Genomic DNA, 144,179 nt, shown 5'->3' on the forward strand with positions numbered 1-144,179 from the left:
TACCTGACGTGATTTTTGAGGCGTAAGCAGGTATCAGGAAACCTGTTGTACTGCTATTACCCAGCACAAACTGTGCGCTTGGTCTATGACCAGATGTGAATGAGTCTGTGGGACTATGCAAAGGACATTAAAAGAGGCACTATCAGCAGCCCAGATCTTAAAACGTCATGACTCAGCTTTCATTATCATGAAATTTGCTTAAAAATCTCTACATTTCCTATAGGTAGCAATTGTGGAGTGGGGTTCCCCTTCATTCTGTCTTCTGAGCCCTGAATTCATAAGTCCTTTCTTTGCAAACCTGAACACTAGAAGCCTTCCAAAGAAACAAAAGCTGAATTTCTCGTGTAACCACTCAATTCCAGCGGCTGGGCTTTAATGTAAAATGCAAAGAATTATAAATGTCAACAGCAGAGCTAACAGCTTGGTGAAGTATCCTCTGTTCTTGGCAAAGGCTTCCTACAGGTGGCAAGTTTGGGTTCTGGTCTGTCTGCTTCTTGTAAGGCACAGAAAGGGGCAGGCTGAGGGAAGGACGCTTGTCACGACATGATCCCTCACCTGTGAAATCACCTCTGTGCAGCGAGGACTATTGCTAAGGTATAAAGGCTGCATAGATCTGTACTGATTTGCTGAGCAAGTGACTTCAGAAATAGGTACGGCTTCTATCTGTCCTCACATTTTTGAGTCATTAGCCAGCAAGGCTGTGGCTCAGTTGCTTTCCTGCTACATGAACAGCAATATTTACAGCACCCAGAAATAGACTGAGGAGGCGAGACGTCCAATCAGTCTGAAAGCCAAAGAGCTTAGCCAGTTCCATAATTATGTTTTAAAATACCTGCAGTCACATCTGGAGAGCAAAGCAGGATACGTATTCTCCTTCCCCTTCCTCCTCCTTTTCATGTGAAGGGTATGATGCGCTGTCCGAGGGCTAAGGTCATGTTTGCTTTGATCTGATAACAAATTGTATAATAATAGCTCGTTGGCATTCAAGAAAAAACCTGCTTGTGTTAACTTGTGGTTTATCATCAGAAGTGGAAACAAGGCTTACTTCTTTTCAGGGACATGCCAAATGAAGGACAATTTGCAGGAGCCAAATTGCAGACAACGGGTGCACTCTGCAGCAGCAACGCAATAAACCCCAGTTTCTAATAAAACTTCCAGCTACCTCTTGTCCAGGAAATTTTGGTGGTTGTGAGGCGGCGTGGGCTTGAAACCCAGCAAGTCCCAGGATCTATTCTTACTTCTGCTACAGCTACAGGCTTGCTTTGCAACTGCTTATTAGTTTCTAGAGAGGAACTGAAGAGTTCAGTCTTACTTAAAATAAATTCCAGGGCATATCACCTTTGGCAAGGTTCTGCATGGAGATAATAGTGTTTACTCCTTAGCTTTACAAGGGTATTGGGGCTGTTATTACAACTGTAGTACTTTGACCATGTAAATGCTACGTTGTCATAATTTTCTCTCCTTCGCTCTGTTATGTCTAAAACAGGAGTTGGAGATTTATAGACCTTTTGGTCATCCTTCTTTCCTGGGTGCCAAAGACATCAGGAAATCATGCTCGCCTGTGACAAAAGCTTGTGAGTCAATATTAAATACAGCTGAGGCTTTGACTCCCTTTTGGAGCTTGTTGTTAAATCACTAGAAGAAAAGGTAATGCGGCTAGAAGCCATAGATCAAGGATGCATAATTTATCACCTGCTCTGTGGGTACCGATGGCACTCACAGAATTGTCTTGGAAAAGCTGGCCCTCTGACATGGCTGAGTTTCTTTACTTCAGGATCAATATTATCAACAAACGATTATTTCCTCCTTCAGGGAAAGATTTTTACTGCAAATAAATATGCTTCAAATTCTGTGATCTTCAGAACTGTAGCTCACATTTTATTGTTTGGGATAAAAATGCTTTTTTTAACATTAATATCTTAACTAAGTCAAAGCGTACATTTACCTTGTGACTACAAACTCTCTCTGATGCCAGCACAGAACTCCTGTACAGCCCCTTGGATACAGGCAGAAATTCTGATATATAAAACACTCCTTCAATTAAAGGGTCGCTTAAGAATTCTGGTTTTTAAATGCTTCAACTTTTTCTCGCTATTTGAAAACCTCTAAAGCCTCAAATGAAGATCTCTGTCTTTCTTCCTGGGCAGAAGTCCTGTTGCCTTGCTTAGTCATTTTGAAAGGCTGAATTCTCACCATTTTTTTAAGAAGGGGGAGAAAAGCAGTGGACTATTCAGTTTCGCATTTGTTAAATACATAAATGAGATGATCAGCTGCAGGGGACTGGGAAGGGAGGAGGGCTGGAAGATAAATCACAGTGGAAATTCAGTACCTGTATTTCTGTTTTAAAATAGCCTCACAATAGTTTCAAAAGACATTATTTATAGAGCACCACATGCAATAAGAGTTTAACAGGCAAGGAAGACAGAAGGTTTCAGTCCCCAAGCATGGTTCAATATTCACTGACCTGACTGCCGAAGACCACTTGCACAATTTTCGTATCCCCGAACTCCCACTCTTGCCTGCACGTTCCCACCTCTCATCACCTTTGCTCTGTGCTGACACGCTTTGGAGCCACATCACAACTTGGATCAGGGAACTCTGATCCAACTGAAAAAGTAACCCTGCAAAAAAGGCCAGTGTTATTTTTTGGTCAGATTAAATTCCCTGGTCAGATTCAGCACAAATGCTGCATGCACAAGGGCAGCGCACGAGCAAGGGGTGGCCGTAGTGGGAGGAGGAGAGGAGCGTCCCAGTGTCTGCCTAAGCCACCAGCAATGCCAGCAGGCTGACTGTGGAACTAATCCTCTGGTGCCTTCACCCCGATGGTCTGAGGGCAGGCTTCACTTTGGACATGGTGAGTCATTCCCTTCACTAAATGCCACTATTCACAGCAAAGAAAGCCTAAGGTTGTCCCCAGTTCTTGTGATTCTTGTGGGAGCCTGGAGTCATGTTACCCACGTGAGAATCTCCGCATCCCTTTGGAAAGGTCAGTTTAGCTTGAATCCCTCCTGGCTGTAGAGGAAAAAAGCATGAAAGTCATATCCTAACAGCTCAAAGAACTGAAAGCAAAGAGAAAAATCTCACACCCATAACAGCAAAAAAGTAAGGACTCCATAGCCCACGCTGCGCCAAATGTATGGCTTTTATTGAATTCTTTTTTATTAGCTATTTTGTTTGCTGTTCATTAAGGGAAAAGCAGCTTTCAATGCATCCTACTTAAGGTAGTGTGTCCCAAGAGGAGAGGAGCAGTGTAGATCAGGATTAGGGGCACACGAAGACCAAGGAGCAAACAGTTTTGGGAGGAAGGTAAGGGGGGAGAGGGAAAGAGGAGAAGGGCATAGGAAGGAAGGACAAGAAATGTCAGGAAGGAGACAGAGAAGACCTAAGGGTACATTTACTCCATACAATGAGTCAACTAGCTGGGTTGCAGTACACACTGTAGGTATGCTAGCTCAGCAATCCATCTCATTACTACACCTACCTCTCAGTAGGCTGCTATAGTGTGCTCTGTAGGTGTAGCCTGAATTGCATTGGCCTTGGAAGGAAAAAGAAAGACCTCTGGGAAGAAGCAGGAGGTGAGGGGAGACCAAAGGCAGGCATTTAAACCTGGAGAGAAGATAATAACTGGCTGAGCAGATGAGATACGTGGATTTTATGGCTGGTTTCAGCTAGATTATGGGGAACAGGAGAGAGTTTGGGAGGCTCATTAGAAATATTTTTTCCTGTATTTTGTCATGCATGGGCCACCCAGCTGTCATAGCTAGATATTCGCATGTTCTGACCAATGGAACTTTTTAATTAAACAGAGGCTTGCTTCAGCACGATGCTGTGCAAGCTTCAGTTTCAATCATCAAAGCTTCTTCTGTTCCTGTGCTCCAGCAAATGCCTTTGCAGCTTCTTAGGGCTCGGAGAAGCGTCAGCACAGTTCTGAGGCAGAGCATGTGACTCCTGAGACTTGTGTCTCACAGGGGATCAGAGTTGTGTCAAAAGCCCTGTACTCATGGGAAATCCTCTTCATAATTAACATTTATATAATGAATATCCTTTGCTGGCCAAACACATGTTTACATTCCTCCAGTCTGTTTTTTTAAGAGACAGTGCTGGCCAGAAGTTTTTGCAAGAGTACTGGAATTAGGTCTTTGTTTTCAGCTATGCTCCTTTTACCCATGAGACGTTTAGCGAGTCTCTAAGGGGACAAATGCTCCACACATCCCTTTGTTTACCAAAGAACCTGGATGCATTCTGCTTTTGTCGAGCGTAGGTATCAGGGAGAAGTGACAGAGAGCCTGTGGAGTGCCGGAACCATCCTACCTCCCCCCACCAGTGGGATATGGGGTTGGGGTAGAAAAGAGATCTGAGGATCTTCGAGGAAGGACGCCCCACAAATGTCTCTCACCTAAAGAGGTCACAGCTCTGTGGAGTGTGCTGCAAAGTGAATCAGTGGCGCTGACTTCAGGAAAGGCAAGATTTTTGCCTCACCCTCAAGTCTTTGGGGCATTTCTTGTCTTTGTGCCTCCCGTCTTGGTGTTTATTGTCCGTAAAATGGATGGGCTATAACAACCTTCACCCACTGTGGCTATCAGATACATCTTATAGACAGTCTGCTGTGTTAATCATCGAAGTCTCAAAAGATGGAAGCTGGTACCAGAGTAAGATGTGGTCCAGTTGGCTTTTAAGTAACTGCTCTTCTGATTGCAAGTTCCCCTTCAATCTGGCTCACAGCCCCAGAACTATCTAAATGATTTCATTTTGGCTATAATCACAACCTCACCCAGGACTGCTACAACCTCATGGAGGGTCAGAAACCCAAAGTTGGGAGCTATTGCCTAAGAGTGCTCATGTTCTACTGCGGTTTCTGAAGGATAGTTTTTTAGCAGGCAAACCATCTGTGCAGGGAAAGGTCAGTCCTGTGAAACAATGAGTTGTCTTTCTAGGAAACAAAATTATCTGGATTAGAGAAGCACCAAGAGATGTTCTGCGATGCAATTTTGAAAAATTCTTCAGGTAACTCTTTCTTCTAAAGCTGTGAAATGTCACATCTGCGAATGAGGCAATCTTCATAATTAATTTCTTGAAAAAACAAAATAGTAAGCATTTCTAAAGACAGAAAAGGCCAGTAAATGTAAATTTGATAGCTGTCTGCACATAGCCCTCTACTATAGGGGACAGTGTTGATCCCAAACTGAGCTGGGCTGTCTATGGAGAAGTGAATGGTGACAGCAGCTGCCACATGCACTAATTTATTGAATATCCTTCACAACCTTACTGGCAGGACTTCAAATTGCAATTTAAAGCAGTAGAACATTGTAGGGAGGGTAGCAATGCCCCTCCTCAAGGAATTTCTCTGGGTTCAGTCCTCACTGCTTCAGGGAGAATCAGTTCTACCCTTTCATAACAGGAGCAGTTTGAAGCCCGCATCTGATTTCATCAGAGGCTTTCTTCTTGGACTTTTCATAAGTTTTTCATGACTCTTGAGAGTATCTTTGCTTTAGGATGTGCATTTGAGAATGACAGAATTCTGCCCTGAAATTTGCACAAGAAAGTATCTGCTTAGTAAGACACTGCAGTTCCACCATGCACAGGCAGGGACTACATCTAGGCTAGATGTTGTAAGCACTAATAAGATGTTTACTCAGTTGACATTTGTTCTGGTTTAATAAACAATTTATCACATGTTAATATCATATCTCTGACCTCATCGAAACCCATCTTATGCAACTGGGCACATAGAAATTAAAAAGTGGTGGCTTTTAACATCTTACCATTTGAAAACGTTCACTCAATTTGAAACACCTTGCAATTTCATTTGTGATAAAAGACTGGATTCCCAAATCAACAAAACTTTGTAGGGGATGATGTTACTCTGTGTCAGTAAGAATGCCAGCGTTTGGCAAAAGGAGCTTACTGATTTCAATATGTAAGTAGTTTTCCTCAAAATATTCATGTCACTGATAATCACTTTCTCCAGATTTTATTTCTTTCAGTAGGCCACAACTTTAAAACTGTGCTTTTCTGTTCTGTTAAAATATGTGGACTAATCTCTGGTAAACCACCACATTTGATTTAGTTGAATATGTTTTAATAACATTTTCGGTTAGCATAGTTAGTTCATGTGCCAAGTATTACATTTTTTCATTCCCCACAAAATCAGGACAAACTGTACGTCTCCTGCTGTGTCCAAAGCCGATTTGGCTAACTTTCAGCTATGCTAATTAAAGAATACAGCAATCCTATTTTTATCTGATTTTAAAATACTACAGATACACTGCTGGCAACTTTACTTGTTTTGATGCAAAATTAGTTAATTGCACAAAAAGTTCAGTAGTTTGTTTTCTGCTATTCATTTTCACATCCATGCACAGACCCAGGCTCAGATACATGCCATAGTGCTAAGAGCTGCCAAACAATTACAAAGATTTATCAAATTCACTTTCAGGATAAGGCTTAAGAATATAGATTTGGATAAACTTCAGTAAACAATATCATGGAACAGAAAAGAAAGTAAGAGCGAATAGAAATACCAGGGTTTAAAGACCTTTACTGAACAAAAGTTGCTATGATATCAAAAAGTTCTGTTTTGAAAAGAATGATTCCAATGTTTCTGAACACTTTGTTTAACCATTTTAAAAATATTTACTAAATAATGTTTATTAGCATTAAGCACTCCAGCCAACAGACTTTAAAATATTGTTGACCTAAAAAAAAAAAGATTGATATAATGTCCCAAGAGTAAAAGGGTTTTGTAATTTGAAAATAAAAGCGTTAAGATCAGGCAGGCACTAAATTTGCAGTACCAACTCCCTCCTCCTCACCTACACAATTTATTTCTATACTGCATTGGTATTGCTGGCCATACTCTTAGCTTACAGGGACAAAACCTATTCTGTTTGAAGTCGGTGGGCATTTTGCCATAGATTCCATAGGGACGGAATTTGGCATCTGAAAGCATACTGCGTGTGATGAAACGTGGACCCGCGAAGTATTTGATCTGTGGTTTTACCTGCCTACACTCCTGTTTTCTTTACAGCTGTTCTTAGTTAAATGTTCTTTTAGGCATCTGATCTTTCAGGTCAACAAGGTGTTACACAAACTACTTATCTTCTCCTGTGTCCTCCAACTGGGTTATGCAATCTGAATCAGTTCAATGCATCTGATATTCTTTTTTCCTCTATATTTTGCTGGTTTTTGTGTTGTGAGGGCTAAAAACCACAGGTGCACAGAATGTTCATCAGCATCTGGCTTCTGTAGCTCTTCCTAGGTTTCAGCTGCTGTTGCAATGCACAAAGTCTTTGGCAATGAACAGGCTCTTGGAGAATGTTAAAAGTGAATACCAACACATGCAGGGTTGGTGTTTGACTTGAGAATATCCCAGTGCAATTTGAGAGACTATAATCCTTTCTTTTGGATCATTATTCCTTCTTTATTCCTCCGGTAGCAAGCACTGCCAACATGTCTGGCTTTCCAATGAAAAGGGACACTGTATGAAAAGGCAAGGGAGGGCTTAATTGATTAGTGAAAGCACACAGAAGAAGCATTGGATAGGTGGACGCATTAGAAATGAGATACAGATCCTCTACCACTCTTCGCTTCTGCATTCAGATAAAAATGCCCAGTAAAAATACTGGTGATTTTGTGATCCATGGAAAGTGAACTTGTTGGCCTGCAGACAGTTCCCAGTGGAAAGGTTCACATCACACAACTTTCAACACAGTAGGCGTCTTCTGATCCGAAGTCACAGAAGTTTGTTGCCAGATTCACTTGTAGCTTTAAACTGATATGGATTTACCAGGAGGCTACCAAGGGAATTTTAGCCTTGTGGTAGCCCCTCTCCCACTCCCCGGCTGTAGTGCTGGCAATTCACTTGTTCCCAGCCTATCACCTCATCCTCCCTCTGGCACCTCAACCCCATCTGCGAGCGGGGGGGAGCCAGAGAGAAGGCACAACCTGAGGCAGAACTGTGAGTACGTGTTCTCCCGCATTTGGCCCTCCACCGCGGGATCTCCCCAAGGCCGATGAGCTGGCAGAAAGGTGGGTGCCTGACATGTGGTTGTGAAGGGAGCGCTGTGTCCCTGCCGTTCACAGCTGGCCTGCATCCTGGAGGAAACAAGCAGAACATATAATCTGATCACTTCTAGACAGGGGTCGTGGCTGAAGCACATTATCAAGACAAGCCTGCACCACTGCTACTCAGAAAGTATTACTTTTTGAGCTCTAAGAAGTAAAACTGGGAAACGCGGGATGACAGAGAAGGTGAGAACAGTCACTGTGACATTACTTGTAATTCTTTGCTTCTCAGATCGTGAAAAACAAGGCAATTTTAAATATCCAATTAATTTCTTTTTTTATGCATTTCCTCCACTTCACTGAATGGAAAGCACTTTCACCTATGTACTTGTGTGTACTGGAATGAATTAGGACAAACCCTCAATTGATTTTAAGGTTCAGGACAGCCTATACACCATCAGAACGTTGGGAGGCATTTACGTAATGTCCTTTTCCGTGCAGCAGTTTGATTTAACCACCGTGAAGTCTGCCCACGTGTACATGCAGTCACTGACCCCCGAAGCCCAGAGCCAAACGCTGATAGCCTGGCTCACTCCAGCGGGCAAGATTCAGATCTCACATAGAGACCAGGGACGGGGACCTACCTATACAAGGCTTGAAACCAACTCATTGGCATAAACGGATTTATTCACTTGGGGAAGGGAACCCGGATTTACTTTTGCTGCACAGGCCTGGTCGTGAGAATACTTTTCACACATAGGTTTTCTTCTGGGTGAGAAGCCCCATTCAAGTCAGCATTGGCAGGACTGGACCCAGCTATTTACTCTCTATAGTTGGCATTGCCAGCATCAACATTTTTGTTTCAGCTCCACATCAAAATTCATGTGGGTGTAAAGCTTTCCCAGACATAGAGCATGAGCACATGCGCCTCAACATTAATGAGGGAATCTATTCAGCTCTGCTGCACGTATGTGTGTGCAAGAGTGTGAGCATAAGTACCAATTATAGCTTGGCAGCAGGCTGAAGTGCCTGTTCCATTCATACCCTGCATTTTCATTTGCTTATAACTTTGCTTAAAAATATTCCTTTGGGGCTGAAGTGTGTTATGCTTGCTTTTGGCTCAAAGGTGACTGAAGAAAATGATAGGAGCTGCTTCTGAGTTACAGGAGCCCGAGAGGAATGCAGTTCCTCCTGCACTCGCCCTGCTGGCTTGGTGCTCGTGAGCTGGCAGGGGGGTGACATGAAATGAATGACAGTGCCCTCTCACAAGTGCCCAGAGTAGGATTCTTATCAAATGCTATCTCCTGCCGAGTCTCACGAACCCTGCCAGCCTGGAAGGATGGGGAGAAGTATTTGGCAGCAAGGCCCTAGGTTTTGGAGATGAAACTAGGGGGAAGGGATGGAGACAGTGTCACTAGCTGGGACCGGGCCGCTTGTTTTTCCTGTGTGAAAGATGGTCTCCAGAAATTTAGGGGAACAGCACTCACCGTGCTGGTAAGGCTGTGTTGCAAGGTTTGTTTTTCCCCTTGCAGCTTCTGAGCGAGTTACTGTGAGAGTGCCCGCTGCCAAGAAAGGATGTGTAAAAAAAAGTCCTTAGGAAAGAGCAGCGGGAGTGCATCAGGAATGCTTGCTGACGGGCAATGCAGGGCAGGCACAGGGGACAGCGTACCTCTCGCTCTTCAGAGGTGTCAGTTTTTGACACATCCACTGGAAAGTGTGAACAAAATGTAGGGGAGCTTGTTTCCTTCTATCTCACACTCGAAAAAGCATTTGTTACATGCATTTGTCGGTCAGGTAGCAATCCTGGTTTTGAAGGCATTTGCTTATAGCATGAATGACACGATCAATTTTGCAATGTGCAATTTTCATGTCAGGGCAAGGAGAGAAAGGTGTTATAACACACAGCAGAATTCAGAAGCATCGTGTTTGTTTTCCGCCTCTACTTAGATCTTCTCGAATGGCACGGGAGCTCCTACCCAGATATCCTACTCCTAAGTGAACACAGTAGAATTAGTTCCGATTAGTTAAGGGAGCTATATGAGAAGGTGACACAGGCTGCAGAGCTCAGAATACTACCTATGAGGAAGGATGGTGGATATCAGTCTTTATAGAGAGGCACAAAAGAGGAAAGGCGAGCGGAACAAAAGAAACATCAAAGCTGGCACCATTTCCAGAAAGAGGGAAGAGAATTAAAAAAAGAGATGTCTGATTCAACATGGACTTGAGGAAGCTGGCTTTGTCTGGAAGGACAAGAGGTGGGGACTGGGTGTGAGGACGGTGAGGGGCCAGAAGAAAAGCAGGTGCTGTAAGAGGACTGCAGAGCCATAGGTGGTTTCAGCAGGAACGTTCGGGATAGGCTCAAGGTGGGTACTTAGATAGAAGAGGATAATGTATTTGAAGCAGGAATGAACTGAGCACGGAATAATGATCATTAGGAAAGGAGGGGATGGAGTACTTAAAGTTTGAAGGATGAAAAACACAATTTCATACAAATTGGATACAAGAGAAGCAAAAGTAAAATCCGGTGGGTCATCACATTACGTGTGGGCAAGAGGAATGTAGGAGGGGTAAAGAAGCACATCAGGAGTAGTGGAAAGGGGTATCCATTAAAAAAGTAGCACAACTCTGTTGTGCCTTGTGGCTATTTTGCAGTATTGCCGCAGTCCTCAATGGTCGCGCCTCCTCCTCAGATGTAATCCGGCCACCTTGCGTACCTCTGCCTGGCTGTGTCGGCAGCGTGAGTGAGTAACGAGAACCCCACGCCTGGGCCACTTCATTTCCCTGTGCCACTAACAAGTGTCACTTTGACCGTAACTTTTCTATGTCCCAGTTTCTTTATGTTTATCTTCTTAGAGGTGCTACAAGAACAAATTAATTATTGCCCATAAAATTATTTGATGAAGTTGCTATGGTGACGCAAATTAGATTGAATTCTTATTATAGTCAAGCTGGAGTATGACTCTAAATGTCTTTCACAGAAAAAAAGCATTGGGTAAATCTTTGCCAAACTCTTTGAAAATGGTTTTGAAATTATTATACTGCAGTTAAACGGGCAGAGTTCTACTAGGCTGGGCAAAATTAGGCTACTCAATAGCATCAATAACTTTAGATTGCTGTGTACAGTCAGTGAGTGGCCTGGTTCCAGCTGTGCAGCTGCTCGGGAGCTCTGCGTTGCCAGAGGTGCATGAGAAATGAACCATATAGTCCTAAGAGGCCACGGCCACGGGCATGTGCCATAGCATATGCCACAGCTTCTACATATGCCATAGCTTCCTACATGGGAAGTCAAAGAGCTGGTGTTTTCTGATTCCTGCAGTCTATTCTTTTCTATATCTTATGTCTCTAACTCAAACAGATGCTAAATTCCTGGGGCTGACAGCAAATTCACCTTTCCTTAAAAGTTGGGGAAAATACTATAACTCTTAACAGCAAAGGAAACTATGGTGATCCTTGAATGGGTCACGGGAAACATCTGGATTGTAGCATGTTTCTAAATCCTTTATACAACACCGAAAAAGTGTTTCCCAGCCTTATTCAGGCGGCTTCACTGCCTCTGGTTTTCCTCCCCATTGCCTCCTTGCCCCATCGCTGTCCCTCTTACCATCCCCTTCAGCAGTCCCATCTCTGTTCCATCAGCCCAGCCATATTTCAAGTTTTTTGCCTCTCTGCAGCTTTTTTTTATCAGCCCCCTTCACTTCCCAGATGACGGTTGCTGGGGTTTTGTGGCTGTTTCCAGAGATGCCCTCAAATCCTTGGGAATGAGCCTGCTACAGTTTATTAGCCTGTGCTCAGCTTTGTGCCTCACCGGTTTTGTGCCCCAGAAGGGCTGATTTCTAGCAGACCCAAAATTCAGCCAAAACACCTGTTTTAAATCTGAAGCTATAACCGATTAATAGTGCCCCCCAACCCACAGCTTTCCAAATCGTCTGCAATCGTCTGAAATGTGGAGGAAGGGCACGGCTGGCAGCAGCACTGTGAGCACCAAAGCACCCAGTCGGATTGCAGGCATTACAGCGTGGCAGGCCCCACACAGAGTAGAAATGACACTGTTGCAAGAAAGTGATATACATAATAAATTACAGAGGTCACGCTGAGGCAAAGTTTTCAGCACTATACAATACACATGGGGAGAAAAAGCCCTGTCAGCTTGTCTGTCCTTCCAGGAGAGCTGGATGCCAGTGAAACACTGACACTTTGGGGAGCTTGTGAATGCAAGATACAGCGTTTTCGCAGGAGCTGGATCCAGCCTCTGGAAGAACTTTTCACTAGAGAAAAGAATGTTGTTTAGGTTTGGCACTTCGCTAAATATAGGACTCCTATCTTTGCATTAGTTTCTCTTCAGATATGTACTCCTTCCTCCTTTCGTTCTCAAGCACACCCAGGCACACAAACAAAACCAAAGGAGTTATAAACTAATCAAACTTGTTTTCTTCAGGTTGGAAAAGAAAAGAGATAACATTTTGATTTCAATTTCCAAATCTTTGGGAGGTGCTCAGATATTATCTGTCACAGTGCTTCAAGCTCCTCACTGTAATGGTATCAAGGGCTTCCCAAGCAATTAAAAAGCAACAAACAATTACAAAAATATGTTTTCCCATCACTTCTCTCTCCCATTTCTGCTTATGAACAAAAATAATGAGCAGAATTTTTAACTGAGTGAGGTAAAACTGTGAGGTTTCTGTGCATATGAAGAGCTGTAAAAAGGCCAAATTTTTTTTTTTGGACCTCTAAGACTGAGGTCACTTTTTGTCCCCTTAGGAATAAGATATTTTGTCCAAATCTGTAACTCCTAGGGTCGCAAGCTTCCTCTATTTGGGTAGTTTCACTGTTCCTGGAGAAAGCGACGGGCATAATCAGAGAAGAACTGACGGAGCCTAAATTACTTAGGCCAATTGCATGGAACTTCTCCAAACAGCAAGCAAGAATTCTTGAAGTGGGGTGTTGAAATCCTGGTCCTAGCTGAAGTTAGCATAAAAATACCAGCAGTGTCAAAATTATTTATACCTCTGATTAACAGTATAATTTGGAAACAATACAAAAAGATGATATATTCACAGCGTTATGCATTGCTCTATCAATAGCCTATAGCAGCCTCAGTGTTTTCATGGTGCGAAGCTTTATGCTAAAGCTGTCTTATCTCAGAGTCCGCTGCTGTATACGTCAGTGATTTATTTCTCCAGCATGGATATTTGGGACTCCAGAAGCAGTTCAGGAGGAGCCAAGAAATACAAACACAACAGCATCTTCAAAAAGCCTGGCATTATGAAGGAAGCAAGTTCTACATGTGCAAGCGCTCCTTGCACACACACAGCAATGGTATTATTTGGGTTCATCTTTCGCCAGATGTCCTTCCTCTGACACCGATTTTCCTTAGGCATTATAAACAGATAATCCTACTTATATATCCTGTCAGGCAGACAGAGCCGAGTATCATTTGTATACTGCTTCTGTTTAAGTTGCCTAATAAATATTTCAGTGGCTTCATGGATGAGAGAGAGTTCCAAGACGACGCATCAGGAGGCACTTCTGGGAGAGGAAGAACATTTGTCTGCTGGAATCCTGTGGTTTCGCTGTATTATTTGCTGCTGTGCGTTCGGGAAGGAGGAGAAGAGCCCTGTTGTAACAAGTAATGAAAGTTGCAGAGAGCTGGGAGGCTGTGACTGCACTTTGGCAATGCACAGTAGGAGGTAACGACTCCAGTAGCTGTTCCTCATTGTCCGCCACTGCGTCTGGGTCATATAGGTACCAGGCTTACACAAGGCACGCTAGGGAACGGTTAGCTAACTTTTATGAGCAGAAACATTAAGTAACTTCGTACAAAATCCCAACAAGCCAAGGACAGAGCCACTAAGTCCAACAGCCCTGGGAAGCATTAGCTGAGTAGCAAAACAGTGGGAGGCTGATCATGAAAGACCTGGAAACCACCGATTTTTTATGCTTGCCGTGATGTACATTCGAGAAATTTTTGGCAAACTTTCAAAGAAAAATAACTCTGAGGAGAAGCATGATTGCAGCAACCACACTCCAAACTCCTCATTGCCTGTGAACAGATTTTCCCTTTGCACGTTCATTGTCTAAGGTGACACTGAAGAAGCTTCCACAAAACTTTCCAAGCTGAGAAATACAAAAACTTCCTTCAGGGCGGAGACACCCCGCTTGCTCCACGAGAGTTTACACAGCCCTTCAAGCCGCCCTGCTGAACCCAAACGGGGGCCTACCCACGCTCCCAACCCACCCACCGCTGCCTGCCCGAGGGGAAGGGGTTCCAGCTTTGGGGGGCTGTGCCTGCCCTCCCCGCTTCGCCCCCTCCCGAGGCCCTGGGCGCTGAGGGGCGGCCGCTGCCGCCAGCCCCAACGGTCACCACGCAACGGCCGCCGCCCGCCACGCCCTCGCCACGTGACACCCCCCCCGCCTCGTCGCACCGAGGAGGGGCGGTGCGTGTCACGTGGGCGGGGCGCCGGAGGTGGGGTCACGTGATGCGGGCGGCCCCGGAAAGATCCGAGGAGGAGCTCCGCCGCCGCCATTTTCCTGCGGCGCCCAGTGTGTGTCCCCTGTCCCCGGCCGAGCGGAAGGCGCGCAGGGGGAGGGGACGGCGGCTGGGGGAGGGGGGTGGGAGGAGGAGGGGTCCCTGCTCGGGTGACAGGTCCGTCCCTGAGGGCGGAGCGGGGGCCGCCTGCGGCACGGCGGGGTGAGGAGTCCGTGCAGCTCCATCCCCCGGCTAGTCCTCCCGTCCCGGCCCCTGAGGAGGGAACGGAGCCGCTCTCGGTTCCAGCGCCGCCAGCAACCCGCCATGTCCGGCCAAAGCCTCACCGACCGCATCACGGCGGCGCAGCACAGCGTGACCGGCTCGGCGGTCTCGAAAACCGTCTGCAAGGCCACGACCCACGAGGTCATGGGGCCCAAGAAGAAGCACCTGGACTGTGAGTACTGGGGAGGGATGGCGGCCGAAGGGCTTTCCCCGCGCGTCCCGCCGGGCTTCCCCCTCTGTCGGGGTCCTGGGGAGCGGAGTACCCGCCGTGGGGCTGCCTCCCGTCCCACCGGCCTGGCGGGGACGTGAAGCCTCGTCAGGCGGAGGAGCTCAGTGTGTTTCAGCATAGGACGTTCTCATGGCCGTGGCGGGTAGGATCGGGGACGTGGCGATGGAGAGCTTGGGAGAGGCTGTTCAGTGTATCTGCTCTCCAGAAGGGGCCTTAGCTCTTCCCTGCGCACGGGGCCCTGGACAATGTGAGCCTCTGAAGGGCAAGACTTGCCCCATACCCCTGCCTTGAAGCGAGAGAACCACAGAGGCCAAGCAGAGGAATGGGCTGTAATTTCTGTACTAATTGATCTCATTTGTGTTTTGCTAGGGCAGCACTCCCCCATTCTGTAGAGGATGTGCAGGAGTTTCAATAAGGAATAGCTGATCAGTTATCTTAATTCTTTCCCAGACAGTCTACTAGAAAACAAAAAATGCTTCTCTGTCATTCTTGTAACTCTTCCACATAGAAGAATGTGAAATGAGTGCTTGAGGGGCTAATCTCTCTCAGTAAGGGTGGTGTTCTTAGTCTTATCCTTTCTAGTCTGTCTCCTTCACTTGAGAAGATGGGCCTAATAGGACTTCTTTAGACCTTCAGTACCTGAGCTTAACATCCCATATGGGGACTGGCCATTTTTCAGCTTCTATTAAAAATAGATCCAAGGTGGGAAGGCTTAAAAACTCATATTAGTGTGTGTCCCACTGCTGTAAAGTCACAGGGATGAGGATGTTCTTGGCTTGAATACCTGATTATCTTGCATTTATTCCAGGCCTTTTAAGGACCCTTCTCTCCCCCCTCCCCCCTCCTTCACTTCCCCCAATATGTAATGAAAGACACTGGAGAGAGATGTGTGGCTATGCCTTCTGTATGCGTGCTTTCTCCTTTCCTCCCACCCACGTCTGTGAGGAGAAGGTTGGGTCTTCATGTCTCTTGAATTTGTGCCTTCTGAGTTGCTCTATATCCAAATGAGAAGACCAGATGATAGTACTAGCATTAATTGTACTATAGTTATTTCTTTTTTCCACCAAAACATGTCTGTCTTAAAGGTTTAAGAAATTCTTGTTCTGTGAGTACCTGAGAGGGATGTGATCAATTTTTTAGGGTAGTCCCAGAACAGCTGACTCAGTTTCTTTGTGGTATTCCCTCTTCCATTTAACCTCTTGCCTGAAGACTGCATAGTAACTGAGTGGCTTTGTTATTTTTGGTCAGCCCAGGCTGTCAGAAGGCTGAGGAAATCTCTGGGCTTTAAGTAACTCAGTCTCAGGTAGAGCAAACACCTTGTCATATGGCTTATGTATGAAGTTGTGGCGTTACTGGATTTCACACAACAGAAGGAAGGCTTTCTGGAAAAAAACTTTGTCAGGTTTAGCCTGGAATAGTGCTAAAAGTACAGTTCAATAATAGGGCATTTAGCAGCTGAATTATTTTACAGTATAAGCTTTATAAAAAAGATCATCAAACTGACCAGACAACTGCTCTTCAGACTGGTGTGTCTATACAAGGGTGATGTTCTGAACACGGTTGCTAGGGGACATCCTAGTTGAGATCTATAGGATGCTGCTGTAGAAGGGTGCTTGAACTTCTGTGCAAAGCTGGTAGTTGCTGGATGAGAAGCCCATTTCTGTATTTCCCTTGTCTACTCTAGACTGTTAAAGGTCTCAGTTCCTGCCTCTTTATCAGAGAATTCTTCTGTCACAGCAAAGCAAACTTGTTCGTTTTTATTAGTTTTACTACTAGTCGCTTTTTTTTGGTGCTTAAAATAGATCATGCGTAGATAAGCTTTGTATGCTGCCCCTAATAAGTTTGTTGGGAGTCTCTGTTCCTGGCATCAGGAAATGACACATGGTTTTGTATTTTGAAAGTTTTCTTTCTTCATACCGTTTATGGTTGTATGTTTAAAAATGAATGCTTTTTGCACAAGCTGTGACTCAAGCCCCACCTCTAAATTATTTGCACGTATCTTTCTTTTACAACAAACAGTTTAACTACTAGATAAGTCCTATGAACTGGCATCTCACTGTGAGTGACAGTTAATATACCAGTCTTCATAGGTGGCATGCTTCTTAAATAGTTTTCTAATTAGTGTTTATTGTGATAATGACAGTTAAAACCTGCTTTGTTAAAGGTTGTGTCCTGGATGAGTTGATAAGGTGAGTTTTCTACTACTGTCTTGGAATGAAGCGTTAGTTTTGTAGCATTTTCTGTGACCATGACATACGTTCTTGTTAATGTGTTATTTGTGTCGCTTGTACAGATCTCCAAATCTCTGACTGAAATCTTTCTTTCTTTATTAAGATTGAGCCATCATGAACACATTTAAGTAGCTCAGCCTCACATTAACTCATGCAAATGGGGGGAAATTCAACATAGGTACCTGTGCGCATGATTATTCCCATCCTTATTTATATTGCTCTTGACTGTATGGAGTTCAAAAACTGAAGTGCTCCCTATCCTAGGTTTGTATATTCCCTCTCTGTTTCCCTCAGTGACTGTTACCTTAATAATCAAAGAATGTAAAAAGGCATTGTTAGCCCATAATGATAAAAATGTAATCTACTGCAAAGAACATTCCTTCTCTCCTGTTACAAAGCTTAGTTGCTTGTTTGGTTTGAGAGAGAAAGAATTACAATTCTAATTTACAAGTGGACACGGCTTATGATAGGTAGCAACAATCATCTTATGGTCATATACTTGCACTCAGGATATGCTTTTTCTCCTGTTTTGGAGGCCCAGTGTTAGAGCTGGAATAAGGATTCTCTGTTTTGTAATCTAGGTGCTGCTTTTGTAATGATGGATTACTTGTTTTACAGTAATCAGACAGGTTTAATAGTCTTGAAACCCTCAAAGCGTAGTTCATGAAATTTCTTGTGCAGAAAACCTAGTTTCGCTAGGACTTTGTCCTAGTTTTCACACCTCTCTGAGCAGTGATAGCTCAAAACTGGTTTGTGGGTTTAACTTGTATGCTGTGATTTATGCAGCCCTTTCTTTTGCTTTTAGCTTCTGGTTGCTGTGTTTGGTGCTGTATAGTGATGCTAAAAACAAGTGCTTTAGGTTGTTTGAATGTAAATGGCGCTGGAAAACCTGTTGCCAGATTTCACTTTTTTTCACATGATCCTACTGGGGGGGGATGGTGCTTCCATAGGTATATGTGGCGCATAATTCATATTAGGAAGACCAGAAGACACATAGTTAATGCCAAGTAGGAGGTTTCACTAGGTCAGTTCAGTGAAACTGCTGTAGCAGCGATATCTCAGTAGCATAAAAATGTTTGTGTATGTGTGCATGTTGTGGAGTGTAGTTAAAACAGCTTTGATGTAAAACACATTTAGGGTTGGATTCTTGAAGGAGTATGGCACAGTAACCCTACCTGCTTGTAGCTAATGGAGTAGCGCTCTTTAAAGGAGAATGTGGATGGATGGCTTGGAAGGAAGTTGCAATGCTGTAATTATCCATTCTCAACAGGAAATCGCTCTATAGTTATGCCAGAGTGTAACTTCCTTGACTTCTTATTGTGAAGAAAAATCTGTACTTTTAAGGAAGATGGCAAACCAGCACCCTGCCCTGTGTTGTGTAGGTGTTTGTGAGAAGCTATGTAAGTGAAAGTAAACTTAATTGAGCTTGTTGGGAACTTATTTCCCAAGTCCGTAGTGTCAGCTGTTTTGGTTTTGTCTAGTGGCTACTACTAGTACAAATAAAAGTCCAGCTAAAGACTTGCTTTATGTCTGTGCTGGGGACAGCTTCTGTTTTCAAATGAGATGGTACGCAGGGGGTATCTTGTGGCACTGAGGGACAAGGATCATTTCTTTCTTCTGTATCTCAAGAGATTTATAGTAAAGCTGGGGAAAAACAGCATTTTAAGTGCTTACCTGCCTTTACATCGTGAAGCGTAATTGGGTTATTTCAGTGATGTGGTGAGTTAACTCCTGGTGTCTGTGGATACTGCTTTGTTCTCCAGCAGAAATAGATTGTCCACATTCCTTTTATGGTATTGTAGTACTTCACCAAATTCATATTTTCTTTCTGGTTTTGGCAGGATTACCTGAAGTTTCTCATGGCTTTGCTTCCCACTTTATAGTTGACTTAAATTTCTGGAGGCAGTCTGTTGTTATTTTTGCTTAGAACTGTTCTGTGTAACTGTAATTATTTCAAATACAGATAATTGCATTATTACAACTTTCTTTTGAAGTGTTCGTTTTTCTCTCTCAGTTCTTCCATGATTCCTTTATCATTTCTTCCTTAGCCAACTTTTCCTAACTTTTTACTAGAATTCCTTTGGAATATTTGTTTCTGCCTTTTAGTAGAGTATGAGAACTATCATACTCCTCTAGACTGCCAGAGGGCCAATTTTCTACTACAGCTGCTCATTTGCAGAAAGAATAGCCATTTAGTTCTGCAGCTGTTGTTTTATTTTACTTAGCCTGAAGCAGTATTCTACTTCGGATGAAGTAAGAGGCAGGAACTAAGGAGGAGAAGCTGTAGGACACCTGTAATCAGCTTACTGTGAATCTTTGTACTGCCATTGTTTCCCGTCAGCTGCGGTTATTCAGGTGTCATGTAACTTTGGGCTGGAGCTCTAGTTTTTAAAAATTTTTAATTTTTTTTTTAATGGTGCAGTCATCTCTTATCTTCTGAAAGTGATGCTTGGAAGAGGCATTCTTCTGCAGTTCAGCCTGTGACCTAATAATCTATTTCAGTCTTTAGTTCCTAATCTTAAAATCAGTTTTTGATCCGTCGATGTGAAAGTTTTAAGTTGTTCCTAGTGACTTGGTTCACAAAGTAGCACTAGTTTGCATAATAATGCAAAAGAGGTGACTTATCCAACACAGAATTTAAAGCTTCTCTTTTTTACATTGTGTATGTTGCCTTATGCAAAGTACATGATCAGTACACTACGGTAGCAAGTGGTGCTGGTAGAATGCTGGGAAAGTTCACTTGTAAAATGTTACGGTCTTCTTGCTCTCCCTGGAAAATGTAACACATTTTCTGAAGTGGAGACACTTTCATATTTGAAAGCTTAATTATTTTAACAGCCTTCTTAAATTTAAGTTTCTCAGTATCTTAAATCCTTTTACTCATTAATTCTCAAACATCAATTACTTCTTTAAAAATAGCCCGGTTACTACTGGTCAGATATGCACAATCTTATTTTCTGTAAACCATGCAGAAGCTGTTCCTCAGCATGTTAGAAGAATCGGGTAACTATTGTAAATAACTTGTTTATAAAATCTTGAAGTCCTGTAGTGGGACAGTTATTAAACATTTCCAAATAGTTTGTAATGCAAGTTTAAAGCAATAGTCTGAAGTATGTGTTCTTACTTCTGAGTATCTTAGTAAACTTTTCTGCTGCAGCAATGAAAACTTTGCTTTGTGTCAGAGAACCGGGTTTTGTGTCCATCAGTATGTGAGTTTAACCATTTAGATTTCCTGCTGATTGAAGTCTTAACGCTAGAAGTAGTTGTAATTTGGAGCTGAATGTTATCTTGCAAAGGCTTAGGTAGGAGAGAGATTTTATTACTGATTACGTCTGCACTGGATTAGAAGTAAACAAGAAATAACTGGCCAAAAACTGCAGCCAAGTGGAAAGGAAAGAAACTGATGTTGATATAAAATTGTTGGGTTTGATGGTTTTCTTGCTCTTCTAGCAGTTTTCTTCATTGTGAAATGTGACTGAGAGCAGGCAGGGTATGAACTTGTATTAACTCTGTATCCTTGTAGACTCAAAGGAAGTAGAAATACTGTTGCGCTTCGAATTTCACCCCAGCTTTACATTAGAGCTTTATCAATTAGCTGGTAGTTTCTAAACCTCAAAATATTGTTAGTAAATTCAGTGCTAACTTGTGGTACTTTCAAATCTACTGATGGCAAATCCAAGTTATGAGTAATATGTGACGAATTGGGTATGGAGACTTGAGAAATTAGGGAACTAAGCTGTATTAACTGTGTGAAAATAACTTAATGAAGTTAAGCGTTTCATAAAGACTTAACAAATACACTGGATTTTCTGATTGTGGTTAAACATCTCCTGTGCTATTTTGCTAAAGGAGCTTTATTAAAGTAATGTTTATCCGGTTCATTTGCAATATTAACCATGAGTAAATTAGGCTTTTATAAGTTTTATCTCAAAACAGAGGGTGTAAAATAACACCAAAAGGCTAGTATGAAGCATAAGAAAATTTACTGGAGTGAACACTGGTGGCATAAAGGGAAGTCCTGTGGGTTTATTTTAATTCATGTCATCATATATGCATGGTCTATAAAATTAAAAATGCAAATGGTGGGTTTTATACTCATCCTGAGCTCTCCTATATAATTTCCTTCAGACCTATGTCAACTTACTGAGGAAGAGCTCTCCACATCAACCCCTTCTTTTTCCCTTTCTTCTGAAAAGACACTTTTGAAATCTTCACTTAATGTTCTTTATTGCTTCCTCCCAAGCCAGCAGTCCTTCAGTCACAACATCCGTACGACCTAGCAGCAGTGCCGTTCTAGCAGCAGTGATTCTTTTGCTTATATAGGAAGTGATAAGTTTGCACGGGTTGAAACTGCACTCTGGTATTTCACATATTTACTCTAAATATGGTACTTGCAGTAGCATGTAGCTCAGCTATTCCAGTTGCCAACCGCATGCTATGACATCAACAAAGTATCTCTATTGTTTGTAACCTTTGCCAATATTTAATAGTTCATTTAATACAATTTAAAGCACAAATTATGAATCCTTAATAACACTGTTTTCTAGTCAAATATTTAGTGTATAAAAAAAAAAAAAAGGTTTTCCACATTAATAACTTGTAAAAACTTTTTAATCCTGTTGAAAAAGGTGGTAGTGAAATTCATATCATTCCTCAGTTAGTTTTTGTTGAGGAAATTTCCTCAATTTGTGGGGTTTTTTTGGTTTGGTTTTGTTTTGTTTTTTTTAAAAAAAACAAAACACTCCTCTCCCCCCCACCCCCTAACAAAACCAACCCACTGGTATTCTACTGCACAGCATAAGTTCCTAAAGTTACAACAGTAAACTGGATTTCAAAACCCAGAATGGATAATATATCAAATTTTAAACTAAACTCAGGTTGCAAACAGAAGTAAACTTTTTGTTTGTTTGTTTGTTTATTTGTTTTGGGTTTTGTTTGTTTGTTTTTGTTTTGGTTTTGTTTGGTTTTTTTTTTTTTTTTTTTTTTAGATTTTTTCAATGCCTTTAATCTGTCAGTAAATCCACTCAGAGCAGCTCTGGTTGTCTGTGATTTGTTGCTCTATCTGCCAAATCAGAAGGTTGAGTGTCTTGGCTATCAAAGAGTAGAAGTGGGTGTCTTCATGTTCTCTGCCATTCTTAAAGGCTGCTTGTAACTTGCTTTGCTGTTGGCAATGGTTGGATTCTTCTGGGGTGGATAATGAGCTGTAATGTGATATGGCAACACTTCTGTACCTGTCTCTTGCTTTTCAGGTGTGTGCTTTTTGTTTTGCGTTTAGTTTTGTCAAGTAGTGTTGTGTCCCTCTTTTCCCCTCTTCTCGCCATATGTTCAGAAATCACATCAGCATTTTACCTACATTTGTTTGCAGTTGCACTTGGCTTATTTGGCTGGTATCTCTGCTCTGGCTGACAGATGGGTCGATACTTAATTGGAAATTGGGTCACACTTGAATTTGAATCTGATTTATCCCTTCCCCTCCCTCTCCCCACCCAGTATTGCCATAAGAGTTGCAGCCATCATTGCAACCTCTTTCAAACTTTATGAACAAGGGCAAGTGCCGGATTTTGCACCTGGGACATGGCAGCCCTGGATGTACCTACAGACTGGGGAACGAAAGGCTGGAGAGCAGTCCTGCAGAGAGGGATCTGGGGGTTCTGGTCAATGGCAGGTTGAACGTGAGCCAACAGCGTGCCCTGGCAGCCAGGAGGGCCGACCGTGTCCTGGGGTGCATCAAGCACTGTCCTGCCAGCCAGGCGAGGGAGGTGGTTGTCCCGCTCTGCTCCGCACTGGTGCGGCCTCATCTTGAGTCCTGTGTGCAGTTCTGGGTGCCACAGTACAAAAAGGATACAAAGCTACTAGAGAGTGTCCAGAGGAGAGCCACAAGGATGGGGAAGGGTTTAGAGGGGAAGCTGTACGAGGAGTGGCTGAAGTCACTTTGTCTATTCAGCGTGGAGGAGACTGAGGGAGACCTCATCGTGGTCTACAGCTTCCTCACAAGGGAAGGAGGAGGGGCAGGCGCTGATCTCTTCTCCCTGGTGACCAATGCTAGGACGTGAGGGAACGGCAGGAAGATCTGCTGGGGAGGTTTAGGTTGGACATTAGGAAAAGGTTCTTCACCTAAAGGGTGGTGGACCACTGGAACAGGCTCCCCTGGGAGGTAGTCATGGCACCGAGCCTGACAACATTCAAGAAGCAATAAGACAGCGCCCTCAGACACATGGTGTGATTTTTGGGGTTGTCCTATGCAGGGACAGGAGTTGGACTTGATGATGCTTGTGGGTCCCTGCCAACTCAGGACATTCTATGATTCCAATTTTTCTGATCCACAACTCTGTGTATTCTTGACTCGACCTTATTTTTTATGTGAAGTGTTAAAAGTTGTTTAAACTATTGTGATGGTTAAGCTACCATACTGAGAATGGTGGTGTAATTTGATTGGATTTAGTTGTCTGTCCCTTTTTCTATTTGCCAGCAACCATTGGTGTTTGTAATTCAGAGAATATACTGTTACGAAGAGATTAAAAATAACTTTCATTTAAAAATCAGTCTGTTAGGAATATTTACTTGATTATGTATAGCAGCCACATACAGCTGTAGTTCACAGCAATTCTTCATTTCTGTATTGATGTAAAGCTAGCTTCATTGAGTCTAGCTTACTCACAAAATACCTTCATTCTTCTGTCTTTACGATTATGTCCGATTATGTCAGTTTGTAAGTTTTAGGGGTGAAATTGAGATGTTTTACTTGCAATTACATTTTATCCAACATGAGCTACAACTAGTACTGCTCAAATCATAGTCGCAGTTAAACAGGAAAAAATGCCTTTCTGAACAATATCCATATGTTCTTTTTTCCTTTTGACAAGCCAAGTTTGTTTACTATTTAGACATATACTGGAATCCTTGGGTAGTTTTTAATTCTTAATTAATTCTTAGGGTGACAGTCAATATCACTTTGACATGCTCTAATTAGCTGTTTTTTATTTAAATTACTGAATTTGGATTTATTATCCTTTTAATAAAATTTTCTGTAATATATTAATAACCTGTCTTAAATTCAGTAGGAATTCTTTCTCCCTGGCGTGCTTGCATTTCAGTCCTGAGTGTCACAGTACAACATTGCGGAATAAAATTTAGCATATCAAAAATATACGTGAAGTGGATTTTAATCATAGAAATGAAAGAAAAGTCAATGGAAACCAAATATGAGCACTTTTGCATTCCTGGGCTGTAGTTATTTATAATAAGGATACGAAATGCATAGGAAGTTGCTCCATTTGACTAGCTGTCTGATGGAAAAGCTTGGGATGCACAACTCCTAACTGTAAACCGTTTGAAACGCAGGGACTAGCACACCATGTTGTGTTTTGGGGGAAAACGATGGTCTGAATATAGACTTTTATTTTTAAGTTCTTGATAGTCGATAGGGAGCTGGCTCAAACTTCCTTCCAGATCTGTTCAGTTGGAATGCTTTGCCACAACAGTAGCATCATTAAGCCTATCAAATGTAATTAAAGCTACAACATCAGTAAAGTTCCTAGCAGATTACTTTGCATTAAAAATATAGAATATATGAAATTTGTTTCAGTGCTGAATTTGGTGTGTAAGTGGATGGAAATCCAGAAGAGGTTTTGTGTTAGTTCTCAAATACCAGGGAACAGCACGGTTGATTCAACCTCTGATGTTTGGAATTACATTGTATTTGGAATTACATTGAATTTGAAGCTCTTACATTTTCAGGGGCTGATTTTTCTGTTTTGTTTATAAGGAGACTTTCTTCAGATTTAATTATCTGCAAGTAAAATAGAATGCATTGGAGGAGATGCTTTTGTCCTTATTTTAAACTATTAATGAGGAGCCTTTGTAGACAAGAATGTGGTCAGCCTCTTGGTATGTACTAGGGCTGACACGAGATGTTCTAACACCTAGTTTTACTATAGCTCCATATTCTTTTTAGCTCTCTGAGGTTTTAACCAGTGAACAAATCTTACTTTGAAGCAAATGGAATAACTATTTTTTTACATTGTTAGAACTTTTATGAAACTATTTCACTTTAAAGATAGAATCTCGCTGAAGTCATCTTTCTGTTACTGAGGACCAAAAGGCAGATGATATTTACTTCTGCTCTTGGCTTTAGTTTATCTTGGAGGCTGTTTGTGATAGGGCCCTGTCTTTGTGCATGGTAAATAGAGAAATTCCTGTCTGAAAGCTGTGGCATACAGAGGAATTCTTTCTGTGTACAACTTCCCTTACTGGTCCAGTTTCAAACTTAAGGGTTTGAAGCTCCGTGTTTGCTCTAAAACTTTGTGAAACTTGATAACCACATGGTCACTAATAAAGTGCTCACGAATTATCTGTAAAACTGGGGGATAAGGGCAAGAGCTGATCTGGATTTATGAAACTCGGACATAATAGCATTGTAAGAGCGTGGGTTCCCTTTTGGAAGGTCATTTGCTTTATCTACTAAAAATCATAAAGCCTAATGTATTGTGCTGGAAATATACAACTTCATTTTCACTCTCCGTCTTCAATGAAGACCATTCCTGCTCCACCCTAACCTCTATCACAGTATATTTTAAAACTTTTACTCTAAGCAGCTTTGACATGGGCTGTAAAGGATGGTTTTGATCCTTTAGCTCTTGTGCCCTTGTAAAAGGGTGCTATTCAAATGTGCATTGCAGTTGTACTTGGGATGAGCCAGGATGAGTTTTGTTTGCTCAGGGAGTTCCAAATATCTCATGGGAGATGTTAGTCCATATTGAAGAAGGAAGTAAAAGCTAAATTAGGCAGGCATTTCCAACATTTCTATTAATAGCATGGAGGATTTTAGCTGTTCCTTTACTTGACTGCCTCCCTTCATGGGAGAGCTGCACACTTACAGTACCTGAGTGTCAGCTGAAGCAGTTTTGTGAAGATACCTGTGTTTTGATGGGGGGGGAGAGGTGATTTTTTAATTTTTTTTTTCTTTGAGCTCTGGTGTTCTGTTTTATCCAGTTTGCTAACAGTTCATGTCAAAATCTGATCCCGTATTGGCCAAAAGAAAAGGTATGAAAGTGGCTGTCAGTGACAAAACTCCTTTAATGAGTTCACCTACTTTAAGTTCAAAACATGAAATAAATGGTATGGAATTGATGGAGCCATTAACATGGCTGCAAGAAGTACTCTAGATCCAGGTATCTTGAATTTTAGCTGCTTAAAAAAAAAATTGGTAATTTAGAAAGTAGTGACACTTTTTTAACGAAAATTACCAGAATTTTGCATGTCACCAAATATGTTAGCATGGAAGGAGCAGCTTCATGGTTTTTGTTATGCTTCTTTCTCCTATTCCTGCTGGGAAAAATGATGATTATTTCCACTTAGTAGACAGTAGTCACATAGAGATGGCTGGTATGTAGATGGCCTTTCACATGAAGAAATCACTTGTGAGATTTAGGGGAAAGAGCAAGGAATAGAAGGAAGGCAACACAATTTCATGTCTACAATTCATTTCAGACTTTTTAGTATAAAGTCCCTATGCTTTGTTATGAAGCCAACTATTTTTCTTTCAGTTTTTCAGCATAGAGAAAGAAAAATCTGACACATTCTGCAAAACTGTGTGTTCAGACTGTTTTGTATAACATCAGGGAGTACAAAACTTAGCCTATTTGATGAGATGCTAACCCAAGTACTCACCTGTGTAAACCTGTGCTGGCTTGTGTGATTTTCTGCCAGTCAGTTTGTAGGAGAAGGTTGGTGTTTGATTTTCATTGAGTGATAAATATTGGAAGTTTGAGGATTTGCTGCTTTGCACATTGAAATAATTTGTCAGGACTTTTTTTTTTCTTTAAGAAAACACATTGTGTGATATAATAAGCAAATAATTTAAATTGCTTTCCTCCTTGGTCTGTTAACTGAGATTTGGTAAGGGAAGCTGTGCAGCAGCCTTTGAGCAAGTATTTTTATTGCACCTGCATTGTCAGTGGAGAGAGAACTCCTGTGGTAAAATCTTGAGGGTTACTAGTTTGGGGTTGACCAGCTTCTTTTACAGAAACTACAGAAAAAAAAAAAATTGATTCCTCAGCAAAACTCCCTCATGAAATGTGTGTTTTGTTTTGTGTTGTTGCTTATTAGCAGTGTGATTTTCTTGATTTTGCCTTATTTTCCCCACTTTTTCCCTTTTTCCTTTTTTGTTAGGCTACTTCTTATGGTTTATAAGCTTTTAAATCGGAGCTAGTTTTCATAAAGACCTGTTAAGCTCTGTTTAGTCAGCTAAACCAGCAAGCCATCATCTGACAGGGCACTGCGGAGGCGTGCTGTAGGTATTTCCTGAGAGATCAACAGAAAGTTAAGATATACAGATTTTCCACACAAGATAGGAAACATTGCATGTCTGGATTGTAGTATGATGTGTATAAAGTTTCTTCATAGCGAGAATCTGGGATGAAGCCTACTGAGGAGTTTTGCTCCAACAGGTGGGCATTGCGCTATTTATAAGGAAAAGCATGTAGCACTGTTGTGTAATAAATAGTATTAATTTAAAAAAAATCTACATAGTTTGGACTTGCTTCCGTTTCTTATATGCCAGAAAATGTACCACTTGGAGTAAGTTTATGTACTGGGCTTTTTGTACTTCCTATGTTAAAATGAACCCAAATTACTTAAAGGCATTTTTGCATCTTTATGGTGTTGGAAGAGCATGATTTAATAATCATACCATTTTAGGATATGGCTGAAACTTCTTTGGTGTTAGGTGCAAAAGTTTCCCAGATTTTTCCCTTTATCAGGCTAAACTCCCAATTTTGCTACTGTCTAAGTATATGAAAAGCAGTTAAATGTGGAGTGTTGGTTTTTAGCCAATATACTGCAGGGGCAAAAGGACCTCTAATAGATGCTGTTGCACTGTTAGAATCTCTTGACAGTGCAGCTTATTTTGTACAACAAACTAGCATGAACTCTTGACAAAAGAAGGCATATTTCCACAAAATTACATGTCTGGGTTTTTTTTTTTTTTGCCAGTAATTAACTGGGCAGCCCTTTACTGTAGGTGAAGCTGTAGAGGATGGTATCTGCCAAGAAATATGTCCTACCATGCATTTAAATATTTTTACAGTTACATTGCATTTATCGTCCTGTATAATTTCCGGTTTGCTGAGGACACCAGTACACTTAGTGTGCTGCGGGCCTTACACAGTCTGGGAGGCTGCGTAGTAGATGATGTGTTTTGGCATGAGTGCTTTCCAGAAACTCGAAAGAGAAGGTCATAGTCTAACCAAAAAACTTCGCTGTACAGAGGTGGATATACACATCTTCATCTGCAGTTTCAGCACTGATGGAGGTAGGCAAATACAGAGGCATAACTCCTTTAACTCAAATACATGTTTCCTGACAGCTCCCAAAGGCATTCAGGAAAAATGGGCTATTCTTGCTCCGAACTAGATTCTGTTTAGAAGGAAATCTAACTTACAAAGTCTTATTTTAAAATGGGAGAGAATAACAGATGTTCCAAACAACTTTGCTAAAGTAAGACTTTTGAGCTAGTGAAACAGGGCAAGTATTGAAGTAGGAAAACCTCAGATCAGATGGCTTTGGTTATTTCTTATCTTTGGTTTTGTCCATTAAACTGTCTAATTAAAGATGCAGCACTGCTGTTCGAAGGGAAAAAAATGTGAATAAGTTCTAAAATCAGGAGAATTTTTTTTTTGCTCGAAAATCTGTTCAGTGAGATGTGGCAGGAGGACAGGCTGGCATTAACGCTCGGTGGTGGTTTCCGTTTCACTATGCTGTAGAGTGATGGTACACCGCTACTACAAAATTACTTTCTGATGCATCTTTTAGAATAAAGTGATGTGGAAATTAAACATCCAAGAAACACCTAAATTACACTTGTGTGAATACTTTGTATATTTAGAAGATACATGTATTTAGATTTAGAAACTGTGCAAGAGGTGTTTAATGACAAAATGTGCTGTGCATGAAGCTAGGCATGTTTTCTCTGTTTTTCTGTAATGCAGGATTGAGGAAGTCACAGGTGTTGGAAGGTGGCGTAGGTACTTTGGCTGCCTTTGGGTATACTTTCTGACAGGTTTGATCTGAATCCCATATGGACCAGGTGAGATCTGGGACTGGTAGCTTTGAAGAGAGCCCATTTAGCTTAATCACAAATGGTGGCATCAACAGCTATGGGACTTACTCCCACAAGTTGAGATCAGGATTTCTTTGCAGGATTGAGGAGGGTTAGGTACTGAAGTGAACCCTAGTTATGTTAAAAGCCCACCTTCTTGAAAAAATAAGTCGCCTCTCTGCAAAACAACTATAGAGTTGTGCTTATTGAGGATTTTTTTTGTTCTGCAGTGTCTGCTGTTGACAAAATGGTTTCTCTGTTCCAGTAGGCTGGGCTACAGTAATGTTACTGTACCACTAGCAAGCTGCCAGGTAAGGGCATATTGTTAGTACTTTGTGTGAGTCTAGGAGGTATTTGAGAGCAGTCTACAAGTACTGGTTGCTTACTATTGGCAGTACAACAGAGGCTTGTCCCTGTATTTTACAAGTCTTGTTTTTAACACACATCCATTAACACAACTTTTTTATTGTATGGAGGTGTAATAGCTATGGAGTATTTACAGAATAAGTTCCTTTAGAGCAGAAGGAAAGGGCTATAAGTGCATACTATATCCAAAAATTTACAGTATGCGAAGGCAGATGGCTTGGGCACTATTCTTGTCAGAGAGAAAGATAGAGAACAGCATGATAACATATTCAATGTGTACGTGGTGATGAAGAGACCTGAGGGTTAATAGCTTTGGCATCCCATACTGGTCGCTCTCAGCTCTCTGTAAACCATGTTATGTGCCTTCTCTATGCACCTTAAGGTAAAATCATAGGGTAAACTTGCATGTACACAGACTGTTTGCTTGAAATAGCTTCATGTTTGCGGTAGTGTTATAAAGTGTAGATAAAAGTAGTGTTAAAGCTGTACAGTTTTCAAAGTAATTAGTCTTCATCAAAGTAGAAATGTTCCACCTAATGCAATTCATTGTGCTTCCATCCATCCACTGTGTATGATTGTCCACACTATAAATACTATATTGGGTACTTAAATATTTATTATAATATTTAATATAATAACTTAATATTATACTCTAATATATTAAACTTAAATATTTATTTCAATATTGAATCAGATGGCTGTCATTCAAAATCAAAGCCTGCCCCCCCCGTCCTAATGTATTCTCAAACAGCGCTGCTCATACAGGACACTTAAGGTATGTACCCGCTTTCTAGCTTGTCAGAACCTAAAGTGGATGCATCCTCAAGCGTTTGCAGTTATGTGCTCTGAAAATACTGACTTAATGTTGAACAAACAACTACTCATAATTTAATTCATGAATGCATTGAAACTAGCAGTTTCAAATGATCAGTGAAAAAGAATATTTGTTTCTCCCTGGTTTAAATAGGGCAATGAGTTAAATACTCAAATTGAATGTACTGCTTATGCAAGAATTGTCATGTTAGTTGGCCATACGGGCATTTTTCATCCAGTAATCAAGAATCACCTTTAGAATATGATTCATAGGCTCACTATTAAGCATGTTTGTAAAGATAGGATCAAGGCTCTAAGTTTACAGATACTTTTCAGTGGGAATAATGCGCTGGTGTGTGTGTGGGAGCTAATACTTATTTTGGATGAGATTTCATGATTGAATGGTTTTAAATGGTAGCATAGGAATTAAATGTGGAGTAAAAGTGTTCAGTAGTTTTAGCATGTCTTGCATATTTCTCGGCCTTAGGGTGCTGAAGCAGTAGATGATTTGTTGTCTTGTTTAGAGGAAGAACTTAAGGTCTTTTCTTAAGAGTAACGTAATGTTGATAATACTTGGAACTTTGCAGGGATAATGCTTTAGCAGAAGAAAAATACTTGGATATCGGAAAAGCTGTCTTACTTAAATTAGAGGGGGAGAAAAATCTTACCTGTAGAAGTAATCTTATGCGCCCATCTCTTCTTTATATGAAATAGAGGCAATTAGGAGTTCACAAACTTTGAAAATTACAAACAATATATACATGCTGTGCAGGAAGAAAAGTTTGACAACAGTGTTTGGCAGAAAATTTTTTATCTTTGTGACCTGGATCATTCATGCTCATAGATCCCCCCCTAGTTTAAATTTGTTAAACCTTGTGTACATGTTTCAGTTAAATAATAGTGTTGCACTTGGGAGATAGTAATTTTTGAGAGGTCTTTCAAACTGCTCCCGTGTATGTAGGTATGTTGTCACTTTGAAGTATGAAAGGATTCAAAGTCAGGCTTTCAAATCCTCAGCCAAGACAGTTGTAGTGAGCCATGGATTATCGGGTGTAGGCTGAGCTGACAGAAACGTCCACTGGTATGAACGTTAGTTGGGAGTTGCTGTTCACATTTTGTGCCCAGTATAGCTGTGGACTGCTTTTCTTTGGACTTCTAGCTTGTATTCGTTGATCATGACTTTACTGTATATCAACAACTTCACTATATATGTATGCTTAAAAACTTTCTCTGCATGTTGGATTTGTAATAAAAATGTGTATTTTTGTACTGAAAAGAGCTTATAACTCACTCTTTAAAATGGCATACTAAGAAAGCTGTGATGAAAAAACAATACTGGCAAAAATCTCTTGTGGAGATGTAGCTTATTGTGCCAAAACGGTTCTTTTGCAGAAAGATGTGGAATCACTGATGGTTATTCATCTAAAGAAATTTTTGCCAGTAAGCCACATCTACTTCAGAGTTCCATAACCTTTAATTTCATTACTGCATCCAAAAATAATTAACTTAAAAACATGCCTGTGTAAAAGGGGAGAAAATGGTACTGAGATGGCTCAAACATTAACAGGCCTTTTTTCTTTAAGCGTCACAAGAGAGATAATTGTGACCAGGTATTTAATACAGTTATTCTTTAGAAGAGGAAAGGAATGCTTTTTTTGTCCTCTTTCCTCTCTCCAGAAGACTGTTAAGGAATATTTACTTATGTTAGTTGAATTCAAATTGGCAGGACCTGGTAAACATCATCTGAAATGAAATTTCTGATTCTAGCTTAAATAATCTCTTAAATTTTTGGCGACTGTCTCTCAAGAAGATGCGAATACTGAAGAACAGCAGAGGAAAAGGAATTGTAGGGAGAGGAGAGGACCTGGAAAATTAACCTTTAGAACGATAACTAGTATCTTTTAGATAGCTTTGTATTGATTAATATTTTAAGATTTTAACAAAGAGAGTTCTCTCCTGTTAGAACAAATGATCTTGATGGGTGCAGGTAACAAGCATGTTTTTGGCGTATTTTCTCTGCATGACTCTCAATCTAAGTAGTGCATGGGAGAACTGCTTCAATACAGGCTGCTTACATCGCTTTGCCATCAAATTGGAGGATATTTCAAGTGGAGAATATGTCTGTATCTGGTTCTAATGATGCTTTTATTAATAACCGGTATGTTGGAATACACCACGTGTTAACAGAGAATAGCATTGTGCTGGGAATGTTTGCAGCTGCTCTTCAGACCAAGATTAGAAGACAAAGTTACGCTGATAAATTGGAGTAGTGCTCCATGAATGCTTGCAAGTGCAAAGTTCTAAATGGGTAAGGAGGCTGTCAAAGTTGAGTATAAAAGGACTATCTCGAAGTGCGGGAGCACTACAAGAGGCTTTGGCTCATTTCATTTTCATTATAAACCACCAATGTGAGGCTGCAGGAAAGATGGGTGTCCTTCTGTATGTCTATAGAAGACTGTATTATGGGATGGAAAGTTATTTCCATTATATTTGGCGCTGGGGAGCTTCAGTATCCAGCTTGGGGCACTACATTAAAAAAATCAAAAAAACAAAAACAATTTTGTATCAGGAATAGTGTGGCCAGCAGGACCAGGGAGGTGATCGTGCCCCTGTACTGGGCACTGGTGAGGCTGCACCTCAAGTACTGTGCTCAGTGTTGGGCCTCTCACTCAAAGAAGGACATTGAGGTGCTGGAGCGTGTCCAAAGAAGGGCAACGAAGCTGGTGAAGGGTCTGGAGCACAAGTCTTATAGAAAATTAGTGAAACTGTAGAGAATCCAGAGGAGATCAGCTGAATTAAGATGGGAAAGTTAGGAAACATTGAAAGAAAAATATTTATTTTATTAAGAAAGTAGATAACAGAGAACAGTGTTTTTTCCATTGTGTTGATGGCTTCTATGCAGAGGGTGGATGTTCTCTCTCCACTGAGAAGGACAAGAGGAAGTTCCTTTTATAATCTGTGCCAGAACAGTGGGCTCTTGGGATATAAGATAGGTGTAAGGAAACTTGGAATTATGGAGATGTGGAGTAACCACTGACGGCCAAGGCAGACATCTTTGGAGAACAGTGGATGACTGTAGTTGGATGGTCGAGTAATATAATACCTTATTGTTGCTGAAAGTGGGAGGACTTGTCCACTTCCCTTTTTCCTCTTTTTCTTCTTACTTTTGCATGTCATCATCTCTTCCGTAGTGGCTTTTGCCAGTTTTGGTCCTCTGTGAGCCATTTTTTATCTTGTAGGACAATGGAAAAACTATACAGGGTTGTGTCCCGCTGTGGGTTGTCCCGTCATCCCACCCACCACCACTTAAGATAGGCTTTTTTTCTTTTCTGAGCAATTAATATGGTTTGATGAGAAGCACGCCAGTGCTGGCATAACATAAGCAATGGAAGTGCATGGCTGTTAGCAGGTGGAGACAGGAATGGGACCACCCTGTTTTATGTCAGTGAGCTGTCATGAAAGCATATCCTATGGGTAATTATGTCTAAGGTGAAGCAGGGGAATTACATGTTAACTGAGGTCTTTTCCAAACTTGATTGATTTCTGTGATTTGATAGCAACTGAGATGTGATAGGCTGAACCTAAGTTATGAGGGGCTTTGAAAATAAAGTAGCTGGTGTTCAAAGTAACATAAAGGGTAGTTAGTTGAGGGAGTTGGAATGAAAGTATAATTTAAGCCTTGCTCTGAAACCAGGACACTCTTGCTTCCCCGTTGATGGTTCTCCTAGGCTAACTGTTCATGTAACCATCCTGACCTGTTCTTACAAATTTGTGTTGGTCTAAACTAACTTTCATGATGTGTTAAACTTACATAAAGACCCAGGGGAATTAAGCTATGGTTTGTATTCAACTTGAAGACTAGAAATGTTGGGGGAATGAAGGAATGAGTTAGCGTGTAGCAGTAGCCACATAAGCCAGATCCATTAGTTCCAAGTTGGTTCAGTTGTGAGCTTGATAGCCTTTCCCTTATATAAAAAGGGAGAGGAATAGTCATAAAACTGAACAAAACTAGTTGTGACTGATACTAGTTCCACAACTGGATGTCTTTGAGAACTCTTTCCTCAGAGGGATCCAGGTTCTAACAGCCTGTAAGTTTAGTCAAGACTCTGCAGTAGCTGAGTGGAGCTTAGTAAACCTAGTTGGTCTAAGTGGACCCGTTTCAGATGTGGGATTAGAGCAGATGACCTCCAGAGGTTCTGCTCAACATGAATTATTTTATAATTCTGTGATCCTAAGTGTGTATAACTTATTTGTTCTGCTATGATGATCTGTCAGTTCAGGTTATTTTCCTGAAATTGAGCTTCACAGAATACCAGCAACTTCTCTTGCCTGAAAGTGTGAAGTGATGATGCTTGCAGGATGAATGGAACAGCTTAAAATTGTCATTTTTTCCAAGGAGAAATATATCAGATTAGATGAGCGTATAAGAGGAAGGATTGTGGTGTTGGTATATTCAGTTTCTAAACCGCTGTAACTTGTTTATGTGCTGTCACGGTACACTTATGCTTGTGTAATTGTGCCTGTAACTGTTTCTGGATTAATGAGACAAATGTAGTTGAAATTAGAGTATTGTATTTACAATATGTGGCTGGAGATGTTGAGACAAAATTTAGCAGTATTTTAATGTTAGCCTTTAAAGTGTGATGGGGGTACTTGGCAAATTTAAAGGTAAGAAATGATTTGGGAACCAATGTTCTGCTATGTCTTGAGAAATTGACTCTGTAAGGGTAGCTTAGCCAGACTTGTCATTTCTGCAGTATTTGTAACTGTGGAGACTTCTGAATAATCATTATGAATGGTGGATCAAAATGGTAATTTGGCACCTATCTGTATGTGGGAATTAAGATGAAAAATTTAAAAAAAAAAAAAAAAAAGTTTGTCGGTGTGACTTACCTATAGGTTTTTCAGTTGCACTTCCCTTATTTTTAACTTCTTTCACTGTTTCATTTATCGATGCTTTGTTTGCTGATGAGTTTTGGTAGACAATCCTAATGTTACTTGGAGAAGTCTTCATTGAAGCAGTTGTCCAGCTGAACCCGTTTTTACTCTGTTTTTCACAGCAAGTATCTTAATCATTTTTTACAGTTCTCAAACATAAGAAGTAAAGGTTAGTCAAAGAGTTGCCAGAAGAGTAAATCTAGACAGTTAGAGATACCCGAGGCAATAATGCTGAGTTCACAGGGTTACTGATAGAGAGAAGTAGCTTCTAAGAATTGCAATTAGAAATTGCAATTTTAGGTAGGAGAGAGAACATGATAGTCTTATTTGAATTGGAAGAAAAAGACAAGATGCAACTTGATGAAATGAAAATATAAATTGTTGGCTGTAGAACAAGTTATTCTATATTATATTAAAACTGCCTTCTGCCTTTTTTATCCTGCTTATCTAATATAAATAAGATTAAATCGCATTCCTTTTTAAACATGGAAAGCCCTGAACAGAGTGGGTCTTCTCAGATTTCTTTAACTCTTCCATAAATTATTTCCTGAGTCAGTGAATCTAGCTCTTAGACTAACGTTATATGCAGAGGAAGAATTTTCAACTGGGAATTTTATTGTTAATTATAAGAAATATGTGGTCCAGACTTCCTTGTCCTCCTCTCAAGATGACTTCGGCGAAGCCACCAGGAAGTTTGCTGTAGAAAACTTTTATTTTAGAAAAGCAGTTTTGTACAAATGGGTTTATTCAGAAGAGAAAACTCAATTTAGAATAAATATTGTTTATGTCATATTTTGTTTTAAACTGCAAATGTAGGTATTTTCTCTTAATTTAAGTACCCCTCAGTTTTCAAATACATGCTGGTTATATAATATTCTTCTGTCAGATTAAATGTCATTTACTGGCTCAGACTGAAATTTAACATCACTCTGTTTTTCTAGCTTGATCACTTAAGTATGCCATTTGTGGTTTCTTTGTTTTGGCACAGGCTTCATTTGCAGTTACCAAATGTATCTCTGACAAGGAAATCAATTTTAAAAAATTGTCAATTTTGAGTGCTTGAATTCATGTTCAAAACCACTTTGATTACTGTTTTTAGACAGATTGTTTGGTTCTCTAATGAAAATTAATTACTTATTTACATCCAGGAACTTTCTAATCCTATTTTCTGTATTTAAATAAGAATATCACCTATGGAAGAGGTGGGAAATTAGAAATTTACACAAAGCATCCATTAAGTTATCTGGGTTTAAAATGTCTGTTGGAATGTGTAGAGTCAGATTTGAATGTGTTAGGGTTCACAGTCATCAGAACTGTTCATTTGTAGAAGTGGATTTTAATAACAGAGTTTACAACCAACCTCTGTATTTTGCTCTTATTTTAGTATTTCTGATTTCTTGTGTTTTTTATTAGTGTCCAAAATCCTTTTACGGCACAGCTAAATCCTCTAGTCTTTAAATATTGAAGAAGAGAACATGTTAAGTGTTCTATAAATGTTTTCAAGGGCTTTTGCTAGAGTTCATAAACTTTTCAAATAAAACTGGTATGTATTTGTGAAGTAATTTCAAGTTTGGGGTTTTTTTAAATATTTTTTTGAAACTGGATGCAAGTAGAATAAGCAATATCTTAAGTGCTTGTTACCTTCATAGTCGGCTTGTTGAGGTGAGTGGAAAAAATATCCACAGTAATCCAAAATACTTATCATCAGCAGCCAGTTGAAACTCTTCTCCTTGGTACTTTATATTGGGCATTTGAAAACAAGGGGCTATCTTGACTTGCCTCCTATTCAAGGTAGGAAGATGATCTGTTATGGAAATTCAAAAAAACCAGAGAGATGAGGTACTTCTAATCTTTCATGTTAACATTCACACAAACCACCCAGGCTAAAAAGAAATTCTTAGTTCAGCAAATGACAATAAAAACTGACCATGGGAAACTTTGCAGCTGCTGCAACGTGTGTCTAAATTCAGTTTCTGCTTCATTTGAGATTTGCTGTCAAATGTTCCATTAACTTTACTGTTAACTGGAGTGTCTGTTTGTTTGTTTGTTTTTTCCTCAATAACACCTATTTTTCCTATTGTATAACATTTTTCCATGTCCTCCTGGAAAGGAAAGGTGTGGCAGGCACGTGTGCCTTGGCAGAGCCTGTGATGAGACTATTTAAAGTCAACATGGGTACATAGATCATGTTAGCTGTTTTGGGGGGTGGGGGGAAGTTAATCCCGCATCTGTAAAATTTCTTTAGAAATAGTAAATTAAACTTTACACCACCACTAGTGCTTGCTGTAACTGTATTCCTAACACAAAATCAAAGGAGGGAATTTTTTTGTCTAGTGGCAAACTTCCTATCGGCATAAACCCCATTGCTTCAGATCATTAACCAGTTTGATGCAAATTTGCTGACTTCTGATATTTGGAATTGTTCACCAAATTCTTAAAGACGGTTGACAGCATAAGCTGCTGCTACGCTGTCTGTCATTATGTGGGAAACAGTCGTGTCTCTGCTGACATTCTCGTCCAGCCCTTGGCAGTGCCATACCTGTGGAACTGTGTAACGGGTGTTTATATTCAGCATTTGCATTTCAGTTAAGATTGCTTACCAAATGAGGGAACACTTCACATTTGTTACTCTCTTCCAGTGATGAAATATTTGGCTAGAGCGACAAGTATTAACGTAAGAAAATGAGACCCTAAAGTAGTGGAAAGTGGTATAACGTGGGAGTTATAAGATGCGAATTGAAATGTAGACAGCCACAGAAGGGAATTGAACTTGAGTCTTAGCAGAGCAGACACCTGTGTGGTGTTTTTTTTTTTTGTTTGTTTCAGCTGTTGGGTTAAGTGGAGACACCAAAAATTTCCCTCCTGTACATGATTTTCAAAAGTGTAATAAAATGAAAGCGTTTCAGCTATGAATGTTCTGTCTTGTGGAGAAATTGCTCCCCTAGAGGAAAAAAAATAATCCTGTATCTATAGCTTTTTAAATCTCAAGCACTTCAGTAAAATCCTTTGGTATGTCCATAGCTGAAAGGGGAAAAGATTGATCATATGCAAATGCACACTCTTGAGTAGAATTACTTTAAGTATAGACACTGTCCCATATTCCACCATTAATGATTAGCCACAAGTGTTCCCTCGTGCAAGTGGAATGTCAGTCACTAGCATGTTATCTCTGCAGTTTGAAAGCTAATCCATGTGCTTGATGGCTTGTGTTCTATTGAACTCCTCTATGTGGACATAATTTCATAAGAATAATTTCTCAACTCATTCAAGAAATGTTTTATATTTCCTTTTATATTTAAAAAAGAAGCGGCTTGGCTGTGTGTTTTGGCTTCAGTTATAAATTTACCAATTAGGTAAACTTGATCGGATGCATACTTGGCTTATACTTTGGATCCATCAATATGTATTTAAATTCTAATAATAATTTTTGGCTTTCATCCTGTTAAGAAAAGATGAAGCGTTAAGGCAAATGAGAGCTTCCTGACAACTTCATAGAGTTTGTTGGGTAAATTCGCTTCTCCTGGCATGCTGAACTGCTGGTATTTTGTATTTTAGAGTATTGAGAGTCTGACTATTCTGGAAGAGTAGGGTTTTAAAAATTTTTTGTGAAAGGTTTAATTTGTGTATGATTATATATGTATCCTTTTTATCATAGTATTTTTCTTGTCTGGGCATTGTGTTTATCTGAAATAAAGCAGCATATGCTATCTGAAAAGTGCGTAGTCTATTCAAAATGACCTTTAAGCTTTGACAGTACCTTGTGGCAGGGCAGAGATATGTAATGTACACATCTGCCCAAAGGTAATGATACAAAGACATTAGCTATTTGCTTAATTTAATAGGTTGGTACTTCAATAATCTTAAAAAAACCAACGAAACAAACAAAAACCAACAAAAACCCAAACGAAACCCAAACCTATTCAGATAGAACTGATCATACATGTAGCTGTCATCTTTTATTTTTTTCTTGTGAGGTGGTTTCTTAGTTTCCACATTGCTTTTTATATAGCTGGTTCTAATTTTTGCCACAGGTGTACTAAAACAGGCACCCAGAGTGGTGCTGTTAGCTCAGGCTATTAGGATGTGGTTTACTTGATTAACCATCTGTAGTGTCTTTTGTATGTTGGTTTGGGAGAAATCAAATATTTAATATGATGATGCTATACATGCCGGTCTTTAATCATGCCTTGTATTTCTAGTGTTTGTTAGTTTCTGAAGTTAAAATATACATTAAGGCAAATTTTGCCCCTTTTGTTGTTCAGATGGCCATTTCCATATTGGGTCTTGCACTGTTGCAATGCTGCATTTGTGACACCAATTTCTGTGACCGTGGGTGGATGTCAAGCACAGGCGACTCCTGTAAGAAGCTGGTTGGGGGGACACTGAGTTCTTATAACAGTAGTACCTCTAACAGGGATAAAAAGAAAACATGCCATCCAAGCAAAGCAGCTCACACATCGGATAGCCTCAGTGTGAAAATTGGATGCTTTAAACAGGAGCAGTAGTGAACTGATCTGCTTGTCTTTTGGAGCTCTTCTTTTTGAGCTCTGGTTTTTAATATCTTTTTAAAAATAAATGCATTGGGCTAATTCTTACAATGCAAATGTCTTGAGTTTCTGGCAGGACCTGTGACTTATTTTATTTTCTAGTTGTAGCTAGTCTCAGTATTGTATGTGAGCTGCTTCCCAGGATTGCAGTGATTTCCTAATCATTTTCCAGTCAACTTCATAAAACTGCAATATTGGCAAATGTGTGAATGAAGAGCAAAGTGCTCTTATTCTGAAGATTTTTTTGGTTCTGTTTTAGACTAAATTTAGCCAATCTGGAAGAACTATATATTATCGTATTTTCCTTTTCATTTTTTTATCAACACTGGGGCAATGAGCTTCTTCATTGCAAGTGCTACTTGGAGATGCTGTTCCATAGATCACTCGTTCTGCCATAGCTTCCCAACTTACGAAGATAGTATGTAGTCCAGAATATTTTCTATAGCCACATAATTTCCACATAAGTTTTTTGCAGCAGTTTGTCCTGGGCAAGTTCAGCTGCTGAATCTTGCACCGGAATTGTCTTATATTTTTAGTTGTTTTAGCAAACATGATTTCAGATTCAATGAGATGTAGAAAATGGGCAGGTGACTTAGTGGGCAGAGCAGTTCGGCATTTTCAAGCTTTTTGGTGTTTGGCCAAAACTTATTATATGAGGAGTTGATTTCATCTGAATTTCATCTGTATCTGAAGCATTATGTAAATAAAGAATTAAGTAACTGAGATTACCTTTACCTTACTCTCCCTTTGTTTTTGGTGGTTGTTTTTTTTTTTTTTGTACTGAAGAATGTCATGTGTTTAACTCCTGGCACTGTGTGTGCCTACTAATGTTGAATGATCAATATTTTAATTGCCTGCTTACTGGATGGTTACGGTCTCTCTCACTAAAAAAAAACCCTGTCAGCATGTTGGAGAATATAACCAATTATGTGTTCACTCTACATAGCATCTTTGGTGTAGTAGATGAAAAAGCAATAGTTAGCAAGATGGGAATCTGTCACAGTTGCTTGGCCTATTTTGGAGTAACTAGAGGTCTGGGGCACACTTTCTGGCCTGGAAGATGTGGTGGTTCTAAATATTTTCAGGTTGATAGTTATAAATAGAAATGTTGCTCAAAATGAGAGATATAGCTAAACCGTTGGAAATAATCCGTACATGAAGTACGTAGTTCTGGCTTATGTTCAGTTTACTATTCAAGTTACTGCAAATGATACAGTCTGAGTTAGCAAAGCCTATTTTCAAGCCACATTTTTATAATCTTACTGCAAATTAATACGGGTAAGATTCTGGAAAGAAGTTAATGAAAACATGTTCAGCTTACCTGATGGTTCTTATTGTGGGGAAGTAAACCAGTTTTTCGTAGCTTTGTCTTAGGAGGCTGCTTAGTGCAGAATGAGGTTCTGCACAAGGAGTTAGGCCGTAGGCACACGTTAAAAGCGCACGTGTTCTCTAGGATGATTTGTGGCAGATGCCTTTGATGTGTTACTATCTGACCTGACTGCCTCGTGTTTGCCATAGGTCAAGAATCGTATGATCGCTTACCACGGGTTGGCTAATCCACATCTGCATGCCTAGTGTGGAGTAGATGCTGTACTTCAAATCAACGCCTTAGCCTTTAGTAGCTGCTTTGTGTAGAGGATCGCTTCTTGTTTCTTGGGTATGAATCCTCAGTCTTGCTGTACTTTTGCTGTACTTTTCACCTTTACACTTCTCTCACCTAGTAACTATCAATTGTGTAAAGCAATGAATCATTTGGTTCTTTCCTGCAATGAAGGCTGAACAGTTGTAAAGACTGTAGATACCTTGGTTGGGAGTGCAAATATATTCTTTTTCTTACCCAGAGTATTACACGGTATTTTACTGCACGTTTTGTACAAGTTAACTTCAGCAGGGTTAGGCAACACAGTGCCTTTGATACAGGTGCAATTGCAAAGCTTCAGTGTTACTGAAACGTCTGTAGGCCAGACCTTTGTTATGATTCCTTGCAAAATCTTTGCTTTGTTGGAAAAAAAGCCGTAAACCCAAACAGAAGTGAACTATGTGAAAGCCATTTAGGGATAAAAAATTTAACTGTTATAACAAAAAATATGGTTTAGCTTCTTCTATTTAAAAACAAAATAGAACTGTTTTCTAAGAAAATTGAGTTTTGATATCTCTGAAATTTGGTGTATGATTTAGTGTAGGTAGGTAAATGGAGTTCTTCAAAACATAAGTCTTATCAATCACTTAAATAGGTCTAAGGTTTTGAAGTCTTTACAAGTGTACTCTTGTTGGACTACTCTTTTGGACTTCAGCTTACTTTGGAAGTCACTTCTCTGTTTTTGCCTGTCTCCATTTTCTCATTCTCTTTCCATAGACAGTACATAAAATTGTAGATGACTTCAGGTTGCAAGGGACCTCAGAAGGTCCTGTAATCAACCCCCTGCTTAAACCATGTCAAACTTTAAAAGACTTGGTTGCTTACGGGCTCTAATGCCTGATCACTTTCATTGTGAAGATTTTTTAATTCCTTCATCTGATAAGGATTTCCCTTGTTGCAGCATGTCTGCTGCCTCTCGTCCTTTTGCTGTGAACTTCTGAGAAACATCTGACTGCGAAGATAGCGTTTATATTCCCCCTCCCTGCCTTCAGCCTTCTGTTCTGCAGATGGAATAAACCCTCGTGCTTCAACCGCTTCTTGTGCATCATGTGCTCTAAGCCCTGGCCATCCTGCTGGCCTTTCTCTGGGCTGTCTCCAGCTACGTCTGTGGATATGACTGTGCATTCATCGCTGTCTAAGCTTCCCTCATGCAACTCTCCCAGCCAGCTGCAAGCTTAACTTAAAATTCCTGTTGCTAACTGCTGCTTTCTTTGAAACAATGATCAATGTTTATTATTTAATACCTGTATGCTGTATCTTATGCTATGGAAGTTGTAGCAGCTTTTAGAGTTGGGAAGATGGTTTGTACTTCCCAGGAGAGTTTCTTTTTCAGCTGTGAGGTGTTGTGGGCATTAATGCAGAAGGTCAATAGAGAGCGACTTTCCTTTCTGTAGTATTGATGGGGGTAAGTATTCAATCCTCCTCCTTTCCCATGACAAGAAGTTCAAAGATGAAACAGCCATCACACTTTCACCAAGGGTTATCCTTTTTTGTTTGCTTGATTGTTTCTTTCTTTCTTTCTTTGTTCTTTTGTAAGGTTAAAGCTATTCCCCTTAGTGCCTTGCCCTTTGGTTATATACCTGCCTGTCATATTGCTCATACCATACCCAGTAACTAGCAGTCTTGAGATGTGTTGCTTTGGGCACTTAGGTTTCAAAATACGTAGCTAGTATTTTCATAGGTGGGTGTGAGACGAGTTGTGTAAAGTGTAGGATGTGAAAATAATTATGTATTTGTTCCTCTCCCTTAATGAAGGGTGTCTGTGGGACTAGGATAAATAAGCAAGAATACTGTATGTGACAGCCTCCTGAACAGGCAGTGCAGCAGCGTGGGATGCAGGGTACTGTCTTCTCTTCTGCTGTGTCTGTACTATGCTGCTTATGCTATGGTTAGCACAAAAATTGCTGATCTAATTTGGATTTAACTGTACAAATATTTCTTCACCTAATTAGCATTGCTCATGCGACTACTTTCAAAGAAGCTTTTAGATAGATGTAACTTTTCTGAAATGTATATAATGTAGGCACTTTGGGGTGTCAGGACATACCAGATTATTAAGCATCTGTGTTGTTCAACCTGCATTTTGTAGGGAAAGAAACTTCATGTTTTGCTAAACTTCATTTGTAGTAACTGGTATCAACAGTGTCTCTTTCCCTTGTTTGCATTTGCAAATTTACTTCCTTCCATTCAAGGCTAGACTTGCTTGTGTACTTCTGTTCTTGCCTGTGTTTTCTCCCAGTTGGCTACTAGTTCTCCTTCCTAATGTGCTTGCCCTCTCTTCTGCCGCCCACCAAGTTCATTCATATGCTTTTCACATAAACACTCATCAGTTCTGTGAGGGATGATTTTCTGCTGGCTTACAGAGCCCGTTTTCTTTTACACACTGCAGCAGATACCAAAACATGATTTGAAAGTCCAGTGGCATTTTAGAAAACATTTCTTCTGGCACAAAGTATCATCTAGAATGGATATAATTTTTTTTAGTAATTTTAGATAGTGGATTTTCAAGTGGCACCTCTTTCTTTGTTACTGTTGACTAGTTGGCAAATGTTGTATTTAAGAATAGAAGTTCTCACTTTCGAATATGCATTTGCACCTCTTATGTCAAAACGTACGACTTGACATCCTGTGATGCATATACCTGTGTATTTAATGTGCGTTCCTGCCAGATAGCCTTACACAAAACGGCACGTGTTAGTACTTAGGTGGGAAGACCTGAAGATCAAGAAGCTGCAGGGCTTGGTTTTAATGATCCAGTTAAGAACATGTCTTTTGCTGAGTAATATCCTAGCATTGTCTTAACAGCCCCAAATCATCATCCAATAATAGATAACCATGACTTAAAAATGAGGTCATGAATGCCTGAAGTCATCACAGTTTTACTTGTAGATAAAGGGATGGCTAATCTCTCCATCTCATTACATTTTGAATGTGGAAATCATTTCCTGCTTGCTTCCTTTACTACTTAAACTTGTAAATAGCAGCTTTTTCAGTTCTGACCGTACGAGTTCGGAGTTTGTGGTAGCCATGCTTACCTGCTTCTGTGGGTGAAGGGGGGTCCTGTCTTTTAGGAGTCCTTCTTGACAAATGATTGTTCATAGCAGGATATAAAACTGTCTTCAAAGGCTAAACGTTTCCCTTCAGATTAAATGGATGTTTCCAGTTAGTCTTAGTAGCCCGTAGACAGGCAGGCGTAGGGCTTACTCAAGTCTTGATCCTTATTGAGCTATGGCCTTTGGCAGGGCTCGCAGTTTGAGTGAAAATTACTGTTTTATTTTTCGGGTGTTAATAGTATTAAAGTGTCATCAGTACTATGTTACATTAAGTTTTAAGCTTCGTATTAAATGCTAGCAAGCTGTGTTATATCACGTTGGGATGTTAATATAGTTGCTTCTGTTGTATTTGTCACTGTAGCATCATGATCTTAAGTCATTGCTTTCCTTCATCGGCATTTGGAACTAAGTTACTGGATTATTACATATTATATTGGTTGTATTATAAGTATGGCTCCTTGTGGTTATAGAGTTGTGACAGTAGCACATCTAAAAGAAAGATAGGGTAACTTTTTTTTAACAACTATTTGAAGAGACACTAGATCTTGTCTACTGGAAGTCCAGGTTGAACAAAAATTGGATAGCTTTGTTTTAGCTAGCCAACCTCAGGTTTTGCTGTGCTCCTAATCATCTTTTGAGTTAACGACCCATTTTGTTGTAACGAAATTCATTTGTCTGGTATTGTAGCTAGAGGCTCATTTTTTCACTTAACATTCCCTCTGCCCTTTTGAAGGTGTTGATTGCATTGTATCAAGACTAAGAAGTATTTGAATATTGTATTACTTACATTGAACCAAAGTCTAGAAGGGTTTACTGGTCCATTAAGAGGCTAGAAACCTGAGGTTTGCAATTAATTCTAGTGATAATCTTCCAGTAAACTTGATTAAATGGTAGCATGTAAGAATTATTTTGCAATTAATGCTTTAGATGTTTGAAAGCTGGAAGTTGTTAGTCAGAGATAGTGTAAGTCATTATAGTATTTCTCTTCCAGGACCTTCTAAGGCAATTGCAAAAGCCATTGAGGACTAGGAATCTTGGCAGTGAGCAGAATGGAGTTTGTATTACAAGGTTCTGGTAAACCAGCGCTATGGTGCTTTTCAAGAAACTATTTATTTTACTGGAAAGCCCCTCAGTTTTCATAGAAAATATTACTATATAAAACGAGTGTACTGATTTTCTTATGTTATTGATCTTCCTTCACAAAACTCATAATAATAAAAAATTCTGTATTGCAGACTTAATCCAGTGCACAAATGAGATGAATGTGAACATCCCACAACTGGCAGACAGTTTGTTTGAAAGAACTACCAACAGTAGCTGGGTAGTGGTCTTCAAGTCTCTCATCACAACCCATCATCTAATGGTGTACGGAAATGAGGTAATACAAAAAATGATCTATCTGAAAACAGTTACAGCACCTCATTCCTGTAAATGTCAGCTAAATGCTTCCACTAGTAATCTTTGTAAGAAAATATTTAGTTTTACCTTTTTGTGTCTTAACTCTGCATGAGCACAGGTCTTATTATATGTTTGTCTGCTTTGTTTCTACCTTAAAGTTTGTAGTTCTAGAATCAAAAGTAAGTGTCCTGAATGCTGGTGGTACTTTTTTTTTCCTAAGGTGTTATTCTAATAATAAAAACCCACCCAAACAAAATGAACAGAATTTATCTTGAATGGGATTCTGAACGCTGAAAATGGAAGCATTTTTGGGTTCATGCTCTAGCTAATCCGGATAGTCTTTTCTCCCAGATAACTCCATTCTGAAGGAATTTCCACCGTTACCCCCTAATCTTTTGCAGTGAAGGCAAATGTGTGCTTACGAGCTGGCTTTGAGTATGAGCATCTAAATAACACCAAATACTGTAGAACAATTAAACAAACCCCCAATTTAAACAAAAAGGAATAAAATTGTTTTGTTCCACAACTTGATTTCCTATGGGGCCTTATTTTTTGAGATATCAAGCCAAGCATAGCAGCATCTTGAATTTTCTGCATTTAAAAAACAAAAAGAACCCAAAAAAACCCCAAACAAACAAACAGAAAGACCCAAAAAAACCACACACAGCAAAAACAAACTATACTTTGAAGGCTTTCTTAGAAAGTGTTTGTAAACATTAACACTCCTTTTTACTGCAAAGGGTCAGTATAATGAAAGCTATATGAATTTTGGTATTAAGCTTTAGCAAATCACAAGTAGGATTTTGTAGAGAGGACTAAAACTTTGAAATTCAGGTTGCATTCAGAGTTCTTATAGGTCATGGAACTGCTTTCTCTGGCTGACTGGCTGTGTTGTGAAGGGTTTTAAGTTTTTTAAAAAAATATATACTGGTTTCTCTTGCAGGACAGCTGCAGAGTATTTCTGGTCTTGGTGAAAATCTATACTTTGAAGCTAAGTAAGCCACAAGAGGGCAAACTTCTCATGTTGACTTTAAGCATGATCACTGGGATAACTGACACTTTCCAAAGTAGAGTCTATACACTCTTGCTGTGCCTGCATTTTGAGTCATATAAATTTTAAACTGATACCAATACACTTCATAGTAATTAAAAAAAAATTTCATGGGACCACTGTCTGAAATATTTTCCATTTTAAGAAGAAAACTGCCACACAAATTTTGCTTGCCAAATGTGTTATAGAAGTAATGAGGGCAAGATTTCTGCTCAAGATGAAACTTTTCACAGCTAGAAATAGTACTTGAACAATGAACATGGCAATTGAGTGCTTATGAAAATGTCTAGAAGTTTATAGAGAATCTGTAAATCCTTTTGTAAAAAAACTGAAAAGCGTTTGGTCCCCCAGCTTTTGCTGAATTCATTTATAGCTAAGTACTGAGTGCTTTTATCCTTCTCCAGTCTTTTTTCTGTGTAAGCTATGTATTTATGCTAATGAAAATAATTCAGTAGTACCTGTTACACTAATCAGAACTATTCTTTCCTCTGTCAAAATGTTATTACAAGTGAATGACTGGTTTATTTTTGTAGCAGCTCTCTACACAGTGGTTCATAAGACAAAATTATTTTTCCTACTAAATAAGATGTGGTGCTAGTGATCTGAAATGTGTCTTTACAAGATGAAAATACCATCATTCATTTTTGTGAAATGCAATTCAGAATTACATGTAACTAATGAGATGTACTAAGTGTCATACTATGTTAATGTTTTATATGGATTCTTACGTTTATTTAACGTTTGATGTATAAGCAAACTAATCTTTATATCACCTTATTTTCATATTCATGCTAAGTACTGTTAAAATTGTATGCTGAGCAAAGATGTCTTGGTTAATTGGTAAAATGAAATTAACTCTTATAAAACTGAAGTTAGTGAAACAATTGTGAGCATGTAAAATGCGAAGGTATTTGGGGGGATTTTTTCTGAAGTTTCCAGTTCCATATTCTGGCTTAAAATAAAGTCTTTCAGTTGGAGGCCTTCATGCAATATCTATGTGACTTTGATTTGTTTACAGTTTTTTAGATAAAAAATAACAACTAGCTTCATTTGAAAATTTATTGAAATGAAGCTAGTTGTTATTTTTTTATGTAAAAATCTGAGTTCCTGTAATAGTTTCCAGATTTGAAATCAGTCTTAAAGCATAAAAGTTGAATTTCATAAGCTGGATAAAGAGTTTCTAGTACTGTTACCTCTGTTCCAGCTCATTGGTAATATAGTAAAAGCATTCAAATTTTTCCTTTCATCTAGCGTTTTATCCAGTATCTGGCGTCCAGAAACACATTGTTTAATTTGAGCAATTTCCTAGACAAAAGTGGATTGCAAGGTAAGGTGTCTTTTTCATTAAAAGTTAGTAGTGTGCTGGGGGACAGTAAATACAACTTGATAACTCTGAGGGACCATGTCAGTTAAGAAATATTTTTTGTCTGTTTTACCCCAGACTGCATTTCTTAATTTAAAACGCTATTGTGGCATGGCAGAAGCTGTCTGCTGGAGGAATTCTTTGCGTCTTTTAGGACAGGCTCACTTATCAATGCTTCTAACTTTCTTAGCTTAACAGATCTGACTTAGTATTCCTCCAGTTTCTGAAGAGAATTCTCCATTTAGAGAGGTATATTTTGATGAGTAAGTTTTCAAAAAATGTATCGTATGTGCATCATGTCAGTGAGACAAGAACTGTGCCTTAAAAAAAAAAAAAAAAAAGAAATTAACTTTTTGGGAGATTGTTTGAAGACCATTCCATCCATCGTTGAGACTAATTCTATGGGCAAATAAGTTCCTCTCTGGTTCAGATTTTTTAACTGAAATACCCTTCCTAACTGTTAGGCTGCAGTTCAGTGCAGTTCTGATCATACATGTAGCTGTCATGTTTGTTTTTTTTTTTTTTCTCCTGAGGTGGTGTCTTACTTTCCGCCTTGCTTTTTATATAGCTGGTTCTAATTTTTGCCACAGGTGTACTAAAACAGGCACACAGAGTGGTTACCTGGGGTTGGAAACCTGCTCAGTGATAACCAAGGGTCTACCAAATTGCCTCATTTTATTGAGTCTTAACTTCCATGGTCTCAGTACAGATTATGAACAGATCTTTTTCTTGGTCTGTATCCTTAGACTGACAGTTATTGAAATGTTTCCTATTGCCACTGTCTTAACATAGAAAAATTTCTATTGTCTCTTAATGTTTCCTTCAATGCCTTTTTTTTTTTTTTCTTTTCCCTATTCAGTTGTAAATGAGAGAATGTGTTGTGGAGTTGATGCAAACATCTTCATGAATGCATTGTGCCATTTTTTTGGTAGTAATTTCTATCATAGTATGAGAGAACTTGCATAAAAATACTTTGTTTTGCTTTTGGAATTGATTTCCTTAGGAAGTGAAGTGTGAACTTCTACATAGTTCAGATCTTCTAGATATTTGCAGTGTTGTCTGATTTACATGGTGACTATGATGACATACATAGTTCTTCGTAACACAGATTGACTATACAAAATCAGGCAAAAATATAATGAAGCTGTCTTGCATTAATATCTGGCACTTTATTTAGAGTAAAGTTCTTGATCTTTAATTGACTAGGTAAGTAATAAGCTTCTGAAACTTGTTTTTTAGGTTATGACATGTCAACGTTTATCAGACGGTATAGTAGGTATCTGAATGAAAAGGCAGTTTCCTATAGACAAGTGGCTTTTGACTTCACAAAAGTAAAAAGAGGGTAAGGACTGTATATTGTTTTGCTTATCTTGAGGTTTTGTCTTATATCCTGTAATTCAAGTGGAGAAAACCAATGTTGGCTCCAACTTAGTACAGATGGTAATGTCTGCTTTCCTCCCATGACACACAAAGGCTCAACTGCCCAGTTATGTATATTGTACAGATATTTTACTTCAAGTATTATAATTTTACTTCTTTAAACATTAACAGTTTAATGTGAAGAAATGAAAAATGGTGTGCATCAAAGTCTATATCAAAAAAGTAGAAGTTTGGACAAATCTTCCACGATAGATCACAAAGTTACTTTGTCTTGCATGAAGAATGGGGGACTATGCATTTACTTGTGTTTCTAGCTCTGGAATGTTTAAATGACAGATGTTTCATAAAACACCTTGCAGTCCTTCCTGGTGTTTCTCTGGTTTTATACCAAAATGTCTGTCTGGAGTTTACTTCCTTTGCAAAGGCAGTGCAATTCATGCTTTTAACAGAGTATTGTAGTAGATGCTACTCAGAAGGGTTTGTCTACAGGAATTAAAATTTTCCCTGGAAAGCGAGCTCTTTCCCTGGAAAGAGAAATCAGTTGTTTGAGACTAGGTACCTGCTTACATGTGAAATAACACAGTGCAGAGCACCAGTGGTTGGGTAAATTGCATGTTATAGTGAACGATGGAATTAATCTGGAGATCTCCTTTGTTGGGAAGGCTGGAGAGGATGTACTGGTCACGACTGCAAGTCTTTCCATCTTTGTCCATTATCTGTGTATGCAGTGCTTTTTAAAATTTAAAAACATAATTTCAGTTTTAGATTTGGGCATCCTTTACCATCCATACACAGGATAATTTATCTTGATGCTTATGATATCCTGCATTAGTGTTACAAAGCTATTTGAAATTTGCCTGAGACGACTGTCCAAATCCCTTATACCTCCTCACTAATACTATACTGTCCATTTTGTTTTGAAATGTGATGGTAAAGTAAAAGGGGAATGCTTGGGCTCCTTTCACTGTTTTCTGCCTTTAGAGATGGTTGGAGTCCCAGCAATGTAAAACACTTAGCCTTTTCCGCATATACAGATACACTAGAGAGTTACACACCTGATTTATTATCAGGTGTTTTAGGCCTAACGAGATGAATTATTTAGCCTGCAGCATGTGCCTGGAGGTCCTTCTGTGAGCCAGCAGGAATACCTGTTCCGGTGGCAGCAATCTACCTTTTCCACAGCTCGTTTTTTCTCAGGGGCTCTGCTCCCATGCCCTGCCACGTTAGGTTTATTGCGGTTGCTCTTTGCGGTTAGGAGGGAGTACATGGCACAAGTAGAGAGCTGGAAGCAGCGTGCTCCCCGTGGCTTTCCTGCCTGGAGAACGGCCACGGCCTTTTCTATGCAGATGCACTGTGAGACTTGCACTCGCAGGAAACATTTGGTTTGCTGGGCGCATGCTGATGCAACTGCAAGGCTGTCTGATTTGTCTTACAGAAAGCAGTTCTTTCTTGTCACTGAGGTGATTTAAACTCTTCCTCGGTTGTTGCTTTTCTTGGATATTTTTGGTCTTAGTCTGTTTAATCTGGACAACTAAGAAACAACCAAGTACTGGTAGTCAGCCTTTGAAAGGAAGCATCATGTAGCCTCTAGAATCTTTCTGAAGAAGCTTGAAAAACATATTGTCCCATTTGTTTATTCTTTCTTACAAATCATCCAAACTGACACAAAATAATAATCAGGTGATTGGAAAAAGCGTAGGTAAAAATTTTGCTTCAGAAGTAACCTTCAGAGCATTTTTTTGGTTACCTGATGCATCATAGCTCTGCTATTTCTGACTGCTATCAGTTTCATTTCCTCTGAATAAAAATTCATCTTGCATTCATAGTTTGGCCAAATAAAAGTTGTTGCTTTTGTACACTGCAGTTATTACAGTTGTATTGGCTAGACAGCATTCCTAAACATCAGAATGCCTGCTTTGAATGGCAATGATTTAAATGTTTTCTCTGATGACCTATTTGATTTTTCCGTGTTACGTTTCTCACTAACAATTGCCTTCAAAATTCAGGTGAAGAATTTTCTTTTGTTTTGCACAACAGGGCTGATGGAGTGATGAGAACAATGAGCACAGAAAAACTCCTAAAAACTGTACCAATTATACAAAATCAAATGGATGCACTTCTTGACTTCAATGTAAGTTTAGTAACATGTACATGTCTAACATACTATTGACTGTTGTACAAACCTGCACGAGCTTGTAAAGTAGGTTAAGATGAAAAGTCTTGAACTTGGTTCCATGTTATCTGCACAGCTTAAAGAGCATAAATCATTTTGTTCATTGATATACCCCCAAGAAACCAGAAAAAAAGAAGTATGATGCTCACTGGAGAGAATGCTTTGTGCTAAATTAGTGTTGTTTATTGTGTACATTGTGTAAGAATTGTTTGTTCATTGAGAAGTTGATTACTTCTGTCCCCTGTTGTTTAGTTGTGTTAGTTAACATTAACGTTAATTAACAGAAATGTCTGCCAAAATTATTTGATTTGATTCTGTGCTGAGTGATCCTGTATTGATTTGCTCTGCTGCTACTTTCCATTAATAGCCAGTGAGATGATTGGAAAGCCCACCTTGGGATAGAGTACTGGAGTTCAACTAGGAGTTTTCCAATAAGGGATCAATTCAGTTAAATTAACTTTTTTCTGATCTTCCTAGGTCAATAGCAATGAACTTACAAATGGTGTAATTAATGCTGCCTTCATGCTCCTCTTCAAAGATGCCATTAGACTGTTCGCGGCATATAACGAAGGGATTATTAACCTCTTGGGTAAATATAACTGCTTTCTGCAATGGTAAACTTTGGGGAGGGAGCTCAGTAAACAATTGCAAAGAGCTGCTCTTTTTTGAGAAGTTGAAAATCTTACTGTAAAACATCAAAATATTACTGTTATTTCCAAGCCAGATTTATTTCCAAGGTTTTTCTGTTCAATTGCATTTTCCATTGCATTGTATACAGGGATGGGTGAGTTTCTGAAAGCAAAGCCAATTCAAGATTTTCTTCCCTTAATTTTTTTTTTTCTTGCACTGCTTTGTTTTTTGGGTGGGTTTTTTTGTCTCATTGAATGGCGTTGCAAACCCAAATCATGATGTTTTTTTCTTTAAGAAGCAAGATCAGGTTTTGTTTCTTTAAGTGGAGTAAGTTGTAGTCAGTTACAAATTTGCAGTCACAGCATCTGTGATTGCTTGGCTATCAAGACTTTAGTGTTGGTTGGTTTTAATGATGGGTTGGCTTATGTTTCTAGAGCATATCTTATATTTTAAGGGGAATTACAAATTCAGGCTTCAGGGCCTTTCACTTGCACACACTGGAGATGCAGGGGAGCCTAAATTTGGAAAATAATTAAGTTGGAAGTGATCTGTTCATTTGCTTGGTTTGGTTGTATGCTGTGATTGGATCAAGCTGCCTTATTGCTGTTATTACCCGATACTTGTAAAATGGAAAGCAAAATCCAGAACTAGTCAGTAAAGGACAGTCATGCTTCCAGTCTGAAGCCCCTGTCTACTTCTTTTCCCTCAGTAAGAACAAGGAGCATGCAGTTGCTTACACTCATGTTTTGTGAAGCTTAATATAGAAACAGGCCTTGAAAGTGTTATTTCAAGAAGGAAGGTGGGACCCTCTTGCTTTCAGCACTGGTGTGTTGTAATCAGTTGCACCTCCTTGCAGACCACACCATAACAAGAGGCATCACCCTGATGGAGAATAGCAAAATCTTGCCTGATATGTGGTCACTGGAATAGAGTAGATGTTTGACTGCCAGATTGTAAAATTGCCTTTTTTTTTTCCCCTAAGAGGATGAATTTATATTTCTTTGGGTGTCCTATTCTTAAACTTGGTTGTCCTCTTCAGGGTGGTTATGCTTTTGTGAGATCTAGTACCTGCAAGGTAAGGTGTAATTGCATGCAGGTGATCGTTAGCTCATATTCAATGGAGCTTTTGTCATTTGGTGCGAGTTAGGCATAGTGACTTCTGCAGTTAACATCATAAAACAGATCTGCAGGCATTTTCTGTTTGTCTTTTTATATGCTTTTACTTTGCCTATCCTTTTTAGAATGTTTGATTTCTTATTTAATGAAAGTATTCTTACTGTTTATAGAAAAGTACTTTGATATGAAAAAGAACCAGTGCAAAGAAGGCCTTGATATATATAAGAAGTTCCTCACTAGAATGACACGGATCTCAGAGTTCCTTAAAGTTGCAGAGGTAAACTTTAGTCAGCCAAACTTTGCCCTTTATTTGAAACAGCTTATAAAGTGCTTATTTTCTCATAAAGCAGGTACTTCTTCCTTCCAGCCTACTTGCAGTTCCATCAAGGGTCATCTTGTCAGTCTCTGCCCTGGTGATTAGTTCATTTGAAGACTGTATTGAAAAATCTGACTACAAAATACTTACAGGTTTATCTTTTCCTTAAGGAGAGTGTATAAATATGCATTTTAAAATTTCCTCATTTATATAATAATTGTGAGCTTTCTTTGAAGAAGAGCCTTGCTTTAGACAAAGTAACTTCATGATGATCTGCTGCTTGCTATGATTCTAGCTGTATTCTAGTTTGAAACCCATATTCTGCCATAAATTTTAGATAAAATAACAGCTTCACAAATAAGAAATTAAGACAAGTAGATGAACATATTTTTTAAGGATGTCTTGGCTGTAGATGTGTTTATTGATGAAAAAGCAGTTACCTTGCAAAATGTTTTGTTTGTGTTTTTTTTTTAAAATGTATTTAGTCTGTTGCATTCTTGTTTCTGAAGCATTGCTGAATTGATGTCCCAGTATTAAGGGATCCCTCAGCTGAGATGTGCTCCTGTTCTTGTTTTGCTTTCCTTCATTATTCATATCTCTCCTAACAAAAAATGAAGCTGTAAAGCTTGGCTCGCTGTCTGTCCTGACAGAATACCTCTATCAGAGATACTACCTTCAGCTGTCTTCAGTTGATAACAGTTATCAAGTGAAGCTGAGAGTATTAATCTTTCTATTGTAACAATATATATCCTGCTGCAGAACATCTTAAGTTTGATCTGCATTTTGGAAAACAGCTTCTTTATAAAACTTTGAAGGTGCTTTGTTGTAGCAAATATATGCTCTTTATTCAGTAGGTCTGAGAACTTACCACATAAATTGGGGGATAGGTGAACTTCTCTAGCCTTAAGATGCTGAAACAGTTGATTCTTACTTTGTTTTATTTCTAAGGTTGTATCTGTTTAAAATATCTCTGTAACACACCTACTTCAAATGTGTATACATTTAACAGAAGAATTTATTATAACCAACCGTTATAGAGTTCAGACTGTGGAGATTTAAAATGTGTATGGACAGGTTTGTGCTCTTTACATGACTTCATCTTAATGTTGTTTGCTTTTTGAGCATCTCTGCCTTTAACAAAAGCAATCATTTGTTTTATTACAGCAAGTTGGAATTGACAGAGGAGACATACCAGATCTCTCACAGGTAGATAAACCTATTATGTGTTTGCCGATACATGTCTGTTTTGGGGTTGCATAATCAGGAAAACTGAACATTATGGCATTCACTTATGCTTTCTTGCATACCTTGTCACCACGTTATTTCCAAGTTTGATTAAATTCAACCTCTGCTGGAGCCTGGCTTTTATATGGAGTGATCCTATTGTAAAATATTACAGATAATTTCTGTCATACTCTAATTAAAGTTTTAAGACAGCCTTATTTCTATCATGCTTGAAGGTGCAATTTATATCTGTGAGTTCACGTAGTGAAACTTTTACATGAAGTTATGAAGCTGTGGTTTTTAGCAAGCTTGCTTTTGGCTGTATGTGCCCATTTAAATCATTGTGAAGACTTGCAGAGCGTGCACATAGAAATGACTCTAGGTACAATTTCCTTCTTAGTCTCTCTTGAAATACTGACTGCTTCCGATTGTCTGCTTGCTGTTTCCTAGCTGTTAATTTTAATATCTCTTGAAATATTTCAATACTTACTGGTGAGTCATTATGACAGAGTAATGTAGTGAGGAGAGTACATCACCTGATATTTTAAGTAATTAAATATGTACAGGATGCCAAGATGCGGTATAAGTATTCTGAACTGTCATACCAGTTGCCCTACAGTTGCGTTCTCTGAAAGTCTTCTAACTACTCATTTGCTTCGCCTTAGATTCTTCAAATCTGTTCCCGAATGTCTCTTTTTGCAGGCACCGAGTAGCCTTCTTGATGCTTTGGAACAACATTTAGCTTCTCTAGAAGGGAAGAAAATCAAAGATTCCACAGCTGCAAGCAGGTGCTTATGCCCTTGTCCTTTTAAACAGTTGCTGAATCGAATGTTAAATCCATTATTTTTGATTTCATTATAGACTAAGGTTTGTGTAGGCTATGTTGAAGACATTGTATTAGCAATGATAGAATAGCAAGTTATCCGATCTTTTGGCGAGTACTTAAGACAGCTTCTTCCAGGTCAGCAGAGCTAGAATCTAAGGAGCTGCAATCTTGCTGTAGAATCCCTTGTGTAGTAGTTATACTTTTAACATCTAATCTTGAACTTCTGAAGAGGTACTAAGGTTATTTCATTTACTGCCTGCAAATGTTCATTTTATGTTAATAATTAGACTCCTGTAAGGCATGCAACATTTATTTATTAATGTCCTTAGACTCTTATATCTCAACTTTAATCCTTTTTTTGTCAAAAGCAAGGAAACGTTTCCAGAAGTCCTTACATTAAGAATGGATTTTAATTGGGGATTAAAGCCATAGTGTATATGCTAAAAGGCATTCACTGATCTTGAGTGCTTGCTACAACATAAAGTGCAATCTAGAGAAGTCCTCTAGGCAACTAACTTCATTGTTGAAATTTAAAGCTTAGTAGTGGGGGAAGACTTGCAAAATTAGATAGCGTTTCTTTACTGCGTGTTCAAAAAATAAGGCAGTAATATTTTATATGTTCTTTTTTTATGGTAGTGACAATATTAGGGCTTAGCACCATTTTGTTAGCTACTTTTCAGAATATTTGCTTTATTTTGTAAGATTACTTTAGTTTGTTTTAAAAGTTAAGTGTTTGTTTTAGATCTCTTTGCCTGTTAAATTAGCAAGAGCATGAATTGGAGCCCAGATTATTGGAGATTTCCATGTATCTACAAATAATGCCATCTTAGGCAAATGGGAAAAGAGCAAAGGCTTCAAACCTGAATTCTGTGATGCAGTTTGGAGGGGAAAACGCAAAATCCAATGTATAAGAGCAGATAGCACGATTTCTAGGCGTTTTCATTTCGCAGTTTGTATGGGGTATCTTACTTAGACTTATCACTTTGTATTGTACAGCATAAGATAAAACCAATGTTATAAAGGGTTCAGAAGGAGACTGGGTGGATACAAGCAAAGTGTTCTTTAGATGTTCCTATCACGTGTCACCTGTTAACAGCCGGCTTTTCTCCTGTCCAATTACTTTAGGGCTACCACCCTTTCCAATGCAGTCTCTTCCCTTGCAAGCACTGGCCTGTCCCTCACGAAAGTTGATGAAAGGGAAAAACAGGCTGCGTTAGAGGAAGAGCAGGCTCGCTTAAAAGCTTTAAAGGTAGGCATACAGACTTTTTAATTAGAAACACTTTTCCTGTGTCCTTGTTGATAGCTTATTAGGATTCTTAAAGAAGTAAAGGGAAAAGCAGAGTTATTAATACTGAACGTGTACTGTTGGCAAAGCGCTGGAAGTAGAATCTTATGTACATATACCATACAGCTTGTGGAGGGTTCGCTAAAATAGTTTCTGAAGGATTTGTGACACCACTGACTCTTCTAATTATAAGTAGCTGACACTGGTGTGTGGAATAAATAAAAAGAATTCTTTAGTTCTGCTTTACTTCCCTCCAAAGGCATCTACACAAATGTTGTTTCTGGATTTCTTATGCCAGCTCACTTTTCCAACAGGAGCAACGTCTAAAAGAACTTGCAAAGAAACCTCATACCTCTTTAACAACTGCAGCTTCTCCTGTGTCGACTGCAGCAGGAAGCATAATGACTACACCAGCCATTGATATTTTTTCTACCCCTAGCTCTTCAAACAGGTATGCTTAATAGTGTTGCTTCACTGTGAGATGCACTGCAGCTAGGGTTTCCTCTAAATTTCTGCTGCAGGGTGGACATTGCAGAAGGCTGGTTGGGTGTAGAGTACATTAGTGATGTGATAAGAAGTGATGTTTTGGGTAGAGTTGATGGGAAAATAACCTATTGCCATAAATAATATAAAAAGTGTGTTTTCATCATCCATTTGCAGAATAGTTTCTGATAAGAACAAACTGCTGACAGCCCTTGTAGCTGTTCCTAGTGGTCGAGCCAGACAGTTGGAATTGCACAACACACATGCTTTGTCCCCAAAGGACCTTACAAGTTAATTTGGGAAAAGTCAAATAAAAATTCAGTTTGGGAGGTCGTAACGATAATACTGAATTTAATGTTGCATTTCTAGATCTTTAAAAGTAGAGTGGTAACAAATGTTCTTTGTAGATTTTCAGAAAAAGGAAAGCCTGAAACAGGGTTTGAAAGAAGAGAGGCAGGTTTTGCAGTCTTGAGTTGTATCTGGAACATCTCTGTCTGCAAGGACTTGTAAAGATAGTGCAAGAGTACTCACTGCATGCTAATCCTGATCTTTGACTAGCAGGAACTGTTGGTATGAGTAAGTGTGTGATCTTCATTCTGTAAAATACCTGTCAAATCAAGCAGTAGCAGAAGGTACAGTGCTTTTATCAGTATAGAAGGAAATAGCTCTCTGAAGGCATATTTTTGCTTTGGGTGTGATCTTAAACCTAAAGAATTGCTTAGTTGTTCTGTGAAAGCTCACATAAGGAGCTACTTGTCTCTTTCAGCTTTTTCCTGTTCTTTAAAAGTAGTCAGCACTTTGACAGCCGTCTTTGCCCATTAGAAAGCTGTTTTAGGAAATTACTTGGCACCAAATATGTAGAAAATGGCTGAATCACATATAAGAAGCTAGAGAACCTGTCGGTGTTGGTAACTGAAAGACTTCTTTCAAAAAAGATTTTTCTTTTAAATTGTGTTTTAGGGACCAAAATATTTGAAATTGGGCATATGCTTTGAACTAGTAACTTCAAATATCTGATCTTGCCTCTTAAGAGGTCTGAAACAAAAACATCTGATAAAGCTGCTTCAAACAGCCAGAAATGCTACATTGTGAAGACAAGAGCGTTTTCTTCTTAAAAACAAATGCTAGTTTGTCGTCTTGTTTAAATTCAGTTGCTGGCAGTATGACTGCTGTGAGCAAAGAACAGATTTTACAGCAGGAGCTGCCATGAGGGGCATGTGTTGGGTCATAAGTTCAGTTGCTTGCTATTAAATGCAATGTGTCTGATTAATCCCTGTCACTAACTTGAAGAAGCTTTACCTTGAAAATCATCTTGCTTCTGCTGCTCACATTACAGGGCTGTGCCAGACCATGCTGCTTTTTAACAGGAGCAGTAGTGGCAAAATGCGATTTCAGTCGCTGTTGAAATGAAGTAGTGAAAACTGAATGATACAAGTGATTGAGTCAGCAAGAGAATATACAGAGATCGAGGATGTGGCTAATAGCCTTTAAACTCTTGTGCCAATCTCGTTTCAAAAGGTGCTTGGATTCCACAGTGACTTTGCTTCTGTCCAGAGTAGTAGCCATACGTGCAAATTTTGGTTCATTTTGTGTGCTAAAAAGTTCTGGGTGAACACCAGTGCTCCAATTTTTTTTTTTTTCCCCCAGGACTAATTTAAAGTATGAAATTAACTCTCTGCAAGAGGATGAATTTTACTATTCCTATTTGACTCTTGAAATTATGGCTGCAGTTGTATTTAAGATTTCACTCTTCATTTCCATGTGATGTTCTTAGGTCTCAATTTGGTTGTGAATAGTCTAAAATGTGCATTTAAATGAGTTTTCATTCACACGACTGATGTGTGACAGTGTTTCAGGGCTTCTTATATTTTGCTTTCCTCAAAGTTCTTTAATAGCTCATCAATGTAAGCCAATTTCTCAGCGGTGGTTGATAGTGGAAAGATATGAGTTGTGGAGTTTAGATGTAACATTTTGGTGGTGCAGCCCATTAGAGTACATTCTGTCAGTCTGCTGTTGTCATACTGTAGGGCTTTCATGAGGTTATTTTAAAAGTTGCTGAAGATGGCTGAACATAACATGCTCTAGCCCTGGCGTTGGGCTGTGAGGAAGATGAGAAGACTGGTTGTCTTTCTGTCTTAGACAGCTTTGACAAAAGTCACTTGGCATAGTATAGAACTTAGCTTGCTAAATTAACACTCTTCTACAGAACTGAAAATGTGAAGTTTGACAGACTTTTTCTGATTTTGGCTTAGTTCTATCCACTTCGTAACAACCAGTTTGTAACAAAGCTTTATTTACTGTTGACAGTCGCTAGCATTTGCCATGTATTGAAAACTGATGTAGTTCAAACACTTGTATTCATTTGTCTTTGTAGCACTTCAAAGCTGCCAAATGATCTGCTTGATTTGCAGCCAACTTTTCATCCGTCTGTACATCCTATATCTGCTGCTCCACAAGTAGGAAGTACCTGGGGAGGTAAGGATTCTGAATCGGATTAAGGTTCTGATTGCTATGGCCATGTTCCTATAAATGTTTCCCCTAGTCTGCGGGTTGTTTCTTCCTTTAAAACAGAGATCTTGCAAAGACAAGCTGTAAGAGGGTGAAGGGAGCGGAAAAAGTCAAATCTGGGTATGGGTTAAAATAATATAGCAGCATGTGGTGATGACAAAGAATTTTGATATGAGAGTTCTTAATAGCAAAATTACTTTAATTGTTGCCCAGCTCTGTCAGCCTCATAACTGCTGTCTTCAAGAGTCACACAGCAAGCTACAGAAACTTAGCTGTGAGAAGTCAGTTCTGTGAAGATGTCTGCCAGATAGCCCATGTTGCATACACAGGAACTTAAATACAGAATTTCTTTAATACACATTTTAAATTTTGTCTGATGTTAAATCAAATTTGCAGGTGGTAATAGAGCTGAACTTGGATGAGGCCTGAAAGGAGTGACAACTATGCATAGAAGGCAAGAGAAGCCAGAGTTAGTTATTGAAAACAAAATAAGGCACCTCTTTACAAATTCTCTGCTGTATTTCATTTAACTACAAAGGCAAATCAGTAGCAAAAAGCTGTGGTTGGATCTCTTTAAGTGAAGAGACAAAATTTATAAGGAACTCTTCCCTCTGAAATTTACTTCAGTGCACCCAAATTATCGTTCTGCTGAGTTGCTAGGATGGACTGAATGAGATGTTAGATTGTCTTATTGATACAGGCAAGTCCTTAAACCAAGGAGGCAAGCAAGAGCATTCTAGAAAGTCATGGATGTTACTTCAAGATTAGTTTGAGTGTTAGAGCATTTAGTCATTTACTCAAAGCTCTTTTTCTCTTTGCTGCTTTGCAGTGTTCCAGAATACTTCTGATATAGGTAACATATTGCCTGCTTGCACGGTTGATTATACTGGTGGAGGGTTAAAAACCTCTTAAAGATGTTTCTTTTTACTTTTCTACATAAATGACACTTCATAAAATAATAAACTCCTGAACTATGTGGCTATTTCCAGATTATTTTTCTTTTATAAACCAGATGGTTGCAAAAATGCTTTCTTTTATGGTGTGAAAAATTGGGAGTTGCAGCTTCAGAAAGTTTGGTAGGCATCAGAATAATCCTGTTCTGAAATTTTACTTCACTATTTCTTTTTATGAACTATAGCTTTTCCTAAACATCTTTCCAGTTATCTAATGTATCTTCATAATAAGCAGTGTATGTATTCTACTTTTCTGTTTACTTTTTGCTGTGTACTTTGCGTTTTGTGTACCTTCTCCCATTTGTTTGTAGGGAAATAACACACAATTCTGAGTGATGGAGGCAATACTAATATATGCGGTAGCTTCAAAAATAAATAAAAGTAGTTTACTTGTCCTTCAGTTTTGCTGAGCAGAGCATCTTTTGAGGAAGATGCAGTGAGGAGAGTATCGAGTTATGCATACAAATTTCAATGTTTAATAGGCTTAGAGTTTAGAAATGGAGAAAAATGTTTTGGCTCATCTTGTTTGCTTACTGGAAAATATCTTCTTTTTCAGCTTGTCTTATTTGTTTCATGGGTGAGAGATAAAAGGGGAAATTCTCTTCCTCTCAAAAGTCACATCACAATCTAGCATTTCTTTATTAACCTGAAAATTGAGCCTGAAAGTCTGTGTTTGTTCAATGTTGTGTTACTCCTGGTAAGAGTCTTCAGTAACAGTCATTGATATATCTGCTTACTATTGACACATTTCTAAATACTTCTAAGATTTAATTAACTGTGAAGATTCTGGATTGTCTGCTAAAATTTTAGGCTAAAATTCTGGGATCACCATTTTTTGTGTTACCTTTTCATCAAAAAGGAAAAATCTCTTCAGCTTCACAGACATGAACACTCACTTCACATAGGTGAGGTAGATAAGAAGTGCTTTCCACATTTTACAGATGGGGAGATCTGAGCAATTAACTGACTTGTCTGAAGTCATACGGCCAGTCAGTGGCAGAGCCAAGAATGGAACCTGAACTATTTCCAGTCCTGTGCTCTAACCACTGCACAGCGTCCCTCCCTTAGGTAATTTTCTGACATGATGATGTTTGTATTTGGTGTTTATGGTGACTTTGAGAAGAGTATCAAACCGGCTACAAGTTGCAATGGACTAAAATCAGTTACTGTTAAAGATTTTATGCAGCAGCTTTTAGGTGTGTAAGAAAAGGATAAATTGTTACAAAGGCATTATATTTGAGTTGCTGCCTTTTGCGCTTCCAAAAATGTTAAAGCTAATGAGGTTAAAAACTCCCAGAGAATGGGTCCTGTAATTGTATGTTTTCAGTCTACTTTTTTCAAACTGTAAGAGATGCCACTGAAAAACCTTTGTCATTGTTCTCTCAGGTAAAATACTTGTAGTTGGATAACTTAAAGGTAGAAGTTTGCAAAATTCAAATTACTCTTTCAAATGCACCTGAATCATTAATGTGCCTAATGACAGCCTGAAGGCGCAGAGTGATTCCATTGCCACAAACAGAGGCCATGTCTATTCAAGGATGAAATTGGGCTTTAGAAACATGGAGGTGTTGCTGTCAGGAGAGACAGCAATTTTTAAAATCTGAATATGCGAGGATATAAATTGCCCAAACCCAATTAATTTTCAGTTACCTTTGTCACTAGCATTGGCAAGTTTTGAGACTCGGACAAGATTGAACATGCTGGCTAGAATTAGAATGAGGCAGATGAGCGAAGATTCTGAGAACAGGTTACGTTTCTGAGCGAATCTTTATAATCTAAAGTTGTATTGCATTGTCTTACTAGTCAAAACCCATGAAACTCCATATACAACCTTGGGATTTGGGAACAGAAAGTATGGAGTAATTTTCCTGTTGAGTGCGTGTGTAAAATAATTCCAGTGGACAGTAGTTTGAAACAAATACGGTTAAAAACTCTGTCCTTTTTAGCTGCTTTCATACTGTTTTGTCTGAGCTGTTTATTGGGATCATTTGGAGACCATTCCAGCTGTGTCTGGTGTATGTGCCAGCTATCAATTTGTACCTAAACTTCAGAAGCAAAACAAATGTATCAGTGTGGAAATAATCAGTTTGACCTATCTGTTTGGATTTTTTCCAATTCCAAGGAGAACCAATAGAACCAGAAGAATGTGAAGCAGCAACAGAAGCAGCAAGCAGGAGCTGGTTAAAGGATAATCTGACCTGTTTTATTGTCAGATCTGTTTGTTCTACAGCTTCTAGAATAGCAGTCAAAGCAGACAACAGTTTTAAGCAGTACCTGGAAGCAAGGACTTGGTTTCGGGTGGATGGCTGACTGGCATGTCCACAACTGCATTAGGTGGTAATATAAGTATCTAAAACATACATAAGACAATACAAAGTTTCATATTGCTGTTATATATTACAAATGCTATATTAGCATATTCTGCTTATCCTTTATTCAGTGTTTTGACACTGTCATTTTGCTGACTGAATGATTTAGAAAAAGGCCTTTTAAGGTACTTCGCTCGTTCTTGCGGTGTAGCCAGGCAATTTGGAAGAGAAGTCAGGTCTTACTGAATAAGATATCTTGAGCTTGCAGAAAATCAAAGCGTGTATAAGCCTGCAAAGCATAATGCAGTTATGGTTTTAAAAATTCATTTTCTTTAGGACTTGCATATGACTGAAATCTACATGTTATCAAGCTGTGTGGGATTTATAGCTAAGAATCGTGAGGTCAGATTCAGGGAGAGAAAATAACTTACACTTTGAAGCTGCTGCTCACATCACGGTACTATTTACAGGGGTTGTGGATAAATCGGTAATGTAACCAGGTTTAAAATAAAAAAAAAAAAGGCCAGGAACTGAAGTACTTAAGAAATCTCTCTTATAATTATTATTCAGACATTTCTCTGTAGTGGTTTTGCCTAGAAGAGGTAAGGTGTAGTTCTAGGCGCTGTGATAAAACAAATAGTGCTAGATGCAACTCTTGCTGATCTTGCTTGTGAATTCTTGAGTTTTCCATCAAGGATTCGTGTGCTTTGAAGCCAGGCAGCTAAACCGCAGCTCCTTCTGGCAATAAGCACTATAGCTGCCTTTCCTATCCTCTTTATCTGTTGGATCCTGGAGTACAGGAGTATTTTAGCTTGGCAGTTGTATCCATCCTCAAGAAGCTTCAAAACTCTCCTATATGCCTCAGACAGTGACTCGCATAGATCCATGGAAACATTCCCCAGTACGGTCCAACAGTTTTTTAATAAGGAACATTTTCCTCATCACTGCTCACTGGCTGTTGTCCCTCAAAGCAGAGCAGGTTTTGCTTGCTTGCAGCTGATGGCATATCCACAACAAGCTTGTTGCTCCTGATGCCCCAGGTAGTAAGGAAAGTTCTTTTGTCCTGTATGCTACCTTGGTGTATTCATAGCTCTTGAAAATTTCATGATGCCCAATAACAGGAAAAAAAAAAAATCCATAAACATAGTTTAAAGAAGAAAAAGTACAGCGCTGTTGTTTTTGTTTGTTCGGGTTTTCAGAGCTGTCCTCGGGATGGTGTTGCATCAAATCCTCACTTAACACCTGGGGCTCTGTTACGCGAAGAGGGAGTCTTTGCTCTAGAGAATTTGTTGCAAGCGTCAGGACATGACGGAGTGAAGCAAAAAGTGATCATGTTTAGAGAGGAATAACATACTAATTTTCAGTATAAAACACACCGTGGAAGAAGCACACTTTATAAGACCAAAATGATATTAATTAAAAAAAAAAAAAGTAAATGTGTAGCTAATACCTGTAGTATTTTTCTTGAGCAGAGAATGGATAATTCTGGACAACTTAAAAATGAAACAATTAGCTAGGTCATCCCAAGTTTAGAGATGTCAGGAGAAAACTATACTTCCTGGACTCTTCGTAACTCTTACTCTTCTGTACCTAGGAAGCAGCATGTAACTAAATCCATCTCCCTTTTCTTCTTTCTCTTGCTCTCTGGAACTGAACAGATCCTTTTTCTGCTACTGTTGATAGTGTTGATGATGCCATTCCAAACCTAAATCCTTTCCTTTCAAAAACTAACGATGCTGCTCATCTGTCTGTGTCTTCTGATGTATCTACTTTCACCAGTAGGACACCCACACATGAAATGTTTGTTGGTAAAGTACCATTTTAAACTAATTTCCTATTTCCTAAAAATTTTAACATTATTTCAGTTTCTAAAGTGTATTTGTGGGGCCTTTCAGAAACTAAAAGCTGGTCACTTGGGGCTGATTTTGTGCTATGTTAGAACTTGATTTAGTAACTGTGCCGTGAAAATGGTGTTAAAATCCTTGCTTGGCCACCTAGATGATATTCTACCTGACGTAAAGGAACTTAGTTAAAGCAGTTGTTTGGGTGTGGTTTTACACAGGCTCTTATGCTTAGGAATTTTAAGGTAAAATACTACGTATGCCAGAGAATGGAAAGAAAACGCTACTACGTTGTTCCTCAGGTTGAAATGTTCTTTTTAAACATAGGAGCTTAATCTAGCTTTTTTGGTAGTGGATGTTTTTCCCCCCAGTCACGGGCGGGGGGGACAAAACTGATAAAGCCACGCACGTCCTGGTGCATGGTCTGCTCAAACTGTTTCCCTAGGTGGCAATACACTAATGACTCGCCTTTTTAAAACTGTTGAAATCTTGCTCTGGAGGTGATTCAGCGTGGCTGTCATTAGAAAATCCTTTTAACATTTCTGTCGGTGCAGCTACTTAGTAATTTGATTACTTTTCAGTATGAAGAATTAAGTTAGCTTTCATAGAGTAAAAATCAATTAATTACATGTCGGTTCTGTTCTTAAGCAAAGCTAGATTTAAAGGCAATTGTGCTGCACCACAGGCTTTCTTTTTGCAGGTTGAACCCCACTAGAATTAATCACAGAAGAATCCAGACTCTTATCACAAAGAGATCTTTGATATCTCTGATACTTTTTACCAGAGATAAAGCGAAGGGATCTCTTTAGAGATACTCGTACCACCTACGCTTTGTGACCTTAGCTAACTAGCTTCCTAGCTTGTCTTTGGTTAGTGGAAAGAGAAAGCGAGCAAGATCAAGAACAAGAACTCTTGCTGTGAACTTCTCTCTGCCATTTCCAGGGAGGATTAGTTGGCTGAGGCAGTAGCATACAAATACTTTAAGCTGGTACTACTGTGTAATAATCTGGCCGATGCTTCTAATCGGTCTTTCCCACACCTCCAATAAAATTTGTATGGTTCATGTGAATGTAGAACGATCACTTGAAATACAGCTTTCTTTAGTAGGGGGGTTATTCAATCAGATCGGTTTCCTCTCTATAATTTGTTCTGCAGTCATACAAAAAGTTGCGGCAGTGCAGGGCTGTGAACAAGGAGCCTGGCGGCTTTTTGTGACGCTCGCTGGTTTGTGTAGCAGTCATCACATGACAGCCCTGAAGTGGCTGGAGCGGGATGGCGTTGATACTTTGCATTCCCTTCCAGTGTCTCATTCGCTAAAGATATATCTAGAACGAAAGCGTGACCTCCTGACGGATTGATACGTGAAATGTAAATGCGGTTTTAGCTGTAGCACAAACAAGGTGCTACGATAATGTGAATGTGGATTTAAAATAATTCTTTCTGATTCTTTAGATCATTACAATCCATTTACTGAACTAAATCCCTTTGTGGCAACCAAATATGAAACCACTATTGGGCTGTATCCTTATACTTCAGGTATAAGAAAAATGCCGTGAAGCTTTTACACTCATTTCTTCCAAGGGTGTAAAACACGGCATTTGCTTGGGGGGAAAAAAAAAGAGTATTTATCTTAATATAGCTGTAACTTTGAAACCATGCTTTCCCCTTTTGTGTTATAGATAACGTAAACTTGTTTCTTACTGTACGTCTGATGTGTATTGATTTCGTTCCATTGGTTCTATGTTGTTAGAGTATATGTGGGTTTACAGACTGACCTGAAATTAAATTTTTGAATAGCAGATAAACGGTATATCTTGGTTCTCTTTCTGTAACTCTTCCTCTTCTCCTTTCCTGGCTTTCTCTCTTGTGTGATACGCCTTATCAGATTCTTTTTGTGGTCCTCAAGCTTACCCTAATGCTTCTCATTTCCGCAATGAGCCTTCTTCTGTAGCTGGTCTATTTGGAGGTAGGTAATGGGATACAGCCTTACCACAAACACGGAACCTTGAATGTGTTGTGTGCCTAGAGCTAGTAGGTATTTACTGGCTACAGAAGTGCATTATTATGGTGGCTCCAACTTCCATTCGTGTGCTTGTGCTAGGAGTGTTGTCACAAATGGTATATATTTTTTCAGTTTGTGCTAAATTGAGACTTCTTTAGTCTAAACATGAAATGAGTATCTCCCCATTTCAGGATCTGTTGTAGTTTCCATGTTGCTACATACCACACAAAAGACTTGCATGTTATAAGTATCTTCTCATCTTGCCCTACCTCATTGCTTTTAAGATAAAGGGATTGGGATGTTCTTGCTGCTTATGGAATTTTTGTTGATGTATTACTCTTAAACAGTGCACTAAACTAGTACAAAGCGTTTCAACAGAACATGAGAAGGAGGTATCCGCAGCATTAAATTACTGGCTAATCATGTGTGCAGCTCTGTAATATCTGTATGGTGACCCAGTACCGATGCTGGTTCTGGAATACCATCCCGACAGTTGCTAGATGGGCCGTGGACTGTGATGGACGATAATCTATCTAAACCAGACTGAACAGAGAGTGCTAACATTGTCGCTATGCAAGGTTTAGGAATACCTTCAATAAATGGTTTGTGGAAGAATTAGTTCTTAAAAGCATCGTAAAGTCACATTTTGGTTTAGTGTCTTTGAATAGAAATTAGCTAGAGCCATTTAACAAAAGGTTAAATACTATGTATGACTCTGTTCCCTTTGTTCCATATCCAAAAAGCAGGATGATTAGTTTCTGTCAAGTCTTGTTGGTTTATTCCCTCGAAGGAACTCCATTTAAAATACCGCCCTTAGCACCTTTCAAAACATCCATCTTGGACAAAATGCTCTGGGCTGGCGGTTGATACCAGGAGTAGGATTTGATCTTTTTCAGAGGCTGATTCAAAGAAGCCCTATGTATTGTTTTATCTTATGGCTCATCTCATCTCGTTAGCTTCATAAAGCTTGAAACTTCCTAAAATGTGAGAGCAGGAAACTCAGCTTGTTTCAGTTGAGGCCATTTTGTAAAGAAAAATGTGAGCCATTGTAAGTGAAGTTTTCTATTGGTACAGGCACGGTTTTAAGAGTTGCAGGACATCCCAGCAAAGGAATTCCTATCTGCAGCTCAGAGTCTCTGAAATGGCTTGTAACAACGTGACGGTATACTTGTCATAAAGATACTCATTTTGTTTTGTTGATTATTTACTCCCTATCTTTTCCCACATTACTGCTTCCCATGTTTTGCTGTATGCTATTTTCTTTGATCTGTTTCTAATGAAAAGTATATTGTTTAAATTCTTAATGATGGATGCTTTTGAGTTATGAGTTTGTGTTCCATTAAACAAATAAGAAGGAACAGGTAATCCAAATTTGGTTTTTTATGTGAAGTTTATGTTCAAGGATAGCATCCTATAGTTATTAATTTTTTAGGTGAAATGTGACTTATTTCAGGAAAACTGCAAGATTGAAATGAGGTGCTGTCACAGCAAGCTAAATGAAATCTGAGAAGTATTCTTCATCTGTTATTTCAGCTCACTGCAATGTTTTACTGCTGAAGCATTTGTAATCCTTTTATTTCTGTGTATGATCAAAATTTGTTAGAAACCAGAAGAGCTAGTTTTCAAGATGGCATTGCATTTTTTTTTTGGTGCTTATCATATAAAGTAATAATTACTTCTGTAATTGCCTGAATATCAGGATGATGTACATGCACGCTTATGTGCATGATCATATATAACATTAAAAAATGCAATTCTAGAAGCAAAACAGTATTCACTTCCATATTACTGAACTATCAACATAATACCGCTGAATATCATACGCAATGCTTTGTACTGCAATAAATTTTCACAGTATTGAAAAAAATTGTGTATTTGGAGAACGCTGCTTTAGAGCTACATAGAAGGAGACAAACAGAGTAAGTTCAGACAGAAATAGGAGTTGAAACTTGCCTTTGACTCTCTGTATCTTGCCTTAGAAACTTACCTGCAAAACATGGTCGCCTGCAAAACGTGTGTCCAAAAATAACTAAGTAAGCGCTATAAAAATTATTAGTATTAAGAGGATCTAATCGAAGGCATTACTAGTCAGGCACCTTGGGATGGTTTGGATCTTACTCCAGTTGTATCTAAGAGAACTGCTCAACTGATATAAAACATGGAGGGCATAATTGTTAGGCAGCTAATCTTGAAACAGATTCTGTACCCAGCCAGCTTCTTTTCCTAGAGAAGCATGGTGATTATTTCCTCAATAATTTTATTGTAAGCATTTGGTAAAAGAATGGGGAAAATATGAATAGTGAGTCCAGAGATTTAGCAACTGGGGGGAGAAGTGGGTTTTTTTATGGCCTGTCCGTCCAGGTTTTGAGACAAAACCTTTTTTTGGAGGAGTAACTCCAAATAAATTTCAAATGAACTGCTTCTAGCTCTTTCTCTTACATGCTTCTTGGTGTCAGGGTGTAATCTGGACCTTTGAGGTATTCCTAGTCTTTCTGTGGTACTTAAATAATCTCCATATTCATTTGGCTTGTCTTGCATAAAGAAGGTGGATTCATGGGAAATGCGGTATAAAAACATTCAACTTCTTTCTTTTTCTCCGCAGGGTTCACTCCATCTCCTGTTGCTCAACCACAGCCATCAGCTGGCCTTAATGTTGACTTTGAGTCTGTGTTTGGAAACAAATCTTCTAATGTTGTCCTAGATTCTGGTGGTAAGACACTTATTAAATAGATGACGTATGTCCTTTAACTTTTTTGTTCTTGAGTTATAAATCTCTTAGTCTGTATTTACTCACACTGCTGTGACAGTGTTCCAGCTGAAGAAAAGAAAGCTGACTTCAAAAGGTCAATAGCAGCATTAGTCATCCAGTTTTTCTTTATTAATCACATAATTTTTACTTACACACTATTTCGATGTGCACCGTGCTGAAATGTTTACATTGATTTCCTTCACTTAAATATTAAAACTTCACACAGTGACCAGGCTTCACTTTCACATACTGTCAACTGAAATTAAGTCTGTGTTTGTAGAGTGTGGTCGGAAGAGGTAAAGTTGCATCTTAATTTTACATATCTGTGCAACACATTTTTGGCACTCCTTTGCCTACATGCTACTCTTTCAATGTTAAGATTATTCAGAAAATGATAAATTATCAAAACATACACAGTTAATTTGGATTGTAGTCACAGTACTCTTTTGGTTCTTTTGAGCATCTGGAAAGTAAATACTTTCTGGTCTTTTGACATCAGACTCTTGCCATTGCAGTGATTCTTTTTGGGCAAACCAGTGATCCGCTAAAAGCAAATACGTATGCGATTTATAAGATTGAAATACTTTAGATATTTATTCTTTATTTTGTTTTACATTTTAATTGCTTTGAGGTCATTGTGAGTTTATTCCATGTAAAATTGATGTCACCTAGGTTAAACTAATAAAGTGAAATCTCCTTTCTGTAGTAAATAGCGCCTTAATCAAGAGGCATAATAAGCTTTATCCTTCTTGTATAGTGTAGCATCATTAGGTTAAATTTTGTATTTTAGCCATTGTGTTGAACTTGCTGTCTATTTAATTGAATGTCACGACATTCATGGGAAGCCTGTGATTCAAATCACTTATTTTATGTTTATCATTCCAAGGCTTTGATGAACTAGGTGGTCTTCTAAAACCAACAGTGGCCTCTCAAAACCAGAGTCTTCCAGTTGCCAAAGTACCACCTAACAAATTAGTGTCAGATGATCTGGATTCATCTTTAGCCAATCTTGTAGGCAGTAAGTATTGAACCACTAACATATAAATACTTATTTAATTCTTCCAAATGAATAGAATTTCAATAATATCTCTTTCTACTTTGTGATAGATCTGGGCATTGGAAATGGAACTACTAAAAAGTGAGTATGCTTAATCAAAAGTTGAGCATCTTTATTTTCTCGATAGTAAACTTTTATGAAAGTACAGGTTCAAACCTGTGCGTAACAACATAATGTTAACTTTCAGAGCACATTTGGGATTGTACTTTTTCTCATACAAGCTATAAGGAATTGTTGAGAGCTGTTGGAAGGTGACTGTAGACTGAGTAGTAGTGACAGTGATAACAGCAGGCAAGGTGTCCTCCTGTCTCTGAGTCCTTTGGGGCTTTGCATATATTTAGGAAATGAGTTTTTCAAAATGTTTCTTTGTAGTTGTAGGTAATCCTAGTGCACCTTATAAATGCTTTGTGTGATCTGAGGGTGTGCAGAGCTGTATTAAAGATTGTGAAACTACAGCCTGTGACTTGTGGTTGACCTTTAGACAAGTGAATTTTGAAGCAAGGCCTATTCTAGAATAGTGAACATCTGCTAAGTAGAGAATGTGATTAGCAAATCCCAGGCTTATCACGACCATCTGTGCCAACTCTGAAATCATTCAGAAATCTAGGATGCAGTGGCTCCTATCAACTATCTTGACCCAAGAAAAATCAGCTGTGCTACCTTACCTGTACTGGGGAACTTGACTGAGATTAGTTAAAGCTGAGGTGGCTCACATTGAACATCTTACCGTATGTTTCCTAGCCAAAACAAGCTGTCAGGAGACCGTCATCAGCTCCTTTGCTAAATGAGTTTCTTGACTAACAAAAGAAGCCACATTTCCAAGAGGAAATGGTGTTTACCTGAGGGAGTTTTGTACGAAAATCCAGTGTTTTCTAACAATTCTTTAAAAACTTTATTTGAAGTGATGTAAACTGGACTCAGCCAGGTGAAAAGAAACTAACAGGTGGTTCCAACTGGCAACCCAAGATTGCACCTACAACTGCGTGGAATGCTCCGACGTTGGTAAGCAAATACTCATTTTAAAATAGTGAGTTCCCTGCAACTTAGCTATGCAGGCTGATATATAAAAGAGAAATTTGAAAGTGATCTATAGTTGCTGTAAAAGGGTAGCAGAAAATTGAAGAGGTGGTCAGTTTGAGATGTGTACTGCTTGGATTTGTTTATCTCAGCTGTGCAGTTCTGGTAAACAGTTCATGATGTGACATGTGCAGGGTTAGCATAAACGTCAGTAGTGTCTGACCAGCCTCTCTCACGGCAAGATAGCAGCCTTCCTGTTTCACTCAACTGACGTAAAACTGTGAATTCCAGTGGAGGGGGGCGCTTTGCAGTCTAGAAAAGCAGAAGTGTGAGAAGTATGTTCTTCAGGTGCAGTGATCCGTCAAGTAGGTATACACTACGGCTCAGCCCGCTCTGGGGGCGAGAGCGGGCAGAGAGATGAATCCTCTTGATACTTGTAGAGGCGTCTGTGCAGTGATGTGGGCTATAGCTTTCTTAATGTATGTAACTACTGCTTTCCTGCCCCGATGCGTGCAATCGTTTTTAATGCATGTCGGTTTTGGTGATCCGCTTCATGGTGTCTATTGTAGCAGGTAGCATTGGCAAGGATTTTGGGGTAGTGTGTAGAGCGAGGGCTCTTAATTACATGTCAAAAAAAAAAAAAAGAGGTTAAGCATTTGTGAGTAGTTTTCACAATGCTAAGAGAACATTTTTGCATGTGAATCCTACTCACGCTTTCACCAGTGACCTGGGGAACTGTACATGGACAGAACAGGTAACAAGCCGCCCCTGAGGATTTACGGCAGCGACTCTGTAACTGACTGGGGGAGGCTGAATCCATAGCGTAATAACGCAACGTTGTGGATTTGGAAAAAGAGAGCTCGTCTCCCTGGATCCACCACCTCTTCCCTGCTGGGTGTCCCTTATCAGCTCGCTACATTGGTGTAGGGAGAAATGCTTGTGGACCTTACCGGAGGGGGTGTGGGTATTGAAGAAACTGTAACTCCTCACCTGCTTTAATGACTGGTGGTTTGAGTTTATTTGTGTGCTTGAATCTGTTTAATAACTCATGTCTTGTATATGCATCTTCTTGTGACAAGTCATTACATTTAACAGCTTTTATTATTGAGAGACACTGTTGAGACACTTCTCTTCCTGTGAAACTGTTCTGTTAACGTAAAAATCTTGAAACAGAAATAATCTGGGGGGGAAAGAGTTTGTTTTCCTCTGCTGGTCTATTTATTGTGGAGTTGCTGCTGCTTGCTAAATAAATATGCTTTTGAAAATAAGCCTTCCTCATCTTTGGAAAAAAGGCATATACCAAATAAATGGACTATGCAAAACAATTACAAACCTAATAACGATGACAGTATCACAGGTGTGTGTTGTCTCAGTAAATGACTTGAATTACAAGAATGTGTTGGGGTAAACATTTAATGTATTTGTGAACTAAAATGCTATCTGTGTATATTCTGTTGTGTAAGTATTTGCTTCTAATCCAGTGTTATTGCATTATGTAATTGTTCTCCCTGGGAAATACAGAATGGCATGCATTTTCCACAATACGTAAGTGAAACAACCCACAGCCTTTTTGCAATCGACTGGCATGCTGATATTAACCACTGCTGTTGCAGAATCTCATAACCTTCTTGCTATTTACACATTTCTCATTTTAAAATCTTTGGTGTGCCAAAAATTGAGCTTTTCCTAGCATACACGAACTTCATAGGTGGTCTGCAGGCTCTTGACTCGAATGATGGCATGGGAAATACCAAGATTATTTTTCCTTGCTTCAAACTGTACCATTTGCTGCCAGAGAGCTGGGGTGTGTGTCTGTGCTGCCTTCAATGCACTTGGTGAATTTTGAATGAAGATAAAATTGTTTGTGTTTGAATAACTGCATGAAACCTCATGGGCTTCTGTTATACTTGGCACTTTATCCACGTTTATGGTAGATCTTGATTTTTTTTTTAAATTTTTTTTTTTTTAGTGGGGAGAGACCAATATGTCATTAATGCTCATATAAAAAAAAGAAAATCCATGCTGACAGTTTACAAAGGGCAAGCAATAACCTGTGCTTGCTGTCTGAGCAACGCAGTCTTTCATTTCAAAGGATTTTTTTCTTTATGTCAACAGTGATATTGGTCTTTCCCTGTATTCTGTTTTATTGCAGGGTAACTCTGTAATGAAAGGATGGTAGGTCCATACTTGAGCACTCAAAAATAAATTTAGTCAGCATGTTTGTGCGTGTGTAGGTGTGGATACACAAGCAAAACAAACAAAAGTAATTTTCAGGATAGCTTTGCCAGCCGTGTGACATAGATGGGTAGTACACAATCTGGATAATTCTTGATTGGGGAAATCTGTTCTGATGGCAATTGCAATGCCAGTGACACTGGCTACTATCTATGAAAAGGCAGCTGATACCTTAGAATTGATTTCACAAGCAGCTTTGCTGACATCCTATTTGTGATGTTACAATTTATCTGCTTTAATTAATCCAGTATTATTAATATTTTGTCATTCCCTCTTTTCTGTTTCAATAATCTCTGTGTACCAAGAAAAGCATATGGTCTTTGTCTTGTCATGAGTAGTAATCCCCACAGCAACAGCACGAAAATTAGACTGTTTTTTCTTAAAGGAGAGACTAACAGGAGGTGGAGTGGATAGACAGCAAGTTATCTGAATATTTATAAGCACCAATTTATAGTCTGAAAAAAAAAAAAAAACAAACCAACTTTTGTCCTTGGAAGAGTTAATACTAATTTAGAAAGTGGATAATGAAATTGTAGAATAAAGAATATGGTTAGGATATGAAGAACTCTCTTTAATACTGCCAGCCCAGTGGGATGGGGGAGAGAATCAGAATGGTAAAAGTGAGAAAACTCATGGGTTGAGATAAAGACAGTTTAATAGGCAAAGCAAAAGCCACGCACACAAGCAAAGCAAAGCAAGGAATTCATTCACTACTTCCCATCGGCAGGCAGGTGCTCAGCCATCCCCAGGAAAGCAGGGCTCCATCACACGTAACGGTCACTTGGGAAGACAAACGCCATCACTCGGAATGTCCCCCCCTTCCTTCTTCTTCCCCCAGCTCTATATGCTGAGCATGACGCCATATGGTGTGGGATCTCCCTTTGCACAGTCGGGGTCAGCTGTCCCAGCTGTGTCCCCTCCCAGCTCCTTGTGCACCCCCAGCCTCCTCGCTGGTGGGGTGGGGTGAGAGGCAGAAAAGGCCTTGACTCTGTGTAAGCACTGCTCAGCAGTAACGAAAACATCCCTGTGTTATCAACACTGTTTCCAGCACAAATCCAAAACCATAGCCCCATACCAGCTACTGTGAAGAAAATTAACCCTGTCCCAGCCAAGACCAGCACAAGCATATTTTTCTTTCTAAGAGTTATCAGCTGTTTTTTTACATATATGTTGCCAATTTGTTTACAAAACGTAGCTTCATCCCAGGTTTTGTCTGTTGACAGCAATCTTACTGTAACTTCATAAAAGTTAACTTAGTTTAAGGGTAATATAAACATATCTGCAAAGTACGAAGAGGACTTTTAACCTGTTCAAATTCACTGTACTACGTGGGTGAGTGAGAGGGAATGCAAGTTGGATATTCATGTTAGAGTAGAGTTGACATTGAAGCATGGTAGGAGAATCCCCATAGCGTGTACATCCTGGCTGAAGAGAAGAGAATTCCTGTAATGTCAGCAGAAGCAATGGTAATTTGGTGTTTCAGTCTTTAAAATTCTCTCTTAAGACTCCTTGTGTACTGTTACTTCTGATTTTTGAAATAAGTATATACCTCATGGGATGAAAAAAAATGCTTCTGCTTCTTGAATTTTCTCTCTCAAACCGCTCTGTGTCTCGTACTGTGTTCTTTAAACGGGATGCTGGGAGAATGCTAGCTTGCAGTTTAGTTTAGTCAGCCAGAATCCTAACAGGTTAAAAGCAAATACATAATTATAGATTTGCCAAGATCGCCTAGAAACTTTAGCCTAGGTATTGTATTCCATCTGAAATAATTTGGAAACACTCTCAACACAAGACTGCAAATCCTATTTATTCTTTGCTCTATTCGTAATAAGCCAAGTGCTGCTGCAGTTGACCCTTAGAAAGCAATGTCTTACAGTACGCAGCTGATCTCTTCTCCTCTCAGTTCACCACTGTTTCTCACGCCAGGCACCACCTGTAATGGCATACCCTGCCACGACGCCGACGGGAATGATGGGCTACGGGATGGTAAGTGCAACCCCTGCACCTCAGAGAAGCCAGGTGCTGTCTGTCATTTGATTGCTTGTAGTTTGGTAGCAGTCGTTTTTCTGCACTATTTTACTGAAGACTGAATTTCAGCTCCTGTTGGTTCATTCTTCATCAAATCATGAAGTCCGGGTTTTCTGAACTACTTCAGTGGTTTTTGTCTGAAATTAAGTCTGCCCTTTCTTACCGCACTTAGTTTTTCATAAACTTCGTAAAATTAATACAGTGTCTATTCTTGGTGGGCTTTATTGGTGCAGAAATAAGTGTATCATAGACATAAGTGTACCATGTGAGTATAGCCATATTCAAAACAGGAATGCTTTATTCGTGAAGTGAAACCTTCCTTAAATACTTGCTCCCAACCTCAGCAAAAGGGATCTGTAATGATCGATGCTGCAAAACTGCGAGTTTGTGACGCTGCCGGGTGTTGTGGTGTCGGTTGAGAATTGAACCTTAGTCACACACCAACACCAGAAGGCTTTTGACATAAACCTGACCTTGCTGCTTTTTACTCTGAAAAGTTGTTCAAATTTTTGTTCTTACCTCAAATTTTAAAATATTTCTGAATGATATGCCTTAACTCTTCTTTATTAGTATGGTTTTGATGTAGCACAGCTTCGCTGGGTGAATAAAAGGGGAGAGAACTTCCTTAGAACAATTATTCTGTTAAATGGCGCACAGATTAGTATACTAAAAATAAACTGTCTCATCATATAATCAAATCAGATTAATGCTTTATAATTTGTATATGCTCAGTAAGTGAACTGCAAAAGTGGCCAGCTGTGTTCTTGAGGGTCTTTTGGGAGAGTATCATGTTCCCCATTGCCCATCCGTGAACTCCTTAGTATGTTCTGTGCAAAGTCGTTGTAGTTAAACTACCTTTAGTGCTGATTCAGACTTTATCTACACAACTTTGCACTGACGGTACTAGAAGCATTTCCTTTGTTATTTTTGATACGGCAGCTGGAGAAGGTAACATATTTAACGTATAGAAAGTAATCCTGCACGTTTCATTAAGCAGCTTTCATTGCGGGGTTTAAATGCCAGTGTGAAATGGAAACTGGGATTGATAGGGCTCCGTTATCCTGAGTCGCTGTTACTTGTTCAAAAGCGTGGAACCCCTGAGCAGGCGGGTGGGATGGGCCATTGCAGAAAGACCAGCAGGCTTTATAACACATCCTGAAAACTGTCCTGGCTCATTCAGACTTTAGTCAGGACATTTACCGCTGGGGATCTCTGAAATGTCAACCCATTTTACAACCCTTGCGTTTAATTTTTCCTAAAAGCAGTAGCAGGTACCGTAGTTCTGAGCACGGCCATTTCTAAGTGGCTTTTCCTTGGTGACGGCATACTGGGACAGGCAATTTCGTTAGTACCTTAACATTCCCTGGCTGCTTCATTGTGCCAACAGTTACTTCTAGCTTTTTTGTACGGTGTTTTCATCAGGGTCAGCTTCTTGAATGAGTTCACCATGTGATTGCCCAAACAGCTGGTTGCGTGATAGGAGTACTACCAGGATTAGTCAAGGAAAAGCTGCTTGGGATGGGGATTGCTTCAGTCGGACTGCTGCTGGGTATCAGCCCGAGCCTGAGGGGATGCCAAAAGCAGCGCCCAGAGATGGGCGTCTACGTAAAATAAAACCTGACTTCTAAGCCCGTTAGCATATGTTAAACTCTGAATTTGGCTCAGCCAGAGTGTCAGTGACACTTTAGACTTTGATTGCATAATGACTTAATGTTCATTTTACACATAGTTCTCAGTTTCCAATTTCTCTTGAACTCTGTCAGCTCTGCATTGATATCTGTAAAACCGTTCCTGTGCTTTCGAAGGCAGACAGGGACGTGCTGTCAGACCTCAGTTTTGGGAGCCAGAGGACCAGCACAAATGCTTGTGCTTAAACAAGTATTTTAGTGTTTCAGATCTTTACGGCGGGAGGTTAAACGGTCTCGGTCGTTACTGAGAGTATTCCTTGGAAAGCCTCTAACATTCCTTTCTAATAACCTTTATTTGCAGAATGCTGTAGAAAGATCTTACATGATTGCGTATATCAAATATGACCAAAGTTAACCATTTTCCTTTTTCTTCTCAAATACTTGCAGTGTATTAATGCTATGTGTGACTTGATGTTGTCTGGATTTTTTTAGCCATCACAGATGGGAGGCATACCAGTAATGACACAGCCAACTTTAATATACAGTCAGCCAGTCATGAGACCACCAAACCCTTTTGGCCCTGTACCGGGAGCACAGGTGTGTATATTCAAACTCATTGGTGCTCGGAACAAATTACAGCTGGGTCAGTTTCTTGAAAAGTATTTTAATATTTTCTTGTGTTGGACAGATGTATTGCGCAAGCCCAGTAGTTCGTGTAAGGATTGCTTCCTAGCTTCTTATATCCAGGCTGGCAGCGCCGAGATTGTTTTACGGAAGCAAAGAGGACAGCATTTTAAGGCATTGTTTTTCTGGGAATGTGGCTGAGGTTATCCTCAACGCTTCAGTGAAAGGATAAGAATAGTTAATGTCTGTGCTGTTTGCTGAAGACGGGCTTCTTCCCCAAAGTCTGCGTTCTCTGCTGCTTCACCTCTGAGTGTGGCTTTGTGAGATTGTGCCATTACAGCTTTTTCCTAAGTATATGTAGCACTGTTCTTTGACCTGTTACGCTTAAAAGTATTTGATTATAAAGTAACCAAGTCTGGCAGTAGCTGTAAACTTTTTTTTTTTTAAGTGTAAGCTGCGTGCTTTTATGACAGCGTTTTGCAGGGGCCAGGCAGGGTGTATGTAGCCTTTTAAGTCTGACTGTTGTAGATGGGTTAGAAAAGAACACGGTACCAAACTTGGTGAAATTTCAACCCAACGCCTGGTAGTTAGCACTGACCGGTCTCAGTTCATCTAGTTTTAACCGTTGTATTCTCTAAAGGTCTTTGTATTCCTCCAAGTTTTTGCAGAAGACAGTATTTACAGCAATGTGAAGGTACTCAATAGCTACACAAATCTATCTGGCCTTTCCCTGTTAAGGAAGGTGTTACGTTAAATGGAGCGTTCCTGAAATTGCCTGCTTTTCTGCTTCTCGTGGTGTGTTGTGTATAGGTTCAGTACCTAATGTACCGGAATAAAAGAGTGCGCTGAAGGGTTACTCTGAACATTGAGAAGAACTGACTCTATCAATACTGCCGTTAAATACGCACCTTTTATTGTTTGTTTTGAAAACTTCAGTCACTGGGAAGTTTCTATCTGAACTTGCTTTTTTAACCCAATAGCCATCTGAAGATAGTTTTTTGCAGTAGGAAAAACATTAAAGAAAATAGGTGGGAGAGGGGATGGACAACCTTGAACACCTTCATACTATTTTCAGAAAATATTGAGATCATTAAGATTTTGTGTTTGTGAACTGTAGTTAGAGGTAGAGCCAAATTGAGCTGGCAGATTGGAACTCCAGTATTAACAGTGTGTTGTTACTTACTAGTCAAATGTTTCTTTGTCAAAGTTCACACTGTGCATCATGACTCTATTAGAAAAATGTAGTATATTGGGACTGTATTTTGATATTACTCTGAAGAGCTCTGTCTTTATAGGTGACTGTTTAAAATCATGCATGTATAAATTCACTTAAGTATATGTTGGTGTAAGTCTGGTGGCTGGTCACGAGTGGCGTTCCCCAGGGCTCAGTATCGGGGCCAGTTCTGTTTAATGTCTTTATCAATGATCTGGATGAGGGGATCGAGGGCACCCTCAGTAAGTTTGCAGATGACACCAAGTTGGGTGGGGAAGTGTCGATCTGCTGGAGGGTAGGAAGGCCCTGCAGAGGGACCTGGACAGGCTGGATCGTTGGGCCAGGGCCAACTGTGTGAGGTTCAACAAGGCTCAGTGCCGGGTCCTGCACTTGGGTCACAACAACCCCATGCAACGCTACAGGCTGGGGGAGGAGTGGCTGGAGAGCTGCCTGGCGGGAAAGGACCTGGGGGTGTTGGTTGACAGCCGCCTGAACATGAGCCAGCAGTGTGCCCAGGTGGCCAAGAGGGCCAATGGCATCCTGGCTTGTATCAGGAATAGTGTGGCCAGCAGGACCAGGGAGGTGATAGTGCCCCTGTACTGGGCACTGGTGAGGCCGCCCCTCGAGTCCTGTGTTCAGTGTTGGGCCCCTCACTGCAAGAAGGACATCGAGGTGCTGGAGCGTGGCCAGAGAAGGGCAACAAAGCTGGGGAAGGGTCTAGAGCACAAGTCTTATGGGGAGCGGCTGAGGGAGCTGGGGTTGTTTAGCCTGGAGGAGAGGAGGCTGAGGGGAGACCTTATTGCTCTCTACAACTGCCTGAAAGGAGGCTGTAGCGAGGTGGGGGTCGGTCTCTTCTCCCTAGTAACGAGTGATAGGACGAGAGGAAACGGCCTCAAGCTGCACCAGGGGAGGTTTAGGTTGGATATTAGGAAAAACTTCTTCACCAAAAGGGCTGTCAGGCCCTGGCACAGGCTGCCCAGGGAAGGGGCTGAGTCCCCATCCCTGGAGGTATTTAGAAGATGGGTAGACGTGGTGCTTAGGGACATGGTTTAGTGGTGGGCTTGGCAGTGCTGGGTTAACGGTTGGACTCGATGATCTCGAAGGTCTTTTCCAACCTAAATGATTCTATGATTCTAAGTGTGTTTTTGGGACTAGAGTGTGAAGAGAAAAGAATTCTGCAGTAGGTTGGAAAGGAAAAGAGCCTCAAACCTTTCCCCAATGTCTGAATCTGATCCTTTAACAGGAGAGGCCATGTTGTGTGCTGCCAGTGGGCAGCATGTCCTTTGTCTTTGCTAAAATAGATTTTTTTTTTTTAATTTTTTTTTTAAAGGCTTTATCTGAAAGGCACGCTGTTAGTTTTCTTTAGCTAGAAATGCAGTTTTCAATTGACTTTCTCTTGGACTTCTGAGAGCTGCTTTGCACATTCGCTGTCACTTAAGTGATTTGGTATCTTTCATATGGGTTTTATACTATTTCAAGGGGAAAAAAATGTGTTTATGACACTTCTTAAATAGAGAACAAGTTAAAGGTTCCTTAAGGATAAGAGGTTTTTTCTGCAATTTCCAAAACATCAATTTTGAAATGTCCATTTAAAAAAAAAATCTGCCTACCTGCCTAATTCAGTTAGGAACAGGTCGGTAGCTCTGAATAGCAAGGTGAGCCCTTCTGCTTCGTTTGCCATTGCAGGGCTTGGTCTAGGTTGAATCCCAGCTGGCTGTCATAACAGGAGAAAGAGGAATTAGTCACAAGTGAGGTGTGTGGAGCTGTAGCATTGTGCTTATCTGCCAAGGTGTTTGGCTCCTGGGAGAATTAATTTGGTAGAAAACACACCCTTTGAATCGGCATTTGCTGTGTGACCAGGAGGGTTTCTCCCTGAGACACTCAGCCTCTGTTGCTTGCAGGCGTTGAGTTTCCAGAAGTCTGACATCAATAAAGCAGCTTAAATGAAACAAAGGCTGCATGCGAGAGCTGCTTCCCCGTACACAGCAGAGATGGCGTTTGCTAACGTATAGCGGCGGAGGGGAAGGACAATACTACACTACGTTTACTGTACGCTTAGTCTTGAGGTTCTTCCCAGAGCATATTTGTCTGGTTGGGTTTAGTTCATGCTCCTCTTGTGCCAGAAATAGAAATAGGAAAATAAAGAAATAAAACCCTGTGTTCCTGGGGTAAGTAAACAAATATTAAAGAATGAATAATGGTTGTCTGAAAGGCTCACGATTGAAACTGCCTACATCCCACGTGGATCGCTCCACCATCATTCTAATACGAGTTTGGTCCGTGGTGTCATCACTGCCAAAAATTAAATTGTTTTTAATATTCACGTTTAAAGCACCAGATTATACCACTTACCTCTAGTCTGCTGATAGATCTTGGTTGCTGTCTACGGTGAAGAAACTTGAAGGGACTTAAAAGCACAATGACAGATACGAAGTTGTTGCCGAAAACTTATATTGCAAGTTGTAGTGTGTTGGGAACTCCTCCTGCTTCGTCTGCAGAGTGCTAAAATAGGCATCCCAATGTTGTCCGCTTCCTTTATAATTTAAACAAGTGTTCCTAACTTGATGCTCTTAAGGATTTGCTGTAATAAATATACTCTTCTTACCTCTAGACATACCTATTTTGTCTCTTTTTCAAGTGTTGTGTTTACATGCATGCAACTTCATTTCTGATTGTTGCTATCAAAAGCAAGGGTAGTTTGGTTTAAGGGCAAAATAATTTGAAACAATTGAGAATGAGACTGCAACAGTTGCTTCTCTGAAAACCTAGGTGCAGAAGGTATTCATAGCTTTAGAAGAAACTGGTGTGTACTTTTTTCTTTGAAATCACTTACCTTGCATTAGCGTCAGTATTTCCCACTGGAGAAAGAAAATCATAGTTTTCATCATGATAAACTAGTCGGCTTTCCTCACCGCAAAATATCACATCGTGCTACCCAGAACGGTGAGAATGGTCGGGGCCGTGTGATTAAATTTTAGCTGGTGCGTGTGTATGAGGAAGGGACGGGCTGAATCGATGGTCCAAGGAAGGTTAAAGAGTAGCCAGAGTGATGGCAGATGTGACACAACAGCAAACGCAGAGCAGTTCGGACAAGGCGGATCTGGATGATGTACAGGTAACAGAATACAAACCACCCCTTGTAAGACCTGAGTGTCGCGGCGCCCGACAGCCGTGCTTGAACGTTCACCGCCACCAAGAACGTTATCCCGTTGGCTAGGGTACAGTGGTACAGTACTGACAATCGCTGGCACGCCTTTAAGCGTTACGTATTCTGCTCTGATTGCCCCCAGAAGGACACAGCCTGAGGAGGGGAAGCAGCTGGGTAGTGAAAATGTTAAGATTTCAAATAGAATAAAGAAATTACTTTGCCCACTGCCAGCAGCATCTGTGTGCACTGTGACGCTGCAGTTGTTAACGTCGCTGAGTTGTGCAGAAAAAGCAGTGGGAGTGATCGCCTGGTGATGACGCAGAATAGGTAAATGTGCAAATGAGTAAGTTGGGTTTTGGGGCTGGTTTTCTTTTGTGTTTTTGTTTTGGTTCGCTTTGGGTTTGGGGTTATTTGGGTTTTTTTTGGTTGGTTGTTTTTTTTAACTGGAAGAACAGGCTATATAGTTCAGGACAGGTTCTATCCCAGAAAGTAGACTTTGCAGGTGCTCCTTTTAGCATGTATTTTAGGATTAATGTGCCAAAACAGCTTGACAGACTTGTTTAATGAGAAACCAGTATCTAACTCCTGATGGGAATCAGCACAACACTCACTCACGGATGGGCGGTTCTGCGTTACCGTGACTCCGGGGAGTTTGTGTCTGTTGGAAGCAGCGAGAAGGGACGACTGCTGTTGGAGGTGAGAGGGAGCTTTGGGGCTGACCCAGCGCAGTACGCTGCGTTTCAGATCGCACAGGCGCTGGGCAGTAAGGAGACGAAATCCACAGCGCTAGTCGTGTTAGTGCTGGAGAAACCGATGGCCGGTGCTGTTGTTTTAAATGCTGCTCCTTAGAAACTGCGGAGGTAGGTTCTGGTTTCCAGGTGTATTTATAAGTGATGTTCTGGATAGACGCAATGTAGGAAACTGTCTAATTATACTTGCCATGTTTTTTTTAGGCTTCCTTTTTAATAATTAGAGGAATCTCGTTAAAATATGTATTTACTGTAAGATACTGTCTTGCCTGAATTTGGCTGTGGCATCTGGGAAGTAGCATTGTCAAGTTCTTTCCCAGTATTTAACCTGAACGGGCTTCCTGAAATGTCACCTCCGTTTCTGGTTACGTGCTGATGTTGCAGAAATGACAGAGCTCTAAACCTACCAGTCTTCCACACTGCTTTCAAACTGGGACGTTATTTTGGACTTGCTATCAATTGGAGATTTGCCAACTCAATTTAACAGGACCTGTAACATGCGACTTCGAGCCATTCGACCGTGAGGAGGAAGAATGTCTCATGAACTCAAGTCGCAGCAGGCGTGCCTTGCTGAAGTTAGGACTCTGTCGGACTTTATCATTAGTCTGGCTCAAATCCTGGAGAGTGGTGGGGTGCGTGAGCTACGGCTTTCCAAAGGGAAGAACCAAGGGGAACTTCTGACATCCTGAAACTGCTTCTCAAGCACTTCCCATTCTGTCTCATGACTCTTCCATAATCTGTTTATGGGGACTGGATCCGAGTGCCCCAGCGGGAGCGGGGTTTCGGGAGGGAGGTGAAGATTCCAACCCAGACAGGGAGCACTGACCCTGAACGAACTCCTCCGCCCCACGGCGTTTCTGAGATAGACCTTAAGGTGAAAAATTTAAATTTGCAATGGCAATATTTACACTCTGGGCACTTCTGCAAGCAGTTCCCATAAGCATGATCCCTGTCATGCCTCGGCTGGCAGGCATTCAGTATTTCCAAAGGAAATAGGTCTTCATACGATGTTTTTTGCAATGGGTATGAAGTGCAAGTATGCGCTGGCGATCAGTGACTCAGTTATGAGTAAACTGTTAAAGTGATGGAACCTGAAATGGAGGAAGCTGTTTTATTTGTAACTGCAAAAACATGCAAGCTCTACGAGGGAGGAGGGCAAACAGAATTGAATAAAGCACCAGTTAGAACTGGGACAGCACTAACAAAGGAGGAAAAGGCATTTAAAAAAAAATAAATCCACAAATAGCAGGTACGCCTGCAATTACAGCCTGCAGCTTACTGGTCCCTTCCAGCAGCAGCAGCTGAACGCCAGTATTACCTACTTGTAAATTCTGTGCTTTATATGGCTGAATTTGTAGTGTGGTGCTTTAAATACATGGCTATAGGATGTGATTGTTGTTAGTCTAGATAGTACAGACTATTGGTCTCAGTCTTCAGTTCTCACCTAAAATGGCAGCAGCTGACAAACTCGCATCTCTTTTTTTTCCCTGCCCCCAGAATATATCCCCTCTTCTCCTTCCAGGCCCCAAACCAACGATTATCCCTTGTCTGCTCTCCAGCTTCTTTTTATACACATCCTATGGTGGGAGGAAAAGACGCTGAGAGCTGGTTCTTCTGGAGCGGCCGCGCTCTGGCCAGACCCCAGCCTCCTCTCTCCCTGCCAGCGTGTAGCTTTGCCAGGAAAGCGGGGAGAGCGCTACCCTGTGCCCCGGGAGTGTCAGGCTTAATGGTTTGTGTCTTCTTTTGAAGAAAACTGCTGTGAAAGTGCGAGGTTATCTGCTTATTGGGCAAGTGCCAGTCGAAGTTTCCTTTCTGGAGGGTCATGTCCAGCTTGTTTCTGCATTACACCAACCATTGAAGAGGCTTTCCGTTTTCCATATGACCAAACGCCTTGTTTTAATAATTGGTTTCCGCCAAGTTTGCCTCTTAACCTCCCCTTGTCCTTTCATTACACGTTCAGCTTTCATATTCTGTCATTCTGAGACCTTTTTTTCTTTTTCTTTCCCTTTCTCTGTCGTCTTTCCTACTAGCTGTCTGCAGCATCCAGCCCTTCCAGTCAGAGTCCTCACAGAGCCTCAGGAAAGGATCCCTTTGCAGAGCTCTCTCTCCAGGATTTCTTGTAGAACAACTTAGGTATTGTCCGTTATTCTGGGGAGATGCTGGTTTTTGTGATATAAAACAAAATTAAAGTTCTAATTCGAGTTTTATTAACGTGACTAGACCTGTTTCTGAAGAAAATAAAACAAGTCATGTTGAGTTGGAAGCATTGTGGAAGTGACTTGGAAACTGGGTATACTTAACCGCAGCGGTTTCAAGGCCCGATCGAGTCATTTTGCTTCGGTCTATTGGAAATAAAGTTTGATAGTTCCTTTCCGAACTGCAAGGGCCAGCAGCCAGGGTAGTTTGCTGCAGCTGGGGCGAAGGCGCCGGCGCTGCCTGGCATTCACCATCAGGAAACGTTTAGGGTCGGCGGTTAGCAGCAGACGCTGCCTGCTGCTCGCGCGCTTCCCCGGATCGCTTGGCCACGGAGTTCGCCTCACGCAGGAGAGACGCGGTTTCATGCGTGCGAGGGTTAAATTTTGGTACAGACATGCACTGGAGGAGTTCTGTTCTTGTTTTTATCAGTCGGGGGCAGGTGGGTATTAAATACTAAAATGAGTGAAAAGATGAAAAAATTGAAGAATACATGGTGTAAAGAGCGAGCAGGCGTTATCGCGCACAGCATCCGCTTTTCTGTGTGCGCTCCCTCTGGTTCAGTGTGAAAAGTGACCCTGAGTTCTCCTCGTAGCGACGTTGATCTGTGTTACGCTGCCGCTGGTGACAATATTGCCTGGATAAGGAGGTTTTTTTCCTTGTTGGACAATCCAGCTTAATGCAAAGAGATGTTCCAAAGGCTGGCGTAGTTGGAAGAACATCCGGATCTTTTGGTTGTTTTCTGGCCCTGATTTTGTGAAATTTTTGTTTCTGTTCAAAACTTCCGACCTCGGGGTAGCTTGGGCGTTTGGAGAATGGAATGGTTTGAAGCAAACACGGGTTTATAGTGAAGTCCTCCTTCTGTTGGATGTTAACATGAGGGTTTTTAATCTTTCCAGATTCAGTTTATGTAACTGCGTTAGACGGAAGAGAAAGGAACGTTTCCAAGATGTGCTCACCAGTAAACCCCCACTTCCAGGAAAAAATGAACTTCAGTCGCTCACACTCTCCTCTTCCATTAAATGATGCAGTGAAATGATGAAGACCGATGAAGGAACCTGGGACAACTCCATAAGAAAACATCAATATACGATACAAAGCCAAGAATTGCCATGAATTAAGACTAAGATCGATTTTTTTTTTTTTTTCGTCCTGGTGACTAACACGTCAATATTTTCAGCTTCTAATAATATCCGTAAGCAGTAACATACGAAGAGAAGCCTTTATTCTGGAATTTGCGATTGGTGTTTGGAGACGCTGTCGGGAATGGAGATGTGTCCTTTACCGTAACTCGAAACAGGACTCTGGGCAGGGGAGGGTCAGGTCCTAACTCCTAATTCCGCAGTTACCTTTTCTTCAGTCCTCACCAATGTAGGCACAGCAGTAATGGAAATTAACTTTTTTTAAAAATTATATATTCAGTTTGCAGTAGACATTCCTTATGTATTATTGTTTGTATTTATTTATGATTATCAATTTAACATTAATATTGTATCAAAAAAACCTCCTTATGAAAATGAGTATGGATGTATACAGTATGTCTGATTTTTATCCACAAAGAATGAATCTGATTCAGAATGCTTTTCAGCTGACATACAGAGCACTAAATATTTTAAAGGTCTGAATCTAATGAATTCTCAGTATATATGGGAATTAGGGAAGAGCTGTAAAATGCATTAATCCTTATAGTCAATTCTGTGCCTAGGATTTTGCAAGGGAACAGTTAACTGACTAGAAGAAGCACTACATTTTTAATTCAGCATTAGTGCGTCGGGAAGGAACTGTATTGCTTTGTGCTTGGCATGTCATTATTTTTACATTTGACATTATAAGGCCTTTCCAAAATGAATGTGAGGAATTGCTTTCACTCGAAGACTTTCCTTCTTTTCTGTAAAAAAAAAAAAAAAAAAAAAAAAAAAAAAAATATTGGTGATGTGTGTTGGGGGGGAAAGCCTTTTCATTTGGCTAGTGCCGTGTTTATGATCACGTACCTTTTAAAAGTCAGCCAGGGGAAGCAGCTTCCTTGCGTACGCCGAGTGGGCATTTCGTTAACGGAGAATTCCAGTAGCACTGTTGATCGGTGCTTTGTGTAAATACACCATAACTTTTGGGTGGAGTGGGGCCTTCGGAAGGGTAGTCAGCGATCGGAAAGCAATTCTGTACATGAATTAAGCATACTTGCTGCATTGTCTCTGCAGATTCTATTTTTGTTTAAAATATTAAAATGTACGTTAGCAAAAATGGGTGGATTTTCAAATAAAATGCAGCTTCCACAGAACTTTTGTTACGGTATGGAAGTCTGAGGTGCTTCTTTTCTTTTTGCTGCTTAAAATGTGCACTGAGAATTGCTTTGTTTACTTAATAAAATACCAAATGTATTTCACACGTGCATATTGTATTGCAGGAAGCGCAGGGCAATGGATCTGTGCATGGCGGGATCTGTCCAACACCGCCCCGGTTCCGCTATAACGAGTTGCCTCATTAAGAGCTGGGTTCCTTACTTGACACGGTATTTCACGATCTGGTTTTTCAAAATATCCATGGCAATAAACTTGTACTGTTTATAACCGAGCAAGAAGTATAAATATGCCAGAATAATTCTGTAGGTATCTCCCCTGCCCTTCCAGCGGCAGGTGACGCTGGCGGAGCTTTGAGGGCCTTGCTCAGGCCGCCGTCTGCAGCAGCGCTCGTTTTCATCACCGGGAGCTGTGACACCGACGGAAGTTCCCTCTTCTCAACTACCCGAGGCTTGGCCTGAAGGCTGCGCGTCATAAAACGCTCAGTACGGAGCAGTACATTTAAAATTTGTTTCTAAAGGCACGAATTAAAAAAGCCTGAAGCTGTTCCGGAGTATAGAATGCACATGCCCAGGTCTGGGGAGCTGCATATACGGTTTACTTAAATCCTCACCTTCCTGCGCTGAGGCTTTCGGCGTGGGCTGGACACCGGCGAACAACTGCTGGTTTGGTTTTATGGCAAAAATGTGAATTGTCTGAAGCGGGGGCCAGCTGGGAAAAAGGTGCACGTTTGTGTCCCGTTAGCTAAATCGGTCACTGCCAGGGTACAGATTGTTCTGAAACACGCCCCGGAGCTCGTGTGAACGGTGAAGGTAGGCCTTCCTCCTCCTCCTCCTCCTCCTCAGCCCGGTGGGCTGGGTTATGATAAAACCAGACCCCAACCTTGTCATCTTTTTAGGTCTGTGATGCTCTCTGTGCACTGGCTTCAACCTCTGGCTTGAGGCCACGGGGGATAAATCTGCTTTCTTCGCTCTTTTTGATGCCTTGCACCCCGGCTGCGGGCCTGAGGCTGCCAGGCGGGGAGGTGCCAGAAAGCCCCAAACACACAAACCCCCCTCTGCGGCAGGGATGAGGAATTCTTCGTCGGCTGTCCTTCGCTGCTCACGCAGGGCTGCTGCGCTCGCTGACACGGCTGCTGTGCAGGTTAAGCTTTCGTGTTAAATAAACCTCGCTTTTGGTTTCCTCTGCAGAGACAAACTGCCTTGAGAATTGTCCTGCGGATTACTTCCCCGTTTGCTTTGTTCCCAATGAGTATGTTTGCTTTCGGTAGGGCTGGAATAACGCTCAGTTGTAGCTTAATTTAAAAAGCGTAGCTCACGGACATGTTTCTTTTGAATTACTGGCCGTTTTCAATAATGGGGGGTTGTGAAAACCTGGTTCTCCTCAAAACGGAGTTCAAAGGGTGTTTAATCTGGAAGAGCAAACTCTGTCTAGGGAAGCTGCCTGCCCCTCGCGAGCGGTGAGGCTGCAGGGCTCTGTCAGGGGGCTGCGGTTCCTTTTAGGGCTTTGTGAAGGAAACTAGTGTGTCAGAATGGTCACAGTATTGAAATTTTTTTTTTTAATCGGAGATTTATGTAACAAAAACAACTGGATTTACCTCTTGAGACAATTACTCCTGCCAGAACAAGAACCTGAAGAGCTGGTAACTGCCTGTGTTTTCTAAAAGCCCAAATGTAGAATCTTCATCTGAAGGCAAATGTAAATTCTTTGTGTCAGAGTCACAAGCCGAGCTGTTGCACGCGGTGTAACCGCTGCCGACGCCGGCAGTACCTGGGGAAATGGTTAAAGGCTGGTTTTACGTGACGTCGGTGGTCCGTTCAGCCGGCTCCGGGAGGGAGGCTCAGCCCCCCCCGCTGCCCGAGAGCCCTTCAGCAAGAGGGGGGGACAGGGGGAAACCCTGCGTCCTTTATCAGACCCCCAGTGCCTGCTTTCAGAGCCCGGTATGAATTCTGTAGCCACATAAATGAATTGTAACTGGAAGGCCATGACAAAATTGAGATAAAGATTGTGGCAGAAAAGTGAGAATTAGGTACCAAAAGCACTGGGGAAGATGGGAAGCGCTGCTGGGAGCGGACGATTGACAGGATAATGCGAGGGGTTGTGAAGGAATGTGCTGAATGCAGAAGAAAAATCAATGTTAATGGGAGCGTATGTGAAATAAATAAGAGCTTTCTCCTTGGCCTATTGGCAATCTTTTGACCTGAGCTTTGCAGCTCGCCCACGCTGCAGCGGAGAAAGCAGAAACAGCCTTGACGTCTTCTGCTGAATTTGCCCAATGAGAAAAACCACTGAGTTACGGATGTTTTCCGTGTTCAAACCGGAGAATGAAGGGCCTTGGCTGACCGGTCCGCTGCGTCCTGGCTAGATGGGGAGAATGAGCGAGGAGGAGCGATCCCTGAGCAGGTTCTCCTGAAGGTGTGAGGTTGCTGCCGCCCGCTTGGCACCCTTCTGTAGCTGAAGGCCGAGTAACTACTACATCCATCTCGCCTGCGGGCGATGGCTTGCCCGAGATGACAAATCACTCTAGGAGCTGAGTAATAACACATTTCTTGCTTCTTTTCTTGCTTCTCTGCTGATGAAATTTCCTGAGGCAAAGATCAAAAAGCCTCGGAACAAACAGCCGACTTCCTGAAAAGTTCTGTTGTGCGAGCCAGTAACGGTACTGAAGCTGTGCCGGCTGCCGGCGTGTTGCTCCGGCCGCCCGGCAGCTGCGGTCTGCGAGGAGAGCCGAGGTCCCAGGCTTATTTTCCCCGCTTTGTTCGCAGTGGTAGCTGCTGAACCTCCCCATGCCCGCTACAGCAATTGCTCAAGTATTGTTTTTCTAGACCAGCATTATTTGATACCGTTTTAGCCTCTTTAGTCACTAAAAGTGAGGAAAAGATCCAGCACCATGTGAAATCCCAGTTTCCGTGGCCCAGTGGAGATGTTCTGTGGGTCACCTACGGGAACAGTTGTTGGCCTGTTGTTACCACCTCAGGTCCTAAAACAACGCAGCGCTCATGGCAGCCTGCAGAACGCGAGCTCTGAAGAGCAGCATTCCAGAGAAACACCCTTCCCTCTACAGTGGGCTCGAAATCCAAGGGAAAGTCTGTTTCAGAGGAACATCCAGCTGCAAAACATCAGCGGCTTAAGACGCTAATGCCATTAGATTCCCTCTTCCTTGCTTGTCACCACAGTGTAACTTTTCAGTCCATTACCTTCTGCCTTGACCTTATTCTGGCAAACTCCTTTTAGCCCCCAGGAGCAGAGCGTTTAATAACTTCTCTCTCAGAAAGCAGCCAAACAAGAACACATGCTGCAGAACAAGTCTCCTACCCTCGTTTCCCAAAACCCGCAGGTCTGAACCTGCGGAAAGATCACCTTGTTGTACAACCCAGCGGCACGGGAGGCTGCAAACCTCTCGCAAGCCAGAGCAGCAGTTAAGTAACCCACGTTCCCCGCAGCTCAGGCTGGGGCGAGCGCGTCCGTGCACAGCCAGGCTGGAAAGCAATGCAATCCCCTTGCGGGACTCGACAGGGAAACGGCTCAGAGAGGGCTCAGACCAGCAGCGCGCTGAGGTAAGCAGCTGCTTTCCTCACTTGCGTGGCTCCCGGCTAGCCGCGCAGCCCACCCCGCTCCGTTGTGCTTTGTAGGCATTTGATGGATCGATGTTTCTCAGTTCCAGCACACGGACTTCTGTTAAAATGGCCTTTATTACCACACACGCACTTGGGTGATGCTCATACTTCTTTAACGCCGAACTTCCAGGGAACAGTTGTGAGGTTTCTTCCCTGTTGAAACCGCAGGTTTCCGAGAGGTGCGTGCCAGCGAAACACGTAACTCCAGCTCAGCCGAGGCTTTGCTTGGGTTGTAGTTGTGGGGACACGCGGGCGCTTCTCTGCATCTTGTAGCCCAGCTGGTGTCCTAGAGTTGTGGTGCGCAACAGGAACACAGTGAAGGAAAGGTATTCCATAATGCTGGGAATGTAAGGGTGACTCCTGTCCGGTTTGTCCCAGCCGGAGCAGTGAACCCTGACTCCCGTTGTTTAAGTAGGAGCTGGAAGCGTTGGCCGTGCTGCCAGAAAGCGGGCTGCTCAGCCCTCTGTTTTACAACATGTTGCTCATTTCTGGGAGATTTTGCCAGTAACAAAATTATCAAATCCAGATGCCTCATTTGCTCAAGACCTAGCTTTCTCCATCTAAGCGCCTCACGCTGACCTTAATACTAATCCTATAGAATCCAAGGGGATTTGGGCCACTTCACTAAATATGCTTTGCTACAGGCTGTTGCTCCTGGCTTGGGCAGGCTGCCTGTGCCTCCTACCCTAATTAGCATCTTTCCCATTTCTTTTTAACTCCCTCTCACCCACGCAGGCATTTATGGTAAAAGGCTAAACTGACTTCCAGAGGCAAAGTTGCTTTTTTCCAAGGTGCAAGTTTACGTTGTCCTGCCATACGGCCGGCACGTGCTGGTACGCGCTATAGGCATAAGCAAAGGGAAGCCTAGAGATGGGCCCTGCGTTTACGTCGCTAGGAAAGGTAAATGCCCTTTGGGGAGCGGTGATAAGAAGGAGAGGCCTTTCTTTAACTGAAAAGCTGTTCAGCATAAGCCATATTCTAATTCTGCGACTAAACGAGAAGCAAAACTCATCACTGAGCAGAACTAATCTCTCTTTCAAGTAAGCCATTTCATGGGGCTTGCGCTTCACTCAAAGACAGCCAGAGCAGCCAAGGGGAGGCGTCTGCTGTGCTGAAAGCACGACCACCTCGCCAGTCCGGGTCCCCGTTCTCTCAGCACGCAAGCGCTAGGCGTCACCTCGGTCTTGCGGTAACTCAGTCGGGTTACGGCAGGGACACGTCCAAACTCATTTAACCGTTTACTACGTGGCAGCATGAGTGAGATTCAGTCCGAGATGAAGGCTCCTACCTTGGCACGCCTGCTTGTGAGCCCGCTTTCCGAGGAGCTGGAGTCAGTGGAGCCCAGAGAACGGCTCACCTCACCTGCAGCTCAGGGAGACGCCCGCTGGGCAGGAGTCTCTGAGCTCGCTTGAAAAATATTTGCACTGAAATACAGGATAAGATGAGACACTGCATAGATACAGGTTGTTTAAAATGTTTAAGTTTTTTAAAAAGCTTTATTCCAAACAGCTGATTAAGCCGTCGAGGGTTTAAATCAGATTATTCAATGCTTTCACACGGTTCCAAATAGGAAATGCGTAGGTCAGAAGCCTGCTTGTGCCTGTGGGGAAGTAACTGCGTTGTGTACTGCCGACAGGGTGGCCAGGATGTGCGACGAGAGCGGAAAAACCCCACTGCATCAATGCACTAAGATAGATGTGCAGAGAGACCAGCCCCAAACCAAAGATACAGGGTTACACAAAGTATTTGGCCAACTCTAAAAAAAAAAAAAACAACTGATGGGGTTTTTTTTATTTTTTCAATTAATTTTTAGTTATTTCAATAACTAAAAAAAAAAAAACAGATAAAATGCATTCAAACATTCCATTTCTAGCAATAGTTGAATTATGCTTGGACAAATTAGATTCTGCTTTAGCAGAGTATTAAATATTTTATAACAGGTCTACATTTTATGGCAGCCTGCATTTACCCATTCCGTGCCTGACCAAGAGGGAATTCCACATTTGACAGACTGCAAGCGAGGACCACAAAACCGAAATTTAACTCAGATCCTTTATTAGATATATGTGCAGCTACTTGGACTGAGAAGCCCAAGAAGCGCACGAGAGTTGTCACAGTGGTAAGGAAAGCCACCTTGCAATCAGCCATCTGCACACAGACATTCCTCTCCTTGAACTTACACGTGTAAATCGTGATTCGGGCACCCAAAGGCCAGTGCCACACACTCCTTGAAGAACAGAGCAAATATTTAATGAACTGAGAATGTTACATCTTCTTATGTTAGCAGCGCAGCTTGTCTATTTTTAACCAACCTTTTCTTTAGATAAGGCCTTGATCATCTGAGCTGTGATGTGCCTGTCTGATTTACCACTAATGCCATCTTCCGCGTGGCTTCCGCCTGGCATTTCTTCTGGCTGTTTATGAATAGGCATGGCTCTTCCAACCACACACATTAGCTTTGTCTCCAGAGGACCCAGTTTTAAGTATTCCTTAAGAAGAAAGAATATTATTCATCTGCAATTCCATAGAAAAGCAGCCGTTCTTCAAAAAAACAGCAACTTTCCTTTTAAGAGCAACTGTAAAGATGCTGCCCAGGGGTTGCTATGTTTGGTAATGTCAGTGTTAATGGGCTTAGTTTACAAGCCAGCTCATCGTAGGAGGCTGCAGCCCCTTTTCCTGTGTGTTTTCACCAATAACGCTTTCTCTGCAAACCAAATTCTGCTCCCCAGTTCAGTTCTGTGAGAAGAATTGAACTAATCCAACAGCTCACTGCTGCCAAAGGAGAGATCTGAGTCCAGCCATGCGCTTCCATCATGTCTGTGCTGGCTCTGCTCTTCTCCAAACCTCTGAGTCAATTTGGTTGACTAACCCAACAGAAAACGAACTCGGGACGATTAAAAAGGCAAGCTTTTCTGCTGGGTTAGCGAGTGAATCAGCTACAGAAAAGGATGATGTGCACTACAGGTTCCTTAGGGGCAGGACCATGACCATACAGGCAAGGCCAGGGAGAGGGAAGAAGGAACCCTGCACTGCAAGCTCGTGAATCACCTCTATTTAATAAATGCTTTCATAATAATTGCTAATGCAACTCCCCTGTTTGCAATTACACCTTCGTTGTTATAAAGTACAAGCATGTCAGCAGCACCTACGTCCCTCAGCGGGGTGGGCTCTGCAGCGCTTACAGCAGGAAGAAAGAAGTAAAGCTAGTGTTCCTCTCCCAAGGCAACAACTGCAAGGAAACAAACACCTGGATGGATTTTTTTTTGTTAGATGTTAGATGTTTTGTTAGCTTTTCTATGTAATGACTCTTCAGGACGCAGCCGCTCCCTAAGTCAGTCTCTGATCAAGGCAACAGGATGATTCCTCTGAACACAAGTTGCAGGGTATTAATCACACTAATGCCAAATTTCTAGAAAAAGAATTGTTGGTGGTGTGTTGTTGTTTTTTTTAAACCATTATTAAGTGTGTTTGAATAGAATATTCAGTAGTAAAGAAATATTATGGAGAAGTATCTTTACACAGCAAGCCCTGCAGTCTGCACCATGTCTGCATCATCTCCTTTAATTTGCAGTAGAAATCGATGATGTAATGTATTTTCCGAGAGCAATTAGTTTATTTACAAATGTATTCAAGTCCTCCTAACTCAAGAGTGTAGTATTAAATGGCACCCAGGAAACATCTTTTCGCAAGCTAGGGTCAAAGGCCTCCTGGAGCAGGTGCCACCACCTCTTTTGAGAACCAGACAAACTCTGTCTATTTACATATAACCTGTACCTTTCTATTTTCTCAACCCCTGTATTTTTCACCCAGGAACACCTTCACCCTGGCCTTCCGTTGAAGGATTAAATGACTTGTTGATCCTTGAATGCTACTATGCAACATAAGTTCTAAAGCATCCAAGCAAACAAGAATCTGTGCAATACCACAGCAAACTGTCACTTGGTGACATTCAGAATTCCTTCGGGGGGGAATTTCATCGTGCCACTCACATACGCTGATTCCTAGGACACCGTTCAATTGCCAAACCAAGGTGTCTTGTGCTATCAGAAATGCCCTAGGGCATCCAAACCATCCACGTGAGGCTGGCCTGTAGGAGACAGAACCTGGGCTCTTTTGGCCCAGCATCTGAAGGACAGGGAGTGTCCTAACCATCTCAGACAGCACCAGATGCCTACGATTAAGCATCTGAACTGTACGCTAGGTGAAAGACATTGGAGTTTTTTCTGCCGTAGTACCACTGGGAATAGAACGCTCCTGGCAGTAGCTCATGCTCCAGACTGAAATAGGTTTGTGTCAGTGAAAGACCCACTTTAACTCATACCTGGAAATCTTTTTCATCTTCATGCAACGAGCCATCAAGAGTCGGAGTGAGTGACTTTTCCCACAGCTCCTCATCACTGTCTTGAGGCTTCTCATTCTCGGTCTTAGACTGAATCTTTTTTTTCTGACAGGGGACTGTGGCACATCTGAGGCTTTCATCTCCATCTGTCTTTGCTTTTTAAAGAGAAGAACAATGATGTGTATGCAATCGTTAAGCTTTATGAAGATCAGAATTAGTACTTGGTATGAGCATTGCCTGCAATCTTTAATGTGGCTTGGCCAGTGTGATGTAAAGAACAGCTTGGTAGGATTTTTAATTGGCAATCAAGCCAAATGTTGATTTTGCTCACTGATTTTTCTATGCTTATTTCTGTTCTCAATTTCTGATCAAGATCAGGGACTGAAATTGATTGGAAGTTAGAAGTAATGGGTCTGTGGGATGGGGCAGGGGAAAAAATGAGCTTTTATCAGTTCAACTTAAATCATATATAGACCTGAATAGCTAAAAAAATAGGAAAGGCAGCAAAAACAATTATAAACTTCTTGTATATCCATATCTGTATCTCTATATGTACGTATACACAAGTTCCTGAAACACAGCTACGCTACTTATAACTCCCCTGAAGAGCTCACATTTGCAGTTGACCAATTCTCAGGATGATAGAGAATTCTGGACATGGACTACCAAGTTGTATGTTTGCCTGGGACAGGGACTTGACCCTCAGCTTATTGGAGCAAAACCTACTCCTCCCAGTAACTATTGTAAGGGTCTAGCAAAGGTAATTAATAGAGCTGAACTGTTCAAAATAAACATATATCTAATTCAGAAGTCTTAATCAACATGTTTGCTGGTTCCTGATGGTTCCAGAAAGGCCCACCTGCGGCTGGCAGTGATCAGAACTTGTTCACATCAACAGACTCGTGTGGCTTCAATTCTTGCAACTTACCTCTTTGATTTAATTTTGTGTCGTCGTCCCCCCCCCCTTCTTTTACTCACACAAAGATGTAAAATAAAACGTGTGATACTAAGAAACCTATAGAAACCACCCTAAACGGATAAGCACACTCACATGGTCCTTCCTGCCTAACGGTATATCCTTTTCCTGGCCACGCCTACCAGAATAGATGGAGATTTGGTACCGCTTACCAAGATTTTCAGGTCAGGCTGAGATCCACGCAGCTTCACCTGCTCTCGCTAGGGATTCATTTAGAATTAACTCTGGTGTAGCTCTATGAGCTGAATGACTGTAAAGTGCATGTACACTTCAAGTGAAAGCCAGCGTAGAGTTCAAGAGTTGTCTCTCAGGGACAAGATGATAATAATGAAGTTACGTTGATATGGATCAGTAAATAACTGATTAAGGTATGAATCATATCTTCCCAGAAAGCCAACCGTATCCTGGGCTGCATCAAAAGCAGCGTGGGCAGCAGGGCGAGGGAGGGGATTCTGCCCCTCTGCTCCGCTCTGGTGAGAACCCCCCCTGGAGCCCTGTGTCCAGCTCTGGGGTCCCCAGCACAGGAAGGACATGGAGCTGTTGGAGTGGATCCAGAGGAGGCCACAAAAGTGATCAGAGGGATGGAGCACCTCTGCTATGAGGAAAGGCTGAGAGAGCTGGGGTTGTTCAGCCTGGAGAAGAGAAGGCTGCGGGGAGACCTTATTGCAGCCTTCCAGTAATTAAAGGGGGCTTATAAGAAAGATGGGGAGAGACTTTTTAGCAGGGCCTGTTGCGGTAGGACAAGGGGTAATGGTTTTAAACTAAAAGAGGGGAGATTCAGACTGGATATAAGGAAGAAATTTTTCACGATGAGGGTGGTGAAACCGTGGCCCAGGTTGCCCAGAGAGGTGGGAGATGCCCCATCCCTGGAAACATTCAAGGCTGGATGGTGCTCTGAGCAACCTGATCTGGCTGTAGATGTCCCTGCCCATTGCAGGGGGGATGGACTGGATGGCCTTTAAAGGTCCCTTCCATCCCAAAGCATTCTATGGTTCTATGATTCATAAAAGATGGCCGATCCTATTAACCATATTCCAGGCTAGCTCTATATGAGTAATTACATCCAACATTCTAAACCCCAATTTCAATTTTAAAACTGTATTACAGGTAGATTGTGGTTTTGTCTTCTTAATGCAAACTACAGTCTATCATTGCCGTGGTGGCTGCAATTAAGTAGGAAACTAAGTGTTCACTATGTAAAACAGGCAGTTCGATAAAAAGCTTAAGAAATAAAAAGTACTTAAATGCTCAGTGACTTATCAGTTCTTATAAGCTGCTGGCATGTGCATTACCTGCATACTCTCTATACTCTACTTTCATTTCATCCTTAGGAAATTCATCTTGCAAGCCAGCTGCCTGGGTAAGAAACAAATGCCTATGAAATAAAAAAAATAAAGTGAAACTCATATTAGAGGTCTGAATTCTCTCTCTAAATTGTCCCGTGCAATCTTTTGGGGTGGGGGGGAGGGCACCCTTTCTGAAAGCCTTTTGCTGCTTAACCACAAATGCAGAATAGCGCAATGTTTTAAAAATGCAATGGAGGCAGCCAGGTAGCTTAGTGGCTAATACACTGCTCTTTTTTATTCTTAGTGCCTAAGTTCAACTGTGTCCAGGAGACTAAAAGAAAACAAATGTATAGTCTCCAGTCAGTCCAAGATTCAGACCACAGCTGGCAGCTCTCGCTTAAAAGCAGTCCAAAGTTTGTAAAGGAGAGGAGAGAAAAATGGTCACTTCAGAAGACTTGGAACTTTTTTATGCAATATGGCTAAAATCACTGAGCTGGAACTGGAAAATGAAGACGGATCATTCCCATTGTTAGGCTGTGCTTTTGATACCATTAGTGTCGACATTTTGCAACTAAATTAATCTTTCTCTAGGGAACAAGTCAAATAATTTCAATACAAAAGAAACTAAAACTACAGACACCTCTACAGACAGACCTATCCCAAGACCTCTTCCTTACTCACTACCAGGTCACCTGTTTCACTTAAGGTTGCAAAACCCCATATAGCTGCATATTAATCTTCACATCCTTAAACATTTTGCCAACAGCAAAGGAAAAATCTGTTACTCAGCACTTGGTCTGAGAAGCTGGGTCTGGGACAATTACAACAGAAAGAAACTATTTCCAAGCCCCAATGGTATCCCCACTAAAAGAAAGTGAGTGTTGCTAGGTCTTAATAGATTATTAAAGAACCCTGTTTCTTCCCTGAATTTTGGTATTTAGGAGGCTACAATGTCACTGTCATCCTTCAGAGATATAAGTCCCACACATACTCAGTCAAATCCTGCCTCCCCTCAACTAGGAAACAACCTTGGCTTTGTTGTGGGAGAGTCCAAATAGCTCCAGAGGCAGAAGGCATCTTTTAAAAAAAATCAGTCACTTTTGAGTCTGCAGAGGCATCATTTTACCTGGGTACTCTCAGATTCTGAAGTCTGCTATCAATCAGTTTTGTCACTAAACAGATATTTTCTTCCTCCAGGAGCTCAATAGAGGCTTTCAAGTCACTTACTTCCTTTTGGTACACCTTAACCTTTTGACAATTAAAAAAAAAAAAAAAAAAAAGGATCATCTTGGAAAGACCATACCCATTTTGGAAAGCTTTCATAGTAACTATCTATCTTAATAGCACATACTTAGAAAGAATGCAGTTGTACTAGCAAGACTGCGCATTTGGAGGAGAAACAGTGACACGTTTTCAGGCAAAGGGAAGGCCTCTCTGCTTCTTTCGCATCTTTATTAGAACCCTTTACTGGCACAGCTCTGTCAGTCACAGCCACACATCTGGGCTATGCAACCCTGACAGCAGAACCTTCTCATGTAGCCAAACAGGGCTGGTAAACAGAAGCTCTGGATTTCTTTTTTTTTTTTTTTTTTGCTTTCACATCAATGCTTTGAGAGAGAAAAATCTTCTTTGTAGAGTTAAATTCAGGCTCTTCCTCAGCAAGTGTTGCTTTTCTAATTCCTGCCTAAACACAAAACCTTCTTACCCAGAACTAGTGAGGCTTTCAGTCCAAGTTAGCCATGACATTGGCTGAACCCCAGGTTCTGCTTTCTTTTGGACTGTTTCTTTTCCATATTGCCATGAAGTTACATTAACCAAAGGATACCAGTTCTTCGGTTCCCACAATTCCTCTCACTTTTCCCAAAGTACAAGCAAGTTCTTGCCCCTTCACTGGGAAGTGGAATGTACTATGGGACAGATACCTTCCCAGAAATCTTTGCCATGTGCACGTGCTGTTTAAAAACAGTACCTAGTGATCTGAATGCATCTGTTCTCACCAAAGCCAAATTAACCCAGCTATAGTCATCCAAATTTGTAGTTAAAAACTAGTTCCCGTTTCTCCCAGGGATTAAAAAAGGTGAAAATGACAGGACATTAACCAGTAACAGGATGTGGCTTGGCACGATGAGGTGATGCACCTTTGTACCATCTTGGTGTGACACAGTAACCATGGAAAAATGTGACTGAAGTCTCCAAATCTGTTCACATTTGGAGGTAACTATTTTAGGCCTGTTTTGGTAAGTCATTTTTCAGTTCAGTGGTCAAACTGAAAAAATGATAAATTTTGAACCGGGACAAAACTGAAATTTTTGGTTTAACTTGCCAAAAGAAAATACTGGAAGAATCTTTTAGCTGACAGATATATAAACATCAGCCTGAAAGAAAATATTTCATCTGTATAAGAAAAGCAGGGAAAATGAATGAGTCAATTCAGAGGACTGGAGAAGTTAGTGATAATAGTTCTGTTTTCCACAATAATTCAAAGCACTAATTCATAACATGGGAAACTAGTAACATAGGAAACTAATTCATAACACAGGAAACTTCTAGTTGAGAGAAGAAAAACCCAAATCCCTCAACTCTGAGGTGAGGGCCTGTCAGGCCCTCCAAAATGGATCTCCCTCATTGACACTGCCTAATGTGTGTAAAATTCATAGGTGTTCAGTGAGACAGGGAGATGGGAATGGAATTCCTACTCATTCAGTGACAGGATGTATAGATTCGAGCTCCTGTTTGTTTATACAGATTAAAACATTAATTCTTTCCTATTGACCCCCACCTCGTTGCCTCAGAAGCTGTGGTTTGGACACCCTCCCCGGAAAGTTAAAGATGTAGGCTCAGAGCTCATTAAGGGGAAGAAGGAAAGCCCTATCCCTGCATATGGCAAGTATCTTAAACTAGTAAGTAAAAGGGAGAAACCTCTGCCAGGTTTGTTGATGTAGCACTGAAAAATAATAAGTTCATTTATTACTTTTGCAAAAAGTTTTGCTCAGTTCTAAACTGTGAGGTTGTAAAGGAGGGGAAGGATATTTCCTCTCTCCAATCTCTTGCTTAGATTTGACTGCAACAAAGAACCTGTACTGATCGGAACAAACACAATCAAACTTCCACCATGGAAAAATCAGTTTCCTAACTTCGGCTCACAAAAAACTTTTTTCTTGACAAGAAAAGTTACAACTATCTAATACATAGCTCTAAAATGCCATTAAAGGACAGTATAAAAGCTATCAAGTAATCAATTACAACTATATATGATTTTGATTTTCCTCTCTTCAGTGTACTGATCTCCAGGGTTTCTTTATTATCTCCCATTTAAAGCTTTCTCCAAAAATGTTTCCAACATCCATATCCATTTTCTTTCAATACAGCAGCACTAGAACTTCGATGCAATTCAAAACTACACTCTTCAGATGATAGATACTTATATGGTCGAGCCTTTACACTGCATAGTATCCCGCTCTCCAGTCTCCATAGATACAAATATACTTAATTGTATGGAATGTTGTAGTCCTTCATATAACTGCTTGGGCGGGAAAAGCGGTCCTTCATTTGTGAAAGCAGATGTTCACCTTTTACCTTTTTTCACCACACACACTGTTTGCTACTCAGGATTACAGATTAATTACAGGAAAATTGCTCTCCTTTTCTGTGGAAGTCTTCAGAGGCCCCTCACTGGAAACAGTTATGACTGTAAGCCATGGTATTTCAAACCTGAACTACCGTGATAAACTACGCAAGTGATCCTCTTACCTCTTCTTTTAGCCATTCGTTCTCTTCAATTTCTCTGCGACAGTTTTTGTCTAAGTATCTTACAGCTTTCTGGGAAAACACAATTTAAGATGATCTCATCTGAAAGCAGGACTTTGACAGTGCTGCACACTATAAAGAAGAACCTTCTGCTGTTTAGCAGGAAATAATTAAGGAACATCCACACAACAGACTGTAGCATCCCCTGAGGGATTACAAGGGGATTTAGTCCACATGGCCAGCTGTTTCTTCGCCATTATCCTGCCTAGTGCAGTTCATATGTCAAGCAATTTACCAATATTTTATAATTTCCCATATTAAAATAAGACATTTTCTTTTTGCCTAACAGGTTCTGCTATATTCCCACTACTGCTCAAATCTTCCTGTTTTCAGGAAATCAAACCTTTAGCTACTAAAAAATCCAAGCAAAATCACAAATGAGGCAGTACTGATCTATGACAAGTGACTTCAACATGATCTATGCTAACGAGACGAGGCTACAATTTAGTTACTGATGTCAGTAAGAGGAAAGGAACAACTGGGAGGGAAGATGCCCCTGTAGATCACCATAACCACAGTCCTTTGGATTATGTTCTCGTATGACTGAAAATCCCAGCACTGAAGTCAAGGAATTTAAACACCTAATGGGCCCAGCCAGTGCTTTGTACTGAAGTATGCTTTGCATTTTGTGAGTGTAAGAAGTCGTCACCACAAATACTTTGTAAATCACGTTTGCAAATCAGAGGTGGCAGAGATAACAAAAAAATCTGTATATCAATAAGCCTAAATTTTACTGTAGGCTGCACTATTTTGGCATTTTAAAAATGCTGTACTTTACAAGTACAAAATAACATTTTTTTGGTCAAATTGATGTATATTTCCATGCAGACAATCTCTTAGTGTGTTATTGTTTTGAAGTCTATGCAAATGTCAAAATCAAGGTCACAGTAAAAGTGGCATGTTCTTGAACAAGTCGTATCAGTGCATGGTGGCCCAGTTTCCCATACCTCGTTTGTAAAATGCCCTCACATCTACTCATTGTTAGTCTGATGTAAAAAAAAAAAAAGTACATGTGTATCTAGCAATAACCAATGCCATGTTTAGTAAAAAGATGTACAGTTTATTTTACTCTCAATTTATTAGAAAAGTTTCAAGTCTTAATTCGAGTTAAAATAATGATTAATGCAGAGTACATGAATCTTAACTATGATGCAGTTAGCACTTTCAAAAAACGCAGAAAGAATACCTCAGGGGCCTGTTCCTTACTTAACTTCATGTGTTTCTCAACCACTCTGTCATTTTCTTCTTTCACAGCTTCCAAAGCATTTCTATAATGTTCTTCAAAACAAAAAAGAAAATCAGAAATCATTATCTGACATAAATCTCTCCTTACAACAAACAGATAATTGGCATGTTGTTCCTAAACTGGAACTTATCAGCCAGCATCACATGCATAGATGCTCCGCAGAAAAGGATTCAAACGTCCTTCTCCATAGAAGTTGTCCTCCTAAACCCAAAGGACAGTAGGGTTAACTACAAAACTAGATATCTAAAGTGGCTTACACATTTCTGTTGGCAGCTACAACAGCTAGCAAACCGAGCAATTCTCTGCTAAAATATTGGTATCTTAACACTAAATTTTATCTCTATCAATAGCAGAGCTCCTGGAGTCATGTGAGAGATTTGCTTAGAAAACTTATTTTTTAGGTATAGCAGCATATTGGATCATCTCATGCACATGACATTTTTTTCAGGCAGTTATTATACAGAGCCTAATTCTGACTTATCTAAGCCTTCCAGGGGGTTCTAATTTGACAAGAGGACAAAATGAAGAATGAGGCAATTGCCTCAATGACTTGCTTTCATCATTACTTGTCGTCATTATTCAGAAAGTGTGTCTTATGCCTAACTGAATTTGTTTGGCTTCAAGTTCTAGTCACTTGCTATTTAATTATTTCATCCTTCCCCTTCAGCTGTTTTTGTGCTATTCTAAATAGTCCACTGCTGCCTGGTATTTTCTCCTTTTGAAGGAATGAATGAGATGATAGATTGTAATAATTTTCTTTGAAGGAAGGCACTTCATACTTGTTCCAGAGGCTTGAAATTCAGCCTAGCTCTGCACTTGTGTTGCAGACAGCCTGTTGCTGATCTGGCTGTAAATGAGTACCTGGTCATGGACCCACTGCGGAGTCAAAGGCAGTCAAATATGAAAGGTGCATTAGTTGTGCATTAGTTCTTAATTTAACACTGTGGAAGCTGGCCTGCCTTAACCAATGCACCATCTAGACTTGGCAGAATGAAATGGAAGTACTTACATACTATAATTATTTCATCTTTTCATTCTTTCAGACAGCTAAACAACCTGAGTTGTACTGGGAGAATGAAGAAAAGGAGGAACTGTTCAGACATACTTCGCTGTTTCTAAGGAGGCTATTTTCCCTAGCTCTCATTGCAGCACTGTTTTCCCCAGGCCTCATGTAAGTGCATGGCTCTCTTTTGCTTCCTCTCCCCTCCAGCAATTTTGTTTAAAATGTCATCTCCAGATTACACTAACTGTGCCAGCGTCAAGCCCTTCAGTGGTACCTACAGAGACAGAAATCTCTTCGCCTATGTTTATTCCCGAAGCCCGTTACACATTCGAGGAGCGAACAAGCCCAATTTGCTGCAGCATCACTCTGGAAGCATGTTAGATTTTTTTTGTTGTTGTTGTAGGCTAGAAGACTGTACTGCCTAGCCACTTCATAAGTTTGATTTTAGGAAGTTGAGTAGAATAGTATGCTAACATGTAGTACTGGCAGCATCATTTTGCAGTACATTAATTAGGCAACTGCTACATGCACCTCTGTAACAGTCTTTCTGCAAATACACTTCCGTTCGACTGCAAATTTTTGGCTCTGTACCCTGTGACATGCCAGAGGTCAGACTGAATGTTCCTACTGGCTCATTCTGTATAAAAGCCCATTCTCTTTTTCATTTCATATTTCAGCAGCTGTATAGCAATATTTTAAATTGACTAAGAACACAGAAAATGCATAATGAAAAATTTCAGCCTCTCCTGAATACAGAGATGGATATCTGACAAGCTATCTGGCAACGCAGAAAACACAGTGCAGATCTTAATTGTGATAAAATATGTCTCAAGAGACAAAAAGATAGCTAGCTGGCTCTTATCCACAGTAGTTGATGCCTGGTAATGGTTGGCACAGAATATACAGAGACCCTTAGAGCAGTGTCACTGCCTGTTACTACCAGCTGCTTGGCTATGGCCATGCATACTGAGAGGGACATAAAGGAAGAAAACCAGGATATCCTTCTCCTGTCAGAAGCATGGGTTATGTAACAGCAAAATATTTAAATGATTTTAAAATAATGCAGTCGTAAAGAAATCTTTGTAAAGCACTCAGCATCAGAGTACATAAGCTCTCAAATTAATTCCACTGCTGTGTCAGTATCAAAACAGTTCCCAGTATTTGTATATGTCTGTGCTGGCAATTTTGCAGGGCCTCATACACCAGACTACGCAACTAGGAGGCAAAGTTCAGCCCCCTAGCTAAACATGTCCCTCTAGTCCTGCATTTAAACCAGTATGCTCAATTCAAAAGACTGTTCCAAGAATGAGCTCATACTACTTTCCTGTCAAAGGAGTTTTCAACATGTGAAGTGCTTGTAGCACGATGAGAAGCAACAAGAGCGGAGTCAACATTGTCAAGTACAACTCCTAAGGGAGACCTGTGTGTAGGCGACCTAAATACACGTAGACTTATTTTTAGAAAACTGCTGTCCTTCACAGTAACATTTTTAAAATATGGGTTGCCTATATTTTACAAGAAAATCATCAGAAGACAAGGTTATCAGTTTCTTTAAGTGTTCATAATTTCTGCAACTTCAAAAGACTCTCTAATAAAGGGACTTCCGTGGAGATAGAGTTCTTCCGTTTTATAGGATTATGCAGCCTAGTTTGGGTGCACTGTCTTGGAAAAGTTGATACACGTTACTATAACTTGACATTAAACTAATTTTATAATTTAATTAATTCCCAGAAGTAATACAGAAAGAAGTTGTAGGACTTGCATTACACTAGCTGTAAACTGACCTGTAGCCCTGTGAAGGTCATCTTTGACTTCCTTGATGTCTTTTTCCAGATTCATAATCTTGTTGGCCTGTATTTTACTGCCTACATTTTTGTACTCCAACCAATAATCCCTCTCACTCTGCTTTACTGAAAGTCTTTGGCCAGTTTCTTCAATTTGGGAGCGCAGATCTATTAAAATAAGAACATCAGAAAACAAGTACATGACCAATTTCTCAAACTGATAGTTCATAATTCTTATGACTTCATCACATTCTTTAATAAAGGCGCTTTCACTGGGATTGGAGAAAGAAGGGTGATTCTTCTACACTACAATACATTACAACATGATGGCCTCACATAGTGTCAAGGGCCACCATCATTGCTGAAAACAGCTTGATCTTATTCTGCCACAGGGAGAGAACAGTTCTCACTGAAATGTTGTAACCAAAGACACATGTGTTTCCCACTGAGAATCTCAGGGATGGCAGCCAGAACTTTCAACAATCAAAACTGGTCATTTTTGCTGCCATCAATAATTTTTTGTTAATCTTCCAGTGGAGCCAGTGCATAGGGCTTTCATGAGTTTCAACTTTATAGAAAAAATGAAGCGTCGGTACTTGCACTGTAATATACATCACTTGGAAGGAACAGATTTACTTATAAGCCCTCCACAATCTCATACCACGTTGAGAGAGCTTAATTTTGCGGAGGAAAAGCTTTATGCTTTTCATGCAGCAAGGAAGTTGAATCTCTATTTAAAATGCAAAAAATAAAGTACTCAATCCCAACTGTGTAAACTACAAACCACACTTGCACAACTCACAACATACCTTTCAGAAGTTGTTCTTTGTCCTTAACATACTGCCATTTTGCTTTCAGTGACTCTTCCACATCACCCCTAGTTACAACCTCCTTTTTGTCTTGCTCTTTCTCCACTTCTTCTATTTGTGCTAGTATGCGCCTGATGTGTGCCTGCTGTTCTTCCTTCAGAAGGTCATTCTATGAAAGAACAGAAGAAAAGGCATGTTTTAAAACATTTTCAAATTAGTTTGCAAAGTGACAAACTTAAGTAATGAAGAAAAGTAAAATCTGACCTAGTGCCAGGATGTACTGCAAAAACACTCAGCTAAACACCTGTTCTTCATATTCAAAAAGGATGGAGCGGAAGGGAGAATTTGTAAGTCTCAGAAGTTTCTCAGTAACTTCAAGACCATTACAAGGAAATGAGAGACAAATGACTGCTGTACTTGGTGCAGCACATCAATAGTCCTCCATTGCCTGGAAAAAAAGCTCCCTGTGGGTCAATTTAATAACAATATTTATTTGTAGGAGTTATTTACTTCACGTCAACATTCTTCATGACAAGGTACCACTTTCATGTAGAAATGTCGTCAGACAATCAATCAGGTCACTTGCATATAGCCACACCAGAGAGCCCTGTCAGAGCTGGAATTACTTATACCTACTGACTCCACAACTGTGATTATTACCCCTTGCCATGACCCTCTCAAGTGACACTCAAGTTATTTGAAATGAATGACTGCATATGTTTGCTCCCAAAGGATACCATACCGGAGCAAGTAGCCATACCAGCCAAACTGTAACAGTAACTATGCAGTAGAGAGAGTCTCAAGCATTCCTCATTTCTAGAAGGATTAACTCTAAACCACTTGGAAACATTAGGCAGGACACAAAGAATGGAGCTCAAAGAACTGTCAAAACATGGGTAAATTAAACAAATAGCACTTCAAGCAGGCCCTGAAGTACCTTGCACGGTCTAAAACATGAAGGAGTCCTTGAGAGACCATGAACTAGCAGCAAATTGGGGAAACAACCGTTAAGAGACTTCGGATGTCTGCAGAGAGAAGAGCCAAATGCCACTTCCACTGATAGTTAAGGCCACAAATGAAAGACCATCCAGGCTTCAAGACTGAAAGGAACACCAAGGAAAGCTAAACAGATGGATACTTATAAGAGCAGGGCAAGTATCAGGCACGGGCAGGACAAAGAGACATTGTTTGTCTCAATGTTTAACTGCTATAGCAAGCGCAGGCTGCGGCATTGTTTAATCACAATCCAGTTTAAGGATTTTTGAGCGATTTGAATTCATTAGGTGACTGTATATATATCCACTTTCCAAGTTCACTGCTCTCAGTCATCAGATGCTATATTACGATTCCTTATATACAGTTCTTTATATACAGTTCATATATATGGTCTTTAAAGTGTCACTCAGGTGCGATCAGTAGCTACACAACCTTGTTCTAAAAATGATCCAACACAACTCTTCATATAAAAGAAAGCGAGTCTTCATCAAGCAGTGCTAAAAATTGCACCTAGGCAATTGTGTGATGCTCTTTCTTCTTTGTTCAGTTTTCATTGTAAATAAGTTTGCAAGAAAACTAAACTCTCATAGAAACCTGTGCAATTCCATTACCTCAGAAGTGAACCAAAGAAGGTCAGCAAATCTCAATACTTGGTTAGATCTGCTAATACTACTGACAAAAATGAAGGTAATACCGTTTATTCTTTGTGCACTGAAATATTGAGGAATATTTGCAGGATTGTTTAAAAAGGCACATCTGAATGTACTGCAGTAAAGCTACCTACTGAAAGGGTCTTGCTGTCCTATGTTTGCTGCAGAGTAAGACTAAATACTTAGGCGGTTACAGAGGATCTCATGTGCATTGGAAAATACCTTCACTGAACTCACTTTACCTTACTGCTGTGTCCTACTCTGCCACGTTCTACTCCTGCAGCTCCTTTTTTGCATGGTTATATTTAGGACATTTATGCTTTATGTCACATTTAATTCAGATAACACTTTAACTTTTAGCACATAAAGTGACTCACTAACTCTAGTTTCATTGACTGTAAGCAATTCACTGCAATGACTAGTTTTAGTGAATGTAGTATTAGGATTAAAAGACTAAAATTGAACCTGTAAGCTAAAAAACCACACATAAAATGTGTTAGAGAAGGATGCATGGTCACTTACTCTTTCATGATATTCTTTGTTCTTTTTTTCTACTTGTTTCAGATCAAACAAAACTCGATCAATTCCTGCTTCTTTTGTCTCAATTCTGTGGAGAAAGAGTAAAGAAAGAGACAGTCTTACAAAAACAGAAGACAGAGGAATGTTATTTAAGCTAGATTAGATGTAAATACTACTGAAGTGTTTATTTTTGTGTCATATTGCTTGACTCGTTTGAGTAGATACCACTGTCCGCTTACTATACATAAAGAAATGATTTCCCATATACAGCTGGACCTTCATGTTCGTTTGGATCTGAGAAACAGACTCCCTTATTATACTGTTCCTTCCTAACCACTAGAGAGGATTAAGCTGGTTTATTCTTTCTGGATGTGGTTTAGCTGACCTATTGCACAGGTCTCTTTTAGGACAAGATTATTTGTGCTCCAGAAATATTTATTACTCACCACTCACTATGGAGGAACCCTAGGCAACTCACTCAGACGTAGGTGAATCCCAAACTGGAGAATTAAATGGGATTTGATGCTTCTGAAAATGTGCTGAGCTTCATAAACTGCATTTGTACACAAAGAACTTGTTAGCCTTTAAGAAGCGCTACAGGAATAGGGACTGCAGCCCGAGTAGTATCCTCTAAGTATGTTTATACATTTTTGTCAAAGAACTAGCTCACTGCTTTCACAATTTTCATAGACTACTTGTCGTCTTCTTTGCCACAGCTGTAAAATAAGTATTTTTTTCTGGTGTTCTCTCTTCTAGAATGAGAAACACTGGATTGCAAATGGTGTCTATTTGCAAAATTCTCTGTAATCTTCCTCTCTGTTCCCGGAATTCATTCACCATACGGCACAATAGAGGCAAGTATTACAATTATCACAATATCTTTTACTGTTTCAACAGCTATTGTTCCCTGAGTTTTTGGTTTGGGTTTTTTTTTTTTTTGCCCCTCCCTATTATATTAAGTTGTTTTAAAAGAAGATCATTTTTTCCTGGCTAAGTTTGGATCACTCAGTCATGCAAACTGCAGGTTACTAGTTTTGCATCCTCTGGTGTCAGTGTGCTCCAAGGTATGCTTCAGGTCTTCCATTAAGTAGAAGGGTATTAGTTAGAGAGACCAGAACAGAGATATGGAGGTATGGTGGTGATGGCTACAGCAAAAATACATCACTTATTAGACAGAGGTGACAGCTTGGCCACACAGCGTGACCTCCTAAATTACCTGCCATTTAAAACCATTTCTGTATTTTGAATACTGATCTTAATTTCTGCTGCTTTAAGATCTTCCATGAAGTGGCAGTCTATATCTGTCACTTTGTTAATGTCAAAAATTTATATAAGTAGAATTTGCTATTTTGTCTGCTATATATTGGAACTTCCCCTCTTTAGATTATTTTTCTATGGTATTTGTCAGATTAAAGCTACAAAACAGCTAGACTGATGGTTCCTTTGATACTATTTTTCTCAACTGTATACTAGGTTTCATCTAGATCATTTAATCATCTAGAAAAAAACACTCCTCTCCAGTACCATGACAATTTCGTCAGTGATCTATAGGATGTTACTAGGGCAAGTAATTCACGGGATTGTTGTTCCTAACCAATTCTGAAACAGAAAACTGTACTGAAAATGCAAAATAACAAACTCGCTATGAACAGCAACCATTCTTCAATATACAGAAGTAAAAGCAGGAATGGAAGTTAAATAAATACTACACACTTGATAAATCCTAAAGCGGAACGTGGCAGATACTCACTTGTATGATTATGCTGCTTTGTTCAATCAAGTGGTACAGAGAAGTTATAGATTACAGAGGTGAAGAGAGAGAGGGAAAGGGAGAGCAAGAGGGAAAGTGGAGAGAGGGAGAAAGATAAAGACAGAAAGAAAAATACTTTTCTTCCCTTTTTCCCCTACTGTTGCTGTAGAAACTAAATATCCTGTGTCAGTACAGCACCCATTTCAGTGCAAGACTCTTCAGACAAATGAGTCATTTGTTTGGATATTTGAATATGCATAACAGTAATTTTATCAGAAAGTGGTGCATTTTTTTTCTCAGCCTAGTAATACAGTTTGCTTATTTCTTAGCAAAATAGAGGGGTTCGATTGTTGACTTTTTGGATGGTGTTTATTTGTGGTATGATTCAGTTAAATCTAGTCTGTTTTACTATGGAAACTTGTACTCTGTTCTTTATAAAATGAAACAGAAAATCCCACATAAACCTGTAAACTGCTATAGATGTCACTAGAACTATATGTGGTTGCTCTTCAGTTTGCTTACCCTGCTTTTCATTTCTACACCAAGGCACTACTCCTTGCTCCCTAAACACTGATAATTGTTGAATATTGGATGCTGTTGAGGTCTTTCCCTTTCAATTTCTGTCTCTTTGATAAAAGTCACAGAGTTTAATTTTTCTCCTTTTAAGCATCTACTCAAGAGACTGGAGATCAAAAAAATCGGACTATTTTGCAATAACTTCAGATATTCCCCTCTTCGCTTTTATTTTTCTCTGCTTGATTTTAAGAGACCTTTAAGTTATCCCTCCATTATTTTAAAAATAAAACACTTTCCTTTGTGCTCCGCTCTCAGCTGCTACAAGGAAGCAAACTGTAGGTCTTGAGGTTCTGGCTAGTGACTACATGCCTCTCTGAACACCAAGGAATCCTAAGAAATACAATCAAATGCGACCTTGCAACTTCAGAGTATGCTGATCAAAAGCTTGCTACCAACAGACAAAAATGTGGGGTTGTTTTGTTTTTAATAAAACTCTTTTTCCCAAGTTATAGCCTAACAGCATAAAACTACTTCTGACTCACTTCAATGCTTTCTTACAGGTATAGTTTAAAAAGTGTGTGTTTCCGAAATAGCCTTGAAAACCCAAAACAAGAACACAAAAGAACAGTACACAACTGTCAGAGTCAATTGGCTCAGGCTCTGAATTGGATAAGGTGTCTTTGTTATCTGCTTTATCCATTCACATATTCTATATGAGTGCAAAGTTAAATATATTAAACCTACTGAAATTCTAGTAAGGCTTCTGGGAAAGCTGACTCAGGTTCTGTAAGTTGTTCTTCTGGTTTCTCCTCTTTCTTCTTCTCTTCCATGCTTTTTGTTGTACTTGCGCTAGAAGTTAGATCTAAAGGGAGGAAAGGGCAAGCAGAAAACAAGAGAAAAAAAAAAGAGAAAGGAATGATTTGCAAAACGTCAAATGTTCACCAGCCTTTGTCACCTGTGACAAGTTCTTACCAGTTCTGAAATACACAAAACAAGATGTTTTGTTGACAACAATAATCCTGCCCAGGGCAGCACTCGGGCCCATGTTTTTGGGACACCCTGAACTGTTGTCCTGTGTAAGATATGTTTGTGAACAGCGGCCTCTATCACTAGCTACTTACTGCATCCCTTGCTGTGGGCTGTGTTTTACGTTCTGGCAAATCAAACAAGCAGTTGTTTCTTCTCCAGTCCTTTGTCTCTGTTTCTTTATCAGGCCTGTTTTATCCAGTCCACTTGTTAATATGCATCTCTTTGCCTCTCCTTCTGTTCTCCTAGCACTATGAATATTTGCCTTTCACTGCAACTCTGATATCAGTTTTCATTGTCAGAGCTAGAACAAAACCACTCTCTGAAGGGATATGCATGTCAGCAGTATTCCCTGGGCGTGTTGTCACAACTACCAACCTCAGAATTCAACTGACAATGAACAGTTCTGTAATGGAACTGGTAGCATATATTACATAAAATAAAAAAGTCGCAAGAAAAGGGCCCTTATGAAGATTCCTCACTTTTAACGGTCACATAAGCAAACGCCAAAACGAGATTAGTTCATATAACATAGGAGGCTTCATTACCGAATTAGTAGAAACATTGTATATAATCTGTTTTCATATTAAACTGCTTTTCTGAATTCAAGTTCTGAATTCTAACAATTAGCACTCTAATAGCTAAAACTGATACCAACTTGTTCTGTGACTAAATACAGCAGGCTGGGTACTTTGCCTATTAAAACGAGCACAAAGAAACAGGAAAAAAAAACCAAAACAAAACAGTGGCAAGCCACATAGCAAGCCTGTCAAATCAATGTAAAATCAAGGGAATGAAGTTAAACCAACTATCGACAGATGCACTCTAATCCATGTGTTGGCGCATGCCTTCTTGCTGCACTCACCATACCCTGAAGCAAGGCAATGTCAGCTTTCTGTATACAAAATAACTTTCTACCCTAAATGAGTAGTTGATGCCTGCTGATGAAACAAGTGAGGGTGCTGAGGGCAGGCAGTGTGCTGTATATTGCAGAAAGGCATGTAAAAGGAATGTTCACTGTGTGGCAGCTCTACAAGGTAAGTGAAAGAAAGGGTAAACATACCTTGGAGTCTATGTCCCCACGCAGCTCTTTAGACCTTGGAATATTTTTTTCATAGTGTTTTATCCAGAAGAATTTTACTCCCACTCTGTTGGAAACCTGCTTGTGCAGATTTTGTCTGTTCTGCTGCTGAAGAAAAGTTCACACTCATAAGGAGAATTGTCTAGAGCTGTCAATCACCGTCTTTGCACCACCTGATGATTTATGTTGCAGACACAGCTAATTCTATTCACAGAAAATGGGAAAATTCTGACTCCCACCAGCAATGTCCTGAACTTCTCAAGTGTCCCAGATCAAAGTTTTAATGGTTGCTACACATCATTACTAGAATATTTCTACTGTGTAACTGCAATACAATCACGCCTGTGTCACAGTATCACCCCATGACTGCAGTAAACCTCACTCACATTTACCACCAAGAAAAAATTGTACCGAGCATCCACTTGAGTCTGAAGCCATATTAAGTCCTTAATATTCACACACAACCTTTGCAGATACCAATTCAAGTTAAGCTTCAGTTTATTGAATACAATATTTTTCATGAAACTTTAAAAAATCCTAAACACACGACTATTGTAAGATTGAGATTTAAAAAAAAAGACCAAGTGAATTAAGAAAAAAATCTCACTGAGAGAGGAAGTTAGGTACTTAGCTCCCCTAGACCCCCTTGAAATTTCCAGCCTAAATGCACAAGTATAGGATACATTTTTTTAAGCATAGAAGAGAATCTGTCATCCTTCTTCAGTGCAGAATTAACTGGGGTGGTACTGATTCCACTTTCACGTGAGCATTTATTTTACTGATTTTCCTCAGGAATGGAAGATCACTGCAGTAATCCCTAACTATTTTTTTTTTAATTATTTCTGTCCCTTCCACTAAATGGATAATCAAATCCCCTGCTTAAAATGGGATACAAACTGAAACATTTTGAGCAGCAGTACTTTGAAAAGGTTTTGGGGTTTTTTTTGGAACTCCAGCCCCAGGTGAGCTCCAGTGATAGATTTATGAAATTCTTCCTGTGCAGGAAGCAACAAGAAAGCCTCCAAGCTTTACAACAAGGTGAAAAAACATACTATAATTACAGATTTGATGGATTTTGCAAACCATAGAAAATACACATACGCGAGAGAGACAGGAACATATTCAGGGGGACTGAGAATTGACTGCAGATTTTAAACCAGCAGGAAAACATTTGCAGAGTGCAAAATTTATTTCTTCTCCCAAACAAATCAATCGTGAGGCCTAACTCTTGACAGACCTCCACTATCGCTACCAGCACTTTCTCAGTCAATAACTACACTGCCATTACATCCTTAGAAGAAGTGAGCAGATCCCAGACACTGCGATCCGACTGCTGTGACTTTCCAGCCACTTATCGCAGGGACCACCTGCATGGCGGCTCACCGCTCACCTGAGCTCAACCACGATCATCAGTGCCATCCACACCAGCACTTGCACTCACACTATTACCCCTGTACCTCCAGCAGCTGCCTTACCAGTAGCCTCCGCTCCCTCAGTCCCCATCAATAATTACCTCAGCACTCTGCAGCCACACTGTAACCCCTTCCCAATCCCCAAAGCAGGCTAACGATTCCCTCTGCCCTCAGTCCCTTCCCTTGCACATATTCCCCGCTACCCCCTTCATCACCAGACATCTCAGTGGACGGAGCTGGGCCGCCCCTCACTGTGTCCAGAGCCTCCCTGTCCGCAGCCATCAGATCCCACTGCTACTGTCGCTCTGTGCCTAAGCCCCTCCATACTGTCCTCTGCCACCTCTGAGCACCCCCCACCAAACATACGGCCACGCCCTGAGGAATCTCCCCTCACCCCGCCACCACCCACGCCCAAGTCCCCCTCAAGGCCCTGGGCACCTGCGGTCCCCACCCCGCGCCACGCCCTCAAGGCCTAAACGGTCACCACCGCATCCCCCCGGCACCCGGTCACCACCCGTATCCCTGCCGCACCCACACACTGTTTCTACACCGCGGCAGCCTCCCCGGCCCCGCCGCAGGCCCCGCCGCTCCCGGCCCGCTGCGGCCGGCGTCAGTCAGGGCCCGCCGCGGCGCCACCGCCACGCCAACGGCCGCCGGTCGCCAGGGCAACGAGAGGCCCCGCCCCTCTTCCGTGCCTTCCGAGGGGCGGCGGCGCCCCCTGGCGGCGGCGCGCGGGTTCTGCCGTCGGGGAAAAGCCCGCCAAAAGCGCCCGGCCGTCCCTCGGCGCGGGGAGCGCCCGCCGCCGCCGTGTGAGGAAGCCATCGGTGCGGGGGTAAGGCAGAGCGCTCCCGAGCCTCTCCTATCCAAACAGTCAGGTGCAGCGACGCTGTGTTTGCTTTGTGATTCCCGTACCGGCACCCCACCTTAGGAAACGAGGAAAGCAAATGTTAACAGCAGCAGCAGAAGGGTCATTTAAGCCCCGAGAGGGATTGCTGTGTGGCAAAGGTCATGGGATGGCCTGAGTTTCACCCAAATGGATACCTATGGTGGCAGGCTTAAAATCGTGAGGTAAAATTGCGGCTATCTTCAAGAAAACAAGCATTTCCAAGCCCTGCAGTGGTAGCTGCAGTTCCACACCGAATGTGAGCTGGGTCAACCGTGGCTGCAGAGCTGCTTTCTCAGGAACAAGCTCCCTAAGCCGCCCAAGGCACTGAGACGGGGCGAGCTGCTCCACCCTAGTAACAGGCAGCCATACGCTACTGCCTGTAACCCCCTTTGCCCCATGCACCAGTGCTGTGCAAAAAGCCATGCCCCAGCAGTAGGGGCATAAGAAGGTGGAAAGGAGAGCTGGAGACTCATCCCGAACTGCTTCTGCTTCTCTCTTGCTGGCCAGCGGGCAGCCATTAGTTTTGGATGGGCTCTGTATGTCGTCCTCCTTCATAGGACATCAGTGCCTGAGCCACGTAACCCTGGGAGCCGTAGTCTACCACAGAAATAAATGGTGAATCACTATAATAAATACCTTTGTCCTCATTCTTGGGCAAAATTCACATTTACCTGCTTTGTTCAGAGTTTTTGGCCAGTCCTGTGGGAGCTTATGTCATCCTATGACGAATCCTGTTTCACACAGTACTGAAGTCTCTGTAATTAAGGCATATTCATTAAAGCAAGGACAAAACACTTTCATGCCTATTGGCAGAGATCATAATTTGCAATGCATCTATACTGAAGACAGTAGGAAGATGCTGTTTATGTTCAGTGGCCCCACATAACTGTTCAGATGAGAAAGCAAAAAAAGAGAAACAAACAAAAAAACCCTAAATGATAAAAAAACTGCTGACTTTTAATTTCCTTCTCCTGTATTATGGATTGAATGGTGCTATTAGGACAGAGTAGCCAGCTGACACATAAGCCAGGCATGGAATAGAAGGCAGGGAAGAAGACAGAACAGCGACTCAAGTCAGCTGGCAAAGATAAACACAGCCTTGACCTTTGTACTTTGTAGCACAAGATCTTTAACTTGGACATATTTCAATCCCACTATGCCAAAAAGTAACAGTGCTGAAACTTGACTGTGGGCAGCCTTTGCCTTTTCCTGTTTGCATGGGCAGACAATACTTACATCTTTGAGAAAGTCTTGTCTTACATCCGGAAAGAGAAAATATTATGATAAGTCTGAGTCCCTATTTTGCAGGTTAACAGTGTTGCCAGGATCAGGCAGTGCTTTCAGCTCTTCTTTCACCCTCTGTTAATAAGTTTGAACACCAACGCCAGGAAGATCTGCTCCATAATCTCCCTGGAGCCTGAGATTAGGCTGACTGCTCTGTAGTTCCCTGGATCCTTCTTCTTGCCCTTGAAAAGGGGTGTGACATTTGCCTTTTAATGGTCATCAGGAACTAATATATATGATACATGCAATATATATAACACATACATATATAGAAATATATATGTATAAAGGAGTTACCTAAACGGAACTAGGAAGAGAAGATGGAGGAGAGAATAGCTTAACATTTCAAGGAAGGAATTTTAAAACACCTCACACGTGCCCCTGAATCCAAATCTGGTTCAGAATTGAACGCTGATGAGCACGAGACTGCCATTTGAGACAGACCTGGGTGACAATGTGAGATACTCTCACCTGTACATACTTTACGTAGGGACATTCCCCCCCTCCCCCCCCCCGCCTTCTTTTGACGGACTTCTGGAAAGGTATAAATCTCGACTTCCAAGACTGGGAAAAACGTTCCTTCCCTCACACGGGGGAAGAAGAGTTTTGTGACAAGATTTACCCTTTATTGGGCTATGTGGTCAGAAATGTGGTCAGAAGCTGGCTGGACCGCGAGGAAGCGGTGGGAGCTGCTGCTCCTGTCAGCACTTCAGCAGTAGCTGCGATGCTGGAGTTCACCTGCCTTTCTGTGTAAGGATGGCAGGTCAGAAGCGCTTTGGGAGGAAGCAGCTTGTCTATGAAAATGTCTGGAGCTGGAAGGTGCTGCTAAAGAGCATGGAAATGCTGCGTGTGTGGGTTCCACCTTCCCACCTCTCCCACGAGCAGGGCCTAGAGAATTTCTGCTGAGAACCAGCTGAATCCCAGCAGCCTTTCAGTCAGAAGGGTTGTGGGTACAAAAGAAGCGAAATACTCCCTACCCTCTTGAGCAAGCCCTTTTTCTCCAGAGGAATAAGGGAAATAATTCTTTTGGGGAAGAGGCAGCTTGTGTCTGGGGGATGCTGCGAGGTTCAGTTGGAGCAAACTTCTCCCTTCCCTGTCTGCAGCTCAACCAGGCCATCGTCAGGGCTGTGGTGGCTATGACGGGCCTCCTTCTTCACAAAGAAGAGTTTCAAGGGCGTGCATATAGCCAGATGTCCCAGCTGGCAGAGCAGGGTATGAGTCTTCTGAGGATACGTAGGCTAAAATCGCCCCTCCTCTTTTACATTGTCTCCTTGACTGGCGAAAGATGTCACCACCTTCTGCTGTCCTGTACTGCCTCTTCTCTCTGGTGCCCTGTCCCAGACCTCAGCCTGGGTGTGAGACTGAACCCAGGGAAGGCTTTCAAGCTTTCTCAAATGCTGCTCAGCTGAGGAAGCCAGGGAAGGCGTGATTGTTCTGACCTGGGATTTGACAGTCATTGATGCATCCTCCTGTGTCATTTCAGCCCTCCACTGACTGCAGGAAGACAAGCAGCCTACTGTGCAGCAGGCAGCAGCTCAGGTCCTGAGGGACAACTGGGCAGACCTGCGAAACCTTCAGAGCAAGGAAGACGACATCAAAGAGCACCTCCCACAGGAAAGCGAGGAATAGGAAGTAACGCAGGCAAGGAAACAGAATCCAGGCCACAAAGAGTTGGCTGGCTGCGTTAGCACGGAGCCAGTGCAATCAGCAGAGAAGAATAAAGCATTGCGCATTGAGCAGAACCCAGGGGTGCTTCTTTGGGACCCAGGGTCTCTTGGGAAGCCCTGGTCTGGAGGTGCAGCCTTGGGCCACTTCTAGGAGTTTCAGCTCTGTTTTTTATGTTGCCTAACCCTCTGTGGGGGCTTGCCCAAGAAGAGCCTGGGGAAGATCTGAGGAGGGAAGGGGAATCCCTGTTCCTTCTACTGCAAAATACCCAAGAGCTGTTTGAGTACTCCAGTAAGCATTGGAAGTCCTATTCTGCTCTTTTTAAAGCCTGCTCCTCCGCAAAGCCTGAGATGGGGTGAAGGTGATGGGCTGTTTCTGGTGGAGAAACAAACAGCTCTGGCTGTACTGAAGGAAGGATGGACCAGGAAGACCTTCTTCTCCTGAGCCGTACAGAAAGCCCAGTGAGAGTCTGAGGAGGCAGATGTAGGACCTGGGAAGGGTTCTGAAATGTGTGGGACCTGGGAGCAAGGCAGAAACAAAGGATATAACTCTAGAAGTCCTGTATTCCACCAACAAAATGCCCATCACAAGACAGACAGACAGACAGAGAGCAGAGTATTGCTCAGGCTAGTTTTGAACTGGCAAGTCCTGCTGTATTCAATAAATATCAATATTGATAAAAGGGCAGGGGCAGCATGGGACTATTTAAGTGGTTGACTATTTAAGTAACTAGAGAAATTAAATTAAACCTTGCGCGAACACCCTCTAGGGCTGGAGGAGAAGCCTTTGCTCTTTTGGGGCATTTCTTTCCAGAATTCTCAGCCTTGCACCCTGAGGGAAAGAAACCCAGAAAACACAGATCGTGCCAAGAAGAGGCAATGCAGAGAATGTGTTTTCCTTCTCAGTGACCTTCTAAGATGGGCTGCGGAAGGCGCTGCTGAAAGAAAAGTCTTATAGCAAAGTTCACTCCAGAGAGCTGGTTCCTCCTCTGACCCCATCCCTAACGCTGAGTTTCCCACTGCCTGACAACTGGAAGAGAAGTTCTCATGTTTCCCTATACTTTTTCCTCTTTGTTTTTTTTTTTTTTTTTAACTTTGGAAATCTGATGAGAGGGCAAAGCCATGGTGAAATTGGCAATTTCCACGTGATGTGCCAGAACAATTTTTTATATATCACTATTACGTGGAGCTTGTTTTGGCTCCATGTTCTGATCAAGTTTAAAATGGCAAATTCACCTTTTTACAGATACGTGCACATACAGGACAATTGTCACAGACTAAAGCTACATATGGGAAGCACCAGAAAGCACCTAGTATAAAGAGTTTAATGACAAAGGACTGTCTAATTAAACATGAGGCAGCATTTCCGATCAATTGCAAGGCAGAAACTATCTTGATCAGTCCTTGAAGAAAACCGCAGCTATTCAGACTCCTTCTCACCTCCTAGAAATCATCAAACAGCAAATTAGGGTTCATGTCTTTTCCTCAACTGGGCACTTCAGAGCAATCTCTAGCAATGCTGCGTAACAGCTCAAATTTAAAGATGTCCTGGTCAGCGGCAGCAGGAATTGCCTTTGTTTTGTCTTGGAGCAAAAGAACAGGAAAATGATCAGGCCCTATTTGTGCACATTTGCTCTTTAAAGCCATCTCTTGCATGATCATTATTATCAAGCCAATCTCTTTCTTACCGCAGAGAGCACCATATACAGCTAAATTACCCACACTGTTTCCTTTCACAGTTTACACCTTCGGTATGCATTTTCTTATGTTTTCAAAGAATTTTTAAATTCTTTTAGAACTATTTTTGAAGACTTACTTTTTAAAGATGTAAAGAAATGCCTTCTGTTGCTATGATGGCAGAGGATTTGCCCCTCCTGTGTGACGTGACCCAGCAGAGGTGAGAAATAGTACTCCCGTACACACACATGCACGCAGAACAGAGCGCCGCTCACCCCCCGCAAAGAAAAAGGCAGGAATGGAGCTCAACAGACAACAGGACAGAGGATGCTCAACAGGCGCAGGGCATGGGCAGAGCAGCACACTGACCAGCCCTGCTTACCGATGAATGGCCCCTTTTATCCCCTTATCCCCCTTTTTTCCCATGCTTGTTCCTCTCCAAACCACCTTTATCCCTCCTTTTTCCCCACCTTTTGCTCCCGGTATGAACCGGCAATCATTCTGAGCTGGGACAGCCCTTGCGTACATAATCCCACAGATTTCACCTGAACCCGTTTCAAGAACAAACCCCTAAACTAAACGTGAGTGGGAGAGAACACATACATATTCTATCAGTCACAGCACGCACCCCATACACAGCGTGACAGCTGTCACTTGTCACCACGCTGTCGGTCTCTGCCACCTGCAGCTTCCTAGCAGCAAGGAGCTGCTTTTCCCTAAGCTTGGGTCCAAAGCCCTCGATTAAAGAGGGCACGGGTTTGGGGAATGGGTGCCCCGGACCCATCAGTTCCAGCTCCATCCGGCAGGGGCCAGGAGAACCCACAACTGCCAGCCCACACAGCCTCCCTGGTCTGCAAAGGGTCAGTTTTACCCCTGCCTGCCGCCTTCTTCTTCAGGACTTCTGTGACAGGGGAGAAAAAGAGATATTTAACACAATAAAAAGTACATTCCACGTACCAAGAGTGCCAAAAGGGCCCCCACTTCTAATTCATGTACCAAACCATGCTTCTTGTTCTGCACTGAACAGGAGTTTAGCGTGGGCTTGAATAGATACAGGTTAGTGTGCTGCATTCAGGTGAATAAACAGGATCTGTGGATAAAAGGTGCTTGAATGAAAATTATTGCGGGGAGAAACCGAGTTTTAAGCTTTCACAAGCTCTTCAATTCACTTTGATCCTTGTGAACTGAATGGAAGCTTTATTAAAGGCTTATTAAGCCAGAATTTTACTGGATAGTGCATAAAGCATGCTCTAGTCCCTAATTTTGTCATCGGAAAGGAAAAGCCACATATAAAACACATGAATTTCAAAAGACATGTAATTTACCAACCCTTTATACCAACGCCATGTATACTAAATTTTCTCTAAAAAGTATTGAATTGTGTCACCATATCTAAGCTCGAGTAGGAGGTGAAACATAAGAATTTATGGTTAGCAGGAAGCCAGTGATGATGGTCTAGGATTCGGGGAGGGAACGGATTCAGGCTGGGAACACAGTGGGGAAATCCTTTAAAGCTGGGCTCCTGCAAGCGAGACCAGAGCAAGCGACTTGTGGGCAAGGCACAGCGGGCCCCGCGCCCAGGCGCTCCAGAGACTGAAATCCTCCAGCCGCCCCAAAACGGAATTAAAATATAAAGCAAGCGCTGTGAGAAGAACACAAATAACGTGAAAATACCACCACAGCAGCTCTCCGCACGACCCGGGGTCGGTGCTGCCGCCCTGCTCCCCGAGGGACTCCGGCTTCGGAAGCCACCTTGGCGCCTTGGCTGAGGGAGCCGCGCTTCAAGGGGAAGGTCCTGCTGAAACATCCTACGAAACGGTGGCAGGTGTCTTTTGTGCCACTAATTAAACAGAACAGCACTTGCAGCGGCTCCCTGGGCAAACAGATGACTGAAACCTTGGTTATTGCTGCCTGTATCTTTACTGCAAACAGGTGCGTATGTTCACACCCCCGAGGTTGCCTGTCACCAGGTAAAATGAAATACCGACCATTTTACCTCAAGGCGGCTGCCTGTCACCAGGTAAAGTGAAATACTGATCATTTTACCTCAAGGCAGCTAGTCAAGTCAAGCTGATATTCCCTGCGTGGACTTTATGTGAAACAGCCGCTTTCCGCTGTGGAGAGAGCCCGCCCCCACGAGCTTCTGCCTCAGAAGGGCCCTCTCCAATCCGCCCCGACGGCTCCTACCGCCCCGAGGACCGAGCCGAGCCTCGCCGCTCCGCTCCGCCCCGGTCCCGGGCGGCCCCCTCGGTGCCACAGGTGACACGAACACGGGCGGAGGGCGGGCCCGAGGCGCGGGGAGCCGCCCCGCTCTGCGGGACGCGGCGCCGCCATTGGCCCGGCGGCGGCGGGACGGGGCTGCCTCTCCCCGCGCCGCCGCCTCCCTTCTCCTCAGACGAGCGGGGAGGCGGCGTGGGGAGCGGCTGCCGGCCGGGAGGAGGTAACTGGCGCTGCCTCTGACCGGAGGGAAGGGGAGGGTTGGGCTGGGGCAGCCGCGGAGGGGGCGGCGGGGTGCGGTGGGGTCCTGCGGGGTCCTGCGGGGCTGAGGCGGCGGGGTGCCGCGCTGCTCCCGGCTCGCTGAGGCGGCGGGAGGGCTGAGGCTGCCCTGAGGGGTGTCGGGGGGGCGGGTGTCTTGCCAATGGAGTGACCCAGAGGCAAAAAAAAGGCGTATAAACCACCCGTGCCCACAGTGCTGGAGCAGCGTGAGGAGGCCTGACTCCAGGCTTTCGGCAGCCGGGCTGCTCCGTGCTGGGGTGTTTTTGCTGCGGTCAGCTTGCAGGGCCCGTTCACCCGGGGATGGGGCGATCTCGCAGGTGTCTCCCGGCCCAGCCCCTGTTGTCGGCCAGAGGGAAGCGCCGCTTGCCGGCGGCTTTCCTCGGCACCGACCTCGGGAGCCGGCGTGAAGAACGGCAGCCTCCCCGCTGCAAGGGGGGCCGTGCACTGGGACACCCCTGCGGGGCTGCAGGGAGCTCCCGTCTGCGGGCGGGAGCTGAGTAACTGTACAGGCTTACCCGCGCCTAGCGTCTGCAGAGGCCTGCTTTAATAAAGGGACTCTCTTTAAATAAAGAGGGCGCTTAGATCTCAGCTGAGAGATGTTAACGACCTGTATGTAAACACTGCCGTTTTGAAACGCTAAAATAATTGCATCTTCCACGCCGTCTCTAGAGCGACTTGCGGAATTGGACCTGTCCCTAAAGTCTAATGCACTCGGTTGTGTCTTTCCTATGTGAGCAGAAGGATCTGTTCAGATGATTGCCATTGCAGGATAAAGGTCACTTAAACCTGGGGACAGATTGTCAAGTGGCAAGACAAGTATTTCTGAACTTTCTCAGAAGTGTAAGGGGAGGGGACTGAAAACATGCTTGACAAGATGCTCTGAGAACAAACTTGATTTTCTTGGATAAAAGAAGCAATCAAAGTGTTGCAACAAAATATTTGTGTGTTTACGTATATCAGAGAATTGGAGATCTCTGGGATGGAGTGTTTAAAACACTGATGAATCAAACCACTTTACTAAACTGATGTACATCAACAGTACAGATTTCCATTTGTTAGTTCTTAATTACCATCAGTCATTACCACTACATTTTCCAAACAGTTCTTAACAATCACAGCCCTAAGTGGTAGTAAGCCTAGGTGTACACAACGCCATGGAGCTGATGCCCTATATTTAGTGCTTGTGACTACAGTTCTTGATGGTTTCAGTTGCTGAGGTAAAGTGCTTGAGAGCTCTTTGGCAAGAGAAGCTGGAATCAAAGTGAGCATTTTGTGATTTTCATAAATTACCATCTTTCTTTGCTTATTGTTAGCGTTTTATGTACCTTGCTGTCTCCCTGGAAGAAAAGGGGATGATGTCATCTGCCTTTGACATAGTTCACGTTACTTTTGGGAGTAAGACTCTGCCCTAGTTTTGCTGGGTATCTTTCTTATGTCTGATGGAACCATAATAATCCTTCAAAATGAATATCTCCTCTTTGTTCCGCAGGTTTATTTTCGTTTCACCTGACATCTTTCCTGCCCACTCTACATCCTTTGCTCTTATCCTGCAGATCTTACTGTTTACACGTTTTCCTGTGCACTGTTTGGGCAAGTATACTGCAAGTCTCTGTCCATTTGCACTTGTGTGTTATTTATATACTTATGCATAGCTATATTATAACATACTACTAGTAATGTTAGAAAATGCTTATGCACTGTTACCAATTATCATATTTTAGTGTGCTTGTGTCTGGGTTTAAGGCAAGGAAATAATAAGCATCTTGCTTACTCTACATCTACCTTATGGGTGCAGCAGGCTTCCGCTTTGGCTGCAAAGCACATTCTTGAATTTTCTGAAGCTGTCATGGGACCTGTCTCTTGTTAAAGAAATTCCCTTCCAGCATCTCTTGCAGCCCAGAATAATGTATTATCAGTTTCACTGTCAGGCTTTTAAAATTCAGTGAAATAGGTATTCATGTTCTTGTTTACCAATGCTGACAAAGGCCAGAGTAAACAACACTCCATTGCCACCAAAAATTAATGCCAGAAAGGTGAATTTGTCTTTTCTCTAAAGCACCGGGTAGAGACCATGGACAAATATATTCTCTGGAGTAAACTCCCGTTATTCTGCAGGAGACACTCGCCAGATTCCCAGGTGGAAGCACTGTTCCAATTTAGTACTTGCAGAAAACCTTTGATGCTTGCACAGAAGGTGAGATTTTTAACTGTTGCATCTAGGGAAAAAAAAGCTTAACCAGGAAGCTAAACAGTGGGATGAAGTCAAAGGAATTACTTGTTTTCTACTCTGTATCGTGTTTCCTGTGCTTATGAGAGAAATGAATCAGCTTTCCCAGTGGTGAATAGAACAGACTTCAAACATAAACCTACTAAGAAAACATTATTTGTAGGGAAACTTAAGTAATTTGTAGTCTCTCAGTAGGAAAAAACGTTTAATTTTATTTTTCTTTAATTAAAAGTGATGGTTCTGTCCTGTGGACGTCAGTCTTCATTCAATAGCAACTTGTTTTGCACCATAGTAAACAATTTGTTTCTCTGCACAGCAAGTGCTCTTCATCTGGGATGGGTGACTAACAGATAACTGCTAAAAGCAGTAGGTAACCTTCTGGTGCTCAAAGTCCATCACCTGTTGCATTTAAAGTCAGCTTATTTAGGTTGCTCAGAAGTCAGTTTAAGGAGGCTCCTTAGTTTGATCTTCCAGTGCCAGAATGCTTGTGCTTTATGGCATGTCACGCCAGTGATGTTGCATTTGCTGTATTAGCAGTCTCCAGCACCTTAGCTTATTTGGGCATAAAGTGAGTGACAGCTGATCTTAGCAGACTTATTCATGCTTCATTCTTGTGGTAGGGAGTCATTCCAATTCACCTGGGTACAGCAACTGGCTGTGCTAGATTCTTACTTCATGGTATAAGGTTTCCTTGTTATATGTCACTGGACTCTTTATTGCACTGAGAGCGACAATGGGAAGAGATATAATGCATGTGTGAGGAGGAGGAATGGAACACTTCTTCCCTTTTCCTATTTTGTAGCTCTTTATCTGGATGATAATGCCAGACTGTTTTTGTCCTGAATCCAGCTCAGTATCCTGTGCGTATCCACCAAATTAATGAACAACTTGACAAATTGTTTTTCCTTCATCTTGCTATATTCCTTTTCCTCTGTAGTATAAATCTTCTAAAAACACATTTTTCTTTTCTTTCTCTGTCCCAGTCAATGAAATTCTGTGTTTCTGTCTCTGTCTATCTCTATGTGTGTGTGTATAAATAAAAATAAAGGTAAGAACAAAGGGGATGCTTATTTGCAGAGTAACTAACAGAACAATATCCTAGACTCATTACTAGATGCTTTTGTTCTACAAAGGGATCAAACTGAATATCGGTAAACTCCATATGCAATTGCCTGCCCAGTGTTACTAAGTCTGATTCTGACTGATTGATAAACTGACAGTGATTTACTTCTGTACTGGGTGCACTACAGTTAGACAGTCTAATCTCAGCCATGTAACTAGAGCTCCACAAGTAGATCAGCGTATTCAAGAACTCCTGGGTTAGAAATGGTTTTAGACCATCAGTTTCTTAGATGTTAAAATCCACCCCCATGCTTTTCTTCTCTACTGAATTTAAATGGCTTATGTGATTAAAAAATAATATTACAAATAGAACATCAGTTGTGAAAAATTAAGGGTGAGGACCAAAAATCCTGTGTAATTGCTCTTTAGGCACCGTAAGCAAGAGGTATGTGTCTAAGTCCTAGCAGAAATCTAACAAACGGCCAGAAGGAGTGAGCCCTTGACCTTCTGTTCTGGTCCTGCTGACACAAAACTGTTATGGTCTTTCTTTTTTTTTTTGACCATGCTGAATTTACAGGTTGCCTATATTCCACCTGGGTATTGCATGAGTGTGTAGCTCTTTTTGTGTGTTGTTTTTGTTTGTTTGTTTTTCAAGCCTGGGATAATTTATGTTAGTGGAAATGTCATTAGATTCGTCTTGTTTCATAGTGATTAGAGTACTTGTCTGGAGATTAAGAGACCTGGATTAAAAATTAATACCCTGGGGTTACTCTTCAATTCCCTCTGCCCTGCTAGAACTGGTCTGCCGTGTAGCCAGGAATGCAGGGCTGGATGAGGAGGGAAGTCAGGAGAGGGAGCTTGATTTGTAATGTGGTGGCCTGATGGAGAGAAAGTGGACCTGGGTTCCTGTTCCTGCTTGCGAGGTTGTGACATCACTTTAAGCTAATAGTCATTGTGTGATGGGTGGTTTAATCCCCAGTAGTGCAGCCCTAGGAATGGTTAAAAGTGAACCAAGTGAAACCTTCAGAAACTGTCATGTATTTTTGGTAAACAAGGGGATGCGAGTTTGAATCCTCTTGGGTTAAGTGGTTTTGGGAGCTCTGGTTTTGGCTGCTTCCTGGGTATGTGCTGTAGCCATTGGGCAAGGGACAGCTAACGCCTTGCATAGCTATGCTCTTAAAGAATGAGCCACTCCTGCAGAACTAAATACCTGTTCAGGGACAGGCATTACACCCCAAACCCCAGCCTCACAAACTCTTATCTCCTGATTTTGCTACCTGTGTCTGAGAAACAATTTCAATCACAGCCTCCTCCTCCCTCTTTCCTATCCTCATCCAGTGCAACTGTAGGCTGCTACAGAAACTGTTCCTTGCTCCTTACTTCTCATGTGTAGCAACTGGGTTTACCATTCACCGTGCCCTTTTAAGCTCCTTGCATCATAGCACACCTTGCTTTTCGATGCCTGCAGGCTCTGGATCTGGCCATAAGTATTCAGTGAAACTGGTACCAGTCAGGGAAGAGACTGGGTTTTGTGTGGTACAGCCCAGCCCAGCAGTGCAAACAATCTCCTGAGTGAAGTTTTCATGGCTGATAGACTTCCTGCTATTCTTCCAATTTAATATCACTATTAAGGAGGACTGACGTTGCTGCTTGCTGGTTTCAACTCAGCCAGAATCAACCTGCTATCAGATGGGATATTCATATTATGGGGCTATCCATTAAAACATGGTTATGCATGGGAAGATGAGTGGTTTTCCTCTTAATAGGGAGCTATAGTAAACTTTTTATAAATATATCCATTAAAAAAACAATAACTCAGAAATAAAAACTTCATTGCAGAGGTTAAGTTAATTTTGGTGACTGAGATGAGACCTGATTCTGACTGTTCTATCTGCAGACAGTAGGCTAGCTTTTTCTTAACCATTTTGATTTTTAACTTACCTGGAAACTTTGCCAAAGTGCTTCTTCTCCCACCTCCCTTCTTAGCTTACTTATTGTTTCTATGACTGCAGGACTCCTAAAGGTCATTCTTTTTCCTCTAGCACCTGATTTCTGCTGGTAATTGGATTCTGTGTAAGGCCCTGTTTAAAGGTAGGTGTGTGCCTCTGTTACTGTAACAAGGACCAGATTAATTGACGCAAGCTTTCTTAGTAGCCTTCAGATTACATCAGTTATTAGGTGGGTAATTTTAACCTTAAAAACTTGCATTAAGTGAGTGTCTAAGGTCAGTGGTTAGTCAGTCATCTCGTGAGAAAGGACAGCCAAAGGGCTTGTTTTCTTCTCTGGCTCTTTGAGCGCATTAGTAATCAGTTAAACAGAGCGGTAGTTACAGTAGCAAGGTTGGTAGCTGAAAAGTAGGGGGGCTGCAGTGACAAATGAGAGTGATTTAGGTGAGGGAGGGATGATTTTGTTTCCCACACTACTTGTTTATACAGTTAATTGTGTCTGAGAATGATGGAGTGCCTTTTGCAACGTTCTGCGTGATCTCAGCTTTGTGTTGGGCTACAGGCAAAGCTGCCCTGGTGAAGCTGAGACCAGTGGCCTCCCTCAGGGGAGGGGAAGATGACGTAAAATGTTGCCCTCTTGATTTGGCAGTTTTGTGCTCGACCTGTACCACAAAGCTATATTGTGCACCCTCCTGCAGAGGAAATGTGCTGCCACCAGTGACCTGAGCAGTTGGCTGTGACAGTGCTTTAGAGCAGATCAAAGTGATGCATAAACATGGGCAACCTGTTAACCCATGAGTTCCTAGTTTTACAAACATAGCAGAGGAAAATCGGTCTGTCGGTGATGGTGGCTGTCCTTGCTCAACTTGCTCATCGCTTCGGCTCAAATGAGGAGTGAGAGTGGGGACTCTTAAACTCAGGGATGCAACAGCTACTGACTAATGGATTCCCGTAACAATGGGATAAAAATATCAGAGAAGTCATGTGGACAGGCTTTGAAATGAACCTTTTTCAAAGTTTCTTCAGAAACTGTATGCTTAAGAGTCTTCCAGTTAGTGTCCGATACTGAAACTGCTCTACAAAATGTCTTACTGTCAGCTCAACAGAGCGAGCATTAGTCTAAGTAAGTGTTTGAATGCAAATCCATGTTTGCTATTTGTAACATGAATTTCTTTACGTCAGCGCTGCTGGCCCCTTGGTGAAGTCCTCTTGTTAGAAAGCCTGCATTAGCAAAGAGAACTACACAGTGTGTGTAAACTGCAGCAAAGCGTTCTTTGCTTTCATATAGAAAAGATTATCTAACCAAGATGCAGGAAGTGTGTCACTTCCCAGTAAAGGAAATACTTGTTAGTCGCACTGTTTTGCACACTTACATTCTTGAGTGGTGCAATTTCCAGAACGGAGTCTTAGCTAAAAAGTACCCAAGTACTTGCTAAACAGTAGGAAATGCAAGGAAGCAGGGTAGAGGTAGGATAGTTCCCCTGAAGTCTCCAATATCTTGTCAACATATCTACATTGGGAACATTGTAACTTTGATTTGCTTAAGGCTAAAATTTGCTAAAACAAAAAAAAAGAAAATGTTTACCAACAGGGATTTTTATCAATTCAACAGCACTACTCTTTGACCATCCATATCAAGGGAATTAACACAGAAGTCACCCTAGAAGTACAATGAAGACTTTGTGAACACCTGCCTAGGAAGAAAACAAAGTAAAGTAAATCACTAGTTATGATTTACTGAGGGCTGTAACTGCTCACAGAATCTGGGAATTTTCTTAAGCAAAGAGGAGGGGAATATAGGGTTAGCTGCCTTTTTGAAATTCCAGTAGCACGTGAAAAATGAGAAACCAGGCAGAGACTCCTTGTTGTTCCAATATTTTTGGGAAAGTTCCTTTCAGATTTCTCATACTTACAAGCATCTAAGTGAAGGAAAGCCTAAGCTGAATGAGGGAGAAGTATACTCACAGCGCAGTCTGCCTAGGGGAATTCTGCCACTTCAGCCTTTTGATCATTTTTTGGTTTGCCCTTTTTTTTTTTTTGAAGGGCATCCTAGTACATAAGAGATGTTTTTGTTTGAGTTGCATCAAGAATCAATGCTCATAGGCCTAGCGCAGGGAATGCCAAACCTCAGACTAGAATACATATATTTTTTGGAAGACTGGGGCAAGGGAAGAAAAGGAGAGGGATTCAGCAGCTCCTGGTTATATGCAAATGTTCTCTATGGGACACTGGGGGTGAGAGGAAAAGCAGGTGTGTTTTCCACTCTGCAATAAAAGTTTGCGAGAAGGGAAGGGAGGTGCTGTTGGCCCCTTCTCACTTTTTATCTTCCGTTCTGAATCTGTACATTTAAGATGGCAAGTCTCCACAAGAAGAGGGTGAGCACTACTTTCCTGTAAAATGAAAAGAAGCCATTGGCATCTTAATAAAACCTTTTTAAGGAGTTAATTACTTGCATTATGAGTTCCAGGTTTTGGCGGGGGGGCAATCTTTTAGCTGTTTCTTGTGGAGCTTCCTTGCTAGGATTTGAATCTGTCTAGTAACTATGTTGGGAAAGCATGCAGAAAGAGCTAGCCATGAAATGCAGAAGCGTGTCAGGTAAGCATATGTATAGTCAGGAGATAACTTCCCACCAAGTAATTGGTTTTATTCCAATCTCTCTTCAATGTTTTAGTGTTTTACTTAAATCTGTTTTCAAACAAGACGTAAAAACACTCTCTTAAGCTGGGCCCTGTGCGGGTCTAATGCCAATGCTGACATGAAGAATGAGAAAGTGACAATGGGAGTTTGAGTCTTGTGAGGCCCCCCCCACTTCTGCTTTTGGAGGGAGCCTAGTCCCCCTGTAAAGGGAGCTGAGAATAATTGTTACCCAATAGACAGTGCTCTGCCTTCAGAGATCTAGAGGATTGAGCCACCTTTGCTATTGTATTTCAAGTCCCTTACCCTGAGAAAATATTCTTTGTGTTGTAACTCTTGAAGAAAAGAATTAGCAACCAAAAGAATGAAGATCTTGCAAATGAACTATTATTAATTCAAACAACATGCCTACTGGGGTTAAACCACAACAAAGTGCCAATGGTATGATGTGCAAGGAAATACAACTAGATTTGAAGAACCTTGGAATTTATGAGATATGCTGATGTTATTGATGTTAACTTGCTGGAATCTGTAATTTTGAAGCTGCTTCAAGATTGAATTTTTTTGACTAGTTTTATATTGATGGCAATGTAAAATAAATGGCATGGCATCTATAGTTAGTCTGACAAGCAGTGGTCACAGGGAAAAGAAAAATTTAGGTGTGTTTCTCTGAGGCTTCTCTTTAATTTATGAACCTCTTTTTCCAGAGACCACATCCTCTTGAAACCACTGGCCTAATGACTATATACCATAATAGGTATAGAGATTGACGTCCTTAGGCACTGCTGCCAATATCCAAGCCCAGTGAAAGTGGCAAGCTGCCACATGTGATTAGAGGGATTAGGCCGCAAACAAAAGCAAATTATTCTTCTCTTCCAATTTTCAGTTGTTAACTTTTATCTTCTTCCTTCTGTTACTAACATTTTGCTTTCTTGTTCAGAGTAAGTTTTGTGTAAAACAAAACAATTGCCTGTACAGTCTCCCAAGTGCTGAAGGTCTTGACTTCATACCAACCAACAGTAAAATGAAATTGCAGGTAGAGCCATGTGGACCAGCAAAACAGATGTCACTGGAGAAAAGTGGAATTTTTCTCAAGTGCTTGCATTTACTCTAGCTGCATTTCTTCCTCTTCCAGCCAGCTGAAGATCATTATATGAGGCTGTCACTGAAAATATTTTAAAATTGCATCTATTTTGCAGGTTAAAAACAACAGGGATCATTTTGGTACTGTTGAGGAAGGGTAAGGTGTGAGCAAGGCTTGTTATGTATCATATTTTTATTTTTTTCCCCATTGTGGCTGTTTTGAGCAGTTATCTGGTCCTGTAACTGCAATAAGTAAATTCTTTCCCCTAACTGTATTGTGATTAATATTGCACAGGAGAACATGGAGGTTTTACTGGAATGAAATAAAGCATTGCTGTGTTTGATAGAGCAACTTCAGTGTTGCCTTATTATAGATATCCCCCACTTCTGCAAAGATCCTTGTTCCACCAACACACCCCACTTCACAACTGGCTAGATAAGAACTTCTCTACCTCCCACTGACTAAACATACATGTTGGCAAATACTGTTCTCTCAGTTAATCTCTGGGACTGTTGGAAATATGATATGCTGTGTACATTTAGCTGTTATCGTTTTGAAAATGCTCTGATAACACCTCTTGAAAGAGCAGCTGGATTGGCTACAGATATTCATATCTTACTGGATGATCTCTTCCGTTCTGCCCCTTCAAGAATTAAAATGACAGGAGGCCTTCTTGTGTTTGTTTTAAGTTCGAGTCCTTACCATTGTAGGCAACCATGTTTAAAACTCTCTTGAATGATGACTTAAGTCCCTCTTGAAAGTTAATAGCTTTTCTTTCTCCGCTACTCAAACTGAAATCTGTAATCCTCTGATCTTCTGCACAAATATGTTCATGACCATCTTAAAATATTTGTGGTTGTGTCAACACTAGTATTTAGCTTAATCAGCTATTCTTCCTTCGTGAGATTTGCCTCATGTATTTACAGAAAAATTATATTCTCTAAGCCTAGGATGGTGCTGAATTACCTGTGACTGTACTGCTTAAATGTCAGCAGAGAATCAAATTTATTCAGGAGAGTGTGATGATTTATTTGTGTTTCTGTTGCAAAGCTGTAGCTTGTAGGCCTTACAGTCAGAGGTACTGCTAGTGCCTAATGGGACCTCCCAGGGTGACAGGGGCCAATTCTGCAAAGCTCTTACTGCTCCTAATGTTCTTCTTGGCTTCCTTGCTCCAAAATAAAGGATTATTATTTCCTGAGCATGGGTGTAGGACAAACTGAGTTACACTTTTTCTGAGAATAATGAGTTTCTCTGCAGATGCAAATTGCTAAATTACACAATTCCACTTAATTGTCTTCCTCAGCTTCCTCAGCCTTACGTCTGGACTTCCAACTCATCCTTGTTGCTAGCGCTGATACGTTGTGGCAGTGAACATATAAAGATATAAAGTTAGTGTAGCTTTCAAATGCATAAAACCAAATCCTCTCATTTTTAAGAGCCAATAGGTTCTTGTAACTGAATGCTTTATGGGATGAAGATGTATACAGATGAGTCTCGCTGATCAGCCAGGCCTGCAGGGTAATTGTTCAACTGAAGGAGTTGGCACAAACAGGGGTGTGAAAGCAGCCAAAAGTGTAGGGTTGGCTGTCGCCTTCTTCCTCTTGTTAGAAGGCATTGGCTGTAAAACAGATTATCTGGAGCAAAGCCCTAGCAGCTTAGGCCTACTGTACAAGAAGCACTTGAAAAGTAATTTTGCAATGTAAATTTAGGACATTATGAGGTTTCTGCATGCAAAAGGAAATCTTGTTGATTTGGATGGGAACAGCTGACCGGGGTTTTGCTGTTTGTTTTCTGATCCTGTTGATGAACTTAATGTCACTTATGGCAAACTACTCCAACCTCTTTCTTGCCTCTCCCTCATTACATCCCATATGTATACACTGAGTAAAAACTTTAAAATCTAAGCTCTGATTGTGGTACCTCTTAATGTGATATCTCAATGTTTGGAATGCGGTATTTGAATTAACATTCCCCTTTTGTGCTTGGGAGAAAGCAGCAGCGGGGGCAGACTTGTGTTCTAGAAAAGTGTAAAGCCTTACTTAAAGGAATCAAGGTGTATAACTGCCTGAGAGGTTTTGAGAAATTTTATAAAATAGAATTTGTGGATGAGTGCCTGGCCTAAAGCACTTGGAAGTTGTGAGCAGCTTAAGAGTGTGTGGGCGAAACTACATCTTGGGTCTTCTTTCTTTTACTGCCAAAACATAGAAGCTTTCATGCATGAGTTACATAAAACATAATTTCAGATTTCTGTTTATTACAGGGATTAGAAATCTTTTATGAAAGGGAAGATTTTTATGTGGTTTCACTTGAATTTAAGGTTTAAGAAAAAAATCATGCCAAATATCCCAAGACTCCCAAATGTTAGTCTACAGTACGTGACAACCTTTCTCCAGAAATCAGTCAACATGGTATTTCTATCAATTTATGTTGTTTAATCAGTCTGATATGGATCTTTCAGTCTAATTTGAAAATTAGGTCTGAAAACTTTCCTGGCAAAGGAAAACTTCCCATTGAACTTGCAGTGGCACCAAACAAACTGTTGAGACCTCTTAGTTCTTTTTGGCATGTATAGGGGCTTTTAAGAGAGAGGAAAAAAAGTCAAAAAAAAAAATCAAAAGAATTGAGCTTGGGGTGGTGGTCGTGGGTGACTTGAAGTGGAGGAAGGCATTGATTATTTTTTAATTTTATTTTTTTTTAATTAGCCTTAGGTCTTAAAACAGGTGCTATATTCTAAGCCAGCAGTTTTTACCATCTGTGCTTGGAATCGGTGCTAACAATCTTTTGCAGAAAGGCAGGCTTGCAGTAACTTGTCTCAGTGAGTCTCATGAGGCTGGCCGGGTACACCACACACAGAAAGAGGTTTTCTTGTTTATGCGGAGACTAAAAACTGCTCTGGTTTCAGTTTGTGACTGGCATGGTTCCAGTGACTAAAGACTTGTTATCATAGTGAAAGGTGATACAATTTGCACTATATGGATGATACACATTAAAGGAGGGGAAAAAACCCAACTGGTTATTGCTAGTTTTTTCAACTCCTTATCCAGTGAGATCAGGGGCCAGTTTTTCAGGTACTCAGAGATGCCTTAACTGAAGCATTATGTTGTTAGGTTTGCAAAGGAACATAAAGGGTCTCAGCTGCAGTACTCAGGACTGGGGAGGCTTTTTATCCTAACGTACGGTGGGATCAAAACCAACAAATATGATGCCATGTAAATCAATACAGATGACTGCAAGTGGATCAGTGGATCAGAATTCATGTAGGATCCTCCTCTGAGGAGCTGGGAGGAGAATGTGCTCCAGTTAAGCCAGACATAGTAAGTATGTTAAGCTTAGCAAAACACAGCTCTGTGAACTGCGGAACCATGTTGTATGGTATCTACCAGGAAAAAAAGTGGTTTAAGAGCCTGCCAGGGTAGGTGGTATCTTGCACCTGATTGAAAACAAAGTGGGAGTGCAACCTTAGTTGCAGAAACTGCTCTACAGAGTGATGCTCTCCGGGAAGTTTAGTAGCAGTGCAGCTTGCTGTGAGCTCCCACAGCCTGTGTGGATGCTCAGCCCTTGCAAACTGTTGTTCAGTTGGAGAGGACTGAAGTTCTGCTTCCACTAGTTTTATTAATTTGAATACTCTGAGAGATTGATGAAGCCTGCAGCTTGTTTTGTAAATGCTGTCCAACTATTTCTTTTAGATTTTTAAATGAATCTAATAGACAATATAACACTTCTTTCCTCAGCCTTCTTTAAACACAAAGACATGGTAAGATATCATTCCTACAAGAGCTGTCTTACTGACTTGATTGACCTGAGGCAAGAAACTTGCCTGATTTACAAGGAAAAATCCTTGGTGATTCCAGTTCTGAGCTGTCAAGGTTTTGTGGTTGCAACATAAGCTTTTGTGCCTGTTGGCAGCTGTGCACGTGCCATTCAGTCAGCATCCAGGGCTTTGGATTAGCACTGCGGATGCAGACTGGTGTATCAGATGTTGTGAGAAGTTTCCACATGATAGTCAAAACAGATATCCATACCTGTTCGTAAGCAGAAGGAATACTGTTGTAGATCCTCAACAAATTTAGGATTGTTATGTTTGTTGGTAGTCCTATAGTAAGCACTTTTTACTTCTGCCGATTTATAAAACCGTCATTTTCTAAATACAAATAAGGTTACAGATGGCAGGTTGTTTGAGATAGTGTTATATCAACCTCATGGAACAAAATCACAATGAGAATCTTGGAGAAGATAAATATGGCAGCCAAAATTAACCACATGCAGAAGGTTGTTGGGCTTTTTTTTTTTTTTTTTTTAGCAGGGGGGATAATTATTAACCTGACTGCAGCTGCCTTCCACATCTGTAAGAAATGCTGTTATCTTTAGAGACTAAGTTTCCCTTTGAGTAGTGCCAGTGCCAATATCTTGTTTTAATCTCCTGGTTGAGCCCTGTGGCCAGGGGAGCAAGCACAACGACTTGTTGCGTGATTTTAGGTCTCATTAGACCAATACGATGTCAGCACCCTGCATGCCAGATGGCAGTGTCAGGCTGCAAGGGCCGAAGGCAGGCACACACGCACCTAAAGGGCTGTGATGTTAGCTGCCTAATAAAGAGACCCATCCAAATAACCACAGCTGCTTCTCTTCTGTCTCTCACCAGGTTTGTCACTAGGGATGCTTCTGAGGCTTACATTAAATTCAAGCTACGTTAAATTCAAGCTATTTATTTCTTTTTCTCTGGCTTCAATACATCCGTGGTGCTGCAACCCTGAGGCACTAAGAGAGTCGACTCTAGATACAGCTAACTCCTCCCCCACTTTATTCCTCTGAGGGTTTTTTGAAGAAGAGGTTTTTGTCTTTGACAGTTGGGATTGCCTTGTAAGTGAATAGTCATCTGGAACCATGGCCTATAAAACAGAGGCAAAAACAGTATTTTAAATTACTGCTTGTAAATGCAATTTGGTTTGGATAAAGCAGTGAGGTTCATGTTACCGCCTGACTTCTAATTCCACCTACTCAAGATGGTTACGTAGAAATTATTTCACATTTATTCCATATGTTCTGTAGGACAGTGGCCTACATGGGATCATGTTCCTGACATAATTATACACTATTAGTGGTAAAATGTTGTGAGTAAAAGTTATTTGTGTCTTGTAAATTAAGTTGTATTGCAGCCTACGGCGACCATGGATACCCTGACTTTCCTTCCCAAAGCAGGGGCTGGTACAAAAGAAAGGGAAATGACTCAGATGGTTCCCTTCCTCTTGACCTCAAGGTAACTAGTCAGAACAACATAGCAGTTCTGACTCCATCCAGCAGCTACCAGCAGCTTCTAGAAAGCTTAAAAAGTTTACTGTAAAAGAAACTTGACTTTGCAAACCTGGTACCTGACCTTTCAGTGAGGAGTGTTATGTGTTTTGGGTGAAAGAGTATTTTGGTCAAAAGTCTGTTACAGAATTCCCATTTGAGAGGATTCTGAGGAAATAGTCTCTTAAATCTATTGCTTTCAGTTCTGAGTAGCATGTGAGAAGCTTTCATGAGCGATACACGTTTTTGTTACAAATAGAAGACAAAATCCTGCAGAAATAGGCATTGCACCAATTTGAGAATGCGCTCTCTGAGTCTTGAACTGGAGCATACAAATTCCTCTAACACATTCCCAGCCTCCTCCCATCTCCCTGCTGCAACATGTTAGATTTGGCAGGGTTCTGACAGCTTCCCTGGGGGTTTTCCTCCAGGGCTTGTGATGACTACTGCCTTTCTGATCCCCTGAAAGGGGAAAGGAGTCTTTGAAGACTTGGAGTGCGAAGACAGGTGTGGAGGGCAAGGGACACAGTTTGGCAGGAGTGGAGTAGGGTCCAAAAGTTCAATGGCTTCTCCTAATGGGATGGTTCTCTTGTTCTGTTTGGTTGGTGACTTGCCAAAAAATGGTGTCCTAGAAATGTGCCAATAGTAAGTAAACCAGCATGGCAAGCTTGTCAGTTTTAGCCCAAGTGGTTGTTTTTTTTTCCTTTAAGTCTTCTGTTCCTGGAGTTTTATTCCTGGAGTTCAGGCAATCTTTCTTTAAATAAACAAAATCCAACTTCTAGCCCTTGTGACGAGAGTTCATGGACATGATCCAAGTCTATGCTGGCAGAAGGTGAACACCTCGGATGCGTGTTGGGCTGCCTCACTCTGTCCGCTACTTTGCTGTGAATCAGGGCTGCAAGCAGCAGTGGATTTTTGTTCTGAGGTATCTAGCTCTTGTCTGTCTGTGTATGACAGCCATACACACAGCTTTCTTGTGTGCTCTTCAATATACTGCAATACATATGACTACAGGTTTTTCTTTTTTACTTTAAATGAATGTGATATGGGGTCTTGATTTTTTTTTCTTTTTTTTTTTGCCTTCCCTCTCCTCCAAATTGTTCTGCTGACTTAAAGAACAACTTAAAATGCGCTTATTTTCAAACGTATCATTTGAATGACACTTGATTCAGTGTTTTAGGGTGTGAGTTGTCCTATTGAAAAGGAATATATTTTCATGGCCACCTTGTTCAAGAGGCCTGTAAAACAGGTTTGACTTGAAGTGACCATTTGAACTTCACAAAGTGGTTTAATCACACTGAAAAACTTGTTTCTTTTAATTAAAAATGCATATATGATCTACTTCCCTGATCCCTGATATAACAGCTTGTTCTTCCTTGTCTCTTTTTTAGGGGATGTTTTGTTTGTTCTTAAACACTGGATATGCTGGGTCAATGAACTGTTACTCCAGGAAGCAGAGCTGAGAGGACAAGCTGAGAAGACATCATTACGATGGCAAGCAGGAATGCGACACTTTCCCAAAAATCTCTCATCTAGGGAAGCATGCACATACTCTACTGCAACAAAGCAACATTTGGGGCCCTGTAAACCACTGACTGTAACCTGGTCCAGCTTTCTCAGTGCCTGCTGAAAAAGACTTCCTTTCTTCTATACCTTTAAAGCGGACTACAGAACTATCCTCCTCAGCAGGATTGAAGATCTTCCTGGACACTTTACCAGCCCCTACACACACAAGATGATTGACCTAAGCTTCCTAACAGAGGAGGAACAAGAGGCAATAATGAAGGTGCTGCAACGGGATGCGGAGCTTAAAAGAGTTGAAGAAGAGAGAGTCAGGTAAGGTATCTAGCACCCTGGGTTGCCCTGGGAAGACCTACACAGTTCATATACTGAGTTACTCAGAGCATAGGAGTAGATAAAACCAGTTGTTGCTGAGGGCCTCATATTCCACGTGTGGTTTGGAGATTTTTTCACTCTGGACTAGATTTAGCATAGTCTCTGGATGAAATGCCTCTGCCACACAAATGATTTGTTACTGGCCAAAAGACTAACTGTTGATTTGGACCCTTGCAATTCCCTAAGGGGCCAACCATACCTGGTACGCATCTGGCCTGATAGGCACCTGGCCTGGTTTCCTCAGAAAAGGATTCAGTTTGCAAGTATCAAAACCTCTGCAGACTGAGACAATGTGTAATAAGTGGGGGGATTTGATCCAAAAGGAGCACTAGTGCCCCAAACAAACAAAAAATTCAGTATGGATGCAGTCAGCAATATGTCTGAGTGATGAAGTTATACCTCAGATATGTGGAGCTGCAGTTCAGAGGATGTACCAACACTATGCTCCGTTGCCAAGAGAAGTCCTTGCAATCTGTGGCTGAAGCAGAAAATTGCTCCCTGTTTTCTTTGTGGTGTCACAGACAGAGCAATGTGGTGTTATTCTGGAGGGTTTTGTGTGCTGGGAGGTTTTCCTAGAGCTGCTGTTAGGGTAACTGCCATGAATACAGATGTATGCATGGAAAGCAGCATTACCCAAATGAATTAACTTTTAGAAAGCCATCCACACTGGTACAAATTGCAGTCGAACAGTGGTTTCAGCTAATACAGATAGTTATCTGCTCAAGAATGAGGATTTTGGTAGTCAGGCTTTTTTTTCAGTGTGAAGGGAAGTATCCATTACAGGGTACACAAAATGACAAGTGGCTGAATAATGAAAAAAGGAGCCTCAGATGCTGAAAGGTCAAAGTGCTGTAACACAAATAAATGTGTACAGGTCTCTGCTGAGGCAGGATTTTCTCTCAGTGATTCAGTAATCTTCTCTAGGATTCTTTCTCATTGTGATGTTCCTCACGAAGACATGTATTTCCTATTTAACTATTAAGAAATTATTCCAACCACAATGCATTTGAGATGCTTTTCTTCTGCTGAGAAATATTTTTTTTTTTTTTTACAAATGCCCTCCGTGTAGGCATACTCTGCCCTGCAAAAGAAACAGCAGCATGCCACTTGCCCCAAGAGCAGCGTTCATTTTGCTCGGCATGCTTGTGCAGCCTTGAGGTCGTTTGGTCAGCATGTAGTCAGCATGTTGTTGAGTTATTCCTCTTGCTCCTTTCAGTGTAAGAGCAATAAAGGGCAAATCAGTAGCTTCTCCTGCTTAAAAAGGCTTCTCCTCTCAAGGCATTTGCTTCACTGAAGACTGAAGGTAAAATCATTACAGGCAATGTTCCCAGCTTCCACCCCCGCATCTTACTGCAACCTGAGGAGGAGATGTTTTCACCGCGTAGTCTTGTCTCCTGCCTCAAAAAGCAGAAAACTGACTTTGCTGTATCAGAATGGGCATTTGCTTCTCTTTACTGTAGGTAGAAAAATACTGGCTTTAGTTTTGAAATGGTACAACAGTGCCAGGTCTGAAAGTGCTCAGGGAAAGTAATTGTAGATGTGAGTTTGAAAACAGTATCTGGGGAAAGGAATGCTTCCTGGAACAGAAAATCAAAAAAGCCACTCTCAGTAGTGGTCTGAAATGGCTGTTGACAAGTATTTTTGTCTGTATAACTTCACTTTTGCCATTTGTAATTCTAGTTCAAGAGGGTGTGGTGGAAAATGCAAGGGACTGCAGGTTGTAGCAGCCTGTAATCAGCATGTTTGTTTCTACAATAAAATGTCTCTTCTGGTTTCTGAATATTATAACTTCTGAGAAGCTGGAAGCTTATGTCTGAAACTGATTTTTCTGAATAAATGTGGCACATGGAGCTTGCTTTTTACATATTAAAACACTACCTGAATTATATCTCCAGCCAAGGACATGCAATATTTTAGTTTGAATTCTACAGCCTTGCACACCTGGAAGATTCCAAGAGCTGGGATCGAATGTCATCATACAAACATCACACCCTGACAAAGTGCTGTTTGTATGTGTATATAATGGAAGCCTTTTAATGTGATTTTTTTTTTTTTCTTTCCTCTAGAAGAAATTCTGAGGTTTGAAGGGTGTTCTAATACTCTGTGCCATGTTCCTGGAGCGTAGACAAACCGGTAACATGACAAAATCCTCTTTGAGCAACTTTCTAGTGGAATTTTACAAATCACCTGATGAAGTCTCTTCTCTGCTAACAGCTCCTAATATTGCTTATCTGTAGTAAAAAGGTGCTGATTAGACTGGCCCACGCAGCCTCCTCAGGCAGTCTGCTTTTAATTGTTGGTTTGTTGAGTGCTGTAATAGGTGTTTGCCCCGTATCGCGGCTCCTGGTCTGAGTCGCGCTGATAGTTTTAGGAACAGCACTGTTTTGGGAACAGCATGCCTGCTTCCTCTTTGACCTCTCCTGAGGTCTGTCCCAAAGGAAAGGGGGTATTGATGTTTTCTTCTCATGGGCAAAAGGGTGATGAAGAAATCTCAGATGACAAGAGGATGTGATGCAAGAAAATCAAAAGAAATTGCATCTTTTCTTATTCCTAGGGCAGGAAGATGCCTCCCTTTGCTTATTACCCCAGGAGCTGCTGCCAGCCCCTGAAAGGCAGTGTTGCTGAGGAGGGGAAAAAATGGCGTAAAATGGCAGAGCTTGTCAAGACTAGAAGCTGGTTTTCATCATATTGCTGACATATTTTTTTTGTTGTTGCCCTTATTCCTGTCCAGGAATCTCTGATATGCCCTGCTCCAGCTGGGTTTCCGCTATTGAACAAATGAGTGGACTAAGTGCATAACTGAATTTCCTGGCAGTAGCTTCAGCACAGCCCCTAACTCTCTTTTACAGTTGTGTAGTCCAGAATTAACATAGTTTCGGGCCCCTTTTGGAGACAGTAATGTGGAACAGAAATATATCCAAAGTTCTGGCTTGTGGTTGGGTGACTCTTCTGTGGTGGAGCGGCTGGCCCCTGGCACCAGCGTGTCTGAGGCAGAAGGCTGTTGTGGTCGCCTTTGCGACAGGGTTCCCTGCTGTGGCTATCGGCCCTTCCCAGCAGAACCTCCTGGCAATGCTGTTGCGGGCTGTGCTCGGGATTGTTTGCTCCTTTTGTAAACTGAAGGAGGCTAGTGATAGGGAAATTCTGATGTGGAGTTGTTTGTGTGGTGGGTGGTGACCACCGTGTGCCAAACCCCTTTAATACATACATTGGTGTGGCATTACAAAAAAAAAAAATAAAAGAAAGCTTCAGGGGCCTGATTCTGCTGGGTGCTCTGTACACTTAACCTTCCTCATAATGTTCAGTGGGAGTGTGTGGCTGTTGAAACCCTAGTGTAAATGATTTTTTGATTCTGGTTAGCTTTAACAGATACCCTCTTCAGTCACTTTTCAGGGTGGTTTTCCTCATACTGCAGACTGTCAGAAGGAAGGCATTTTTGTGTTGTTTTTTGTTTCTTAGGATGTGATATATTTAAGGTATTGGGGTGAGCTGAGTATTGGCATTGGGGGAACTGGACTTACCACTGTAGTGTGAAAATTACATTCAATGACTGTCACAAGAATACATTCTTCAAATGTTCATGAAATAGTTTTCTGTTAGATGTAACAGTTTTGAGGGTGCGCTTAACAGAGGCAAGGTTCTTGGTGGAGATGGTTTTGAACATGGGTGCCAGGTCAAGTTTAAAGGGCTGATTGAAGATAGAGTTTACAGATGCTGTCGTAGAGGTGCTGTCAAAGCTAACATTCTTGTTTCTGAAAATCGTTACCCGTTTTTCCTAATCTACCTCCAGGGTAGTTCTTCCAAACATTCTAGAAATTTTCAAAATGTGTCTTCACTATCCACTCAAGTAATTGTGGCAGCTTGGTAGTGTCTGCATAGTTAGGTAACTAAGCACAAATTATAACTTCACCATTTTGAAGTATCACTCTTTCTCATTGCCATACAATACCTAGGGACTCTTTCTAAAGCTAAATCTCTGCAAAAAATGTTCACTTTGCCAGTTGTCCAGCCCTTTTTCTTATAAACTCCTTAATATATGTATCATTTGCACTATGTCATGATAAAAGTTTGGGCATCTGTAAATGAATGGAAAAATGACACGTGGGAGAGGTGTGGCTAGGCAAGAGCAGAGTGTGTCTGTATGTGCTCTGCATTCTGTCCTGACCAGGGAACAGAATGGCACTTTGTGTGTCTAACTGAGGTCTCTTAGGCTGGCCATCGTCCCTTCTAATCCACACCGAATTTTTTTGAAAGCCTGCTTGGGCTCCGGATCAGGGATGCTGCAAATAAGAACAACTTTCTCCAAATTTAGAGCTAAGGCTATGTTAAGATCCTGTCAGAGTGTCCCCTCTAGCAACATGATTCTGAGATTCTTCTCAGGGTACTGATGTTATCCTTAAGCCTCGGTGGATTCAGATTAGTCTAGTAATAAGCAAGTGTGACTCAAAGCCTACGATTCTTGTGGAGTTGATTTTAAAAACACATTAAAAAAAAAAAAACAACTAAACTCACTTTGCAGCATATTTAATTCTTGTATTTTTAGGTCATACATTTGTGTCAACAAGGAGCTTGCTTACAATGTGAGCAAAGCTTTTTAATCCGAAATTAACTCTACCCCTAGAGATAACAAAAATCTCTGTAGGCAGATTTGTTGTAAGAGACTAAATTAGGTGGCTTGAACTCTTTTGCTGATTCAAGTTGTCTTGTACTGCTGTCCAGGCTGACTCTAATGCCAAAGCTGTATTGTCACAGGATAGCT

The 144,179-nt window shown here is 41.1% G+C and overlaps 3 protein-coding genes across 10 annotated transcripts in view; 2 read left to right on the forward strand and 1 right to left on the reverse strand.

Annotated features, from left to right (window-relative positions):
• Positions 1-14,594: 14,594 nt before the first annotated feature.
• PICALM (phosphatidylinositol binding clathrin assembly protein) lies at positions 14,595-88,618 on the forward strand. 7 transcript variants are annotated; one of them, XM_082303734.1, is made up of 20 exons: positions 14,595-14,924; positions 45,901-46,043; positions 48,366-48,441; positions 49,717-49,819; positions 51,895-51,988; positions 52,508-52,619; positions 53,947-54,053; positions 55,257-55,298; positions 56,019-56,104; positions 57,268-57,391; positions 57,742-57,878; positions 60,285-60,385; positions 70,126-70,233; positions 71,159-71,290; positions 71,380-71,410; positions 72,232-72,331; positions 73,868-73,891; positions 76,508-76,567; positions 78,730-78,834; positions 87,064-88,616. In XM_082303734.1, the coding sequence occupies exons 1-20, from the start codon at positions 14,795-14,797 to the stop codon at positions 87,076-87,078; spliced, it is 1,830 nt and encodes a 609-aa protein (XP_082159860.1). In that variant the 5' UTR covers positions 14,595-14,794; the 3' UTR covers positions 87,079-88,616. The 7 variants fall into 7 exon arrangements, with proteins under 7 accessions (XP_082159860.1, XP_082159866.1, XP_082159862.1 ...); XM_082303740.1 differs by lacking the exon at positions 87,064-88,616 and adding an exon at positions 86,002-87,045; XM_082303736.1 differs by lacking the exon at positions 78,730-78,834 and having other exon boundaries at positions 87,064-88,618.
• A 5,763-nt stretch (positions 88,619-94,381) lies between these two features.
• Positions 94,382-112,589, reverse strand: CCDC83 (coiled-coil domain containing 83; the record flags this gene model as incomplete). Its single annotated transcript, XM_082304518.1, has 10 exons — positions 94,382-94,567; positions 96,400-96,572; positions 98,686-98,768; positions 99,806-99,927; positions 102,430-102,498; positions 103,673-103,764; positions 106,520-106,687; positions 107,329-107,497; positions 109,497-109,581; positions 112,504-112,589. The coding sequence occupies 10 exons, from the start codon at positions 112,587-112,589 to the stop codon at positions 94,382-94,384; spliced, it is 1,233 nt and encodes a 410-aa protein (XP_082160644.1).
• A 26,472-nt stretch (positions 112,590-139,061) lies between these two features.
• Positions 139,062-144,179, forward strand: part of SYTL2 (synaptotagmin like 2) — a gene marked incomplete at its 3' end in the record, with an annotated part of 41,943 nt that continues 36,825 nt past the window's right edge. For both annotated transcript variants that reach the window (XM_082337881.1, XM_082337882.1), the window contains exon 1: positions 139,062-139,363. In XM_082337881.1, coding sequence (XP_082194007.1) covers positions 139,263-139,363 — 101 coding nt within the window. In that variant the 5' untranslated portion in view covers positions 139,062-139,262. The remainder of the gene's footprint in view (positions 139,364-144,179) is intronic.

The sequence above is a fragment of the Platalea leucorodia genome (genome assembly GCF_965183815.1).
Source record: "Platalea leucorodia genome assembly, chromosome: 2".
Classification (NCBI taxonomy): domain Eukaryota; kingdom Metazoa; phylum Chordata; class Aves; order Pelecaniformes; family Threskiornithidae; genus Platalea; species Platalea leucorodia.

Excerpts from the sequence above, each read along its gene's own strand:
- PICALM (XM_082303740.1), top strand. The coding sequence starts at position 14,795 with ATGTCCGGCCAAAGCCTCACCGACCGCATCACGGCGGCGCAGCACAGC. Across the intron at positions 54,054-55,256 it reads AGTTCCTTAAAGTTGCAGAG|CAAGTTGGAATTGACAGAGG; the intron begins GTAAACTTTAGT and ends GTTTTATTACAG. Across the intron at positions 70,234-71,158 it reads TGTTGTCCTAGATTCTGGTG|GCTTTGATGAACTAGGTGGT; the intron begins GTAAGACACTTA and ends TATCATTCCAAG.